This window comes from Xyrauchen texanus, chromosome 11 (assembly GCF_025860055.1).
Source record: "Xyrauchen texanus isolate HMW12.3.18 chromosome 11, RBS_HiC_50CHRs, whole genome shotgun sequence".
In the NCBI taxonomy this organism is placed as follows: Eukaryota; Metazoa; Chordata; class Actinopteri; order Cypriniformes; family Catostomidae; genus Xyrauchen; species Xyrauchen texanus.
This window is the reverse complement of record NC_068286.1, coordinates 4,134,190-4,264,055: the sequence shown is the minus strand read 5'-3', so window position 1 is coordinate 4,264,055 and position 129,866 is coordinate 4,134,190. Positions and strand designations below refer to the sequence as shown.

Sequence of the window (129,866 nt, the reverse complement as noted above, 5' to 3'; positions counted from 1 at the left end):
TAACTGAAAAATTGTGGCTTTAAACAGCTTGGAAAATTCCAGAAAATTATGTCACGCCTTTAGCCAATTAGCTTCTGATAAGAGGTGTACCTGTGGATGTATTTTAAGTCCCACCTTCAAACTCAGTGCCTCTTTGCTTGACATCATGGGAAAATCAAAAGAAATCAGCCAAGACATCCACAAGTCTGGTTCATCCTTGGGTGCAATAAACTCTTGAAAGTACTACATTCATCAGTACAAACAATAGTACAAAATTGAATGCCTCATCATGGCAGCACCATTCAAAATCTGTTCACAATTAAGCATCTTCAATGTCTTGGCATAATGTTGTCTAAATGTGGTGACAGTCCCATGAATCCGCTAGGAGGAATATTTAAAAGTTCAGAGACTGCAAATAAAAAAAAAAGAAAACTAAAATGTCTGACTTCCTGTTGGGGGGAGCTAATTACTACAATTATGAAAGTTTTCCAGCTTGATAACTATATATGTAAAAATTGTGACTATAGGTGAAAATGAAGGTGCTACAGAGGTACGTTTTTCAATTTAAGGCCAATTTAAAGGGGAGAGTGTTTTTTTTCCCCAAAAACCCATGGGGGGGACGAGACGCATCTAGTATGGGAACCGGCCGCGCCAGCCATGGCCTTTTCTCTCCAAGTTTTTCTCTCCACAGAATATTAGATTCAGCTGGGGACTTTAAATCCTCAAAATGTGCTGGGGAAGGCTTTCTTTTCCCTTCCTATTCTTTCAGGAGGAAAATACCTTGTGGAGACCAAACCCTGGAGGGTAAAATTGGTGAATGCGTCATATGGGCCCGAGGCCGCACATGGAAGAGGCACGGTGGTAGGTCCTGCCCTTCGTAGGCTCAATGGAGATTGTTAAATCCTGAAGGTATTGGGTGTTGCCAAGCCCGCTGCTCTACCGATGTCTTCTAGAGAGGTGCCATTGGCCAGTGCCCAAGAGGATGCCACACACTTTGTGGAGTGTGCTCGAACCTGCAAGGGGGCGGGCATGGACTAGGTCTGGTAGGCCAAAGTGATGGCGTCCACGATCCAGTGGGCAAGCCTCTGTTTGGAGACAGCATTCCCTTTCCACTGTAGCAGACAAAGTGCTGCTCAGAGCATCGAAAGCTCTGCATGCAATCCAAGTAACAGCAATGGCAGTTGGGATTGGCCGCAACCCATCGGCCTTCTTGGGAACTATGAAGGACTGTAAAACACTTGCCTCACAAGTGTTTAGATAGACAGGCTCTATCACGCTCTTCTGCAGAAGGACCACGATTTACAGCCGCAGAACAGTGACGCTCTCGTCCTTTACTGACTTGAAGTGAACGGCGCGGAACCAGGCCGGGCGCCTGGCAAATTGACCATGACCACTTTCTCCAGAATGTTGGATGGAAAATGAGCCTGTAGATCCACATTCTGCTTCTGCTTCATCAGTGAAGGAGTTTTTATCACCAGGAATCTGCAAAAAAAAAAATACAACAGACTGTCTGAATTATTTTGTAAGTGCTTATCCTTCTTGTTGACCACATCAATAATTATAGGGACAACTCCTCTGGAATAACCTGGGGTTAAAAAATGGCCAGTGTCCCGTTGCAACAAACTCCCTAATTTATGAAAACAATAAAGTTATGAAAAAAAGTACATCTTACCTTTTATATCTGTAAGAATCTGGAAATGGAATTGCCTCAACAAAACACATTCTCTGAGGAACCCATCCTCAGCAAATAAGGGGCTGACAGAACATACATGTGAAGTATTGTATATTTTTCTATATCATAGTATATTTTTTCATCTCAAAGTACTTATATGGAATGGCTTGGACTTTGTGTGACCCAGGAGAGAGCATATGAGGTTACTAAAAGTATTGATACTGCAAAAACCACCCAATGTACTCAGCTGTAACAGAAATAATGATGCTGGATGATAAAAAATGATATTGATCATGAGAAACATAGCTGAAGATAAAGATTAAAACAATCAGTGGTCAACGTGAATGTATTATGCTCAGACTGTCATGTTTTATTTTCCACTTTAATTAAAGAGACTAAATCTAGGTCTCCACCATTAAAAATAATTCAAAGGTTCTGTGAGGCAAACAGTATCCACTGATTAAAAAAAACAATGAAGGGAGCGTTGACATTAGGTAATGCCAGATAACAAACTGTACAAAAGATGAGGGTTTGAACCAAGGGTGTCAGATCTCAGCTGACATCTCAGGTTTGTTGGTTTGCTCAATAAACTCTAACTTTTGACACCTGGAACTCCTGAAATCGAGAGTTTTCTTACTGAGAAGAAAGAAGGTGAATGTCAATTTGGATATTAATATTTTTCATGAATTTCAAGTACATACAACTACCTTTGAGGTTTTCGAAAGGTTAAGAACTAACAGTGGGTCACATAATGTGAGTAAAGTAAAGGAGAGAATAGCAACAGTCAGAGTCACTCGGTCCACGTGCATTGTGTCCACCTGCTCCTTCCTCTGCCGGTGTTAGTGACTAGAAGATGAGAATCGGTTTGGCTTTTATCATTCACTTGCATCCCTCTTAATTTCAAGATCTTATCATTGCCATAGAACTTATTATTGAGTAACTCAAGAAAGATCAAGCAATAAGAACGGCTGCTGATGTGTGTTAGTGTTGTGCAACAACTGTCAACAGTTTAATGGAAAGTGTTGCTTAAAATTCTCTTTTCTCCACCCAGTTTAATCATACTGTTAAATCCTGTCTAATATGCAAACTAATGGTGAAATGGCAAACCATGATCCACCAATGCAAAACATTGAAACTTGTCAAAATGTTGTTAGAGAGAGCCAGTTAGAGAGAGAGAGAAAAAAAAATGTCCCTTTCAAGGCAAGCAAGTCCACTTGGCAGCTATCTTTTGAATGCCCATGGGCAGCTACTGTAATTTTTATGGATACAAGCAGCATGCAAGTACAGCTCCCATCCATTTGAATCAGGAGAGACTGAAATCTCCAAAATGGCTGGTCAAGATTCTGATCCAAGACCATATTTCAAAACAAGTGAATTGTGCTTCTATAGTTCAGATCACGAAAAAAAAAAAAAGCAGGCTGGTCTAGCTAATGAGCATGCACATTCTCAAGCTGATTTACAGGCAATGTCTGTATCTAAATGGTGATTTGTCCTTTTACTTGTAAGGCAGAACTTCTGTTTCTGCTAGACTTCGACTGATAATGGATTTTCCCAATATCGATAGCTTAGGTGGTGGAAAAGGCTGATAGTTGATTAATCATTCGATAGATTTTTAAAATCCATTTAGAGAATGTAAAAAACAATCGTAGTCTTTCCTTACTAGGGCTGCAACTAACGATTATTTTGATAATCGACTAATCTAACGATTATCAGAACGATTATTCAGCTGACTATTGCGACGATTAATCACTAGCTCTAAACAGACTATTCAGCTTGTGGCTCAACTTAAAAGGTGTTTTAAATGTGCTTTCTAACAATAAAGAGGACAAAATAATCTTTTAATAAATAACTCATTGAATTTAAAGAAAACAAAATCCTTGAATCAAGTTTAATTCATTAACAAATTAATTGCAAAATCATTCACCAATCACAAATTTTTCTTCTGCAGTATAGCTCCTAAAGTAAATATACGTAAGGACATGGGCGTAGAATGCACGGTGGATATGGGGGACATGTTTCCCTCACTTTCAATAAAACCAAAGTTCGTCCCCCACAATTTTTCACAGGGCAAATGTGTTTACGCTGTCTTTCATACAGCAAGTGTCTAAATGTGTACATGCAGAAGTTAAAATTCAATGGTCAATCATGTGATTAATTCAATAAAAAATGTTTTTAATCATTTGAAAGCCTTAAAAATATATCTTTTGAAATGATTGCTACACCCCTGCGTAAGGAGTTTTAGTTCCACTTTTGTCACTCATTTGAAGTTGTGTCAATGTAATGACACTAGAGGTCGCTCGAGAGCCTCAAACACCTCTATTCTTTTGAGAAAAGGCCAATAAGAATTGATGAGTGGATTCTGCATGCCACTCCCCCGGACATACGGGCATAAAAGGAGAAGGAATGCCCAATCTCATTCAGGTGTTGTGCTGAGGAGCCGAGACAAGGTCTACTTACCACTAGACCAGTGTTTCCCAACCTCTGTGTGGAAAGGTGAGGAGTTTGGATCCCTGAAATTCTTTTTTTTTCTTCTTAATGCATTTATTTATTATGAGGAATTTGATAATTTTCCACGGCACACCTGACAACATAGTGTGCTGCGGAAAATGATCAAATTCCTCATAATAAATAAATGCATGAAAAAAAAAAAAGAATTTCAGGGATCCAAACTCCTCACCTTTCAGAGAAATTCACTTGTGTATCGCTTGTGAAGATCAATGATTAATGTGCAAAAGTGAGTGATATTTATACGAGTAAAGGGTCATCACATGATTCGCGTCAGCGCTGCAGAATACATTGAAGTCTGTGAAGTGACTTAACACCAAAGTGTTTTTCACACACGTTGTATTATGCTGATGCATATATGATGACATCATTATGAAGCTGATGCTTACACAAAAGATATTGAAAGAATGCACTGCTTCTCCTGAGATTTCTGGCTACCTGCAACACCTACAGATGGATCCATTTGTGGTCCATTTGTATACGCAATGTGGTTTACACATATTGGCCCAGCACCTTCAAACAAATCCTACAGTAACCCTTCACCTGGATGCAACTGGTAGTGTCATTTCATGCATTCCCAGTCAGCCCAAGATTGTGCTGTATAATGCTCTTGTACTGCCAGCAATGGGAAACAACAAGCCACCACTTCCTGTGAATGAGCGGATCACAAATCGGCTTTCTGTTCCAATACTGACATTTTGACTGATGGAAAGTCTCAGGAAACTTGGACAAATTACATCATGCCAGGTACACCAGGTGGAGACTGTCTACAGCTGGGCACTAATTGGAAGTGTGCTTCTGGCTTTTAACAAAGAGCACATTTCATCATATCTGGAAAGAGCCCACCGCATCATTTCCAACAACACAAAAAATAGTGAGCTTCACAGTGTACATCTGTGCTCTGCTCACAATCTAAATGAAGTTTCCGAGGCATTTGCGAAGAAGACAAACAGCAAGGCTTTAAAACAGGATGCCACTTACTACTCTGCCTTGTTATACAGCACCCATCTCGAAACAGCAACAGATGTGTTTGAAGACATGTCTGTGTTGTTTACATCAGCGGAGGAGACTGATGTGGCGAGTGCTGCCAAAGCATCCCTAGATATGAAAATCATGCAGACAAAAACAACCATCAATGAGGATGAAACATGCCAGAAGAAATTGAAATAACTGAAAGTGGAAGAACAATGTGGCAGATCACCATTCACTTTTTTTAGGGCCATTCCGGATAAAACTGGCAGTCTCTACTCTGAGGGCAAGACAAGATATAAAAACATATTTCTGTCCCCTGCTCATTGATGTCTTCATGGATACATACATGGCCATTTTTCCCCTCTGGAGTGGAGTGCTGCTTGGGGATCGGAGCAGGTGTTCTGAGGACATCACAGCCAATGGCCAAAACCAGGGAAACCAACGGTCATGTTGAACAGTGGTTTTGGATAGTCAAATGGAGCATCCTTCAAAACAAGAAGTTCCTGCATCCTGCTGACTTCATTCACACAATGCATGTTTCTCTTCATGGCAGGTACAAAGAACACCAGATGGCCCATAGTCTTTCAATGGCTCACTATGATCCATGCCCCAAACCAAACATTTTGGACTACAAGAACAAAGGGGCAAAAACAACAAACACAGAGCAAAATATTTTGACCCACCACATCCATTCAGTCCAGAGTGTAAAGACACCCAAATCCTTCCCATTGTCATCCAAAAGGATAACACCAAAGTGACTGTAGAGACACCAGTGGACCTATCAACACAAACAAAAACAGAGGGATAACACTAAGTGCATGGAAATAAAAAAGAGCATCTAATATCTAAATCCTCTCAAGGCACAGCAGATCAGGTATTACTTAAAATCTTATCTTGTAAACTAATTTTCCAAGTATTTTCCATCTTACTAACTATGAAAATATTATTGGCAGGTCCAAAACCTTTGGTCAAAAAAGGCATGTGAAGTGGTAGTTTAAAAGTCCACTTTCACTCTCCATCACTCGGAGTTCAAATCTCTGGAACCACACAAATGGCTCGTGGGAGAGGCAAGAATAATCATGAGTGATTTAAAAGTGTTTCAATTGCCGAATGTGCACGGTCAACATTTTACACATCTGAGAAGCTATCAGTTACTATTCTGTAACCTCTAATATGCATTTTACATGTAATATTTCATATCATTTTGTCTTTTACTCAGACAACTGAATGTTTCTTCCAAATAATCTTACACCAAATGGTACAAAACACCATTTATCTCCAGAATCACTTCTCGACTGGTGTCATCATCAATGGAGACTGAGATGCTGTATGCAGATAGAGCCTACGGAAGGTACAACTTTATTATTATACACTGAAGACCTGAAAGCACACCTTTAACAGACTTTACTGATGTGACACAATCAAACATTTATTTCAGGTGGACTTTGGAAACTATAAGGCCATACGTTTTCTGAATGTCAATAGGAACCACTGGAAGTTTTTGGGAAAAGCTTTCAAAATTACCAATAAGTCTGACCCCTTCATGGATCTGTAGTCAAAACTCAACTTATTTAAATATTTTATTTTTCCAGCAGGACTCTTCCAGTGGTGGATTTGTCATGCAGGTATTTTGTTCTCATATTGCAAGTGTCCATGTAGTGAAGACAAAAATAAATGAAATTCTTTATTGAACAAGAACTATTATTTATTATACAGTGAAGCCTCACACTTCACAATATCAGTCCAACTGAAGAAATTGCGGTAAAGTTAGACTCACAGACATTCGGGTTCATACCCATTAAACTGCAAATTACTTTTTCCTTTGGTAGTGTTGAACCAAATCGAATCTTATTAATCTCTTAAATCCATAGCCAAAACATTTCTCCTTACACAGCACTACCCTTTTGTTAGTAGTATTTTGGTTTGGTTTTGCCAGCAACATGAGTAACAGAGTCACCAGATTCCCTCACTATAGGGGTCGAGCATGTACCATTCTCTTGGTGTATGCCATGCATGCACTCACCCACTTTCAATAATATGGTGACAGATGACTCATCTGGCCATATCCTTGCCCCAACAATGAACCCTGTTGAAAGGGAATAACAATAGATAACAATAACAATAAATAAAAATTCCAGGATATCAGCAGTTCTAGATGGGCTCAAACCAGCCCATCTGGCGCTAACAATCATCCATTTGATTATCTAATCAGCCAATCATGTGGGAGAAGTGCAATGCATAAAATCATGCAGATATGGGTCAGCAGCAGTTAATGTTCACATCAACCATCAGAATGGGGCAAAAGTGATTTCCACTGTGATCATGTGTGTTGGTGTATATTTGCATTTGCATTTATGCATTTGGCAGACGCTTTTATACAAATAAGTGCCCTTATTACAGGAACAACCCACCCAGAGCAACCTGGAGTTAAGTGCCTTGCTCAAGGACACAATGGTGGTGGCTGTGGGGATCTAACCAGCAACCTTCTGATTACCAGATTACCAGTTATGTGCTTTAAACCACTACACAACCACCACCACTCCACTGTTATATGTATATACAGTGAGGGGATCTGGTGTTTCTGTTGTGCTCTGTGAAAATCGCTGAAAAAGCTTCTGATAAAACAAGGGGTGCTCTGTCTAAAGTGGAGACATTCATTATGTTTTAATGAGGTAACGTTAATGCTACCAAAACAATTTAAGATTTAATCCAGAAATTGCATTGCCCTGGTTTACGATATTCTTTTAATTCTTTCATTCATAGCAAGCGATATGGGAATATGTTTTCCACATGTTTTTCATGTTCCACTAACATTTAAGGTTTGGATTGGAAGACCAGATATGTGCTCCAATTAGTCCCAGAGCAGAAATGGGAAAGCAACAGGCCAGGCGATGGATTGAGAGTCATTTCCAATTCACTAGTCACAAGCGGAGCTAACGAAGAATTAAACGCACATGTTGAATTCTGCACTGCAAATTTAGACACAATGAGTTGCAAGATCATGGTAGTTTTTATACATGGATTCTGAATGTATGTTTGCCATGAGTCAAGCAAATCTGCTTTGGCAATATATATAGTAGGCCATTATTAGGGTCACATATATTACATTGAGACTGCCGAAACATTTGTTTGTGGACTTCCGAAGAACCAGGACTTGGAAGGTTAAGCTTGACATGGTTTTCAAAATCCAGCCATTTGGTGGCATTTTCCAGTCAAATGTTCATTACCATATTTTGTACTGAATTTTGGGATCGTTGAGTCGCAGGACAGATTACTGTAGTGGTAACCTGCACTTTTACCATACAGAGCCATTTCCTCTTAAAATAACCTATAACCTAATTCAATTAACCTAATTGAATTAGGTTATGTTAAATAATACTTTTGATTTACATTAAACCTTTTGCCAGCCATTTACCCATTACTCGAGAGACAGTGCAGAGCTGCTGCGGTCGAGTGCTGCCGGATCCCCCCACGCTTGAACCACACTTCGTGAACACTCTCTGACCCTCCCAAAACACCCCAAATCATCATAAGATCTCCACTCATATTAGCTAGTGCCATTGGATAATCCCCCCACCACCATTTTGTCTTGATTGAGACCACCCCATGACAAGTATGGTGCTAATACTTACTTTTCAAATGATTACGTTAAACAATTTTACTGAACACAATGTGAATTGTGATAAATGTCATTAATGATTATTCTTAAGGTTGCAGAGATTTGAACTCAAGAGTAATGGAGGGTGTAATAGACGGAGGTGGTGTTTTTGTCTCTTTGTATGCACAACAGCAACTACCACCTCATAGGCCATTTCGGACCAAAGAACTTCACGGTTCACTCAACTCTCACTGTTAGAGACCAAAAAATATGCTGGAAAAATAGCATAATAGCTGGTACTGTATAACATGTCAATTGTACATTTGTTTTCAGCTATAACTTGATCTGACATGCGTCTTATACTTGTGCTTCTATGTTTTTAAATGTTTTTTTTAGGTATACCAGTGTGTCTGCGATCACTTTGGTGTTATCCTTTTTTTGTCTCACTGTTTTTCCTTCTCCTAGAAGTGTTTTTGGGGCATGAATCACAGAACGAAAGCGACAGACTGCAAGTCATCATGTGTTGTCTTTACCTGACTTGAAGAGAACCATTTATTTAGTGGATTGTAAAATGGCCATGTATGTGTCCACGAGGACATCAATGAGCTTGGGACAGAAAATGTTACATTATCAAGCCTCCCTGATCCAGGAAGGTTAGTGCCCATTGGAACGCACTTCCAGTCAGGTGGGAAATCACATAGGTGATCTTCGAGCGCTCTGTGGGGAAACGCTGGGAATGCATTTCAAAAATCAGCTTGCATTGAAAGATGAAGCCACTACAATCCCCCATTGATCCAGAGTAAGGAGCGGGATCGACCATGGGACTGTCATAAGGAGACGGAGTGGGCTCTGGTGCATCAGGTGTGACTGGTTGTGCAGTTCAGATCATACTGGCTGTAATCCCCACTGGGTTCATTTTCCTTTCGGTCTAGCCTTTCTGTAACAACACCAACTTGGGAGCTGTGATGAACCCAGATGCGGGAGTTTATTTCACAAAACACTGGAGAAACAGTTAAGTAGTCAGAGCAGGGTATTCAGGTACAGTATAAAGTCTTAGAACACATTCATCATTTAAACAGAACAATGGCAGAGGGCACCGATCCATAAATCGTTAATGCCTACTCAGCATTTGCCAAAACAGGAAACTTAAGCTTCAGACAGGCCTTCCATAAACTGAGGAGCAGGTCTGTGTATCAAGACATGAAGTACTACAGTGTTCTCAAAGTCACATTTCCAGCACATACAGAGCGGGTGATGTATAACAGGTAAGATTCACTCAGGTAAGGATATATAGGTGGGTAACTCATGGGTTTCTCATTGATCACTAAACTTGCACATCCAGAGCAGTTCATCAATAAACAGGTGGGGTTAATACAGGTGAGTCGGTATGCCACACACTTAGAATATTCAAAGTCACTTATCATGCAAATACTGAACAGGTCGTTGATAAACATGTTGGTGACGCACCAAGAGAAGCAGTTTGCCACTGTGTCAGAGCGACAGGTGAGTCCAAGGTGCCTACAACAAAGCTAGAATCCCATTGAGGTTTAAGTGTATGTCAATGAGGTGATGATGAGCTGCAGGTGTGCATGATTAAATCTCAGGTGAGTGAGAGCGGGTGACTGACGTGATGAGTCTGGTGGATACGTGACAATAAGGATGACATCATGTAGTCTGGTACTTTTGTTCACTTCATTCGAAATCACGCTCATTATTTATGTACTTGAATGATATTTTAATGACTGAACATGATTTTTACTTTATGCCTGTAAAACCACATTACTGATTAAACATGTTTTATTGCCTTTTAATAACCAGATTATCTTTTAATCATATACATTGTTTGTTCTTATGTCAGTTAAAACATCTCTATTTATGCATGTGCCATATCCTTAAGAACTTTCATTGCATACTTCTGCACTCTTTTAATTACCTCTGTAACTTTTTTATCCCATGTAAGATGATAAAAGATGAATGCCTTTATAATGGAATCCATCCCATCAGCTTCTTTAAAAAGATCTCTATACATCTTGCTATTTGTCTGCATATGTGTATGTCATTAAACTTATGTTGACTGTTCAGCTGGTGCCCGCTTCCACCTTGCCTACCTGAACCCGTTACAGATACACAGCCTCATTATAAGTGTAAATTGTACCTTAAGTGGTGGTGGTGGTAGTAGTAATAATGCACACATTGTGTGTGTGAATTTGTGTGTGTGTGTATACATTGTGATTGTATTCTGGTGGTGCAGGTGGAGTGGTGGTGGTGTAGTGGGCTAAAGCACATAACTGGTAATCAGAAGGTTGCTGGTTTGATCCCCACAGCCTCCACCATTGTGTCCTTGAATAAGGCATTTAACTCCAGGTTGTTCCAGGTGGGTTGTTCCTGTAATAAGGGCACTTATTTGTATAAAAGCGTCTGCCAAATGCATAAATGCAAATGCAAATAAGAAAGGCTCTGTAAGTCACTTTGGATAAATATACTCTGCCAAATACATAAATGTAAATGTATTCCGCTCCATTTTTATATGCTTTAATAAACTATATGTAAATACAGTATAAAAAACGTTTGTATTATTTTGATTAATAATAGCATTTCATCTGCATGGATGACAGTAAAACCAACTGCAAAATGTTCTTGGAAACAGTACGACATCCTTTAGATTGGCTGTGTAAAGCTATTTTATTTTAAATTAATTTGTTAATAGGTCTGTGACCAAAAAAATTAAAAATAAAATAATTCTAGGAACCAGTAACAAGACAGCCTTTGGAGCTGAGATAGAAAACTGTGTTTATTTTAAATTAATTTATTCCCGTTTGAATTTCAAACCCAGTCAAAGCCACTACACCCCGTTCCTGTAGGGGGCAGTAACACTGAACACTATTTCACCAGCATGTCTTCTGCTACAGTTCTGTAACTAAACCCCACATTTACACATTAGTCTTTTAGGGACCTTGAATACTGCATAACCCTTGGTTATTTATATATATAAATATTCAGTTAATTAAAATGCATTACATTATTATATATATACCCACTTTTTTTAAAAAAAATAACTGTATAATTATTTCATTATGTAATGGAAGCCAGCTGGTAGATACTGACTTCAAGAGGTGCACGGGCGATTGGCGCCTTTAGGCTCCTTGTTAGAGCACCCGCCTCCCACACCTGAGAGGTTGGTTCAAGTCCCGTTCGGAGAAGAAGAGGGTCACAATTATATATTGAATTATTGTTATTTAAGGGACTTTCTCAGCAAAAAATTGTATATACGACTAAATGCGATTAATTAATTTGATAAAAAATGTTAATCAATTTACAAATACGATATATATATTGTGTTATTTATATTTGTAATAACATAATAATTACTAGCAATATTTAATATTTGATTGAAACTACATTTACACATTTGTATACAATTAGAATAAACCAATAATTATCTATTGAAGATTTTCGCTGCTGAATATCTGTCAAATACATACCTGTCAACATTTGGGTAACAAATGTTAATCCATTTTAAGTTATCCCCTGGCTTTATTTGGTTTATTATTATTTGTCTCTATCTTTTCTGTTTATACTCTTTGATGCTACTATGATTGTAACAGTAAGTACATTGTGATCTTCTGTATGTATTTTTTGTTGTAAATATTCTATAATAATAATTTTTACATTTATGCATTTGGCAGACGCTTTTATCCAAAGATAACTGCAATTATTACAGGGACAATCCCCCCGGAACAACCTGGAGTTAAGTGCCTTGCTCAAGGACACAATGGTGGTGGCCGTGGGGTTAGAACCAGCGACCTTTTGATTAACAGCCCTGTGCTTTAGCCACTACGCCGCCACCACCACTCCTAATGATAATCAAATCAAATCAGTGCGACACACTTTGCAAAAGGCGTAACCATTGTCAATATTTCTTCAAGATATGAAATTAAATTATTCCGTCCAGTTGTTGTTATATTTACATGTATATTTTGTTTTATTCGTCTTCTCCCTTCTACCAGTGACGCTTGATTCAAGTTCCCGCGTCTACTACCTGCGCAGATATCAACAGCGCAACTGGGTTGCCAGGTTGTGGTCACAAACGGGTTGAAATTTGTATGATGTGTCGATTGTGTGATTAGGACGCGTTTAATACAAGATCTGGCAACTAGACATCCTTTGAATAACATATTCATGTGATTATTCTTATAACGAGGTTTGGGCCATACAAATTACGGGAGTTTCCCCGGAGAAATAACAAACGGGAGACTCCCGGGAAAAACGGGAGTGTTGACAGGTATGGAACTTGAAACGTCAAACCATCTTTATCACTGAAGTCACGGGCATTCCTGAAGTGGTCAATTGGAATTGAGGAGGAGCTCATGGAGTTTGCAGAAGTTAAACAAGGTCAGTTTGCAGATTGGATTAAATGTAAGATAAAACCGTAATTGATTTGCAACAGGAGGAAAAGCTGTGTGAGGAGACAATTGTCAGCCTGGCTTCACTGAAGAGCTGTTTTTACAAGTAAGAGAATAGACAACAATAACGGAGTATATACTAAAATATACTATCTGATTTTATTTGCAATGCAGATACTTTTGCAACATGGAGTATAACTATAGTCTCATAAAATGACTGCGCTTCAGATAGTTATAACTCTGAATCAGGGTTGGGAGGGTTACTTTTGAAATGTATTCCATTAGATTACTCAAGGTCAGTAATGTACTCTAAATACTTTGGATTACTTCTTCAGCACTGGTAGATTTTTTCACTTGTTTTAACTATAAAAACTCATAATAAAAATTACATTCTCTGAAAAACCCAAATAACTTATGCAGTGTTGTGTCTAAAACAAGATGAATCAAACTGATCTAGTTTTAAGGATTTTTAGATATTTTTACAGGAAAACGATACAAAAATTATTATCAAGAATACGATTTTTTGCCCTAATATCAAAGGTCTTATCATAATTTTCGATTATTACCTTTGATATTGTAATCGCAATTTATTAATGTCCATTAAAATATTAAATTACCGTGACGTCACAAAGAAAGCAACCGTGTGGTTTTCTGAGTAGCAGATTTGAATGGTGGATATGAGCTACGCTCCAGTTTCTTTTAATTGTATTTTATATTGTAATAATGTTTGTTAAGGTAAGGCAAATAAAAACATATTTTTAATGGATATCTATGGTATGGAATAAATTTAATTATTGCTAAATTACTGCTTAAATTATTAGTTCATGTACAGTAAATAATATGGCATATTCAATATTCAAACTTATTAACAGCCGAAGTAAATCGACCAAGTTACTCTGTTCAGTAAGAACATTAGTGGAGAGACAGGGGACCATTCATCCCGTTAGATCAAGGGTGTCAAACTCAGTTCCTGGAGAGCCGAATTCATGCAGAGTTTAGTTCCAGCCCCGCTCCAAAATGCCTCCTTGTAATCTTCAAGCACTACTGAAGACCTTGTTTAGCTGCTTCAGGTGTGTTTAATTAGGGTTGGAGCTAAACTCTGCTGGACTGTGGCCCTCCAGGAACCGAGATTGACACCCCTGCGTTGGATCTTAAATTGTACACAGAAATCGAGCAACGCGGCAAACTCTCCCATTACAACGACTGCTGTCACTTACTGCAGGTTTACACTGTTTGAGATCTGCATTTCAACTCGAGCTCGATGTTCTGCACTCTCACGAATGCTCTCATTAAACACAAAGCTGTCTAATCAGCATAATGAATCAATTATTTACATAATTATTAATGCATCAGAATGGGTGCATTCTTCAGTATTACATTTCGTGTGCCAGGCGAACAGAGTTGGAACATCACGCATTAGGATCAGTTGTCATTACAGATAGGACGGAGGACTAATCTAAGCAGCTCTGATTGGCCATTGCTGTTTCATTGCTCAACGGATGTGTTAGTGATTGGTTAGAATCCTCAACTGCTCAAAAACATGTTGTAAATAGAAACCATTAACGCAACATTCCCTCTACGTCCAAAGCGAGGGCTGTGTCCGGGTCCTCGGCACAAAGTCGAGTTCATTCCATGTGGGGGTTGGTCTCCGCCAAGGCTGAGCTTTGTCACCAATCCTGTTTGTGATATTCATGGACAGGATATCGAGGCGTAGTCGGGGTGGGGAAGGTGTGCGGTTCGGTGGGCTGGGGATCTCATCGCTGCTTTTTGCAGATGATGTTGTCTTCATGTCATCATCGGTCCGTGACCTTCAGCTCTCACTGGATCGCTTGGCAGTCGAGTGTGAAGCAGCTGGGATGAGGATTAGCACCTCTAAATCTGAGGCCATGGTTCTCAGCAGGAAACCGATGGAGTGCGTACTCCAGGTAGGGAATGAGGTTTTGCCCCAAGTGAAGGAGTTCAAGTACCTCGGGGTCTTGTTCACGAGTGAGGGGACAATGGAGCGGGAGGTTGGCCGGAGAATCGGGGCAGCAGGGGCGGTATTGCACTCGCTCTATCGCACCGTTGTCACGAAAAGAGAGCTGAGCCGGAAGGCAAAGCTCTCGATCTACCGGTCAATTTTTGTTCCTACCCTCACCTATGGTCATGAAGGTTGGGTCATGACCGAAAGAACTAGGTCACGAGTACAAGCGGCCGAAATGGGCTTCCTCAGAAGGGTGGCGGCTTCTCCCTTAGAGATAGGGTGAGGAGCTCAGTCATCCATGAGGAGCTCGGAGTAGAGCCGCTGCTCCTCTGCGTTGAAAGGTGTCAGTTGAGGTGGTTTGGGCATCTGGTAAGGATGCCCCCTGGCCGCCTCCCTAGGGAGGTGTTTCAGGCACGTCCAGCTGGGAGGAGGCCTCGGGGAAGACCCAGGACTAGGTGGAGAGATTACATCTCCACACTGGCCTGGGAACGCCTCGGGGTCGCCCAGTCAGAGCTGGTTAATGTGGCTTGGGATAGGGAAGTTTGGGGCCCCCTGCTGGAGCAGCTGCCCCCGCGACCCGACTTCGGATAAGCGGTTGAAGATGGATGGATGGATGGATGGATGGATAACGCAACAGGAGCAGACTTAAAATGAACGCTGTAATCGTCAGTTTTCACGATTACATAATCGCGCCAGCTGTAATCGCGGTTAGTTTTTCGATTAATTGTGCAGCCCTAGTCTTACTAGAAAAAAAGAAATTATGATCCAATGTGAATTTTCTTGATAAGTAAATATGATCGTGTCTGGTCACATGTGCATGTAAAATGGCTAGAAATAACATTTTAGCTTAGCGTAAAGCTAACAATTTACACAAGGTTTATTTCTATTTCTTCTGCTCCAAACTTACTTCAAACGTACTTCTCTGTCTGCTCGTATGAATGTAACACATCATCAGAAAGTGTTTCACCGCTGATCAAATGCACTTTGGATAATTTATATGTATAAATGATTTAATCTGAAAGGACTCAATATTTAATGAAACAAACAACAATAAAATGCAAAGTAATCTCTTCAGTAATCAAATTACTTTTTGAATGTAACTGTATTCTAATTACCAATTATTTAAATTGTAACTGTAGTGGAATACAGTTACTTACATTTTGTATTTTAAATACGTAATTCAGTTACATGTATTTCGTTACTCCCCAACCCTGCTCTTAACCTTAATAGAAAAATGTCAATTCTGTCATCATATCCTCAACCTCATGTCCTTCCAAATCCATGTGACTTTCTTTTGTAGAACATAGAAGGTATTTTAAGACTAAAATAACACATTTGTTATTTTACTTGGAATGTAAATGTTCAGGACAAAGGCAAAATGGTTACTGTCTCTTTAAGATGGTTTGATCGCATGACACAACATTGAAGGCACTCTGTGCCATTTGTTTCTTTGAGTTTAATCTTTTGAGAGCTGTTAAGTCCCATTCTGCACTGCTAGGGAAGAGGATTTCAGAGATGATTTGATTGAGATTGTGAGACCGCAGTCACTATTAAACTTTTAATGATTTTGTATCTAAAGCACTTTCATTCATTCAGCTATTAGTAGTTTATCTGTTCACGATGGATCTTCTGTGATCCTTCAAGCTGTCAAGTGAAGCGGAGCAACAGCAGTATCGTCTCACAGGCAACTCTCTCGTGTGTTTGGGTGTGAGATGATGAAATACAGACTGCATCCGCTATAATACTGAACACAATTCTGATCCTTTAAATACCGGATGTTACGGACTGCTGGCAATTGCTATGCTACATATGATGAAAGTTTTTCAATCAACATGCGGATCTAACCGGCCCATTTTTTGACCGGCCCAGCAGGAATTCTCCCGATCGTCCCGATCACCACTCCGGCCCTGCTGGAAATAGCCTCCCGGGAGCATTCCAAAGATGGCCGACAGTGGACTGACGCGCTAGAGACTGATGAAACTGAATTGTAAAACATTCAATTTCCTGTAAAAGCTTTCTACAATTGAATTTAATCAGGGTAATTATTTCGTTTTTTGAGTGCATCCACGTGCATGTCAACCAATTCATATTTAAGTCTTGTGAAGAATAAGGACAGACTTATGTTTGCAAATTTTATTTGACAAATGAATTTGATTATATTTTATGCAGTCAGATTAAACATATTGCATGAAGCTTTAAAACAACTATCTGTAAATGCTCCTAAAGCTTTAAAATTACAAATGCATTAGAATTAAATCAAAGTTGTGACTTTAAGGCAGTTAAGGCCATTAATGATTACTAAATTAATTTCTGCTCTTGAAAATGTTTAGGTGGTGCATCCAAATTGGGTGAGTATTTTGGCGAGAGTGGTAATGCCGATGCACGGATCTCTGTACTGTGCCATCTGGCACTCCTTTTGTGTTGGCCAGTATTCAATCCAGGTGTCCTCACCAAAGTGATACCTCAATCTGAGAACACCACACAGAAAATTGTGAATATTCATCGTTCATAGTGTCCACACAACATAAACGCAGTAACAATTATAAAGCATTTTTCATTGAATACGATACATCTAAATCATATCCAGTTTGTTCATAGAGCTCATACCTTCCTCCAATCCTTGGAAGTGTTGTGGTCTGGCCCATGATCAGGAAGGACTTGCCTTTTTCAAATTTCAGATACCTCCGACAATTAGGATGTGCCAAGAAAGACCTAATGTTACCTTCCACAACTGGATCAGAACCTAGAACACACACACACCTGTGATGACAAAGCCTTTCCAATGGAGCACTTTCAAGTTATGTGTGAATGTAAAAAAAGAAGGGCGTTGAAATTGTGCACACGAAAATGCAAAGTCATACCTTCCTTCAGTACTTGTTCAATCGTCATGTTATAGATGTCTCCGTGTAGTGAAAATTCCATATCCATCACCCTGGCTTTATAAACTATAAAACAAATGTGTTATCTACAAAACAGCTCTGAACATTTACTACAATGACTTATTAACTCGAGGTGCACACTGGATATTGGGTTTTTCATTATCGAGATAAAAGACTTGAGAAGGTTTACCGTATTCCACTTCATGTGCACAGGCCTTCTCATCACGTTTTTTCTCATCAATTTTTCCAGTATTTTGCATACTGCAGCTCTCTGTCAGAAAATATATATATATATATATATATATATATATATATATATATATATATATATATATATATATTTACTACACGTAACAAAAACATGTACAGTATTTTGAAAGAACAAGATGTATGTTCATTTCCAATAGAATAAGTGACAGTACCTTCTGCACACTGGCACAACTCGTCACTGCAGAGTCTATGCAGCGCTCCATCTTTCTTGTCAGGATGGTAGAACTTCATACAACGCTTATCTGTCAAAATATGTGTTAAATAAAGCTTTTTACTTGTTACATAAGTGTGTTTCAATGTTAGTGTGAGCAGATAACAAAAGAAAAAATAGGTCACAATTATATGGATTTATGACCACTTTCTACTGATTTAATGGGAATGTTTGATATTTTATTTGGGTAATTGTTTACTGTGTATTGCAAAAAAATACAAATACAAATTTTAATACGTTCAATACATTTCAGTCATTACATCTCTCTAAAAGGTTCAGTATGTTGATGTGGATATGACATTTTGATAGGATAATGGTCTTGATTAACTAATTTGCTACGCTGCTGCAGAGCACGTACAAAGACTTGCTACTGCTAGAAAATACACAGACATACTAAGCATGTGGACAAGCTGCTGCTGCAAAATTAGACAAAACCCAAGACATGCTGCATCGAGCATGTACTGTATAAACATTCTGCTGCACAAACAGACATTACAAGCAATCCACATGCAGCAGATATAGACAGGTGATGCTGGGGTGGAGGAGGGTTTCAGGAAAAAAAAACTCTTTCAGTGAAACTGGCTGCAAAACAAAATTTATGTGTTAGACAAAGAGAGAGTCGCCATGCAAGCCGATTGGCTTAACATGTCGTGTGAGCGAGACAATTGGTTAAACGGATAGCATTCAGTGAACCTATCAGCTTGTACCACATAGAGTTGCATGGCTGAACCTTTTTTATTTTGCTTTTGTACAAATATTGTATTAAAAATGATTGTAATTCAATTATGCCAGTTTATATTATGTTATTTAGGATCTTTTTGTTTATTTTGAGAGTGCTGTTGCTCAGTTGGTAGAGCGGGTCGGCCACTAATCACAGGGTTGGCGGTTTGATTCCCGGCCCGCACGACTCCACATGCCGAAGTGTCCTTGGGTAAGACACTGAACCCCAAGTTGCTCCCAATGGCAGGCTAGCACCTTGCATGGCAGCTCTGCCGTCATTGGTGTATGAGTCTGTGTGTGTGAATGGGTGAATGAGTCACAGTGTAAAGCGCTTTGAATACCATTAAAGTTAAAAAGACGCTATATAAGAGCAGACCATATACCATTTATTTAAGGCTGCAGGACAACGGCAAGAGCCCACACGATTGAGAAGCAACAGAGGCTGTCGCTTTATTTCTGTATTATTATTTAGATGACTTGGAGATCTCTAGGTGTAGTATAGTGTGTTTTATTGCCAACTCGGACTGTTTTCAGAGAGTTTGCATAAGGGATGGTACTTTTGTGATCTGGAAAGTAATCTTTTGGCGGAGGCTGCTACTTTGTTTTTAAAAAATTATGTTTAACAGGAGAATTCCCGATGAAGACCTACATTACCGATGATCCTGAGGGGAAACGGAGTATTGTACCTTTATCATTTAGTCCAGATTTAAAATAATTTGTGGCTTCAAATCAAAGTTTGTAATGTTGTGATTCCCCTCAGAGCTGCTGGTTAAGTTTATGGCTTTGAACTCTTTCACAATTCATTTTATGAAACCCTTATACGGTGGCTGAAAAAGTGGACAGGCAATGTTTTGTGCTCATTTTTATTTTCGGGGTGGTAGCACTGAACAGATTGCCAGTGTTAAATTGAACGAATCACGTGCAATGACTGATAAGGGAACACCTAAATTTTTAACAATTGTATTGCTAAACTATGTCATTGAATTTGTGTAGTGTAATATTGCTTATTAAATATTTAGGTTTGCAACCACCGATATATTCTTTTCTTTTAAAATCCTCTAGAGAAGACATGTAAAGTCTATTAATGGGTGAGCTTTATGTGTATGACTATCTATAATGTCCATCTTACATAGATATGGACTACTGTGTAATATACCGCTATATATTACTCTCTACCGTGTGTAATATATGCTATAACCTGTAACAGCTGCCTACCTGGAGCGTTGTACTCGTACACAGTGACTGCAGCTGGCTGAAGCATGCCCACATTATTCATCTTATGTATTCTGAAGACAATTCCGTCCTTCTCTGTATGAGACACCTAACGAGAAATGAAACGTCATAACTAATTACCTGATTTTTCCCAACATCGGCACATTCACATTTCACTGGCCAGAAATTAGCTGATAGCCAAGGAGACAAAACTTTTCCAATGCATCTCCACAAAAAGGGAATGTAGAAAGAGAAATAAAATACAAAGTATGTGAATTAATGCAGCAGACCTTATCTACATAAATGATCAGAGATCCTCGTTCTGAAAGCTCCTTGTCCAGCTCAAAGCTCTGAATGTACTTATCTTTTCCAGTAGATAACTGATGGATCAATTAAAGAAAGGAAAGCACAGTTGAAAGATAAAATGTCAATTGCATGAACTGTAAACATATTTATTAAAAACATAACAAATAATATTATAACATAATAAATGATATTATATGTGAATTATAAAATGCTTTTCTAGAAAGTAATATCCTCTCTATATACAAATGCTTTGAGAATGCAATTGAATATACTGACTCCTAAATGATCAGAATACAGTTTTACAAACTTTTTCCCCCTTTACCTTTAAAAGATCTCGTTCGTCCACCTTAAACCCTGTCAGAAGGCCAACATCCAAAATCGACATGGTAGAAGTTCTTGTTGGATTCTTGAAACTGCAAACATGTATTAAAATGAAGTATGATCCAGATTTCAGCAATAATAATCTAACAGATTGATAACACTGAAACTATTCTGAAGCTTGTTGTATACTCACATGTATTCAATGGTGAGCTGGTAAGTTTCAGTGGCTCCATCATAAGAAACTACATATAGATAGCATTAATTCAATCACTTATTTCAAATCAAAGAAATGAATAAGCCATGTGGTAGCTACAGTCGACAACATTAACTGCGTCCAGGGCTGAACTTGTAATCTGGCATACTGGCTATTTTTCCAGTGGGCCGACACACATTGGGGCCGATAAGGGGCGGACTGGCCATCGGGAGAAATTAGCGGGCCAGTGGGTCGGCCACGAAATGTGATGAATGGGCCACGATAAACTAAAATGAGCCACCGCATTATGCAGAGCGGACCTCAAAACGGTACCGCGAGATATGCAGAAAAGGACAGCGCCCCCCGCTTAAAAAGTTTTGGCTACCACCCCAACCCCAGCCCCCACTCAACAAGTTTAGGGCCAGTAGCCATCTAAAATCCCGGGCCGATTTCTCTTCCCAGTCTAGCCCTGACTGTGTCAAGCATTTGCCTGAGTGGAATTGATCAGTTCTATAACAGTTCATGTAGTGCCTGATAAAGGCATCGGCATACTCACAGCGAAGTACTTCATCGTTCTTCACTCAGAGCAAAAAATAAGTTCAGGATCAGTAAAAGAAGCTGTTTTAAGCACTCTATGATGATTTAAAGCAAAATATCTGCAGTAGATAATGTGTAATTTGTCATGTTTACATTCTGCATTGATGGCGCTAATGCGCTAACACGCTATACATGGCCATAATATGCACCGATTAGATTCTGATACAACTGCAAAGATTGGTTTATAAAAGAGTGTTAATGGGTAGAATACAGACAAAAAATATAAAATAAGTGTTTTTTTTTTTTCTCCCCAATTTTGAATGCCCAATTCCCAATGTGCTCTAAGTCCTCGTGGTGACGTAGAACTCTTTACACGTTTGTTATGTCTTACAGCATTTCTAGTTGTGTGTTACTTCGAGACATTTTGCAGGTCGCCCACCAGTGGCAGATAGATGAGCGAAATTGCCCGCCATTGTGCATGAAATACACAACCTGCATTTTGGCGTGTCACGGCTCATAAGTCCTCATTTCAAACCCTGGGCTACTATGTAATATTTTTGGGGAATTCCCAGCTCCATGCTTTTGTCATGTCCTGATATTGTTGAACATCATCTGTGTATGAGCATCGGCATCGGGATGCCTTATCGCCAAGCCCTAGTGTAATTTGCGTGCTAAAGTGGCACAACTGCTTAGTGAATTCAATAATAATACTGGATACAAAATCATGTTTTAAACTTGTTTGAAACTGTCATTATACTTGCTTGACAAAGTTACTGTAGAATACGATTATTCTATAGAAATGGTTTAATGTTTTTCCAAAATCCCTAAACAAAGCCAAAATAAATAAACAACTGTATCTCTTAAGAGTTTCAAACTACTATCCATCCATCCTATATGCAATTTTGTTTTGTGCTGCTAGCTGGGCATAAATTATGTCTTTGATATTAAATAACAAGATTTTTCCCTCTCAATTTTTGAGTGATAATGGACATGCTCATTTGAATCTTACCTGCATGGTGTTTTTCCATCTGCACACTGAGATCAAACATATTACATGCATTGTCTTTCTCATCGGGCAGAGCATAATACAGAGAAAATACCTGTGAGAGGAGAATGACACTGTTGAAACTAACTCTTTAATATGCTGTTGAAGACTTGTGATCATGAAGACTCACTGAGAGAGTGGCCATCCCTGTCCCTTGAGCAGTGATATTGAAGCTCTTAGTTATGTCAAACTGTCCATGTTGACATCAGATGTCCATTTAGATGATGAAGAATGAAAGAAACAGAGAAACACACCTTTAAGTGGATCAAACCTTCAGGAAATGTACTGTTTAAGGCAGAAAACAATAGTTCATTCACTCATATTCCCTCACCTTGTCTGAACGTGAAATATGTCTGATGGAATTTGTGAAGGTCCATTTGGTTTTATCTTTTCTCTCCTGCACCGAGAGATCCAGGTTCAAATTAATGTCTGCGTTCTTTACCAGGATGCGGTATTCAGCCACAGCCTGGAATACCATGATTGTTGCCTAAAACATGATTAGACATGAAAAAAGTTTAAAGTAACAAGTTAAAAGACAAAGGAAATTAAAATAATATATAATATTTTCAGCATTTTTGTTTGTTATGTTCGATTTGTCTTGTTTTCTCTATACCTGTGTGGTACCGTAACCTCCATAGCGAGTTTGTTGTTTTCCCAGCCAGCGCACTGCCAGCCCTGCATTCTCGAAATCCTTTGTCTTCACCAGGGCCAGCAATGCATAGCTTGTGGCCTCAAGAGAGTGGTGGTGCTGTCCAGGAACTTGCCATAACAATCCATCTAAACGTGGGCAATATTAGCTAAATTTCTATATAAAATATATTTATTTTTGGTTGATAACAAATGACAAATTAGAAAGTTTTGGCCATGGGAAGTTATACTATTAAATGGTAAACGCAGTTGCTGTAGTTGTGTGTTGAATTGATTGTAAGGTTACTCACCTTTACTTTGGGTGGAATGACTCATCAAGATGTCTTTATAGAGTTTGCCAGCATTGGCCAAAGCGTAAGATGTCATTGCAACAGCATAAGGATTTTTCAGACTGTGAACTCTGAGCATCAGGTAACTAACAGCTTTGTCTATACTGCTCTGCAAATTCTAATATTGAGAGAAACCGAGAGTGAGAGATGCTCAGGTGCAGTAACGTTTGCAAGTTATTGTAGTGCTGTTTCCAGGGGTCTGACTTACATTGACAGATTGGGCACAAATCATCTTCCCCTCTTGCATGGCAATCAGGATAAATGCAGTCAGAGAGGCATCTGCATCTTTGCCCCGAACATCACCCTTGAATCAACACATACACATAAATAAGATCTACTCAAACTGAAATAATGAAAAGAGTTGAAGAACTTTGTTTTCTCAAAAAAGTATTTAATAACCTTGAAATGTTCATTAGGAATTGTTTAACTTGAACAGCTGGGTTTGTTTCTCTGCCGTTTAAGACCATTGCTCAGGCCCCAGTGTCCTCAGATTTATTTGACTAAGTCATTACTGTCTTACAGAGGAAAAACCTAAACCCAGTTGACTAAAATAAATACATTTACATTTATTCATTTGGCAGACGCTTTTATCCAAAGCGACTTACAAAAGAGGAAAACATAAGCGAATCGTCTTAAGGAGACAGTGGTACGAAAAGTGCCATATTACAAAATACACAAAATACATAAAAAATGTAATAAAAAAAACCCATTGTGAATGCAAATTGGACTGAGACCCATTAACAGGTAAAATTGACCAAAAATAAAAATATATCGATATCAAATAAGAATTTAATACAAAAAATATTTTATTAGATTAAACCTGTGGTAGAATAAATAATAATAATAATTAATATAGCTGCGAGCAGCAACTAACAGGGTTCAAATGGTTTAAGCACAATCGTAAAAAGGTATTGTGTCTTATATAGCAAGCATTTAAACACCTACATTATGGATGTAATAGACAATTTACAGCCAATACAGGCAATTTATTAAGGAAATACATGCTTTTTAAAGATCATAGCGCCACCTATGGTCCGATATCCATAAAGGTATGCTTGTTTAGAATCATATGTTGCTTGTGCTCACCTAACTTTGTGAAGTTCTGAGTTTTTGTTTAGGAATTATGGGCTTATTTGTACACTTGACCATGGACATTTTCTAAATGACACTGTTATTGCTACCCAAATGGTAAATTATTGACCTAAAGAGTCCAGAGAATTGTACTGCATTGGTTTTATTGAGGTTGCGCGAAAAACCTAGGACTAGTTCACAAAATTAGTTTTTTTACATAATCGTGAATATTTAATGAACGATTTGATTGACAGCAGTGGTTCTTGAGGCAAAGTTTTTTAGTATGATGAGCTCTAACAAATTATATGAATTATAGCGCTGTCCCAATTCAGAGGCTGCATCCTTCAAATGTCGCATTCAAAGGTCGATTGTGTCACTGCTGCGGGACAAAGGCTGTCCCAATTTAAAGGCTCCTTCAATTGCGGCCTCCAAATATATCCTTCGTTTCCTGTGAAATGAAGGATACAACAGATGGATAACTCGCGGCCTTGCCTAACCCAGAATTCATTGCGTGCCAGTAACGACAGGATTTTTTTGAGAGAAATTGCCGAATTACACTTTTAAACGTAAGTTACTCAAATATCTAATGATATGATTGTGGAAAAAAAAACTTTAAAGTGGTTAAAATGTTGACTTATATCTTACTATGATGCGAATATATAGTTTATACTCTTTATTATATACAGAAATGGACCATGGTGAAAATATTTTGACTATTTATCTGTTTCATTTTCAGACAGTTTAATATAACGTTCAAGTCCAGTACAAAGGTTAGTCAGTTTCTGGACTTAGTTAGACACCATTTACATAAAATTGGCCACTCCTACTTCCGATGTTTTCGTATACCATATCAAAAGTTTGCATGGAATTTGCATGCTACTCCCCCAGACATATGGGTATAAAAGGAGAAGGAATGCCCACTCTCATTCAGGTTTACAACGTCTCATTACCTCACTCAGGGAATGGTAACCCAGATGTTCCCCTTCTGTCACTCACTCGACATTGTAATAGCAGGTGCATCAGTCTGCATGTAACCACCTCCAACGCCCCAAAAAGATGTCATGTAGTTCCCCACATCCCTCGAACCAAGGAACCAATCATCAATGGGCGAGCGCTCAGGGGAGGGTGGAGGTTTCCAGTTCAACCCTATTCTCGCGTCGGCCTGAGCAAGCATGGCGGTCAGCTCTGTGTCAGTCTCAGACTGGCCGGGCAGACCCGAAGGTGGCAGCCCAGTCGAGTCCTCAGCGTCCGACTTCGCCAGTGCACTCTCCAGTGCAGCGATCGAAGACTCACCCTGCCCGCAGGCCCCGAAAGATATGTCAAGCTGGCCATGAGGCAGGTTAGTCTCATTTCGGAACCGGACGGGAGCAAACGAGTGTTCTGGGGAATTACCTGGTGAGACCGCAAACAATGAACTACCCAAATCGCCTCCATTGTCAGTCAGGCCGGTCTCATACCCATGGGTAGAAGGCGCAGCGCGCGGGTTGGGGGGGGGCGTCTAGAGTGGCTTTACCGCTTAAGAAGATGAAAGGCTGCAACCTCAACGTTGCCATTGGCATATTCTAGCAATGAGAACATGAACCATCCACAAATGCTGCCTCAGTGTAATCTCTGCCCAGACACGTGATGCAGCGCTCATGGCCATCAGAGGTGGAGAGATAAGGAACGCATCAAGGAATCACACAAAGACAGAAAGGCATCTTTATAAAGACGCATCTTTAAAAAGACATTCAACGTCAATGTGTGTGCTCTAATAGAGAAAATATACTCTTTAGCAGGAATATACACTCTTTTAGCACTGTCATAGCACCCGGGGGCGAAATCTGGAGAGAAAGCTGCTGGAAATGTGCTGTATATCCAACAGCATATGCTTTCTTAAGATGTGAATGGAACAGCAGTAGTATTCAGCTCGTTGATAGTACAACCGCTCGGCTCCGAAGAAAAAATCTGAATGAGAGTGGGCATTCCTTCTCCTTTTATACCCGTATGTCTGGGGGAGTGGCATGCAAATTCCACTCACCAATTCTCATTGGCATTTTATCAAAATAATAGAGGTGTTCTGGGCTCTCAAGAGCGACCCCTAGTGTCACTACATCGACACAATGTCGAGTGAGTGACAGAAGGGGAACTTAACAATTACAAAAGTGTTTCAGCGCTAAGCGTCTTTGTGTTAACTGATTTTTCAAAGGGTAACATTTATTTTTTTATTATTATAATTACGAAAGTAAAAAATTTGACATACCACCATCTCGCTGTGATACACAGGGGCATCCTCCTTAAAGCTGCCATCCGCCTGCTGTTTGTTCTTTACTATCCAACCAAGGGCGCTGCAGATCACATTTTCCTCTATGACAATGAGATCTCTGGCCATCGCAAATATTTTAGCCACATACGCAGTGAGCCTTCAAATGTACACAATGGATGAAGACAAAGTAGTATAAGTATATGCCTAATTAAAACAAATTCAAGACAAGAAAAAATTATCTAAATAATTCATAATTCACCATGTGCTGCTGGGTGTGTGCACCCAGGCACCGTAAGACCCATCAGATTTACGGAAGTGCAGCTCCTGCTTATAACCTTTACAGGAATAAAAAACTAAATAAGAAAACTCAAATGCATTGTTGTGCATGAACAATAATTGGCGTTGAATCCAATAAGTCTATTTTTAAGAATCATATATTGGTACAGGGTGACTTGTTCATATTTTTGATAGTGGTGTGCTGACCAGTGTTGATGTGTTTAATGGCTTCATCACGGCGGTTCATGCCAACAGCGTCCCACTGATTGGTGCTGTCCAGGTAATGAGTGGCAATGAGAGGTAGTGTCATATAGATCATAGTCTGCTCTCCACATCCATGAGGCTGGACGATAAGCTCACCCATGAAATCTCCTTTGATGGCCTGCTCAACTGTGCGAGTTATCTCCTCACCTGCAAGCATGGAAGGAGTAATGGTTTAGCAAGTAAGACACTGTGATTGGGTTAAAGTGCATATGATGCACACTCCTTTTAGGAATTTAACTACCATTTTAACTCTATTCTGTCTTAAGATCCATCCAAAGATGGGTTTCCTGAAATTAGAATTGTACCTTACCTCTCACTGAGATGTATGTGGAAGCAGGTGTGTTTGGAACCTTTCGAGCTGGGATGTCACTTCTCATAGACACCCTCTGCAAGCCATCTGTTTGAATAAGAGGGGGCAGTATTTGTAAAATTCAACGGTCATTTGCAATATTCTAATTTTGTATTCAGCATATGTTTCTAAAGATACTGCACCTGGGTGCTCGGAGGGGTTAATCGCCACAATTGCCTGCTCAACTTCAGTAAGCACACCTTCAGGCTGAAAGAGTGTAAGAAGAAAAGAGGCAGATGCATTTTGGTGGAATCAGCAATTCGATGTGATCAACTCAAAATCTTGAAAATAAAACCGTTCAGGATTACTAGTACTAATTGAAAACTCAATGTCAAATTCCCAAATGATCTGGTTTTGCTTTAAGGCCCAAATTTGACAATGGTTATCACATGGCGACCTAGCACAGTACCAAAATTGCGTATTGTGCAAGAAAAAAAAATTAGAAGAATTGATTAATACTATGGTATTACACACACAAACAAACAAACAAAACAAAGATTAGGACTCCCAATATAAACCAAATACAATAGAAAAACAGAGAGAACGCAGGGGCTATATTAACAAAGAACTACTAAACAAACCAGAAACACCTGGAAACATTCAGGAAGGGAGAATGGACTAAGACAAAAACAGAAAAAACTAATTTCATTATAAATGACCCACAAGACTAGTGGCCGCGAGGGGCAAGTCCCATACATAACATTTTCATTTTGCATAGTTTTTACCCTACTGTCCATGACCCATTTATGAGTTGTGATCCACCAGTTAAGAATCACTAATCTAAATGAGTTATATAACTTTTGAAATGGAAGAAAATAAATAAGAGGGAGACTTACCACCACCTTCAGATTCTTTCTTATCGCGTCATTCCGAGTAGAGCTAAGTGCAATAGCTTCAATCCATTGCTCTTTCAGCTCCATGGGTATGATCACAAGTGGGACAGTTGCGGACGACATGGCGCCAACATTAACAGTTTTCTTGTCTTTGTTTCTTTTTGTGGCACTGCTGCAAATACCCTCTGATGTCTTGAATTGTACACGCACCTGGTGGTATCAAATGAAAATGAAGCCATACAGCACCACCACTGTACAGTGTCACTTTATACATATACAATACATATATGTCAGTAGCCTGCAAAGACTGCCCAGTACCTTTTGGTTTTGGTTGCTGTAGTTGTGAAGAATAGCTTTTATTTCCACTTGTTCATTCCTCACAGCTGAATAAGGCATTCTTAGATCAATAAAAAAATCCTTCTTTACTGTGATCTCATAAGGATTTGCCACACATATTCCTACAGAGAAAAGAGAAAATGGCAAAAAGGAAAAATAATGACAAAGATTAACCTAATAATAATGAAAAAGCTGTGGAGTTGGGCTTTTTACCAAGATTCTTAGACAAGCTAATGGCTGTGATCTCCCAGGTGGTGATGGAGTCTTTCAGGTAGAGTCCTTCTCTCAAGATAGAGGTTTCATCACTACGCATAAATGACAAAACTTTGTCAAAGTCCAAACTTTTCAAGGTCTCCACAATTGGAATGAAACCAAATGTGAACAATAAGTTATTATAAGACAAGAGAAAAACAACTGTTGCAAGGTGAGCAATGGGACAGCTCTCTACAAGTAAAACACACCTACTCTTAATCTCTCACTCACCACAGCTTGTTATCAGGACAGGCGGGTAGTTTGATCTCCTCCCAAAGCCAGCTTTCAGGGAACTGTGTACGAACCAAGATATCATCTGATTCATCAAATTCATCTTCCTCACCTGAACAAAAAGTACTTCAAGTTTATTCCACAATAAAGAATTAGATGCAAATTTCCCATAAAAGTAAACTGTACATAGTTACAGCCAGGGTTGGTAGGATTACTTTTGAAATGTATTCCAGTACAGATTACAGAATACATGCTGTAAAATGTAATCTGTAATCTATTTCATTAGATTGCTCAAGGTCACTAACTCCTAAAACCCAAATATCGTATGCAGTGTTGTTTCTAAAACATGATCATTCAAACTGATCTAGTTTTAAGGATTTTTAGATATTTTTACAGGAAAACGATACAAAAATTATTATCAAGAATACGATTTTTGCCCTAATATTAAAGGTCTTAATAGAAAAAAAGAAATTATAATCCAACGTGTATGAAAAATATGATCTTGCCTGATAACATGTTGTAAAGGGATCAATGGAAAGGAGGAGGTGAGAACCGAATTGACAATATAAATTATATTATAATAAGGAACTTAAACAAAAAGACAAACACACAGAGTTGTCAGACAGCTGTCCGTATATCACTCTCTCTGTCCCATAAAGTCAGCCTTTATCCCTCTCTGAGGCTTGATTAGCTTGATTAGGGGCCGGGTGTGTAGCTTCACGACCCGGCCCCACCCTCTGCGCTGTCACATTCCTCCCTCGTTTTCTCAAGCCGGGGACCTCCCGGCATGGCGTACACCCCCCTTTCCCTGGGGGAAAACGCCCCATCTGCCGGCAGATCATCCCCGTCTACCTGGATGAGGGAGGGGACAAGGGGAGAGAAACAAAAAGAAATGTGGCACCTACACGCCACATCGTGCCAAATTAACAAAACAAAAATTTAAAAAGAGGGAAAAGGAACACGGAGCGGAAGTGGGAGAGAGAGAGAGAGAGAGAGAGAGAGAGAGAGAGAGAGAGAGAGAAAAAAAACACTCTCCGAGGCTTGATTAGCCTGATTAGGGACCGGGTATGCAGCATTACGACCCGGCCCCGCCCTCCGCCCTGTCACACATGTGCATGTAAAATGCTAGAAATAGCATTTTAGCTTAACGTAAAGCTAACAATTTACACAAGGTTTATTTCTATTTCTTCTGCTCCAAACGTACTTCAAACTTATTCTCTGTCTGCTCGTATGAATGTAACACATCATCAGAAAGTGTTTCACCGCTGTTCAAATGCACTTTGGATCGCATCATATATATGTATAAATGTTTTCCATCTAAAAGAACTAAATATTAAATGAAACAAATGACAATAAAATGCAAAGTAATCTCTTCAGTAATCAAAATACTTTTTGAATGTAACTATTCTAAATACCTAACTCTAAAATATGATTTTCTTGATAGAAATATTGTCCCAAGACCAACAAGAATGATTATCCAGGAATTATAATACAGCCAATATGCAATGGAGGTGTTATTTTGGAAATCAGCTCTTGTAAACTGAGCTATAAAGATAAGAATTAGACATCTGCAATAAGCATTGAACTTCACAAGCACTGTATTTGAAAATGAGGCTAATGATGTTCTTACTGCGTGCAAGCATGAGTTCTTCCTCTGCCGAGAATTTCCTGTGCTTTGATATCTCCTTGCAGCAGTACAGAAAGGCCTGGACACATTCATCTACATCTAAGACGAATCCGGCTCGTCGTTCACAACTGAAGCCGAATTTATTGTCCTGCATTCCATCCACACAACACATCTTCAGCTCACCAGTATATTTACCAGCTGAGAAGACAATGTTAGTGTAGAAAAATAAGGACAAAAAATTGCAGTAACATTGATAATATGAAAAGTCTAACTTTTTCATATAGCTGTATTTTGCATAAAACTTTCTTAAATAAAGCAGCTTCTTTACCCAGAGTATTAGTGACCTGTAGAAGGCTCACAGCTCTCCGTTTTCTCTTAGATGGTTCAGCGCACTCATGTACTATAAGAACATAAAAAATCAGAGTGGCAAAATTTAGAGTACAAAGTTCCAACACAAAAACTTTGAACTAAATTCCAGTTTATACAACAGGCATCATTAACTTCCTGAAATTCTGTCCTCTTTAAGATTACCTGTAGTCATCAGAGATTTTTTTAAGTCTTTTTTATTTACAGTTACATTTAAATTCAAACTAAAGAAACAATTCAAAAACCTGTTCTGGTGTTGGTGCCTCCTGCACTGTTGGACTCAAACATCAGACCTGCATCATAGAAAACCCCCATACTGTCCTTTCCACTACCTGCTGTACAGCCAGTGTCATGTTTCTCTATGATGTCCCAGATCTAGAAGTGACATCAGACAAAAACAAATCAACAAAGAGACCATTTAGGTATTACTGTATTTTTAATAACCAGTTAAAAAATGAATTACCTTTGTCTGAGTGAGTCTGTTCTTGTCATTAAGGACATACACAGCCTTATCCACAGCCACCAGCCCAACTTTAGCCTCTGGGTCTCCAGTTATTCTCAAGCTGAACTCATCTCCTGGGCCATATTGTGTTGGGTCCTTCACCTCTACTTTGAGCTGGGATTAAAAATGCCAAATAAATACTCAGAAATGTATGCATTTCACATAAATATCACTTAATAATACATAAAACATACATGAATCAAGTTTGTTGTGTTTTCTGATGGTTTACAAACCTTTCCCATGCATGTGTCCTTCACATCAACCCAGACTGAGTCAGACACCACCTCAGAGCCCACATGGTAAAATGCCACAAAACGGAAGGAGGGCACCATGTCTTTGGTTACAGGTAGAGATAGAGTCACTAAAGCCTGTCCTTCCCTTTTAAACCTGCCAGCTTTCACAATCTGCCCTTTACTTAAGATCTTGTGAAACAAAACAAGAGAGGCATGTGAAGTGTTTAAATAAATATGTACATTATGAACAACAATGTATCGTGTAATCCTCACCATGTAGGTGAAATCCTGGTTTTGGACTCCAGGGCTTTTTCCAAGGTTCAGGTTGACTTTGATTTGATCACCAATCTCAAGCTCTGCAGCATCAATGCCAATATGAAGGTAGTTGTTGGAGCCACCTTTGGGCTTGTAGGCTTGAGCTGTCATCTTCTTCACTGCCTGCTGTTCAGCTTTTAATTGAGGATCCTTAGTCTTTACCTGAAAATATGTATATTGGTTCACCAATTCACCCACGAAACTGACTGAGTGTTAGTGAAGTTGAGATGGCAGATCTTACAGTGATCTCCAGTGTAGAAGATCCTCCCTGAGAATTGATGGTAGCCTTTGCAATGCCATTGGCTTTGGTTCGACCGTTGACCCCTCCAGGGTTGACCTCCACTTCCACATTTTTAGCAGGTGTTTGGTCAGGATTTGTCACATAAACCTTTTGATAAGAAAACAATAAGAAAACATAAACAACAGTTTCATGTAACCTGGCTCAGTGGATTCAGTCTATGTTTTATACCGAGACGTCAAAGGACATTCCAGGTTTGAAGTATTGTGGCGTTCTTTTGAAGTGGATGGTGTACGGTGATGTCACAATCTGAATACCTCTCATGTGAGCTTCTACCATTTCACTGCCTGAAAACACACAAACAAACATTTTCTTATTCAAAGCAACTTTTAACAATACGTGGTCACTGGGAATCAAAATGATTACTTTGGAACTGCTTGCACTTTCCTCCAAGTTGAGCTATTGGAACTTGTCTTATTTTAATTTTATATTTAAACAACGTTTACCTCATACTGAATGTAAAACTCACCTTTGCACTGCTAGAACATATCTTTCGAAAAGCTCCCGATAAAAATGCGGTCCCAATTTTGAGAAGAGTAGGAACATTAATATGTTTTTAGTAGCTTTCAAATATTTGCTTTTTGAAAGCTATTGTGCACTATTATCTATTTGGCTCTCACCAGTTTCTGTTAAAACACTGGCTGAAATGTAAATAGATTTCCCGACCAGCTGGTTGATGTCTGGGAAGGTTCCTTTGATCATTTGGCTTGTCAGCTCAGCCTTCCCTTCTCCATTAAATATCTACAGAGAGACAAAAAGCTGCATCAGATCTTACTCCATGCACTTAAAAACCTGGTGCAATTTTTTTGTCAATATATTCTGTACAATATGAGCCCAGTGAGATCTTCCATAAAAACCCTGACATCAATTGTCTTTTATGTCATGTAACCTGTAAGATATGGTTAGGGTTGTTTCTTAGGGTAAGGGTTGGGGTAGGGTTAGGTGGGGTAGGGTAGGGTTAGTTTATGGTGGGATTAGTGCTATGATTACCAATGTAACTACAGAGGTAACTTAATGCACATCCTTTAAATGTAAGTCTGAGTGATGGTCGCGTAGTGGTCTAAAGCACATAACTGTTAATCAGAAGGTTGCTGGTTCGAGCCCCACGGCCACCACCATTGTGTCCTTGAGCAAGGCACTTAACTCCAAGTTGCTCCGGGGGGATTGCCCCTGTAATAACTGCTCTGTGCGTTGCTTTGGATAAAAGCATCTGCCAAATGCATAAATGAAATGGAAATGGTAGAATAAGAATCACCAAAAAAAAAAGAAGAATATTAAACTTAAATTTCAGTCTGACTGAGCAGCGGAGAGAATTTATAATAAAAATGGACTTAAATATTGTAATATTAATATTACTGTTTCTCACCCACACCTATCATATCACTTCTGGAGGAATTTATTTAACCACTGGAGTTTTATGAATGAATTTTATGCTGATTTGACTATGATATTTGGAGCTTCCCCATTCACCCATTCACTTGCACTGTATGGACCAAAAGAGCTGAGACATTCTTCTAAAAATATGTGTTCTGCTGAAGAAAGAAAGTCACACACATCTGGGATGGCATGAGAGGGGTGTAAATGAAGAGAGAATTTAAATTTTTGTGTGAACTATTCCTTTAAGTGTATAGTAGATAAAGACACCTAATATAAAGTGGATACTATTTACTTAAGGTCTCTTCACACACGTCACCAACTGCTGTGCTCCTATAGGTCCTTCATTAGATGGCTGTCGGAGGGGCAGTCACACTGTAGGATCTGACTGATCTCACTGTAATTTTGGCAACAGTAGGTCAAAAGTTCTTCAGATGAAATCGTTCTGAAATTCTAAATCAGTGGCCGAATCTGGAGATGTTGCTGAATGTATGGGCAGGTGTGAGCTCCGGTTTCCAGGTGAAATTGTATGTAGTTAAGTTTCATGATGTAATACAGGATGAATCTTTTATTAAGCATATGCCCTAACCCAAACCCCAACTTTAAACCTAATCGTTAGTAGAATAATGTTGTAATCTTAGACAGAAAATGTAACCTCAGAATGGCACTCATCCATTATGTGAATGCGATTACTTCCTGGTTTCCATAAGACCAGAACCCATGTTTTTGAGGCTGCTTGCACAAGATAAAAACTAGGCAGAATGGGGTTGATGTCAGGGAACTGGAACATTCAATAGTGACATGTCGAGTTCCCATGTAATCATGTTGGCAGGTTAAGGTTAAGATTCATTGCAAAGAAAAATGTGAGCATTACATTTTGCACAAAACTCAAAAACTTTGTCTCAGGTGGCAAAAGCATGGCAGAAGTCCTTCATTTTAGTATTTTCCATGGTAAAATACTGCCAGCATTAGTGCAAATGCTTGCTTGGGTTTGTGCAGTATTATTTCAATGTACACGTACCAATGAGGATGTCAGAACAGAAGCAGACTGGTGATGCATAGGTAACACTTTCAATCATGACCAGAGTCTTGGCCACAATGTACTATTGACATAAACAATAGTTGATTTATCACAGTCTGTCTTTATGCATTATCTCACTGGGCTCATGTCGAAGATTCTAACAAGGACAGGGGAAAAAAACAACTCTTTTTTACTTAATGCTCACCGGAGTCCTTTGCAGAGAGGCAGCAATGCTTGTTTTTCTCTCATTTTCAATCACACCAAACACCACAAACGCAGCTCCTTTCACCTTATTACCAAACAAGTACCTACACAAATATAACTTTTATTTTAGAAGTATGGGGAATAAAGGATAATGTATACAATAAAATGGTAACAAATTCACATCATTCAGTTTGCCGTACTTAGCACTTATTTCAACTTTCAGAGAGTCCTCATTCACATAGAAGAATGGGCGGTTTGGCTTTAATCTCACTTCAAAGCTCGGCAGCACTGCAAAATAAATAAGAGGTTCCTGTTCTTTAATTTCATACAGGGTTAGCATTATAATAATTGTTCTCAAGAGGAGACTTGATCCTTACCATATTCCATGATTTCAAAATCAATAGTGAAGTTCTTCTGCGGGGTGTTTGTGTACATCGCAATCAACTTCCAAACCCCAGAGCTTCAAAAATACCAGCACATTTTAAGCCATATTTAAACCCAAAACCGCATACAGGTAAGCATATTTAGATGCAGTAAACTGAGATTACACGAGTTCCGAATTACCAAAAATACCAGGATTGTGATCATTGATAATTCACATATAAAGCTTTGCTACAGTGCCAAGAGCACTTTGTAATAAAGAACAAACCTGGTAATTTCAGGTATAGCAAATGCTCCAGTCATGATCCCTCCAGTAGGTAAGGATGTATCTCTCTTGAGTGTGATGCCCTGCGGATTCTTTTAAAACAGCAACAAATGCAATTGGAATCTAGTGCTTGTTACTACACAAAAGGGGGTACAATGATTTGAAACGTAATGTTAAAGTTTGTTTTTGAGTACCATAACTTCAACTGAGACAGAACTTCTATCGAGTGGATGTTGATCAGGAGTTAAGGAGAAGATCCTGTAATTAACTGGAAAATAAAGTTTCAGTATGCAGCTTTATTACTTTCAAAACATATGGACAAGTAAATGTATTAAGATAACACAAAAAAGACTACATATGTTATGATAAAATGCATATCTGGGCAGGCTGTTTTTTATACCAGTGTTTCATCCAGTGTTAACATAGAACAAACATTTACAGCCTTTTCCGGGGCCCTGTTCTTCATGCATCACTTTATACGTGCAGCAAATTATTACATATGCCATATATGTTTAGCTAGTCACTCTTTTTTTATGCATTCATGCATTTGAGTAGAATAACTGGACTCTTTTGACTGAGATAATCAACACTGGTAAATGGTCTGCACTTTAGCTTAACCTTAGTGGTATTCAAAGCACTTTACACTGTGACTCATTCACCCATTCACACACCAATGATGGCTACCCTGACATTGGGAGCAACTTGGGGTTTAGTGTCTTGCCCAAGGACACTTCGGCATGTGGAGTCATGTAGGCCAGGAATCGAACCACCAACCCTGCAATTAGCAGCCGACTCGCTCTACCACCTGAGCCACAGCCGCCCCTTAACTAAGGGTCAATTCTACCGGTGATGCAGTTTTACACATTAAGGTCAAAGCAGACATGTGCATTGTTGTTAATGTACTGTTCTCTAAAAGTAATAATTCTCTAAAAGTAATATGTCAGAGTGTGCAAAAAGTTATTGTTGATCTTGCAATGTGTAAATATTCAATTTTTTTCGTTATATATTTTATTTTTCATTTGTATTATTATTATTATAAAAAATTATGATACTCTATGATTTCCCTTGGTTCAATAGGGTGTTCTCATAAGAATATAGCAATGAGAGATGCAGTATCACCTTTGTCTATAAAGCTTTAAGTTTATCTTATTACCTGTGCTAGCAGGTGTGTAGAGGGGCTTGTCTGTTTGTAAGAATATATATCCAGACTGGAAAGAGACCATGACCACTTTCTCCAGAACGTTTTTTGGAAAGTGAGCCTGTAGATACACGTACTGCTTCTCCAGAGGATCATCAGTGAAATAGTTTTTATCACTAGGAATCTGCAGAATAGACAAATGTAACACTGTAATTCCAATAGAACAAATAAAACCCATTTTTTTTATTGCTCATTTAATTATCCATTTATGGGTTTGGGAAGTTATAAAGATCATACACGTACCATATATTTACAGTATGGGTAACCAGTGCATTGGAGTTATGAAGACAAGCACCTCTCACCTTAATATCTGTAAGGATCTGGAAATGTTTTTTATTTTCCAGTATTACAGATTTGGACACTATCTCTATGTTTTTGCGTGGGTGGTCCTTTACTGAGATCCTCACGTTCAGGTCTCCTCCAGAGTAGTCCTGAGCCTCCACAAATACGTTCTCTAGGGAACCCACCCTCATCAAATTAGGGGCTGACAGAATATATCTGAGAAAGGAATTTTAGTCATCTATCTCAAGATAAAGCAGGAGTATTTACATTTACATTCATTTCAGGTACATATGAGAAACTTTTTGAGGTTTTGGAAGTTTAAGTACTTACAGTGGGTCACATAATGTGAGTAAAGGAAAGGAGAGAATAGCAACAGTCAGAGTCACTCGGTCCACGTGCATTGTGTCCACCTGCTCCTTCCTCTGCCGGTGTTAGTGACTAGAAGATGAGAATCGGTTCGGCTTTTATCGCTCATTTGCATCCCTCCTAATTTCAAGATCTTATCATTGTCCTAGAACTTATTATTGAGTAAGTATGATCAAGCAAAAGAGCTGCTCTTAGTGTGTGTTAGTGTTGTGCAACTGCTGTCAACAGTTTAATGGAAACTTACATTTAGTTGCCTAAAATGTTCTTCTGTTCTCCACCCAGTTTCACAACATTGTTCATTTCTGTCTCGTCTGCAAACTAATGGTGATATGGTGAACCACAGTCTAGCAATTTGAGACAAGGGTAATTGTCAAAATGGTCTTCAATGATCTTTTGCTAGTTACAAACCATATGTTGAAAAGACCAGAATGACTTCTCAGGCTGGTTAACGCTAATAAGTGCTGATTTGATGCTGGTCTATTGGTGGAACAGCATAGCCAATCTATTAACCATCAAAGCTAGCTGACAAAGCTAGTCAAACATAAGCATGGTGTAGTAAAGCTAGTTGACGAGGGAGTTTTTGCTGGTTCAGCTATTCAAGAAATCTGGTGACGATACTAGCATCCCGTATCAAAACCCCAATTCCAATTCACTTTTATTTTTCCTACAAAGTGGGGGGGAAATAAAGAAAATGTTTATTAAGTGTTTTTAATTTCAATTCTTTCCATCTTGCAGTAAGTTGTACTTTGTTGTCTTCCTTCTGGTCTGTTCATATGAATGTGCAGATTTGAATTTGCAGACTAATTGCTTTCTCCACCCAAAAGATGTTTCACAAAAATTGGTCAGTTTGCTTTCACATGCAAACTCACTGTAAACCTGAAATCATTGACCGCAATTGCTCAATTGACAAATGGCTAGTTAAACTTTGCTCTGAAATGCAAAGATATAAGTTACAGCACTAAATGTCTTTATGACATACTACAAATGCCATAATAATAATAATTGCTAAATGGAGTGGTCATTTCCAATTAGTCTATTATATTTTGGTCACATTTTTATTGAAGGTCAGGTTTCATGATTAGACTTTTTATGAACTTTCTTTGAGTATCAATGGTGATATTAAAGACTGCCACAGCAGCAAGGAATAAGCAATGTTGTTCTTGAAGTATGTGTCCATTCAAAAGTTTCTGCTGAAGCTGACCTGGCACAATGCACTCTGTGATTTCCACTATCAATAGACACAGTATATAACGGTCCCTCTCTCTTTCCTAATGATTGTCCCGCATAGGTGCAGGGTCCGCTTTGTGATAGTCCACATATATGTAACGGGAGCCAGCTGGTAGATAGCTGTGCAGGGTGTAAACCTCACTCTCCTGACCTCAAGAGGTGCACTAGCGACTGATGCTAGAGGCTGTAGCCTTTAGCCTCCTTGTTAGAGCACCCGCCTCCCACGCTGGAGACCTAGGTTCCAGGCCCGTACGGAGCGGGTAGAACAAGAGGATCACATATATATATTTGATTTGGCACAAGTTTTACACCAGATGCCCTTCCTGACGCAACCCTGACGCAAGGTTGTGATGGATGGGGGACTCTCACTCACTCACACATACGGGGCAATTTAGAGTCTCCAATCAGGGGCGGCCCAAGCCCTTATGGGGCCCTAAGCATAATTTTATTTGGGGGGGGCCCCTCGGTGCTGCCAATACGATTGACTATTGTCAATGCTTGATTATTCGCACACTATAAATCTAACAAACCCATTATCAATTGTATTAGTTGTAGCTGTGTTGCTTACATTATACAAACGTCTGCCTGGCATGTTTTTACCTTTCTACAGTTATTAATTGTAACAGCAGGAAACCCACAAGAGTGGTCAGGTGTTCATTTGCACTTTAATATTCAAAGTCTTACAGGTCAAAGTGGCATACTTAATGTGGTGTACTGAAAATTAGCAAAATAAATCAGCAGACAATGCATTTACTGTAAACAAGTTAACCACTTTAATTGTTTTTGAATCAAACTAAATTAGCAACGTGCAAAAGTGCAGAACGTTCAACTACAAATAAAATAACTTAACATTACATCAGTATTACATTAATAATTATAATTAGAAACATTAATCTCAGGATACTCTACTCTCTGAGGTTAAGACAGACATGGAACAGTAGGATCAGTGGATGCAGGTGCTGGTAAGTGCTCCTTGCCTGCTGAGGATGGACCTGATGAAAAATAATAATAATAATAATAACAGCTAGCCATGTTAGATGTCACATTAGAAGGTAATGCAACTGTCTGTCAAAAACAACAAAATATCTCACATAAGTTATGGTTTATCCATATAAATGTATTGATCTGGGATTGTTGAAAACTCACCTGCTGTATCATCATCAGTTGTAGCAAAATATTTCATCAGTGCTGCTAGGGAAGTTTCATAAGAGTACATAGTTTACGGAACAGAATGTTATTTTATACACAGCGGCAAGCCATCTGTACACCTAAACAACAACTCTTAATCTATAACTAGCTAATTAAGGCATAATAATATTGGAATATAATGGCAAAGACCCCAAAATGGTAGGCTAATGTAAATAATGTTAAGCCGTTATCAGTACCAAGTTTATGGAACAGAAGCTTTTTTTTTATTTTACAAAAATATATACCCAGGAACAAGTTATTTTTACACAGAAGACAAAAACTTTAATCCAAAACTAGCTGAGTAATATGTTGTATTATAACATATTAAGATGTCAAGGCTATTTACGGATGTTTAATCAAATGTGAACATTCCTAAAACAAGAAGATATGCTGCCTAGGCTATGTTAACTAACTAGCCAGCTAACGTTAGCTTGCAACATAGCCTAGTTACTTAACATACCTTTATCTTGTTGTTTTTTCTCTTCCTTGGTTTTCTTATTTTTCCTTATATCTACAACAGAGGGATATGTCCTGCAGCCTGTTAACATAATATTGCGTTTTTGCATAATTTTTACATACACACACACACACACACACATATATATATATAAGATAATAATAATAATATAATAATCAAGCTGTCATTACATGTGCTCTTGGGGGCCCCCTGGTGGCCATGAGGGCCTTAAGCAGATGCTTAGTTCCCTTATGCCTTGGGCAGGCTCTTTCTCCAATTCACTTACTGTAATTTCCGGACTATAAGCCGCAACTTTTTTCCCATGCTTTGAACCTCGCGGCTTATACAATGACGCGGCTAATATATGGATTTTTCCCGGTTTCAAATTTTATAAAAAAAAAAAACATTCTGTGACGTGCTCAGTTTTTTGGCGGCATGAAGCTTTCATTAGACCAATGAAATTGCCGAACGGGTTAAGGTCAAAACAACTTTTTTTGTTTACTGTTTAGATTAAATCGAGCGCGCTCAAACTTCACATCATTCTGATTACGGTAGTAATTTTGTCACCCTCACCATGGCAAAGACATGAAGAAATGCATATGATGCTGCTTTCAAGTTGAAGGCGATTGATCTGGCTGCTGCACGGGAGCTTGGTCTTAATGAGTCGATGATAAGAGGTTGGAAACAGCAGCGTGAGGAATTGACTCAGTGCAAAAAGACAACTAAATCTGAGGCTATTCAACTCCGACACCGAAGGAGATGACTTCAGTGGTTTCAGTGCACAGGACGAGGAAGATAGTGACCGATGACTTTCTTGGTAGGCTACTATTTACTGCAAATGTTTTATTACAAGCCGTGTGTGGCAGCGGGGGCGTGGTCAAGCGCCCGTCCGGGAGAGAAAAGCTGTAAGGGCGCTTACACCTGCGCTAATATGTCTAACACCGGTGTCTAATTTCAAGTGCCCTGCTTCACGTGTCCTTCTTGGGAAAACTGTCACACGGGCACCAGTGTGACAGTTTTCAGCAGGGCACTTGACGTTCCAGGTAAGGCTTTTAATGGCCACAGCAATGTTTACAATCAATTTTATAAAGTTTCTCAATTCTTCTATGTGCCAACACTAGACTGACGTGTGTCACTCTCTCAGCTCTGTGGCTGCTGCCTTTTTATGCTGCTCTCCCCATGCTTACTGAAATTAGACACCGGTGTTAGACATGATTTAGCTCAGGTGTAAGCGCCCTTACCGCTTTTCTCTCCCGGACGGGCGCTTGACCACGCCCCCGCTGCCACACCGTGTTTCGTTAAAGCCTATTTATTTTTGTTACAAGCCGTGTTTCGTTAAAGCATGAGTAAAGTTAATTTGTTTCAATGTTGCGGTAGGCACCTGCGGCTTATAGACAGGTGCGGCTTATTTATGTTCAAAATAATATTTTATTTAAAAATCAGTGGGTGCGGCTTATATTCAGGTGCGCTCAATAGTCCGGAAATTACAGTAACCTGCGTGTTTTTTGGACTTGTTTTTGTAAACCAGGGCACCCAGAGGAAACCCACACAAACACGGGGAGAACATGCAAACTACACAAAAATGGCCCTGGGTGAGCCGGGACTCAAAACCAGACACTCCCCTCTGGAAGATGGTAGTGCTAACCACTGAACCACCAAATCAATAGTTCAAGTATAATAAATTAAGTTTATTGAATTTTGTCAAATTTGTAATATTATTTAGATGCGTAATGAAAATAAAAAAAAGCAAAGCATGTCAAATTCAATAATTAATAATTTGAATTTGTAATTGTTTTTCATAATATGTAAAGTGAGTTATTTTGTTTAGAACTGCAAAAACAGAAGTGTAAGAATGTTTTAGAAGTGCAAAATAACCCTTTTGCCATGACATAAAGCATCTAGTTTAATATTTAATTTATATTTGATCTTATATTATACCACGGGTCTGTTGAATGCTTGATTCTGATTGGTTCGCGGACGTTCTAATCTAAGGTGTGCAATTTATTTCAAGGAAACGCGCGGCTATGAAGTAGATCCAGTTCTTGACCGCATAACGGTTCCATATCATTACGCCAAATTATTTCAGTTATTTCAAAGAGCCCTACAGGCTACCACATCAAAATATCCAATTAACAAAGACTTTGGTTAAAGTAAATTGGTTAAGAACGTCAAAACAATGACTAAAATATCCAACATATATTTCAATTTCGTTTAAAAAAAGCACTCGCGCTCCCTCGTCTTCCTCACACTTACAAACCTGCGCACACCGAGACTCAAGTCGCAACCGAAAAATTGAGCCGCAAACCCGCGACTTGATCAATACAACAATTTCTATTATCCGAAATAACTTTTAATGTGTCAATATATTTTGCCCTAATCAGCTACCCCCTGCCCCCCGTTTCGCACGCGCACACACATTATACGCGTACCGCACACACTTAAGGCTCAAACATACTCGTGAGAGAAAAACAGAGTTGCTATGTCATGTCAGCGCACTCCTGCTTCTCAGTGAGGATGAAAAAAGTTGTTACGGTTTAACGGGAATATGGTGGCAGGCGTCTTGGCAATTTTGAAACTACGTCACTTCTGACCAGAGCTGCAACAACAAAGGTAATCCCAGAAGCGATGAAGGCTCCGACTGTATTAAAGCAAGACGCTGAATATGTGGCGGAAGAAAGTAGTTCCACACACAAGAGTGTTTTAGCGATGAAAATCAGAAAATGTCTTGAGATAAAACACTGAACGATGTCTTAATGTGTGGTAACTGTGGTATAAGCAGAATAATTGACTCCGGCCCGTTGAATTGCAATTCAGTGTGTTGTCGTCAATTATTCCTTACATTATCTTTCATTGTAGCTCTTCAAATTTGGACCTGCCATGTGATTAACAAATACAATCCATGTTCAATGAATATTGATTGTATTTTCGAACCTCTTTGTACTTTTTTAAAAGCATAATTCCAAAGGAAATTACAAAGTGTAAGTGGAAAAATATTGGAAGGCTATAATGTTTGCTTAAATTGATATTGTATGGACCACAAAATGTTCATATTGGTGCATGCCTAATCTTATTTAGTCTACTTCTGTTGACTGTATCTTTATACTGAATGGCAATTATGTCAAATTATTGTAAATGTACATATATATTTATTATAATTATTTATTACATTTATGAACACTTATTTATTTCTCTGAAATTTTCCACAGACCCTCTAGCAGTTGCTCGCGGTCCCCGAACACCAGTTTTAAAACCCCTGGTTGTCATTTAATCTCATGTGAAAGAAGATAAACTATTTTATGGGTCAAGATTTGAAAGTCTTGCTGTTAACATTGAATTATGAATGATGTTTTCCTTTCTTAAAACAAACAAACAAAAAAAAACAATCATCCAACTGCATGATTAAAGTCGTCTTGCAAAGTCTAGGCTTGTATATAGTTAAGCAAACAGAGAGAGTACACATTTAATTAAAGTTCCATTAATATCAGTCAACATTAAAATATACTAAATATTTTTACTACCAAATATAAACAAATATTCATGAGCCAAGCCTGCACTATAGTTACAAAATTGTATTGTCATTAATTTAACATCTAATTGTAATTAGAAATACATTGTGGGGGGTCTGTGTATCTCAGCGAGTATTGACGCGACTATCACACCTGGAGTTGCGAGTTCGAATCCAGTGTGTGCTGAGGGACAAATTAAATGCTGGAAACAAACCAAAAAAGACTTTTATGCATTGTATAATGGGCAAACACTACAGACTCTCACCCTTTTATTCACTTGATTTTGATCCATCTTTAGCTCACAAAAAAACATTCTCTCTTCTTAATAGATCTGCGTATCATAAATATTCTTCACAATAATTTTCACACCGTGACACATATATTATGATTCACTATGTCGCGAGCCATCATGTTATAATCTAGCTAAGGCAAGTGCGTGCGAGTGATGAGCGACTCTGCGCGAGACATTGTATCAGCCAGGAGAAGTTTGAAACACTCTCTTGCTGTTTTTTATTTGGCGTATATAATATAAGCGGCTATGACCTCACAGAGAAATGCCAGTTTCAGAGTTTTTGCTTATTTATACAACCCACTTCCTTATTATTTGAACTTTAATAAAGGATGTGTTAAATACAGTATATAATTATATAGTACAGCCGTGGCCAAAATTATTGGCAGTGACATACATTTTGTGTTTCGCAAAGATTTCTGCTTCAGTTGTTGTGGTGTTGATTCACATTGTTTCTAGATTATTGTGCAGAGTGATCAGATGCATTTTAAATATTTGCAAAAAGCTTCATTGGCCCAAAAAATTAACTTGATCACAAAAACCCACATTTCACAGTTTTTTGACACTGGCACAAAATGACCAGCTAACGTCATTTCACAAATTATATCAGAAGCACCTGGGAAAGTGTGAACGAGTACTAGTCAGGTGAAATCACTCTATCATTCTGATTGGATTATAAGAGCAGACTGATTGCTATAAAAGGAGGGAAGAAGTGCTTCCAATCATTGTGTTATTGTTAGCAATGGTTACCGCTAAAGAAAGACGTGCAGCATCATCGCTTTGCATCAAAATGGCCTCACATGCAAGGAAATTGCTGCAAAAAATATTGCACCTGAAAGAACCATTTACCGGATCATCAAGAACTTCAAGGAGAGAGGTTCAACTGCAGTGAAGAAGTCTTCAGGACGTCCCAGAGTGTCCAGCAAGCACCAGGACCGTCTCCTCCTGAGGAGTCCGCTATGGAATCATGTCACCACCAGTGCAGGGCTCTCTCACAATTCTGCCCAAAAACACTGCCATGAATAAAGAATGGTATCAAAATGTCCTTCAAGAGCAACTTCTCCCAAAGATCCAGGAGTGCATTTTCCAGCATGATGGAGCACCATGTCACAAGGCAAGAGTAAAAATTAAGTGGCTCGGAGATCATTACATTGAACCTGTGGTCAATCCTCAAAAGGAGAGTAGACAAGCAGAAGCCCACAAATTGTGATCAACTCCGAGCACTAATAAGGCAAGAATGGATCTCCATCAGTCAAGATTTGGCCCAGAATGATGCCCAGTTCTGAAGAACAAGGGTCAACCCTGTAAATATATTGAATGTTTTAGCCAACAACTTTAAAACTTATGAAATTCTTATCATTGTTTTCCAGTATACCATAGAAACATGTGAAAAAATAATCTACAAATACTGCAGCAGCACACTTTGCAAAACACAAACTTTATGTCACTGACAATACATTTGGCAGCGGCTGTATCCTTTTTACACTCTCTGAAAGGCAAGTTTTGTTTAAGCGGAATGCCAGGTACGGTTCTGCTTTATTTTTACGTCACAATGGTATTGCTTCTGTTTTTACTTATTTTGGTTTTTGTATTATAATACCCTCATACTTTGTGATCTACATCACCTTAATCTGTTTAGAATGCATCTGGACTGTGAACAGTTCTTTCTTCCAGCACAAGCTCAAGTGCTGCTCTCCCGCATCATTATTAGCATTTCAAATGATCTCATGTTATGTTAAATTAGATCAAACAACTGTTCGACAACGAAAATATTTGTTTACATTTTTTTATGCTCGATTTTGCCGATAATGTCAGGAAACTAATAATTTCAGCCATATTTCTTACTATGACGAGCACAGACCCAAGAGTCCAAAATCAATAAAATCCCAAACACAGTTTAGTGTTCAACCTAAATCCCAAATCACCCACTCTGTGATTGGCTCCAAAATTGAAACATTAAGGGGCCAAGTGACGGTTTTTAGTCGCCAAATCACAGAGTGGGTGAAAAGTGGCGCAGGACACACTGGTGCACACTTATTCAATAACCCCCCTCCCCTCCCCCTTTCCCTGGGGAAGGGCATGCCTTCTGCCCCGTCTGCCGGCAGGTCATCCCCGTCTATCTGGATGAGGGAGGGGACAAGGGGAGGGAAACAAAAAACAGTGTGTCACCTACACGTCATAACGGCGATCGTGCCAAATGAACAAAACATTTAAAAAAAGAGAGGGAAAGGCCAACATGGAGCCACAGTGGGAGAGAGAAGAGAGAGAAAAAAACCCACATACCTGCCGGTTCTCCGATACGTCGTAGCTTGGTCCTCAGCCACTCCTCCACCTCTAATGGATGACAGCCATGCCTCCCTGGGAGGATCGGAGGCAGTCCTCTGGCCACTGGCGGATGGAAGGCCCCGCCGTGTTTTTGATGGATGGTAGGGGTCTCCCCTGCCCCTGGTAGTGATAACCTCTCAAGGCGGTTGGTTGGGAGCACCTCCTCCCCTCGCGGTCTGCGGCCGTTCCTCCGCTTCCAGGCAGCCGGGCTCCCCCATCCTCCGGCATATGGCCACGGCTGCTCCTTTGGGGTGGATGGTAGCACCGAGAACTCCACTACGACACATCCCTCCTCCTTCCCGAGTTTCGGCAGCAGTGTAAAGGGATTAATGGAAAGGAGGAGGCGAGAACCTACTTGAAAATATAAATAATAGTTTAATTTGATACTCAACCAAAAAGACAAACACACACACGTGTTGGATAGCTGTCCGTAAATCTCTCTCTCTCTGTCCCACTGCAGTCTCCAGTCGACCTTTATCCCTCTCTGAGGCATGATTAGCCCGATAAGGGGCCGGGTATGCGTAATCACAACCCGGCTCCACCCTCTGCCTTGCCACACCGTGATAACACCTAAATATAACACCTAAGTTCTTCGCTGTTGAAGATGACGTAACAATACATCCATCGATAGTCAAATTATATTTTAGCATCTTATTTTAGAGGTTTTTGGTCCAATAATTAGTACCACTGTTTTGTCAGAATTGAGTAGAAGAAAATTTCTGGCCATCCGATCTTTTATTTCATTGATCCACACTGTTAATTTGGAGAATTGTGAAATCTCATGAAGTTTTGAAGAAATATAAAGTTGTGTATCGTCAGCATAGCAGTGGAAACTTATTCCACAATTCCTGATAATATCTCCCAGGGGAAGCATGTACAAGGAGAAAAGCAGAGGCCCTAAAACTGATCCCTGTGGCACTCCATACTTTACTTTTGTTTGATTTGACAATTCCTCATTTACATAGACAAAGTGGTAGCGGTCTGCTAAATATGACCTAAACCATGCTAATGCAACTCCACAAATTCCAACATAACTCTCCAGGCTATTCAAGAGAATGTCGTGATCTATCACATCGAAGGCAGCACTAAGATCTAAAAGCACTAGAAGAGAAATGCTGCTGCGATCATATGATGAGAGCAAGTCATTTGTAACTGATAAGTAACTTACATTTTTCATATATACTATTTCTCTATAGAAATGAACATATTTGGGAGGATACTGTCTTTTCTAGTATTTTCGACATAAACGGGAGATTTGAAATCGTCTATAATTAGCCAGTTCTCCAGGATCAAGTTGTGGCTTCTTAATAAGAGGTTTGATAACTGGGCCAGTGACAAATAAGGTTTTCAACTGATAAAAAATTCAAATAGGTTAAAATTGCACATCAAAGTAGTTATTATCTTTATGGGGATGTTTTTTACTTATTACTAAAATCTCAATTTTAAACAATGTATTTTAAGCGGTTTAACTGAGAATCATGTGTCAAACCAGTCCAAAGAACCAGTCAAAATGTCATATGGGATAACGTTAATGCATTTTCTAAATATTATGGCATTAAAACTTTTCAAATCAATAATACTTAATAAATATGTAAAGTGATGCAGTAAACAATATTTAGAGCTCAGAAAACATTTTTTTTTGCACAACTATTGTTTCTCATTATATTGTGATTTCTTTAAACGTGACCCTACTTGTTCAAGTTCTTTACCCACATTTTAAAACTGCAATGTGATTTGCAAATGCAAAATGTCTGAAAATGCTTTACAGAACTTGGTATCATGTTATTATTGTTTCCTCAACTCCATGAAGTGAAATTATGCATTTCAATGGAAAAAAAACAGCCTGACTTAAATTGTTACTCGGTATGACACCATATGAGTTAACACATGAATTGTTAATGTTTATGTTATGCAATGTTTTTCCAGGAAATGAATTAGGCTCCACTGTAAAGAAATACAGATGTGGTTTTCAGTGTGTAAACTGTTACACACAAACTCAGTGTGGTTTCTTCCCAGATTTGGCAAGTATACAAATACATTTAAAACCATTTTTTCATGTTTATGAATATCAAAACAGCACAACTTTTCAACATTATAGGTTTAATTTAGTACTGAAAAGTACCTTGAACCATTTTATTGATGATCATAGTCACTCTACATCAATATTCATAAATAATGTAAAGGGTTAAAGTAGGCAATCTTCACTCATTTCACTGAACATTTATTTGAACAACAAATTTACAAAAGCATGTAATTGAACAACATATTTATAAAGAAAAATCTTATTAATGGGTTGAAGTACCTTGAATCACTAAATTTCATTAAATGAACACTACATTTTTTTATAGACATTGTCGAAAATAACAGAAGCATTTAGAATAAAACGACAACCAATGGCATTTTGCATGCAGTTTCAGGTTATAACCTCATCTCATTAAACCTTCTCCAATGTTGCACAGTTGAGCACTGTGATTAGAGTATGGCTCTGGCTCAGAGATGATTGCATGGATTTCAGACCTGTAGTAATAGATGACATCAGGTGTCTCTGGCCACACAAATGAGTTCTTTCCACCGGTTTGTCACAAGCAGCTCACCTCAGTTTCATCTTCCACCACCTGGAGAACTTGGCCCACAAAGGGTTGGGCATCATATATCACCACAACAAATTTCCCAATCAAATCGAGTGCTTGCTGTTTTGTGGGTATGGCCTCCACAATTGTCTCATTACCTAACTGATTGAAGTTGATTACTATAGGGTCATGGCACTGGCAGATCTGTCCTCGCCTGCAAAAGCAGGACAGCTCTCTGTGGGTGATCTTTCCAGGGGTTTGTGCAGCAACTTGGTGTATCTTCATTGTACCCCTTACAACTGGGAGCTTACTTGGTACAGATTCATCATATCTGGTCACATCCTCCTCTGGAATCCAGAAGTGATCTACTGCTGAGCCGTTCTCCTTGAGAGCCCTGTAAAGTTCCTCTGGGGTCTGTATGTCTCTACCCATATTCACGAAGGCATCAGCAGTATGTTTCATGGCTCCTCCAACTCCATCAGGGGCCCCTTTCCCATGGGATTTTTCAAAGAAATTCCATGTGACTTCATCAAATCCCCAAAGGAAAGGAACTGTGCTCAGAAGATAAAAGTTATTTTTATTTCGGTACTGTGTCACTGGGCCATCACTTAAGAAGTGAACTTTTTTATGGTTGGGTTCTCCTCCTTCACTTTTTTAAAGATTGGTTCAAGGTGTGCCCAGACAGCTCTTTCATCGTGACAGAGGCTGTTTGAGATGGTGGCATACGACTTGCACCCCTGCTTTGTGTATACCACACAGGTATGTATGGTTGCCTGTTTTCGAGTTCCACCAAAATGGAAGGCCTGGATCTCTGTGCTTAGCTTGCATCCATGATTTTCAGAGAAGTCGATATGGACAACTACCTTTGTGTCACTGAGGTTTTCTTTGAGCTTTCTGCATTCTTCCAGCTGATGAAGCCAATTGTAGTGGTGTTTTGCAAGCAAATCTAGTGCTTGATTGAAGGATTTAACAAGCTCTTCCCATGACCCTGTTTCCACCTTCTTAACAAAGTTGGTGTAAACCTTGTCATCTTTGTCTACTTTTTCTCTTCTCCATTGCTGCCATGTAGTTTCCCTTGAGATTTTGTCTTCGGGTAATGTCACCTCTATCTCAGAGTAGCAGCAATGTGGACATATGCGATACATACAATCCTTTTTCTTCTGATCACATGCTATATGTGAGAGAAGTGAAGATGAGCTTGATGTTCCCAGAACTTCACTATGGAACAGCTTTTCTGCAAGCAGCCTAACATTTTCATGATCAAGACAAGCGCAGGTGTTGCGATCTCTTGTTTTTGGCTCTGTCACAAAGAATGGTCGCAGGCGCACAAACTGTCTGTATGACATTTTTAACTCCTTCCCCACCTCTTCATTGTACATACTGTGGAGTTCCTTCAGATTCCTTAAGAGGACTCTGCACTGCTGCTTATTTTTTCCTTTGGTCATGGTGTCTTTCTTTCCAGGGAGAATTTGGCTGTTGTCATCTCTACAAAGAAATTTACTGACTTCTATTTTCTTTGATGCTGCCAGTTTCTTTCCCCCCCCCTTGGCTTGTACCTTTCATTCACAGTCTTCAACTGATACAACCTTTTTTGACTTTTGTGCATTTTTTCACACTTTCTTTTTTGCTGAGCTAATTGCATTTTCATTGTGAGCAATGAACACCTTTTTCTCTCTTTTCAGTTTAGAGATAATATTGCTTCTGTCTTGAGTTGATGATCCTATTGGAGGTGAGTGCTGCTGAGGGTGAGGTGAGGGTTCTTCATTTTGGTAGGCATGAGGGTGAGGTGGAGTTGGCTGTGGATTATGTGGCTGATTTTGATGAAGCTGCTCAGGTTCCGCCACACTGTCATTAATAGAGTCAGGGGTAAAGTTTAGCACTGTATTTAAATGCTTCAATCTTTCCCTATGGTCCCACTGGTTTTGCCTCCACTGTTTCCTCTTTTCTTTTGCAGCAAGCGTATCAAGGCATCTAATTGGCTGCTGAACCATCCCTGCCTTTTTACGTCTGTGGTAGCTAGATGAAAGATAACAAATAAAAAAACATGATATAATTGAGATTAGTGAAAGTGTATTTTGACTTATTTCAGCTTTTCTTTTATTGAACTACATTTGTTACTTCGTTTCTCAATTACAAAGCAATACCTCTCTCTCTTCTTTGCCAAAAACTCCTCCCTAGCCAATGGGTCAGCATTCTTCAGAGCCCTGAACCTTGCTGCTCTCTTTGACAATGGCATCTATAAATCAAAATCTTCTTCATGTTAAAACTGTACATACACACAATAACTGTTAATTATGAATATCTATATAAATATTAAGGCTTGAGGCAAATGAAAAACTAATATTACTTAGTCTGTGTGTGGGAGGAGGGAGAAGGAGGGAGCTTCAGTATACTATTCAGTATATTAGCTTACAACAAACCAGGACTAGCTAACTAGATAGCTGGTTGATAAAGAGATTTTACTATAGTTAAAAACGCATATTACATTTTATTCTAATCACTACTGGCATATTTTATGCCAGAAGGTAATGTTAAGCTTGGGCAGAGCGAGTAAGCAAACCTATAAAAGATTTTACAGTTGGAAATTAAGCTACTCACTCACCTCAGTTGAATTTCCCGCCACTGAAGAGAGAGAAAAAAATGCATGATGATGTCACTAGAGTGGATGGCCTGTTCTTAAAGGGGCGGATTCCCCCATATGACAGGTTGGACAATAATTAAATGTAATTGTGATTTAATATTATTATGAACTATATAATTTGCTAATATTCAACTAAACAATGTTAATGATATGTTAATATCACAATTTGAATGGAAATTATACAAATTAAAGCTGAAAACTGTATAAGAATATATTGGCAAACACATGTTATCCAAGATAACGGATGACATTATGGGCTAACAGAAAATAACTGTTATCCTATATGACAAAATTGTTATGCGGTATGACAAAACTCAGTTTAAATCTTAATAAGGCAGTATTTTTGGCTACCTATAGAAATCTGCAACCTTTACCTTCAACTTCCAAATATGTAAATTCATGCTAAATAAACATATTTACATAAAATCCACGTTATATATGTTATTTTAGCGTTATCCCATATGACACAGGATTTTACTAAATAGTGTGTTAGTGAGGAAAAAGGGTAAGTTAAACACATTTTATGAAAGACATATTTACCTTTCACCATTGTTTGGGGGTCCTTCAGGGTCTTCCTGATTGTGTAGCATGCTGTCTCACATCGTGTCAAAATAAAATTCACAATAAAATTGCTCCAGTTTTCTTGTTATCCCGGATGACATTGGCTGACGGCCAGTTTTGGGACAGAATGCTCCAAAGCATAACAATCAACTGGATGTCATATTCTTTGTAATATTTAAATATATTGTTGTCGAGACTCATACAATAATGCCTGTGGCAGAGATGTTAGGGTTTATTAGATTTTTTACAGTTTGTTTGGCTTTTTTGTATGTCACTCTAAGGTCCAGACAGTTATCCGGTATGACATTATGTGAATATAATGTCTAACAATTCTTACACTTTGTAATACCCTCAATATATGTTCATATCATTTGATAAACAGAGATCAATAGATTCAATAAATGTGCTTTTTATTAAACATTTCTTTATTTTGACATCATAAAGAGGTTTGGACATCAAAATTGCACGTCACGTAATTGGGCCAACTGCCATTTGAGAATTTCTTGGGACATGTCCTAAGGATAGCAAGGAGTTCATAATATAAAGTATAGGTTCTGAAATTACACGAAATACCTCTTTTAAGAGCTTAGTTGTATTGGATCTAACAAACATGTTGTGGCTTTGATGTTTCTATAAGTTTTGTTAGCTCTTCATGACAAATGACAGCGATGCATTGAAGTTGCATGTGAGGAAAATTATGAGACACTGTTTTCTGAGATGCTATGAAAGATGATTGCATAATGCCAATTTTATTTCTGATTATTTAAATTTTATCAGTAAAGAAATTCATGAAGTCATTAATCTTGTGCTGCGACATAATATCTGGTTCTGTTGAGGCTTTATTCCTAACCAATTTAGCCACAGTACTGAATAAACACCTAGGATTGTTGTGGTTATTTTCTATGAGTTTAATAAAATATGCTGACCTGGCAGCTTTTAGTGCCTGTCTGTAGCGACAGACACTATCCTTCCATGCACCGCGAAATACTTATAATTTTGTATTTTTCCACATGCGCTCCATTTTCCGAGCTGCTCTCCTGCTTTCTCGAGCTTGAGTCTGATCATTGTACCATGGTGCAGGGCTTATTTGTTTCATTTTCTTTAATTGAAGGGGGGCGACACTATCAAGAGTGCTAGAGATGACTGTATTTATATTTTTTGTTATTTTATCAAGTTCTTCTGGGCTTCGGGGTTTACTGAATCTATGAGATAGATCTGGAATATTATTAGTGAAGCTATCTTTAGTGGTCAAAAGAATAGTTCAACCTGAATGATAGTGTGGTGTAGATTGAGTAACATTAGCTGATCGCAGCATACAAGAGACGAGGTAATGATCCAAGATGTCATTTCTATGCAGTAGAATTTCTATTTTATCAACATCAACTCCATATGACAGAATTAAATCTTGTGTATGATTATGGTGATGAGTTGGTCCTGTGACATTTTGTCTGACTCCAAGAGAGTTGAGAATATCGATAAATGCTAATCCCAATGTGTCATTATCATTATCTATGTGAATGTTGAAGTCACCAACAATCTATATATTGTAGCAAGGGTAAAAGACGACATAGTTTTTTAAATTTATATCTGAGAGTGTCACATTAAGCATTATTAGTTCAAAAGACTTACATTTATATCATGTCTTCTGAATAACACCAAAAACTTCACTGTAAATTGTAGCAACAACTCCTCATCTACCCTTCAGACGAGGCTCATGTTTATAACAATAACCTGGGGGAGTAGATTAATTTAAATTAAAATATTCATCTGGTTTCAGTCAAACAGAACGCATCCAAACTATGATCTGTAATAATTAAATTTACAATTAGTGCTTTGGTAGAAAGAGATCTAATGTTTAGTAGCCCTATCTTTATGTGATGTTTATCTTTAAATTGTTTGTTTTGTTCAAGTTTGACAATAATCTAAACGATTTAGTGAGGTTTTGTGTTTGGTATTTTAGGGAACAGACACAGTTTCTATGAGATATCTAGGTGATACAGTCTCTATGTGTTGTAGTTTATGTGACCTGTGTAATGTCTCAAGGCAGATTCCACTGCTGATTCTCAGTGGGTGCATCACTGAGTTGGGAGAATTGATTGGAAACTCAGGAACGGTAGAGTGGTGTCACTTTGCTGAGTGTGTATGCCACAGAGACGTCACCCAAACACCCTGCTGCGAGGGCTCTAGAGCTGGAACCAAAGTGTGTGTGTTGCTCTCTGTACTACTCGCATCCGAAACACTATCTCCTGGCTTCTTTTTCTCACTCACTTCCACTAGTGTTTGGATGCATGTCTCCATTAACCTTCTCCGTCAGCCTAACTAATTCCTTACATTTATCACATGTGAATCCCTCACTGCTGATGGAAGAGGCTATTGTAAACATGTGACCTGCAATGCAGGAAGAAATAACATGAGCGGATGCCATGAGCTGTGAGGTTTTGAGATTGATGTGAATCCCTCACGCGATTGTTTGTTGTTGTTGTTGGTTGTTCTTGATAAGCAGTGCTTTGTGATCGATGCAATAATCCATGAAACACAGAGGAGAAAAACGGGTGCATGCTCATACCTGGGTTGCGATCACACGCAGGCAGCATTTTTATGAATGGTCTATGTTTTCAGTACGAGAACATAGCCATGACAGCATTGTGGTAGCGGCTTTCTCTTGTAGTGAGAGAAAGCCACTTTAGCCGCCCCCCGTGCCTCGGGATTCCTACGGGATTGGGACAGGTGCCGCGGGCGGTGAAGACGATCTGGGGATAATGACGGGCTCCGTTTCGCCGGGTAAATTCCCCTCGAAACCCCCTGCCTCCCCGGCACGCTTGCTTGTTTCCGTCCGAGCTCGGGATGGGTTATTCTCTCCAATGGGTTATGTTTTGTGAGAACATAGCCGCGGCAGCGTTGCGATCGGAGAGCATCACAGCAGCGTCTGATGCGGATAACTCGCCTGGGCCGCCACCTTCGGGTCTGCTCGCCCAGTCTGAGCCTGACGCACAGAGGTCCGCTATGCTTCCCCAGGCTTAATTGGTTCCGCAGGCATGTGCGCCGCATGTGCCCCCCCCCCTTCTTCCCGGACATGCATGACGAGCTGAGTAAGCTGAGCTTCCTCCGCTCTCGCTACCCTCGGCGGTAGAGCGGTCCCAGACCGCTCCACCCTGCATGCCATGGCCCCCTCCTGCAAGTCCACCGGGCCAAGGCACTTAAAAATTTGCACTTGGGTAGTCGTGTTCTTGACGTGCCACAGGAACTGCACTCGGACAGGCAATGGCCACCCTCGTGGTCCGGAAACGTAACACATGGACTGGACCTGGTCGCAGTACAGGAGGTAGACAAAGCACGCTTTCTCAAACGCTTCCATCTCCCAGCTCCGTCCATTCGGCGACACCTCTTGACCTATGACTTTTGTTACAGGCTGTATGCAGTATGTGCAAAGCCAAAGCACAATGAAATAAGGCAACTTATGATTTCGGGGGGTTTACATAGGCTATTGTCCGGTTTCATATTTGTCAGTCAACATTATAAAATACATTCAGGGCTACACTCAAAAAATTCAGGGCTGAAGCCCCGGCAAAATTGGCTGACGCCACATCTGTCCACCACCACACCTTCAGTCCCGTCCTGCGCTGGGGTAGGCTCCTTGCCCCCTGCCTCAGAATATGATGGTTCCGAGTACTACATCTTAGGACTGCCAGACTGGGCTTATGCCAAAGAGAGACATTACATGTTTTTTATTTTCATCAAATAAATGTCATCTTAATATTGTACTCAATTCTGCAAGTCTTTCTGATAGAATTATAGTTTGTAGCTCCGCCCAACAGGAAGACGGACATTTTGGATATTTTGATTATTGCAGTCTGTGAATGTCACCACATTTAGACAACATTATGCCAAGACATTGAAGATGCTAAATTGTGAACAGATTTTTGATATGTTGAACAGTGTTGCCATCTCAAGGCATTCAATTAATGGCTAAAATGGGAAAGAAGTGTCTTGTATCTTATATGTGCAATGAGTGATTTAGATCAAAATTAGATGTATGTTTAGACTTGGGGCTAATCACATTGATGTGATTATTTTGGTTCAAGGTCATAGCGCCACCATCTGGCAGCAGGAAGTTTGGCCCATAGACTTTAAAACAGTCCTCTTATATTTACCCAAATTGCTTAGAATAATGTCAAATGCTAAAGGCATGTGTCCACCTTCCATTGTTTTCCGAAAGCCACCGGGTGTTAATGGACCAGTGGTGCTTGTGCCCATCATTGCTGCATGCAGATATATTAAACATTATTTTCACTATTCTTTCTGTTGTTTGTTTTCTGGGCTTACAGATTAATAGATTCCAAACCTGGGGCTCATATTTATTTTATTTATTTTATTTATTTACATTTGAAGGCAGAAGATTACATACACCTTAGCCAAATACATTTAAACTCAATTCATGACATTTAATCATAGAAAACTTTCCCTGTCTTAGGTCAGTTAGGAACACTATTTTATTTCATTTATGTGAATTATCAGAATAACTTATTCCTAACTTAGAATTATTTATTTCAGCTTTTTGCATTCATCACATTCCCAGTGGGTCAGAAGTTTACATACACTTTGTTAGTATTTGGTAGAATTGCCTTTAAATTGTTTAACTTGGGTCAAAGATGTTTGTTGGACTTCCAAAAGCTTCTCACAATAAGTTGCTAAATTTTTGCCCATTCCTCCAGACAGAACTGATGTAACTGAGTCAGGTTTGTAGGCCTCCTTGCTCACATATGGTTTCTCAGTTCTGCCCACAAATTTTCTATTGGATTGAGGTCAGGGCTTTGGTATGGCCAATACAATACCTAGATTTTGTTTTCCTTTTTGTTAACAACATTGGAGGTATGCTTTGGGTCATTGTCCATTTGGAAGACCCATTTGTAACCAAGCTTAAATTTCATGGCTGATGTTTTGAGATGTTGCTTCAATATATCCACATATTTTTTCTTCCTCATGATGTCATCTATTTTTCAAAGTCCTGCAGCAAAGCACCCCACAACATGATGCTGCCACCCCCATGCTTCACAGTTGGGATGGTGTTATTCGGCTTGAAAGCCTCACCCTTTTTCCTTCAAACATAACAATGGTCATTATGGCCATTTAGTTACTTTTCTGTTTCATCAGACCAGAGGACATTTCTCCAAAAAGTAAGATCTTTGTACCCAAACTGTAGTCTGGCTTTTTTATGGTAGTTTGAGCAGTGGCTTCTTCCTTGCTGCACAGATTTTCAGGTTATGTTGATATAGGACTCTTTTGCTGTGGATATAGATTCTCGTCTACCTGTTTTTTCCAGCATCTTCACAAGGTCCTTTGCAGTTGTTCTGGGATTGATTTGCACTTTTCTCACCAGAACTACGTTCTCTAGTAGACAGAATGCATCTCCTTCCTGATCGGTATGATGTCTGCATGGTCCCATGGTGTTTATACTTGCATACTATTGTTTGTACAGATGAACATAGTACCTTCAAGAGTTTATTGCACCCAAGTGTGATTCAGACTTTTTTTTCTGAGGTCTTGGCTGATTTCTTTTGATTTTGAAGGTGTGTTTGAAGGTGGGACCTCCAATTCAGTACACCTCTTATCAGAAGCTAATTGTCTAAATGTTTGACATAATTTTCTGGAATTTTCCAAGCTGCTTAAAGGCACAGTTAACTAGTGTATGCAAACTTCTGACCAACTGGAATTGTCATATAGTCAATTAAAAGTGAAACAATCTGCCTGTAAAAAATTGTTGGAAAAATTACTTGTCATACACAAAGTAGATGTCCTAAATGACTTGCCAAAACTATAGTTTGCTTATATTAAATCTGTGGTGTGGTTAAAATTTTTTTTTAATGACTTCAACCTAAGTGTATGTAAACTTCTGATTTCAACTGTATTTATTTATTAATCTTTATCTTTGACCTCAATGGAAAACTCTTTAGCTTTTATTTACTCAGCTGTCCTTGAGATTAATTAAAGGAACAGTTCACCCAAAAAAGAAAATCCTCTCATCGTTTACTCTTCCTCGTGTCATCCCAGATGTGAATGACTTTTGCATTTTGCATTTTTTAGAATATCTCACCTCTGTTTGTCCTCACAAAGTCAATGGACACCAGAAATTTGAACTTTCAAAGTTCTGACCACACTTTTCTTGCATTGAATGGATGAAAAGAGCAGAGATATTCTTCTAAAAAAATGTATTGTTTTCTGCAGGTTTTAGTGTTAATATATAAAATGGCCAGTATCACACAACGTTTTATCTAGTAAGAGTCAAACACCAACATTTTAAACTTTTGTTCAATTAACTTTTATTATGAAATTATAATAAAGTATTTTGGCCAAAACATTATTATTATTATTATTATGATTATTTAATAATAAAAAAAAAGCTTTATTTAGGGTCAACTGAAGAATAGTATGCAAGAGAGAATATGTTTGATCTTCTGTAATATAATCATTTGTTATATATTTATGTAGAGCATCCTTCTTTTTGTAGCTTATTCTCGAGAGTAGTGATGCCGATGTACGATTTCTTGTACTGTGCAGTTTGACTTTCCTCTCTTGTTGGCCAGTATTCAATCCAGGTCTGCTCACCCAAGATGTACTGTATTCTAAAAACAACAGAAGTAGAACACAAAACTTGACTTAGTTTGCTGGTTACACTTGGGTATAAACAACCATCTAAGCATTTTCAATAAATTAACCATCATTTATAAAACACATAAGAGACACACAGTGGACACCTACCTTCCTCCTAGCTTTGGCAGATCAATGGATTTGCCCATTATGAGGTACGACTTTCCTTCTTGTAAGAACAAAGATTCTCTGCAGTTGGGATGACCCAGAAAGTCTCTTTCCTGTCCTTCCACACCATCTTCAGTGCCTAGAGGACAGTACAGTACTTAAAAAAACAATTCTGTTGTAAAGTAATTTAGCCTCCTAGGCAGAATCCTAGCATCCAGCAATATCACTATTCAACTAAGCAATAAACAGCAAACAATACATTTGTAAATAAAACAATTTTTTTAATAAAAAAAAAAGTCTGTGCTTTGCAGACATGCAGTTCTTTAAACTTAAGAAATATAATGAAACCTATATGAATGCAGAAGGAGATTTCAAGCAGAATGTTTTTTAAGGCAATTACTTAAAAATAATCCACTGCAAATTTACATTTATGCATTTGGCAGACACTTTTATCCAAAGCCTATTACACTTATTACAGGGACAATCCCCACCAGAGCAACCTGGAGTTAAGTGTCTTGCTCAAGGACACAATGGTGGTGGCTGTGGTGATTGAACCAGCGACCTTCTGATTACCAGTTCAGTGCTTTAGCCCACTACTTAGCTTAAAGTTATTTTCTGAAGTTTTTGTTTTTCCGCACAACAAATTCAAAATAAAGGCTATAATTCCTCTACATGCAAATCAAACATATAGTTGTCACAGGTATGCAAACGTACATAGGGAGATAATTCCTTTTTGAATTTTTTTTTTCCTCCCCAATTTGGTATGCCCAATCCTAAGTCCTTGTGGTGGTGTAGTGACTCCTCAAATCGGGTGGCAGAGGACGAATCTCAGTTGCCTCTGCACCTGAGACCGTCAATACGCGAATCTTATCACGTGCTTGTTGAGCGTGTTACTGCAGAGAATAGCGCTTGTGGAGGCTTCATGCTACTCTTGCATCCTTTTGCCGTACAAGGAAAGTGAACAGTTTGATTTTTGTTCCACATAACAATTTTTTTTTTTTTGGGAACAACATGTGGGTGATTAAATGATGACACCATTGGTGAGTGAACTATCTCTTTAAGACTAATAGGACTGAGAAAGACTGACCAGGAGCATCTGCATGTAATTTCTTGCATTTTATGGAATCCGGTGAAGATGCTCAACAAAGAGACATTTCCACATACATTGTAAACACAAGAGAAAAATGAAACTTACCTTCTTTCAGGACTTTCTCCACCTTCATTTTATAGATGTCTGAGTGCTGTGACAGATCCATTTTCAACACTTTGACTTTATAAACTGTAAAACAATAAAATGTGCTATTTCAATATCTACACCAGATCAGTAATGTGGAATGAAAACATTTATTACTTGACGGTCATGAAAAACAGTTTGTATGTAAATTTTTTAATGTGTTTACCATAATCCATGCCAGCTTCACAGGCTTTATCCGAACGCAAATCTTCGTCGACATTGTTTTTTTTCTGGTAACTGCAGTTTTCTATGTTAAGAGATGATGAAACACACTTGCAATAATCACCACCAAAATCAATACCACTTTTTCCATTTAAAGGGGCCATATAACAGACATTATATAACACACACACATATATATATATATATATATATATATATAACAGTCATTATATAACACACACACACACATATATAACAGACATTATATAACACACACACACACACATATATAACAGACATTATATAACACACACACGTATATAAAACATTTCCAACATTTGTCTTCCATGTCTACATTCGCTAGATGGATGTCTTTGACCACTGTGCCATGTTTCGCTGTGTTTTCAGCATCTCTTGTACATGACAGTTGCATTTTTAGACCGTGTGTCAGGTTAAACAGATCTTCAACTGTTAAAACGCATTACGAGACACCTGCGTTCTGCTCTATTCATTGCGTGAATTAGTTGCGAGTTTGCCTTCGCCAATAGTTACATGATTGTTACACATGCTCAAGAAAATTTAAATAAATGCTTCTCTCAAAGTCATCAGACCTAAATACTTTGGCGTTATTTTTTGCAAACAGATTTATCCCAGGATAATATAATATTCTAGATATCCAGAAGGTTGTGCTGTTCTTGGGTGAGGGGTAGCTGCTGCTTTTCTGTCCAAGGTGGGAAACAATTTAAAAAATAATTATGATCATTGAACTCTTAACAGTAGATTACTTTTGGATTTATTTTTTTTCATGAATCTGTCACAATGTAATGCAGCTTTGCAAAGAAGTTAATATTAAATGATGGGATAGTGCAAACTAGAGATCGACAGATGGTGGATTTTGTAGATACTATAAGGTGGTGGAAAAGGCAGACAAAAAATTAATGGGCCCATCGTTTTTAAGTTACTTTACAATGCTAAAAAACTTTGTCTTTTCTTACTTTGACGGCTAAAGACATGGAGGCTACAAGAATAAAATACAAGATTCAGTTTTTTCTACAACAAAACTACAGAAAATTACCATAAGAAAATTGGGATTTGGTGCATAAAGCAAAAACTATAAACAAGCCTGATTTTCACAGAGGACTCTTATTTTAAATTGACGGAGACTTGACTCGGTTACAATGGTCTACATTAAAGTATTTGGCATGCCCAATTCCCAATATTAGTAGGTCCTCGCGGTGGCGTGGTTACTCAATCCGGGTGGCGGAGTTGCCTCCACTTCTGAGACGTCAATCCGCACATCTTATCTCGTGACTCGTTGTGCATGACACCACAGAGACTCACAGCATGTGGAGGCTCATGCTACTCTCCACAATCCACGCATGACTTACAACACGCCCCATTGAGAGCAAGAACCACTAATCGTGACCACAAGGAGGTTACCCCATGTGAACCGATAGGTTTGCTAGCATTTTGGTTATTTAGGAGACCTGGTTTGAGGCACTCAGCACACCCTATATTCGAACTCCAGGGGTGGTAGTCAAATTTACTTGCTGAGCTGCTTTATATATCTTTTATTTTCAACAGGATTTTGTGTATTTTTCCACATTTTTGTTATAGAGGAACACAGCAGAAGAAAGAAAAAACTATCTTCATGGATTTTTTCCGATAACCTATAGTTGCCAAAAAGCAACTATCAGCACAGATTACTCAGTAAAACCGATATATCGGTCTAACTCTAGAGCAAACTATATTAATACCAAATGGAAAATGGTCATTAAACTCTTTTTGCAATGACACTGTCTAAATGCTACAAAGATACATGACCCCTTTAAACTTTTGCACTGAAGTGTCCCTCTAGCACTGTTTCTGGGTGACAATACCTTCTGCACACTGACATATTTCCTTGTTTAAGCACAGTCGGTTTAGAGCGCCATCTTTCTTTTCAGGGTGGTAGAACTTTGTACAGCGTGCATCTAAGAAAACACATGGGTTTCATGAAAGAGAGGTGGGTATAGAATATAGCATTGGATCATCCAAAAACAACAAACTATATAATATAACATAATAAAGTATAATTTATAATGTATGTGCCAGCAGATTACCTGGAGAGTAATATTCATACACAGTCACTGCAGCAGGTTGAAGTAAACCCACATTATTCATCTTGTGTATTTTGAAGGAAATCCTTTCATGCTCTTTATGAGAAACCTAGTAACACCGAAATCAAAGCAAATTTATAACAGCAGAAAATTATTTCCAATACTCCCCGAAATAAAACTTTGTACCATATACAAACCTTTTTATATCTTGTAATCCAAAATAGAAGTTTATCTTACTGCATTTGCTTCTGAAGAAACTCTTTATGCATTAATTATAAATCAATTCAGAAATAATTTCATTATCCAAGTCGTCTTTTATATGAAGCCAAATCCCTGATTAAGCTCATCACTCCCTTTAAAGTCTTTTATTTGCTAGTAAGCAAGGAATCATTGACTATGGATCATTTAATTATTGGGAAAAAAGGTGGAAATGCGGCTGCAGCGCTAAGCAAACTTCTTTTCAATCTTTACTTTTCAGTAATTCAATGGTTCGGAGTTAATTATATGGCTAATAAAATGGGTAACATATGTAGATGTTTCTTGAGACATTTTTTAGGTTTTAGTCCCTAAAACGCCACCAATAAACGATCTTGCTTAGAAACAGCCCAAGCCGCCATTACCGTTGTTGCTATAGTAACCTGTATGTCTCATGGAAATTTCATCCATTTGAAACGTTTAAGACATTCGGAAAGATTGTTTTCATCCTGAAACTACTTCAAAGCCGTGCAGTTATGGAGAATTACTCAACACATCAGAACGTCTGTCAACCAATCAGAATCAAGAATTCAACAATGCTGTGCTATAAACCAAAGTGCATATTTTCTTTTAAATTCTCTTTCAGTGTTGCTTTAGACATCTGACAACACAATCGGCTGAAATACCTTATCTAAGTAGATGATGAGGGATCCTCGCTCCGAGAGCTCTTTGTCCATCTCAAATTTCTGAATAGTACGATCCTTCCCTGTGGCTAACTGAAAGTACAAAAAAAGAAAAGTCAATAAATGATATGATCATTGTTATGATGTTGTTCATTTTGATGTCTTATATTTTGCATTATTCTTCTTGAATATACAGCGAGGTCTGAATTATTAATGCAATTATTTGCTATTTTCTACAGAACTATTACAGTTCTTTCCACTAAATTATCTTATCAGTATAACAATTTGAGTGAAAAGTATAATTGTAAAATTAGCATGGATTTTATCATTTCTTAGTGTTTGGTATGTCCCTCTTTTGCTTTGGAAGGAAAAGGAAATCAGTACGAAAATATGACCTTTTGTACAGATTTAACATGGTCAGTCACAAATTTGCTTGTTTTATTAGAGACCTAAATTTTTCAATATCCTCAAACTTTGCTTATTTCCATGTTTAAGTTGTATCTTCAACACCAGGTGTTCAATGTAGACTTTTGAACCTCATTGTACATACAGTGTAAGCTGTTCCACAAAGGGCAAACTGGAATCTAGAGCAATTGATTCGTTCTATTCAGACTTGAAGCATCATTGCATCAATTTATCATCACAGTACCTCTGCAAGATCTCCTTCATCCACTTTATACCCGGTCAGTAAGCCGATATCCACAATTGTCATGGTGGCATCATTTGTCTGGCTTTTGTAGCTGTAAAGACAAATCAATGGCAAAAGTTCTTTACAGGTTAATAATAGTTTTGCTCCATCCACTCTGGATCCATCCAGTCTGCATTTGTGTGAATGAAGCATGTACTAACATGCAGTGTGCAAACACTTTTCTGGATAGCCCGGAATGATTTGGGGCATTCAAACTTGTCTCCATGTTGTGTGAACAGCGATCATGTCAGGTGTTAAATGCAATGCTAAATTAAATTTTTGGTCAAAATGCCCTTCTTGACCGGTGTTGGATGTGATATTATTACAAAATAATCTGTTTTTTGTAATCTAATTACAAAAAGATGTGTAACACATTACAATTTAAATTCTTGTAATCAGATTAGTTACTGACTTTCAATTAAATTAGGTGCTGTACTTTTCCATAAATTTTTTTGGGTTACACATTTCTAAAATACTTTTTCCTTACACATTTAAAACATGGAATATGTTCTTGTGTACGTCTGTTTGCGTTTGTGATTCTGTGACAGCTAAAAGTGATAGTTTGGCAGGGCGGAGGGCGGGGCCGGGTCGTGATTATACACACCCGGTCCCTTATCAGGCTAATAAAGCCTACGAGAAGGATAAGGGCCGATGGCAGATGCTGGTGCGATGAGAGAGAGATAGATTACGAACATGTACGTCATGTGTGTGTTTGTGTCTTCTGTTTAAAGTTTTATATTAAACTATTATTTATATTGAAAAGCCAGTTCTCGCCTCCTTTCCACTGACTTCTTTACAGATAGTTCACCCAAAAATGTTTATTCTCTTATCTTTTACTTATAAGTACCCACATGCCATCCTAGATGTGTATGAGTTTTTGCTTTTTTCAGCTTTTTTAGAAAAAATATCTCTGCTTAGTAGGTCCTTACAATGCAAGTGAATGAAAATCACATCAAGGAAACATAAAAGTAATCCACAGGACTCCAGTGTTTAAATATCATATCTTCAGATGCAATATAATAAAAATAGGGATTTATAGTAAATAAAAATGACATAAACCTAGTTTATGTTTAATAAACCCAGGGTGTGAGGTGACTTGCGGGTGTGGAGATACTCACAAGCCCCCTGCTGAGAGTCGCTATGTTGGAGTTTACCCCGGTGGATGAGAGGGTCGCCTCCCTACACCTACGGGGTGTGGGGGTGGAACTCTGAATGTTGTCTGTGCATATGCACCGAACAGCAGTTCAGAGTATTTGGCCTTCTTGGAGACCCTGAATTGGGTCCTGAATTGGGCCCCAGTAGGGGACTCCATAGTGATGCTGGGTGACTTCAACGCGCATGTGGGAAATGACAGGGACACCTGGAAAGGCGTGATTGGGAGGAACGGCCTCCCCGATCTGAACTCGAGTGGATGTTTGTTGTTAGACTTCTGTGCTAGTCATGGATTATCTATAATAAACACCATGTTCGAACATAAGGATGCTCATAAGTGTACGTGGTACCAGAGCACCTTAGGCCGAAGGTCAATGATCGATTTTGTAATAGTGTCGTCGGATCTGAGGCCATATGTTTTGGACACTCGGGTGAAGAGAGGGGCAGAGCTGTCATCCGATCACCATCTTGTGGTGAGTTGGGTCAGGGTGTGGGGAAAGACTCTGGACAGACCTGGGAAGCCCAAGCGAGTAGTGTGTGTGAACTGGGAATGTTTGGAGGAGGTCCCGGTCCACGAGATCTTCAACTCACTCCTCCGGCGGAGCTTTTCAGGCATCCCTGCGGAGGTTGGGGACATTGAACCGGAGTGGGCAATGTTCAAAGCTTCCATTGCCGAAGCCACGGTGGAGAGCTGCGGCCTCAAGGTTTTAGGTGCCGCAAGGGGTGGTAAACCTCGAACACCGTGGTGGACACTAGTGGTCAGGGAAGCTGTCCGACTAAAGAAAGAGGCCTTCTGGGATTTGTTGTCCCGGAGGTCTCCGGAGGCAGTTGCAAGTTACCGACAGGCCCAAAGGGCTGCGGCCTCGGCCGTGAGGGAGGCAAAGCAGTGGGAGTGGGAAATGTTCAGAGAAGCCATGGAGAAGGACTTTTGTTCCACACCAAATTGCTTCTGGTAAACCATCTGCCACCTTAGGAGGGGGAAAAGGGGAACCATCCAAGCTGTATACAGTAAAGATGGGATGCTGTTGACCTCAACCGAGGTTGTTATTGGGCGGTGGAAGGAACATTTTGAAGAACTCCTAAATCCCAACACACCCTCTATGCTAGAGGCAGAGCCAGAGGCTGATGGGGGATCAGATTCTATTTCCCTGGAAATGGGTCACTGAGGTAGTCAAACAACTCTGCAGTGGCAAAGCCCAGGGGATTAATGAGATCCGATCAGAAATGCTGAAAGCTTTGGGTGTGGTGGGGGTGTCATGGATGACACGCCTCTTCAACATTGCGTGGAAATCTGGGACAGTGCCTAAGGAGTGGCAGAACGGGGTGGTGGTTCCCCTCTTCAAAAAGGGACTGCAGGGAGGTGCTGCGGGAATACGGGGTGGGGGGGTCCCTTCTTAGGGCGATCCAATCCCTGTACATCCAAAGCGAGAGCTGTGTCCATGTCCTAGGCACGAAGTCGAGTTTGTTCCATGTGGGGGTTGGTCTCTGCCAAGGCTGCGCTTTGTCACCAATCCTGTTTGTGATATTCATGGACAGGATATCGAGGGTGTAGTCGGGGTGGGGAAGGTGTGCTGGGGATCTCATCGCTACTTTTTGCAGATGATGTTGTCTTCATGTCATCATCGGTCCATGACCTTCAGCTCACACTGGATCGCATGGCAGTCGAGTGTGAAGCAGCTGGGATGAGGATAAGCATCTCTGAGGATCTGAGGCCATGGTTCTCAGCAGGAAACTGATGGTGTGTGTACTCCAGGTAGGGAAGGAGGTATTGCCCCAAGTGAAGGAGTTCAAGTACCTCCGGGGTCTTGTTCACGATTGAGGGGACAATGGAGCGGGAGGTTGGCCGGAGAATCGGGGCAGCGGGGGTGGTATTGCACTCGCTCTATCGCACCGTTGTCACGAAAAGAGAGCTGAGCCGGAAGGCAAAGCTCTCGATCTACCGGTCAATTTTTGTTCCTACCCTCACCTATGGTCATGAAGGCTGGGTCATGACCGAAAGAACTAGGTCGTGAGTACAATCGGCCGAAATGGGCTTCCTCAGAAGGGTGGCGGGCTTCTCCCGTAGAGACAGGGTGAGGAGCTCAGTCATCCGTGAGGAGCTCGGAGTAGAGCCTAATGGGGAAGTTTGGGGCCCCCTGCTGGAGCGGCTGCCCCCGCGACCCGCCTTCAGATAAGCAGTTGAAGATGGATGGATGGATGGATAAACATAGTTCTGTTTCTCACCCACATCTATTATATTGCATCTGAAGAAATGGATTTAACCACACAAGATATGGATGTCCGTGGGCCGTTTGTGTTTTTCTAAAAGAACTGAAGTCTGCAATTGCAAGCAAGCCATCTCTAACATGTTCATGTTCAGTTTCATGAACTATAGCTTATTTTTGGAATAAAATGACTAGTCCTTATCCACTTGTGGCTCAGCTTTACTTATTTTAATGCACTGTTGTAACCAATATCACCTGTCCAAGACACAATTATGTGGGTTTTAAAAGTGACAACATGTATGAGTTGCTTACTTGCTTTTTAGATGATGAATAGATTTGTACTTACTTTTACTTAAAGTAGTATTTTTATGAATTACTTTAACTTTTTTCACCATTGGTGATTTCGAGAGGCAACAGCTGAAAACGAAATGGGCCAAGTGTGGCCTGAGAAGCCAAGTTTAAAAAGTTTTTTGTTTGGTGGTTATATTGACATTACAGTTAAATAAACAGCTTACTAGCTTTGTTCATTAATTCAAAGTCCAACTGTCAAAACCTAAATGTAAACAAACCCACAAAAGTCCTTTTATCTTGAACTTTTGTGGGTTTGTTTACATTCAAATTTTTAACAGTTGGAGTTTGAATTAAGGAGCATTCCATTGGCTCATTTGAACATTCCATCAATGTATCTGTAAGTCTATGGGACATTTCAAATATTTGGTTATCTGTTGCATGAACACCGACAGTTTGACCAGCTAGAAAAGATTTGCCGCACAATTCCAGACCAATCTTGAAAGCTGTACGGGAGTTGTTTTTACAAATTTTTGTCTTGGTTTAGACATTTCAAAACAAGCACTAAACAAGCATTTTAGAATAACAATATGTTGGCTTTGTCAAGCCAGCATAATAAAATGGTTTGTTTACTAATATATATATATATATATAACTTTATATTTATTTTTTACTTACAAGAAATCAACAACAAGTTTGTAACTTTCAATGGCTCCTTGGTATTTTGCTGAAGAGAAAAAACACATTAGAAAAGAGAATAAGCAATGAATAAAGAGGTACACTGGGGGTTTTGGTTTAGGACTAAAATTATGGAAAGATTTTCAGAAAGCACAACAATTCTCTGTCAGTCCTACCATTGCGTTCTGGATTCATTGCAACACTTAGATCGAAATGTTTACAGTCAGCCTCCTTCACAACAGGCTTGGCGTAGTACAGGGTAAACACCTGAAATAAACAAAATACACTTGGGTTAGATGTTTCAACATTTTTTAAAAGAATCTTGCTCTTGACTACTGTGTAAATGAACACTCACGGATAGAGTGGCTGTTCCAGTTCCTTTAGCAGTTACATTGAAGTTATTTTTCATCTGGACCTGTTGAGTGAACACAGACAGATATCAGCATGATGCATGCAGGATACAGCATGAACATTATTCATTTCCTTTATCTGTCTCCTCACCTTGTCTGATCTTGTGACATGCATAGTATCCTTTCTGAAACTCCATTTGACTGGTTTGCTTCTTCCTGCAACAGACAGCTCAACGTCCAGATCAAAATTCTGTTGGTTCTTCACCTGTGTGCGGTATTCAGCCACTGCCTGGAACACCATGATGGTTGCCTAGAAGAGAAGGGTGCGTAAAATGTTGGCTTATTAATTCAACTGATTATGCTTTTTATTTTGTAACATTTTAAGGGATAGTTCACACTCAAATGAAAATGATGTCATTTACTCACCCTCATGTCATTCCAAACACGTCATTCTTTCTAAGGTAGAATAAAAGTACCCCTACATTATATCCTCACCATATAGTGAAAGTGAACGGGGATGGTCAAGATAAAAGTACAGCCAAAATAAAAAGCAGCATAAAAGTATTACAAAAGTGGTCCATCTGTCTTCACAAGTTATATACTAACTTTTTTCTGTGAGGAACAGACCAAAATTTCAGTCATTATTATGTTGGCTTTTTGAAGCCAACATACAGTTATTTGACAAACATGTAGCTTTCAAGCTACATCCACCAAATTTGGCACAGACCTTCAGAATGTTCTGGAATAGCTGGCCCTGTGTTTTCAAACTGATCACACTTGCGGTTTTTGCAAAAGGTAAAATTACATAAACTTACATTGACAGAATGTTTAAACGGGACAACGGAATGCTCGTTATTTCAAACTCCATCTATCAGTCTGTCCGTCCACTAAAGTAAGTCAGTTCAACTCTAAAAACTTAAGATGACTTTACTCAATAGATTGTTTAAACTTGTTCCCATAATTGAATTTGAGTAGCGGCATCTCCAAAACTTGAGTCATTATGTTCACTTTACTTTGTGTTCATGTAGAATTATCTAAACTGCTTAAATTAATGTAACTAGATGCAACTAGACTGAACTCAGATTTAAATATTGCTGTTTCTAATTGATAATTTTGGTAACACAAAATAAGTTTCCATTCGTTAACATTAGTTCATGCATTCGGTATCATGATCTAACAATGATCAATATAGTATTATTACAGAATTTATAAATCTTTGTTCATTTTAGTTAAAAAAAATACAATTGTTCATTGTTAATTAATATTAGTTCATAGTACATTAACTTATGTTAATTCATGCAACATTTGATTTTAAAAATGCTGTAAAATTATTGTTCATTTTTAGGTAATGTTGAGTAATGTAGTTAACTAATGTTAACGAATAGAACCTCATTGTAAAGTATTACTTACATTTACATCATACAATAACAGCTTAAAAAAGAAGATGATAACTGATTTAATCAATCATTAAATAATCTTAATTCCCCACTGATATACATGTACTTCAGGTGCTCATGCACAAGGTAAGGTGAAATAGAGCTAACAGGGTCCAACTTGACCAAAGAGGGCACAAATCACCCTTAAGGTGACGTCACAAGAAACATCTATTTGCAACAAAACAACATAAATTATGCTATAAAAGAGCTAAAAAAGTAAATGCCCCCATAAATTCCCTTTGACCAAAGAAACAATTCAATAATTCAAGTGGAAGGGATTATGGGGATTCCAAATTATGCTAAAAATGTAAATGCCCCCATAAATTCCCTTTGCAAGGGATTATGGGTATTCCACATAGCTTTAATGACAATATTAGGGTTTACAGTGTAGAAATGGATCAGTCCAATTAATGAACAAATCATTTAGTTTTCTGATCATACTGATTATTTGACTCAAAAGAATGAATCATTCACAAATCGGACCTCGTTGCTACTTGCATGAGCTCTCATGGTGGATTTCAAGATTTTCAGTAAAAAACTACTTCAATTTTGCTCTGTTTTTCACACAAAGCTCACAGTCTTATGGCTTCAGAAGACTTGCACAAGTTGTTGGAACACTTTATGATACTTGAATGGTGCTTTTTTTTCATTTTGAATCTTGAGGGTCAGTCCTCATTCAGTTTCATTATATAGAAAAGAGCAGACAGTATATTCTTCAAAATTTTACAGAATTGTAACTTTTGGCTAAACTATTCCTTTAAATATAAATGTGTTTGCCTATTTATGTTGGCTTGACAAAGCCATGGTTTAGAGTAGGAGCTGATCCATATCTATCAAACTCAAATGACAATTTGTTACTGTACCTGTGTGGTTCCACTTGCACCATACTGAGCCTGTTGTCTGGCCAGCCAGTGCACGGCCTCTCCAGCTTTGTCATAATCTTTTGCCCTTACGAGTGCGAGCACTGCATAGGCTGTAGCTTCTAGAGAGTGATGTTTTTGATTGGTGTTCCAAGCAGTTCCTTCTGTTTAAGAGACACAATAACAATACATACAAGATGGTGTCGCTTTTTCATCCTCTATTCATACCATTACTGTGAAGATTACTAATGATTTCTGAGCACAAAACGGCTTTCAGGCTAGAACTAGGAAAGCCTTCTCTTCCATAATGATCACTTATTGCCAAACTCATTGAATTGCTTCATGATATATAAAACACTCTGTCTTTTTGGATCTGGTTGTGATGCTACTGACCTTTCATTTTGGTGGAATGCTTCATCAGCAGGTCTTTATTGAGTTTGTCCGCATTGGCCATGGCGTAGGACGTCATCGCAACAGCATAAGGATTGGTCATTTTTGGAAGTCTGGCTTCCAAATAGTCGACTGCCTTCCTCATACTGTCATGAAGACTCTATAAAGTGTGCGTAAGTGAGGTTAAAACCAAGAGTGAGAGATCAGTGCAAACAGTAGCAGGACAACATGCTAACTCCTGTTACTTACACCAACTGATTGGGCACAAATCTCGACGCCCTCTTGCATGGCAATCAGGACAAATGCAGTGAGAGATGCATCAGCATCATTACCCCGTACATCACCCTAAAAGCACAAATCAACACACTGTCACAAAAGACCACCAGACAGTGTTGTTTATTTTACTTGTTTTGTGTGTTAAAGTGGCTAATCACAGCAAAATTCAACTTACGACCATCTCTGCATGAACTACAGCTGATTCTTCTTTAAAGGAGCCATCTGGCAGTTGTTTATTGAGAACCAGCCACTTGAGAGCGCTGCAGATCACATTCTCCTCTATTGCAATGAGGTTATTAGCCATAGCAAACACTTTCGCCACATAAGCTGTTAGCCTTTAACAGACACACAAAACAGAAACAAAAGCCTGTTAATGTTACATATGGATAATGGGAGAAAATGGTCATAAACAGCAGAAGGCTTATTTCTCAAAAGCATTTATTGAAATGAAAAACATTTTACCACGTGCTGCTTGGTCGGTGTATCCAGGCAGCGTATGAGCCATCTGGTTTACGGAAGGCCAGCTCCCCTTGATAACCTAAACCAAAAAATAATAACCCCATAAAAGTTTAGGCCCATTCTGTTTCGTTGAAAATGCTTTTGATTTTATTTGAATCCCACTTCTGATTCTTTATCTTACAGGAATAGTTCACTGACGTTGTTCCAAACCCAAATTAATTTTTTCTGTGGAATACAAAAGGAAATTTTAGGCAGAATGACAGTATCTGTCACCATTCATTGTCGTTGTAGAGGAAAAGATGCAATGAAAGTGAATGGTGACTCACATCCTGCACAACATCTACTTTTGTGTTCCACAGAAGCCATCTGGGGTTGGAACAACATCCAGTAATGGTGAGTAAATAATGACTGAATTTTCATTTTTGGCTGAACTATCTTTTTAATTTGTTGTATTCTGCTGACCTGTGTTGATGTGTTTAATGGCTTCATCACGGCGGTGCATGCCAACAGCCTCCCACTGATTGGTGCTGTCCAGGTAATGAGTGGCAATGAGAGGTAGTGTCATAAAGATCATGGTCTGCTCTCCACATCCATGAGGCTGGACGATAAGCCGACCCATGAAATCTCCACTGATGGCCTGCTCAACTGTCTGAGTAATTTCTTCACCTGGAGGCATTAAAGAGTGATGCAAAGATTTCAGTTCAGTTCCTTTATTATCACTGAACAAATATTACAACATTTTTCATTGAGGCAGTGTACATGTAAATGGATGTATAGAATTCACCTCTCCTTAAAACAAAACAAGCAAACATTTCTGAACACAAACGCAAAACCGTACGTCTTACTCATGAACTACACATTCAGTTTAATACTGTAGATGCAATATACGCTAAACAAGTGTCACACCGTGCGCTAGTCACTGTCATTCTTTTCAGTGCTAACACAGAGGGCCGAGCATGGATGCAGATTTCCCCATTCAGATCTGATCCACAAGCTCACAATTTGATTTCAATTCCATTTAATTCCAATTATTTTGGGTACATTTCCATTTTAATGTCCATTTTGATTACACATGAACGAACTTATCTCTCAGCTAATGCTGTAAATTATACAGGGGACCTTCTAAGTTGGTACATTGCAAAATTATTAATTATATTTTTGTTATTTTGGTCACATTTTGTGTACAAATTCCATGTCATCCATCATAACTATGATATCTTAAATTTGCATGTATTGTATAGCATATTACATGTTTATTGTTAACACACATTATTTGTACTATTTAAACGCATTTATATTGACATGTAGAACAAGTACTAAAATGGTGCTGTCTCTTTAAGACTAGTGGCAACTTAGCAAGCATTTATTGTTGAGTGCTTATTAACGCATCCGTGCATTAGAATAGATTAGAATAAAATGTTGTTTTTTTTAATCAACAACTGATTGTTAAGAACAGAATGGCTATTAAAAGAAACATTATTAGACACGATTTAGATGGTGTCACTGGTGAGTGAAATCTGGACATTTACCAACAAGTGGCAAATCACCAACATATTTACAGGCATAGCCCAAAATTCGTTGCATATCCAACTGATTTACTCCCAGATTACGGTTGATCTGTAAATGTTAAAGCATTTCTTAGTCTTTCCTTACTGTGAAAATGTTTTAAATCCCAGTTTATAATGCAACCAAAATCCTGAACATAACCAGATTTGAACAGCTGGATGTTTTTTGGACCCCCCCCCCAATCCCAAGAAAATATAAGCACATCAGATGCACAAACAGTAAGTGTATTTTTCATTCAAAGTAGCAAATGAGGACAAAAGGTGAGCAGTTTCCAGTCTTACCATTCGTACAGCTAACGTTAGCTTCCTTTCCACCTTGTTGGCAAACATGGAGTTTTCACATTCAACCATTAGTTTTAAAAAAATTAATTATGTAACCACCTAATTGGAGACTCTAAAATTATCCTATAGGTGTGAGCCATGAGTGGTGGTGGTGTAGTGGTCTAAGCACATAACTGGTAATCTAGTAATCAGAAGGACACTGGTTCAAACCCCACAGCCACCACCATTGTGTCCTTGAGCAAGGCACTTAACTCCAGGTTGCTCCAGGGGGATTGTCCCTGTAATAAGGGCTCTGTAAGTCACTTTGGATAAAAGCATCTGTCAAATGCATAAATGTAAATGTAAGTCAAATATGTGGATCATGGATGGTCCGCTGTGGTGACGGGAGCAGCCGAAAGAATAAGAATTGTCTCTAATATCTCTAATTGTAATTACTTTTTGATTAACTGTGCAAATAAATAAATACATACATTTAAACAATTATAAATAATTTTTAGTAGGCAAAATTCTTTTTTTTTGCGAATTTCCTCCTGAATGTTCATGGAAACACAACATATTACTTTGCCTTTTCCCTTACCAGTCACTGTGATGTGCGTGCTAGCAGGCGTATCTGGGACCCAATCCTCTGGTATGTCTGTTCTTACAGATATATGTTGCTCTCCACCTTTTCCTTATGGGATGAAAAAAGAGAGGAACATGATGATGCAGAAAATGTAATGAGGCATAATAGGAATTACAATGTGTGATGTCAAGAAATGGTCAAACATCTTTTGGCTACGCTAATTCGCTGTTCAGAGTTCACCAAACATAACATTTTGTGTGTAGTGAAAGATAAAACCTATTTGCATTGGTGTATGAGTGTGAATGTGAATGTGTTTGTGAATGGGTGAATGGGACAGTGTAAAGTGCTTTGGTAACCTCTATGGTTACAAAAGGCGCTATATTAATGCAGACCTGCTTTCCTGCTTTTGCATGCGTATGAATGGAGAGCCAAGGCAAGTGTGACCTTTATTGATTGGAAGTATAATCTTTTAAAAAGTTTTGCAGCAGAAATGTGGATTTTGACTTCACTGGACTTCCTCTTCCTGTTGCTGACGGCACGTTGCATGAGTGTTTGTAGCCTGCTTAGCATTGCTTATTCTTATTCTCATACATTCGTCTTTTTATCTTTTTTCATTTTACAGAATGTTTCGGGTTTTTCCGTCTTTTCTACTGTTTCACCTGTGTGTCTTTTAACTCTTGCCTAGCTCGAGTCTGTGTTTGTAGCCTGCTAGCTTTTTTAGCATTGCTTATATATCTGTTTTCAGCCTTTAATCCTTATTTATTTATTTATTTATTTATTTATTTATTTATTTTCAAGCAAAAATAGTGTGACAACAGAAAAGATACACAATAATAATAATAACTTATACACTTATGCTTGAAAATGGAGTGGGAAGAAGTAAAACTTAAAGCCTTAATCCTTAATCCTTGAAGCCATTCTACAGTGCACATCGGGTTTTCGCCCACAATATTCTCCTGTTGCGAGTGAACTGCGTGCATTTTCCACATACATCCACTTTCTATTTTTTTGGTGATTCTATTGTAAGGAACATGGAAATAGAGACTCCAGCATTTTGGGTGGCAGAGTGTCTGACATCAAATAAAATTTAGAAGTGCTGGCTAATGCTAAACGTAGTTTTTCTAAAATTGTAATTCATGTCAAGACTAACGATGTCTGGCTTCGCCAGTAGCAGATCACTAAAGATAATGTTAAAGTGGTGTGTGAACATGCAAAAACTATATCAGACACTGTAATATGCACTGGCCTCCTCCCTGCTCATCGTGGTGATGAGGTTTATAGTGTCACCGAATGGCTGGATGTCTGAATAATAGAATAGGATTTACAGACAATTGGAAGAGTTTTTGGGGTAGACCTGACCTGCTAAAGAGAGACAGACTCCATCCCTCCAGGGAAAGTGCCGCTCTCCTCTAATAATTTGGCACATGGTCTTAATTATGATAGTATTTGACTAACTGATGCCCAGGTCAGTAAGTAGACAAACTGGTTAATCCGAACATCTGCTAGCTGCCTTGAGACATTACACAGGTCACATAAACGACAACACATAGAGACTGTATCACCTAGATATCTCATTGAGACTGTGTCTGTTCCCTGAAATACCAAACATTTAGATTACGGTCAAACTTGAACAAAACAAACAAATTAAAGATAAACATCATATAAAAATAGGGCTACTAAACATTAGATCTCTTTCTACCAAAGCACAAATTGTTAATGAAATGATTACAGATAATAGATTGGATGTGAACTGTTTGACTGAAACCTGGCTCGGGTCGAGGAGGAGGTGTTGCTACAATTTACATTGAAGGTTTTGGTGTTACTCAGAGGACAGGATATAAATGTAAGTCTTTTGAACTAATAATGCTGAATGGGGAACTCTCGGATATAAATAAAAAACTCTGTCATTTTTTTACCCTTGCTACGGTATATAGATCACATGGGGCATATCCTGATTTCCTTGGTGAATTTGCTATTTTTTTTATCAGATCTTGTAATTACTGTAGATAGAGCTTTAATTGTTGGTGACTTCAAAATTCACATAGATAATGAAAATGACACATTGGGATTAGCATTTATCGATATTCTCAACTCTCTTGGAGTCAGACAAAATGTAACAGGACCAACTCATCACCATAATCATACGCTAGATTTAATTCTGTCATATGTATTTGATGTTTTATTTGTATTTGATAGTAATTACGCAGCAGAGCGATGACATTCAATCTTTCTTTGTCATAGGTCATGAAGAGCTAACAAAACGTTTAGAAACATCAAAAGCCACAACATGTTTGTTAGATCCAGTACCAACTAAGCTTTTAAAAGAGGCATCTCCTGTAATTTCAGAACCTCTACTTAATATTATTAACTCCTCACTATCCTTAGGACATGTCCCAAGAAACTTTAAAATGGCAGTTATCAAACCACTTATTAAGAAGCCACAACTTGATCCTGGATAATTTGCAATATATAGACCGTTTTCAAATCTACCATTTATGTCAAAAATACGAGTAAAGGTAGTATCCTCCCAAATATGTTCATTTCTACAGATAAATATTATATATGAACAATTTCAGTCAGAATGTAGGCCTCATCACAGTACAGAGACTGAATTTATAACTTGAGTTACAAATGACTTATTCTTATCATCTGATCGCGGCTGCATTTCTCTTCTAGTGCTTTTAGATCTTAGTGCTGCATTCGACATGATAGATCACGACATTCTCTTGAATAGGCTGGCGAATTATTTTGGCAATTGGGGAGTTGCATTAGCATGGTTTAGGTCCTATTTAGCAGACCGCTACCACTTTGTCTATGTAAATGAGGAATTGTGAAACCAAACAAAAGTATGGAGTTCCAAAAGGATCAGTTTTAGGGCCTCTGCTTTTCTCCTTATACATGCTTCCCCTGGGAGGTATTATCAGGATTTGTGTAATTAGTTTCCACTGTTATGATGACGATACCCAAATTTATATTTCTTCAGAACCTGATGATATTTCACAATTCTCCAAATTAGCAGTGTGTATCAATGAAATAATTGATTGGTTGGCCAGAAATGTCCTTCTACTCAATTCCAACAAAACAGAGGTACTAATTATTGGACCAAAAATCTCTAAAAATAATCTGCTAAAATATAATTTGACTCTCGATGGATGTACTGTTACATCATCTTCAACAGTGAAGAACTTAGGTATTATATTTAATACCAATCTGTCCTTTTAAAATCAAATTACCAATGTTTGTAGAACAGCATTCTTCCACCTAAGAAATATTGCTAAATTAAGGCGCTCTGTTGCTGATGCCGAAAAACGAATTAATGCGTTCATGGCCTCAAGACTAGATTATTGTAATGCATTACTGGGAGGATGTCCAGCAAGATCAATAAATAAACTTCAATTGGTTCAAAATGCAGCAGCCAGAGTGTCAACAAGAACCAAGAAATATGATCATATTAGCACCATTTTATCATCATTACATTGGCTACCTGTTAAATTTCATATGAATTTTTCAATTCTGTTAACTACATACAAAGCTTTGAATGGTCTAGCTCTGCAGTACTTAAGTGACCTTCTACAACACTATATTCCATCACGTTCATTACGATTGTAACATTCTGGCCTGTTAATAGTTCCTAGAATATCAAAATCCACAAAAGGAGGCAGATCCTTTTCATATTTGGCTCCTAAACTATGGAATAGTCTCCCTAAGTTCGAGATGCAGACACACTCACTCAGTTTAAGTATAGACTAAAGACTCATCTATTTAGCCAGGCATACACCTAATTTATCCTTGAACACACAATTAGGCTGCTTTAGTTAGGTCTGCTGGTTCCAGAAACATTGATCATGATCTATAATTAGCATCAATGCTAATATTATTTTATTTGTTGCCCTGTCTCAACCTCGGGCCATTGTCTGAACCTTGGATTTAGGATAGACCTCACCGAAATTACCGGCCAGGTTGAACTGCGATGCACCTCACTGATCTCTGCCTGCATCACCTTGGTCTAATGATGGACTACACTCTTGAAATGGAAAACATCGACTATCAATTAATTGCCAACAAAAGCCTTCGTCAGCCAATTATATCAATGTGACCTTCTGCCGTTAATCCAGGATGAACTTCAAAGTCATTGGTCATTAATCTTACAGTTCAAACTAAATCTTTGTTTAAACACTGACCCTTAACACTTACTTAGTTTAATCATTTTAAACCATGACTTGCACTATACATAATTAATATTGTCGTTATATTCATGATGATAGTCAGAGTTTCACTGGCCCCCACAGTGAGTCTGGTTTAGGCTTAGGGTGGGGTTAGTCAGAGGGGAACTGGCCCCCACAGAGAGTCTGGTTTAGGCTTAGGGTGGGGTTAGTCAGAGGGGAACTGGCCCCCACAGTGAGTCTGGTTTAGGGTTAGGGTGGGGTTAGTCAGAGGGGAACTGGCCCCCACAGTGAGTCTGGTTTAGGCTTAGGGTGGGGTTAGTCAGAGGGGAACTGGCCCCCACAGAGAGTCTGGTTTAGGCTTAGGGTGGGGTTAGTCAGAGGGGAACTGGCCCCCACAGAGAGTCTGGTTTAGGGTTAGGGTGGGGTTAGTCAGAGGGGAACTGGCCCCCACAGAGAGTCTGGTTTAGGGTTAGGGTGGGGTTAGTCAGAGGGGAACTGGCCCACACAGTGAGTCTGGTTTAGGGTTAGGGTGGGGTTAGTCAGAGGGGAACTGGCCCACACAGTGAGTCTGGTTTAGGGATAGGATGGGGTTTGTCAGAGGGGAACTGGCTCCCACAGTGAGTCTGGTTTAGGGTTAGGGTGGGGTTAGTCAGAGGGGGAACTGGCCCACACAGTGAGTCTGGTTTTGGGTTAGGGTTGGGTTAGTCAGAGGGGAACTGGCCCACACAGTGAGTCTGGTTTAGGGTGGGGTTAGTCAGAGGGGAACTGGCCCACACAGTGAGTCTGGTTTAGGGTTAGGGTGGGGTTAGTCAGAGGGAAACTGGCCCCCGCAGTGATTCTGGTTTCTCCCAAGTTTATATTTCTCCATTAATCAACATCTTATGGAGTTTTGTGTTCCTTACCACAGTCGCCTTCAGCTGCTCACTGGGGTTATTAATACAATTATTATTTAATTACTTATTTTTAAACACAATGATGACTCTTAGACATTATAGATATTACAGATTTATCTTCTGTAAAGCTGCTTTGAAATGAAGTGTGTTGTGAAAGGCGCTATACAAACAAAAATGACTTGACTTAATCTAAGAAGTGAAATCTCACCGTTCTTAGCAGGATTGAGCTCCACATTTTTGATCTGTAATGGAACTAGCACACCCTCCGACTGAAAGAGAAAGAGAGAGAGAGAGAGAGTTTTTCAGCATCCTAATCAAAATGACAATTAGTCTTGTTAAAGCATATGTATTTATTCTTATGTTACAATCAAAACAACTGTAATAGGAGTGACAGATTTCACATCAGACTTACCACCACCTTCAGGGTCTTCTTCACTCCATCAGTGCTGACAGAGTCATACGCTGCAGCTTTCACTTCAATCACATGATTGCCCACCGTCATGGGAATAATCACAAATGAAACCGCTCTGGTGGATTGGCCCTGGACTTCTACCACTGTTCTGTATTTCTTCTTCTTACTGGCAGCGCTGCAAACATTTTCTGTCTCCATAAACTCCACACGCACCTGGTGAAAATCAGACAGTGGGGAGGATCTTGTCAAAATTTTGGAGGAGTGAGGAGTCTTGTAGAGGAACTTTTCTAGCCTGCACAAAGCCCAGAAGACTCTGATTTGAGTTTGACCTCGTTCGTGTCCCATTGCCAAAAAATAAATAAGTGTTGCCCAAAATCAAAACAAAAAAACAATATCCAAAAATATGCTTTAGTTTGAGTCATGACCAGCTCAAAAACATATATTACTCTGTGATATGAGTCACGGAATTCATTTATCCTGATTTTTGGAAAATGATTTCACTAAAGCACAAATGATTATAAATGATTAACATTTGTACACCTCATCTGATATTATACAGACAGACTGACCTTCGTCTTCCCTTTGTTGTAGTTGTGAATAATGGCTCTGATTTCTACTTGTTCGTTGCGCACAGCTGAATAAGGCATCTTCAGATCAATGAAAAAGTTCTTGTAAGTGATCATCTCCTCAGGTTCTGCCACACAGATACCTTTGGAGAAGAAGACGTTTACAGAGAATGTTTTAAACTGGCAGAATTATTTCTGTTTCTGAATCATCATGAATGTCAAAAAGTTCTGCATGTTTGTAGCTTCACTCTTACTGTTTGTTTGTGACAGGCTGATGGCTAAGATTTGCCAGGTAGTGATCGATTCTTTAAGGTAGATTCTGTTTCTTGTAAATGATGTTGTTTGACTGGAATATGAGGAAAGGACAAGTAAAGATCAGAGCAAACAGCATCCCCAGCACTCATATTGGAGGTGCCCATTTCTAATAACTCACTTTTACATAAAAAATAGCTCATTGAAATAAATTCACAAAACCGGCGAAGCCTCAGCTTTTATGTTCAAAATATTTAGATGCAGTTACAGAATGTAACTTTATGGAAGAGTATGGAAGTATATTAATAACAAATGTCTTTAAAATAAAAAAGCACACTGAATTGCTCTAATTGAAAAATAAACGCATCCTTTTTTGGGGATGCAATTTGGTTGAATATTTCAACAGAAAACATTTAGCTAAAAAAATTCCATCATAAAAAATAAATATTAATTTTCCAAAATTCAATTCCAAAAAATTCAGTTATTTAAGAGATCATCTAAATTATTCAACTGGTAATATTCTGTCCAGTATATTTTGCTTTGCAAATTCACCTCTAAAATGTTATTGGTTAAATGTTGGTTGGAAATTCAACCTTGTACCTCCAGAGATTGCAGGAAAAGAAGTAAATCTTCATATGCTGCTACTATGTTTTATCACTAGATGGTGCATTTGGGTTCATTTTTGTAACTGAATTTTGGAAGGTGAATATTTATTATTGAATTTTTAATTGTGAAATTTTGTGTGAATCCATGTCTTTAGAAGTGATAAGTGTGGTTGAGAAACAGATCAATATTTACATCCATTTTTGCTAGAAATACTTCTCCCTGCCTAGTAGGGGGCGATATGCATGAAGAATGTGAATCACCAAAAACACAAGCAGAAGTTTGTGAAAGTGAAATTTTTTACATGTCTTGTATGGACCACAAGGGCTGAGAAATTATTCTAAAAACTTAATTTTGTTCTGGTGAAGAAAGAAAGTCACACACATCTGGGATGGCATGAGGGCGAGGAAATTATGAGAGAATGTTTATTTTTGGGTGAACTATTCCTTTAAATATATAACCCTATGAAATTGCATCCCAAAACAACTCAAGTGCCGTTAATGCACTTGAGTTGTTTATTTATTAATTTGTGCAATTTAGTGTGCTATTTTTCCCCAAGACATTTGTCATTAAAATACTTCCATAAAGGGTTTTCAAGAAGCGCTTTTCAAACATGATGAGTCATCTAAAAAAATGCGCTGTTCAATAGCATCCATTTGCCAAAACAAGATGTGTAAAACAGCCAATCTTGACACATTGACCAAAGATATTGATATCTCAGTTGCCAAATGAATTCTGTGTACTAGGCCAGTGATAGGCTTATGTTCAATGACTTCTAAAGCTAATGTTTTGTAAATCACAGACAGCAGTTAGGTATTTCTACATTTAATTCAGATTTCAAATGAAGTTTGTACGTGTGGCAGGGCGGAGGGCGGGGCCTGGTCGTGATCCTACACACCTAGTCCCGTATTAGGCTAATTATAACTCTGTAAACAATCTCTCTCTCCCGCACGATCCCCTGCAGTCGACCTTTATCCCTCACAAAGGCATAATTATCCTAATACGGGACCGGGTGTGTAGGATCACGACCCGGCCCCGCCCTCCGCCCTGCCACAGTACACTTTCGTTGTGGCTGCGTTGAAATGTATATTAAAATTACACCGTGCTTTGCACATTCAGATTTAAAGTTCACAACATGTAAATGTTACAAAAGTTATTCATAATGTGCAGTGCTGTACTCCCTAGGACTAAAAGTGTGAATCACGGATGTAGATGAAGTCACAGCTTTTGTCTAACAGATGATGTTCACTCACCAGTTCTTATCTTTGCAAGCGGGTAGATCTATCTCCTCCCAAAGCCAAGTCTCAGGGAACTGTGTGCGTGATACGATCTCATCAGACTGTATATAGTAGTCATCATCATCTTCACCTGTAACAGATTACAAAATACAATTCAGAGAAAATCAGATCATATACAGTATATTTGTGAGATTATATATTTAAGAGATTTGATAAAGATTTAATGTCAACTAGAACAGAAAATTATGTTTTTGTTAATGAAAATGAGACTTGGATATGTCCAGACAACCGACTGTACATGTTACGAATGGAGACAGTGAAGGCAGACGAGGAGAGTGGATCTAAGTGCAGCTGACTTTACTTAAACAAACGAATAAACACAAAAGAAACAACCACAATGGGAAAACAGGAAACTAAACACAATGAAATAAAACTGAGAACTCGGACAGGGAACACATACCAGGCATGACAACATTCAACAAACGACAAGGTAATGGAGGAACGGGCAGGGTTATATACACACAAGGCAGGATGATACAAACAAGACACAGGTGAGAACAATGACAGTGAACACGAACGCTAACAAGGAGACTATGGAGTTAAATAAAGGACAAAAGTGAAAACTAAGGAGCAAGGTGAAACACGACAGGGTAATACATGACATAGCCCCCCCTCAAAGGATCGGATCCCAGACGATCCTAAAAACAAACATACAACAAAAAAAAAACGAATCGTCCAAGGAATGAGGGGGGGACTGGCAGACCACGGAGAGCACAAGGGGACACCAGACAACCCAGGGGGGACAAGGGGCAGACAGGCAGTCCAAGGGGGCACAAGGGGCAGACAGACAGTCCAAGGGGGCACAGAGGGCAGGCGAGCAGTCCACGGGGGCACAAAGGGCAGACAGACAGTCCAAGGGGGCACAGAGGACAGGCGAGCAGTCCACGGGGGCACAAGGGGCAGACAGATAGTCCAAGGGGAGCACAAGACAGGGACTGGGTCAGTTGGCCTGGGAGCTGGCCACAGGACAGGGACAGGTTCAGGGGGTCTGGGAGGCGGCCAAAGGACAGGGACAGGTTCAGGAGGCTCTGGAGGCGGAGACCTGGAAGGCTCGGGAGGCGGAGCCGATGGAGGTGGAGCCATAGGAGGCTCTAGAGGCGGAGACCTGGAAGGCTCTGGAGGCAGAGCCGTTGGAGGTGGCACCGTAGGAGGCTCCAGAGGCGGAGCCGATGGAAGTGGCGCCGTAGGAGGCTCTAGAGGCGGAGCCGATGGAGGTGGCGCCGTAGGAGGCTCTTGAGGTGGAGCCGATGGAGGTGGCGCCGTAGGAGGCTCTAGAGGCAGAGGTCTGGAAGGTTCTGGAGGTGGGGCCAAGGGAGGTGGCGCCGTAGGATGCTCCAGAAGCGAAGCCCTGGAAGGCTCGAGAGGCTTGAGAGGCGGAGCCCTGGGAGGCTCGAGAGGCTTGAGAGGCGGAGCCCTGGGAGGCTCGAGAGGCGGAGCCAAGGGAGGCTCAGGAGACGGAGCCGTAGGAGGCTCAGGGGGCGTGGCCGCAGGAGGCTCAGGGGGCGGAGCCGCAGGAGGCTCTGGGGGCAGAGCCGCAGGAGGCTCTGGGGGCGGAGCCGTGGAAGGCTCAGGAGGCGGAGCCGAGGAAGGTGGCGCCATTGACGCTTTAGAGTCTCTGGGAGCAGAGCTGTAAGAGGTTCAGGGAGAAGAGCCGTAGGAGGCTCGGGAGGCGGAGCCCAGGAAGGCTCGAGAGACTTGAGGGGCGGAGCCCTGGGAGGCTCGAGAGACTTGAGGAGCGGAGCCCTAGAAGGCTCGAGAGGCTTGAGGGGCAGAGTCCTGGAAGGCTCGAGAGGCTTGAGAGGCGGAGCCCTGGAAGGCTCAAGAGGCGGAGCCCCGGAATGCTCGAGAGGCGGAGTCCTGGAAGGCTCGAGAGGCGGAGCCCTGGAAGGCTCGAGAGGCTCGAGAGGCGGAGTCCTGGAAGGCTGGAGAGGCGGAGTCCTGGAAGGCTCGAGAGGCGGAGCCCGGGAAGCCTCGAGAGGCTTGAGAGGCAGAGCCCCTGAAGGCTCGAGAGGCTTGAGAGGCGGAGCCCTGGGAGGCTCGAGAGGCTGTAGGGGCGGAGCCCTGGAAGGCTCGGGAGGAGGAGCCTTGGAAGACTCGAGGGATTTGAGAGGCAGAGCCCTGGGAGGCTCTGGAGGAGGAGCTCTGGAAAGCTCGGAAGGCGGAGCTCTGGAAAGCTCGGAAGGCGGAGCTCTGGAAAGCTCAGAAGGTGGAGTTCTGGAAAGCTCGGGAAGCTCGGAAGGCAGAGTTCTAGGAAGCTCGGAAGGCGGAGCTCTGGAAAGCTCGGAAGGCGGAGCACTGGAAAGCTCGGAAGGTGGAGCACTGGAAAGCTCAAGAGGTGGAGCTCTGGAAAGCTCGGAAGGCGGAGCTCTGGAGAGCTTGGAAGGCGGAGCTCTAGAAGGCTTGGGGGCCTCGAGAGGCTGACGCCATAGGAGGCGTAGCTGCGGAAGGTGGGGCCGAGGCGGAGCCCAAGAAGGCTCTGGAGTCTCTGGGGACAGAGCCGTAGGAGGCTCGGGAGGCGGAGCACTGGGAAGCTCGAGAGGCGGAGCTCTGGGAAGCTCGGGAGGAGGAGCCCTAGAAGGCTCGAGAGACTTGAGAGAGTTGAGAGGCGGAGCCCTGGTAGGCTCGGGAGGCTCAAGAGGAGAAGCCCTGGGAAACTCTGGAAGAAGAGCCCTAGAAGGCTCGAGAGGCTCGAGAGGCGGAGTCCTGGAAGGCTCGAGAGGCTGGAGAGGCGGAGTCCTGGAAGGCACGAGAGGCAGAGCCCGGGAAGGCTTGAGAGGCGGAGCCCCTGAAGGCTCGAGAGGCTTGAGGCGGAGCCCTGGGAGGCTCGAGAGGCTGGAGGGGCGGAGCCCTGGAAGGCTCGGGAGGAGGAGCCCTGGAAGACTTGAGGGATTTGAGAGGCGGAGCCCTGGGAGGCTCTGGAGGAGGAGCTCTGGAAAGCTCGGAAGGCGGAGCTCTGGAAAGCTCGGAAGGCGGAGTTCTGGAAAGCTCGGGAAGCTCGGAAGGCAGAGTTCTAGGAAGCTCGGAAGGCGGAGCTCTGGAAAGCTCGGGAAGCTCGGAAGGCAGAGTTCTAGGAAGCTCGGAAGGCGGAGCTCTGGAAAGCTCGGAAGGCGGAGCACTGGAAAGCTCGGAAGGTGGAGCACTGGAAAGCTCGAGAGGTGGAGCTCTGGAAAGCTCGGAAGGCGGAGCTCTGGAGAGCTCGGAAGGCGGAGCTCTAGAAGGCTTGGGGGCCTCGAGTGGGGCCGAGGCGGAGCCCAAGAAGGCTCTGGAGTCTCTGGGGACAGAGCCGTAGGAGGCTCAGGAGGCGGAGCACTGGGAAGCTCGAGAGGCGGAGCCCTGGGAGGCTCTGGAGGAGGAGCTCTGGAAAGCTCGGAAGGCGGAGCTCTGGAAAGCTCGGAAGGCGGAGTTCTGGAAAGCTCGGGAAGCTCGGAAGGCAGAGTTCTAGGAAGCTCGGAAGGCGGAGCTCTGGAAAGCTCGGGAAGCTCGGAAGGCAGAGTTCTAGGAAGCTCGGAAGGCGGAGCTCTGGAAAGCTCGGAAGGCGGAGCACTGGAAAGCTCGGAAGGTGGAGCACTGGAAAGCTCGAGAGGTGGAGCTCTGGAAAGCTCGGAAGGCGGAGCTCTGGAGAGCTCAGAAGGCGGAGCTCTAGAAGGCTTGGGGGCCTCGAGAGGCTGACGCCGTAGGAGGCGGAGCTGCGGACGGTGGGGCCGAGGCGGAGCCCAAGAAGGCTCTGGAGTCTCTGGGGACAGAGCCGTAGGAGGCTCGGGAGGCGGAGCACTGGGAAGCTCGAGAGGCGGAGCTCTGGGAAGCTCGGGAGGAGGAGCCCTAGAAGGCTCGAGAGACTTGAGAGAGTTGAGAGGCGGAGCCCTGGTAGGCTCGGGAGGCTCAAGAGGAGAAGCCCTGGGAAACTCTGGAAGAAGAGCCCTAGAAGGCTCGGGGGCCTCGAGAGCAAGAAGGCAGTCCCAAAAGTGAAAACTAAGGAGCAAGGTGAAACACGACAGGGTAATACATGACAGTACAGTTTTGTGGTAAGAAATTAATCTATTGTAATATTAGTTTTTCGATTTTAAATGTTTGTCAATACTTTTCTGATTTCAAGAACCCTACATCGTGTTGAAGGCATTGGTTATTTGGCATAATCTTTTTCAAAATCTGTGTGATATACTGTAGTCTAAGTGGGGCAGTGTGATTCATACAGTGAATATTAGTTAAGAAACTCACTGCGAGCCAGAAGCAGCTCCTCATCTCCGGCTGTAGCTGTACGTTTTTTCATCTCATTGCAGCAGTGCAGGAAGGCTTTGGCACATTCTTGTCCATCTACAATGTATGTGGCTCGTCTTTCACAGGTGTAGTCAAGTTTATTCTCCTTCATTCCATCAAAACAGCACACCTTCAAATCACCCGTGTATTTACCAGCTGAGAACACAACATTATGGTAAAAAAATCCTGAAGAGTTAGGGAGTAACCAACTAAAAATAGTGACTTGCATTTTTTAGTAGCATCACAGTGGTAACTTCTACTCTGCATCTTGAGATGCTATACCACACAATTTGATTGGCTAGTAAAGCTTGGCGCTCCTATGTTGACGTCAAGAGTTAATTGAAAACAACTAAAAGAGTCACTTGCTGAAAAGTACATCTTTTTAATGACGGAATGTTCCAAAGTGTTTTCCAATTGTGAGCGATACAGTCCTCTGGCCTCTAGAGCAGGGGCGATGCTAGAGGGGGGCATGGGGTGGCTGCATACCCCCCCCCAGACAGAAGCCTTTCCCCTTGTTGCCCCCCAGATGACAGCCACACTCGTACCCCCCACAAACTCTCACTGGTTTACTGTTCTCTAACAGTGCTCATTGATAATTATTGTGCATATGAAACTCATGATGCTTAGCTCTAGCAGCTCCGAAGCCACCCACACTCTTCCTGATTGCTCCTCTGTGGCTTCCAAGGGGCTGTGTGAGTAAGACGAGAGGAGGATATAGAGAGCGAAGACATTTTAGAAGCGTTTCTCGTAGGCTGAGGAAGAAGTTTGTAGAATTACATTTTGATGCCGGTTTTACTGTGTTGATGCCATGCCAGAGAACACTCACACAACAAATGTTATTCCTCAATGCAAGGCATGTATACTACTAAAAATATATTGTGAAGTGGTTTCTCCTGTATTCCCAGGACAACGCTCTTGCTTTCTCCATCCAGTATGACTGGCTTGAGTACACTATTTTCAGTCTTTTCTGTTCAGAATACCAGAACTCTGCCATGCCCCAGCACAACTGACAAACATCATAGCGGCTGCAAAATGCAAAAGCATGTTCACAAAAGTGAGCAAAAATCCAACTTGGTTGCACTGAGCGACCATGGCCCAATGGTTGATTGATTGAATTTATCTGATTTAACTTTACAAGTTTTTAAATAATGTAGAAGTCTGATATATATAAAACACAATCCCACACAATTTTTAAAAACTGTCAGGAATAAAACACAATATACAATGAATACACAATAAAGCCAATAAATAAACAAGAAAGCCAAAGGCTGGGTGGCGTTCAGCCACTGACGGCCACACACTGAGCACGGCTATGTGCTTCAGTTCATAAGGAAACTGCCTCACTCAACAGTGCGAGACTCTTTTACATTTACGTTCAGAGAGACAATACCTTCTTGCCAAATATGTGATGATAACGGGTGTGAGGCACATAATGGCTTCTTCAATAGTACATTTTCTGGTCACCAAGTATGATGGTGGGGTGTGATGCATTAAAATTGAGTACGGTCACATTCATTGTTGAACCTGGTGAGTCAAATTCTCCTCTGAATCGAGTCTTGTCTTCTACATGTGATGCACAATCAGTTTAGAGGAATTGAGATGTATTCAGAAAGCCAAGATTAACCTGTTTGCCATCCCAGAGACCATGCATCATTGCCTTTGGTACACCATGACTGCAAGCTAACACCAAGCTTTGGCACCTTAGCACACAGATGGCCAGCGAAACGTGAATATGGACTTCCCCCTTCAGCTGGCTGCATCAAGTATTGTATAAGATAAGTGAAAACAAGTAAACAATGATAATATGTGCCAAATGGCCCTACAGCCACTGTTACCATATGTGGTAGAACTGTGGATGCTCCCCAATGGGAAATTCCTTTGAGGTCTGATCTGCACTCAGAAGCTTGTGGTACGATTTCGCATCCCTGACCAAAGCTATGGAGACTGCATGTCTGGCACCTAAACAGGGCTCATCTGACACAACTAGGTTGTTGCAACTGGTGTAAAACGCCATACTACTGGTCTAGGCCCCATCAACAAGGCGGCTGTATGCCTTAAAGTGGTGACCTTTGCAGACTGGTGCTGCTCCCAGGGCAAGGACCCAAAGCATTGCCTTGTACAGACTCACTCCATCCACACTCAAGGTTTATGTCAATACCAAAGCAACCACTTATGACCTTTTAGGGCTTGTCTATCAACAAACACCCTCTGGTCAGCAGATTTATGCATTGTGCCTGGACCCCTATTTTGCCCTGCTGCCATCCAGTTCGGGACTTGATGCTGATTTTAAATAAGCTTACTGGTTCCCTCTTTGGGCCACTAGATGTGGTAAGCATTTGCATACTCTCTTTGGAGACTGTGCTGCTAATAATTTTGGCATCAGTCAAACGTGTAGGAGACCTTCAGGCCCTTTTGATCAGCAACTATTGTTACAGTTTGGAAAGAGCCTGTTAAATGTAATTCTCAAGCCCAGTGTACCAAATGTGCTGTCAACCCCTTTAGGGCTCAAGTTGTTACCCTGTAGGTGTTCTCTAAGAACCTCCTCCCTTGGAGTTGAATGAAGCTAAGGGACTGCACATGCTCTGCCCTTAAAGGGCATTGCGCATGTGCACAGACCAAACAGATCAATTCAGGGTTTTGGAACAATTATTTGTTTCTTCACTGCTCAAAGGTCTAAGAGATGCACTCTCTTTCCTTCAACTGGCTAATTGTTTAATGTCATCTTAATTTACATCATTGTTTTTGTGCCAACTTTTCTGATATTAGAATTAAATACAATTTGATAGTCTTTTTAGTGCTTCAGTGCTTTTAGCTACTTTTTGTTTAAGCTTGCAGTGAAGCTCTCTACTTTTTAAAAGTGTTAAAGAGCTTAGGAAGCTACAGTTTCAAAGTAGCTTCACCAAAAATGGAGGGGAGTAGTGGTATATTAGAAACTACTTTGGAAATGTAAGTGTAAGCTTTCTAGCAGGAAGAATTTGGGATTAATTCAACAGGCATTACATCCCATCACAATACAGCCTCCGGTTTATAAGGCTACTAGCTGCCTCTCATTGGTCATATACTTCCATGTTTTCACCCCATCCCACCCCATCTCCACCAGTTTATGTCCCATACTGGGTGGAGGTAAGCTCTGCTCCCCTGCCGTCATCGACTCCAGCAGGATCTGTAGGATGGGGCTTGCGCCAAATGATATAAGTATATTTTTGTTCACATTATTAAAATAATCTTGAGTTTTTCTGATTGAACCAGAGTTCTCTAAAGTTGGGAAACATGAATTTTTGTGTTTGAGGACTAAATAGTGCCTTAAAAAGTTAAACATGAGAATGGTTCAAGATCTTTAACACAGTGAAAAAAACATGATCAAAGAATCTTGTCTGAATTGAATGGTTTGTTTTTAATCAGAATAAATCAAGTTTCTCACCCAGTGTAGAGGTGACCTGCCAAAGACTCTCAGCTCTCCGTCTTCTCTTTGGAGGGGTGGGACAGCCATGTTCTAGAGGACGTTTAATCAGAATGAATTAGCATATTGTACTAAAACTCAGATCACTACAATGCAGATGTAAAAGATTCCAAGCGGAGAAGACTTATTTAGTAAACTTATTAGTCTTTCAAATTCTATCATCAGTGACACTAATGGCACTTTTCCACTGCATTTTACGGTTTGACTCTACTCGCTTTACTTTTCTGAGCTTGCTTTTCCACTGCTTTTTAGTGCCACCTCAACGTTGGTGGGATTATAGGCTGATCGTCATAGTTGCACCGTCTCTACTACTGTGTCATCATCTTAAACGCGACACAAAATAACAATAACTGTTAGCTACTAGCTCATAGTGGTGAATGAAGCAGTTGTTGCATGGTGATTTTACACAAGTGTAACAGTTAAATTGGCCTGGTTGTTTTAGAAGCAAGTTTTCCAGTTGCTGGCCAACTAAATAAAGTGACGCTTTCAAGCAGAGTATAGAGTTAACATAACAAAACATACCATCCTCCATCATGGATCAATTTGATTGATGATCAGTCCAGGGCACTCTCCCTCCCATTGATCACCAATCTAGATAGTGTCCATTTGTTCGTACCACTTCCAATTTTCCTTGATGGTACTGTAGTCATTTTTAAGTGTTTTTTATTTTTTTTTTCTACACTGTTGGTAGGTCCAGTGGTAGCCATGTCCCAGCTCTGCGGCCAACAGCTGAGACACTTCCTAAAATAATTTTGTATTTCTTCCGTTGCTAACGAGAGGAACGTCTGCACCTCGTTTATTGACCACGCCGTGGTTTTACGCACAGCCATTTCTTTTTACAATTCGAAAGTCGTGTGAACAAATGATACTGCTATCGCTGTAGACAACTCAAAACTAGTGGGTTGATGCCTGTGTCGAAAATCCAGTTATGCTGGTTGTGATGATTATCTTTGACCAATCAGTGATCTGCAGGGTTTTGACATCACATTTATTATCGGCTCGGCTCGTTTGGAACCTCGACCGAGGTGGGACTAAAAAAAGTACCAGGTACCAGTTACTATCCACAGTGAAAAACACCCAAAAAGCAAGTAGACTCGAGTTGAGTTGAGTTTTACCGTTTAGTGGAAAAGCCCCATAACATCACTTTCCTTAGTGAAGAAAGAATAAAATATTTACCTGTTCTGGTGTTGGTGCCTCCTGCACTGTTGGACTCAAACATCAGACCTGCATCATAAAAAACCCCCATACTGTCCTTTCCACTACCTGCTGTACAGCCAGTGTCATGTTTCTCTATGATGTCCCAGATCTACAAGAGACATCAAGAAATAAACATTGAGACCAGTGAAGTACATTTTATACAAGTAAGAGTCATGAGCTGTTTGTACCACTGTATGTAGTCTGATGAAGTGTCATCACCTTAGTCTGAGTGAGTCTGTTCTTGTTAAGGACTTGCACAGCCTTGTCAACCACCACCAGTCCAACTTTAGCTCCAGGATCTCCAGTTATTTGCAAGCTGAACTCATCTCCTGGGCTATAAGACTTTGCCTTGTCCTTCACCTCAACTTTGAGCTATGTTTAAAATGAGTGTTAGGCTGGTTTAAGACATTAGTTATTATAATTAGTTTTTTACAGCAGGGCACTGCTAGCTTGTTCAAGTTAACGCTTTTCCTTTAAAATGAGCTGAATCAGTTAATGTGTTGTTACATGCTTAGATCATGTTGACCATTTCTTCTGATTGTTTACCCACCGTTCCCATGCACGTGTCCTTCACATCAACCCAGACTGAGTCAGACACCACCTCAGAGCCCACATGGTAATAAGCCACAAAGCGGAAGGAAGGCAGCATGTTTTTGGTCACAGGTAGAGACAAAGTCACTAGAGCTTGTTCTTTCCTCTTAAACCTGTTGGCTTGTACAATCTGCCCTTTACTTAAGATCTGAAAATATACCAGAAACAAAGGTGAGTAAAAAGACAGTAAAGCATTCAGAACATTCATGCAATCTCTAATAAAAGCTGTATGAATAATTTTCTTGTATTAAATTGATATTTAAACAATAAATGATGGAGACCATGTGTTTTAGTCTGCATGAAATAACTCCCTCACCATATACGTAGGTGAAACACTGACATATTAATGGTACATCTAAACTACAAAAACATCTCTCACCATGTATGTATAATCTTGATTTTTGGCTCCTGGACTGTTTCCTGTGTTCAGGTTGACTTTCATTTGACCACCAATCTCAAGCTCTGCAGCATCAATGCCAATGTGCAGGTAGTTTTTGGAGTCACCTTTGGGTATGTAGGCTTGAGCTGTCATCTTATTCACCGCCTGCTGTTCTTCACTTAACATTGGATCTTTGGTCTTCACCTAAAAATATATATTGATTTGAACCAACACAACCAACAAAGAGCTATTTCAACAACACTTATCTGATTGTTGACTAAAGCTCAGATCTGATTTGAATCATCTTTCACTAGTTCACCAGTAAAACTGACTGAGCGTCAGTGCAGTTGAGATGGCAGATCTTACAGTGATCTCCAGTGTAGAAGATCCTCCCTGAGAATTGATGGTAACCTTCGCAATGCCATTGGCTTTGGTTCGACCGTTGACCCCTCCAGGGTTGACCTCCACTTCCACATTTTTAGCAGGTGTCTGGTCGGGATTTGTCACATAAACCTTTTTGGAAAAAAATGAATAATAATAAATAATTGTGGTTTATTGAGCAAATTTATAATATAACCCATTTCATTGGGTAGCATTCAAAATTGTTGCTATCTTCTCAAAGTTTTCTACCGAGATATCAAAGGGCATTCCAGGTTTAAAGTATTGTGGTGTTCTTTTGAAGTGGATGGTGTACGGTGATGTCACAATCTGAATACCTCTCCTGTGAGCTTCTACCATTTCACTGCCTGAAACAAACACACACAAAATTACTCACCCTTATCAACAGTTTACACTCACACACATACTGTACAGTGAATCAGCATAGATTAACAGTACCAGTATACGGTTTCAATCTTACCACTTTCTGTTAAAACACTGACTGAAACATAGATTGAGTGTCCAACCAGCTGTTCAATGTTTGGAAAGGTCTTAAGTATCATATCGCTGGTCAGCTCTGCAGAGCTCTTTCCTTTATTGATCTATTTAGAAATAAAACAGAGAACGGCCTCAGTATACCAGAAGTGTATGATTGTGTTATTGTGGCATTGTGCATAACTGTGAAAGTGATCCCAAGTTTAATATTTCAGCTCAGGTCTGTAGAGCTCACCCGAACCCTTTGCAGAGAGGCAGCAATACTTGTTTTACTGTCATCTTTCATCACGCCAAACACCACAAATCCATATCCTTCTACCTTCTGTCCAAACAGGTAACTAAAAAAACAAATACAATTTATAAATGACTTGATTAGCCAAAATTGAAAATGCAAGATGACAATAGATACTAACTAAGGCTGTTGATTTAGGGTGGTAATTAGTTATATAAAACACACACACAAAATGCAAATAATGATGCCACCACAATGGAATTTTCCAACCAACAGAGCATTTTAAAGTTGAAGTGTGTAACTTCTGCGCCACTAGCACCATCGAACTTAATGTGGAAGAGCATTTTAAGCAGAGCATTTTAGTCATGTTCAGGTGTCTGGATCACAGTAGTGCAGTGATGCTGTACAGTCCTGGTAGAGTGTGTCATAACTTTACAGCGCTCAGAAACAGCCTGCAAAATTGGAATTGAGCATGCAAATTGCGTTCCGCACACATTTTGAAGGCGCGTTTGCGCTTTTGGCTGATTTGAATAATTTCTTTAGTCAGTCGGGTGGTAAACAGCGCAGACAGCATGTGCAACTAACTAGCAATTTTACGGGCCGCAATTAATCTTAGTGAATTCCCCCCATAGTGTTTATGAGATAGTGATGCAGCCACAGTGAGATGCACCAGAAGCGTTCGTCGGACACATGGTGAGACGGAACGCAATAACGCGCGGACAGATTTATGAACAAGGAGTGGATTGTAGGCGGGTGATATTCTTATGTTCAATGATATGGAAATAAACCAAACAATATATTGACTTCTACAATTTTAGTATCGTCCATTCAACACATTAGTGTATTATTATATTTATAATATATTTAGAATTTGGCATATTTATATTATTATATATTGACCTTTTTCATCAAATATTGATATATGTGATTAATTGTCATTAATTCAAATAATTAATTGGCATTTCTTGTAATTGATTAATCAAACATTTTACAGCCCTAATTAACAGCTCTAATAATAACCAACACTCAGATTATAAAATGCGTCTTCTGAGGCTAAGATAAATGTTTTTCTATCATTGTTACTTCAGGGGGTCCTTATGCCATCTCAAATAAACAGGAAAGACGAGTTGAAAGAGTTGTTGCTCAATACGGTTGTAGAAGAGGAGAACATTCTGAAAATTGTGCTGTCACTCCTGTTTAACTCTAGTGTACTGTAGGTGAGATGGCAGGTTTCACAGTGATCCCCAGGGTAAAAGTTTCTGGCTGAGAGTTGATGTTTGTCTTTGCAATACTATTTGCTTTGTTTTAACTTTTTGACCCCAACCTTAATAAGCCCTGTCCCTCCAGACTGGAAAATGAAACGGATAAGAATATATCTTACTCAGCAGTAATGTCGACTGTCAGACTCTCAGCACGCACATAGAAGAATGACTCACTGGGTGTTAATGTGACTTCAAATGTTGGTAGCACTAGAGACCAAACATAAGACACACATAGATAGATAAATACATAAATTCTTTTAAGTTGTGATCTCATTCTTCTACAACATACTGGTTTGTCGATGAACATCTTACCATATTCTTTGACCTCAAATTCGGCAGTAAACTTCTTCTGTGGAGTGTTTGCGTACCGTGTGATCACCTTCCAGATCCCAGGGCTTAAAACATAAACATGTCAGAATTCATAGCAATAAAATAGATGATAATAGACCACGAATAGAGATGAATCTGACAACAAATAGAGATCCTACCTACAGCTATTGTCAAGACTTTTTTATTAAATAACTTAAATGTCTTGAAGCAGACGGCAAAATTAAAAATTAATTTTAGTCGGTTCATTTGAGTACACTAAATTCAGTCTTGATTGCACTTCACACATGTACTTAACACACCTGGCAACCTCAGGTATGGTGTATTGTCCAGACTTCATCCCATTAGCTGGAAATATCTTCTCTGGTGCAAGGGTGATGTTTTGTGGAGTCTTAGTAGACATTGAAATCATACAAGATTATTAAACAGTGCCTGATAAAGATGGTCATTATAGCTGTGTTGACAAATATGTACCATGATTTCCACGGAGATTCCAGACTGACTGAGAGGTGTCAGATTGGGAGTCAGAGAGAAAATCCTGTATTGAACTACAGAAAAAGAAATATGATTTTGAATGGTTGGTTTTCTCTATTTATCTATTTGACAAACAGTGGAAACGTGAAATCATCCAGAATGACAAGAACTATTGCTAATTTTATTAGGACCATGAATAGAACAGGGCTGCATTTCCCAAAAGCAGTGTAAGCCTAAGTAGATTATAGAAACCATTGGTGCCAATAGTCTCTACGATCAACTTAAGCTTACAATGCTTTTGGGAAATGCAGCCCTGTATTATTTGTACTTATTCTCTTTAACACTATCTTACCTGTGCTAGCAGGTGTGTAGATGGGCTTGTCAGTTTGTACAAATATAAATCCAGACTGGAATGAGACCATGACCACTTTCTCTAGAAGGTTGCCTGGAAATTCAGCTTGTAGATACACGTACTGCTTCTCCAGAGGATCATCAGTGAAATAGTTTTTATCATCAGGAATCTGAACAACAGAAAATTAAGTCATATACATCAAATAATTTACAGCACAAAGTTTCAGAGACTTAAATGCACTTTTGCTTTGCATTAAAATTCATCATAGCATAAATACAAGATACGCTTAGGACATAAGAATGGTGGTGTCACCTTTATATCTGTAAGGATCTGGTAATTGTTTTCTGCAGTCAGGGTCACTTGTTTTGACATCATCTCTATGTTTTTGCGTGGGTGGTTCTTCACTGTGATCTTCACATTCAGGGGTCCTGCTGTGTAGTCCTGAGCCTCCACAAACACATTCTCCGAGGAACCCACCCTCAGCAAATTAGGAGCTGAGAGAGCATATCTGAGAAAACAACAATCAAGTAGTTTGAATGCTTAAAGTCAGACATACGGGAGACCAGAGTACGCAGTGACAGTATACTGTAGCCTGGACTCCCCTATACATAAATATATCGATACACAGTTTTAAATACTCACAGTGGGTCACACAGTGTCAGCAGGGGTGAAGAGAGAAGAACTACAGTGAGCCACAGCAGCTTCACTTCCATCCTGTCCGTCTGTGTGTGTCTTGCTGTGAGTGTCTGTTGACATGCAGCACCTCAGATTTATACTCCCCTTCAGTATCAATCAGATTTCATCTCCCTCTGACACCCCTCGTCCTATCATTGAGATTACATAAGACACTGGGAAAGAGGAGGATCTTGGATTTTCTGCAATATATCCAAAATTGGGTAATAAGCCCCATTAGTGTGCTTAAAGGAAACATTCTGTCATCATTTATGCACTGTTGATCCAAATTATGTTCTTTCCTCCATGAAATACAAAATACAATTTTAAGCAGTTTTAGTAAAACATTTGACTTCTATTCCAAGTCTTAAAGCCATACAAATCTTTATGTGAGTAACAAATTATTTCAGAAATCAATTATTGAAATCATCATTCACAGTTTATTACTTCTATTGTAATCTGTTATTATCAAATCTTATTCATCCTTGTGTTTAATTGAAAAGTGGCCAATTTAGATGCGTTGTACACCAATGCAACATTATATTATTATTACTATTATCAATTAAAAGATGTCAACTTTAAGTAATATTGCGTTTATAAGTCTTTAGATTTGGCATTCAGCAGAACTTATAAACTGTACAGCACTTTTTCAAGAGCACATGAGAATGTGAAGAGTTAACTGCAGTCAAATACAGATTTCCCGTAAATGACCTGCACAAATCTCTTGTGTACATTCAACCTTTGGTAAATTGGGAGCTGCTCTGTTGATTTTTTTAGGTTCAGAGAATATTGATCGGTACATTTCCATGATGATGTGTATGTAAACTGCAGCTCTTCAGTGAGGTGTGTTGACAGACCTGATTAGTTTACATTGCTCAACATTTGAATGTTTTTGTGCAATGGAGTATTTGAAGTTCCAAAATTTGTGGGGATGGGGGGCGGGGGTTATTAAATGTGTGATTTCAATCATTTAATAGGCCTTAATTTCCCACTAAATAATTCATAATATCGCTAGTTTAAAAACACTTTGCATCAATATTTTAATGTGAGGATCGATCCTCTCGATGCACAACATAAATAGAGTCAATACTACAAGATCGATCCGCTAATCCTATATCACATAGAGAGCTTATTTCTCAGGACATCTATTTCAGTGATTTCAGAGATATTTCAGAGCATAGCGCTTCAGTCCAACGTCTCCATTGTTCACCAGCATCTTGAATTGTCATCATGTTTTGCCACTGCCTTCAGCTTCTTTTGCTACCTTACCATGTGTTATTTGACTGTCCGAGTCTACGACTGCCTTGGGGGATCCAATCAAGTGCAGTTCTACTGATGTCTTGTAGAGGCCGATGGAGGGCATGACCAATCCATCACCACCTACGTTTCTTGATTTCACTGGCCATTGCATTTCTACCTGTGAGCTCAAGCAAATGTTGGTTGGAGATACAGTTGGATCAAAAGATATGTAAGAATACGATGAAGGCATTTAATGGCAAACACTTGCAAACGTTTGATGTTCTGATGTGTGATACCCCAAGTTTCACAGCCACACAGGAGCACACGCTCTACATAAGCACCAGAGATAAGAAGCTTCACGTAGATTACTTCCACACCTTGCTCAACGCAAAATAGGCTTGGACGAGCTCTAGTTGATGTGATTGAATCAACATCAGTTCCACGTCTTTTGATAACTTTGCAGCCGAGAAAACAGAATTCCTCAACATCTTTGACTGACCCCCTTATCTATACGCGCTTGCTCATTTACTAACCTGTGTTATGTGTGTCTATGTGTGTTAGTTTAGTTTTATGTTGTACTTGTAGATCGAACAAAATCTCATTGGTATTTAAGGAGAAGTTGACTGTGGTGTATGATTGTACTTATTGGTCACTTAAAATCTGTTTAATCCTTACCTACATGCTTATAAACTGTGATTTCACTATATTTGTGATTTTGTCAGAGGCCACGACTAGAATCTCTAGAATTATGTGCACTTCAACTTATCACTGGCCAAATAGGTTGAGCTGATTTAAACATTAATTATTTCAATATTCCCTAAATTAATTATTAATTATCTTATTGAGCAAAATTCCATACTCTGAACTGCTATAAAAGTAAGATCACACTCGCAATAATGCTGAATATTCATCTATAGTGGCATCATGCCTATGGTCGAATAACAGCCATGCTGATCGATGCACACACAGCATTCTTGCTCGTGTGATATTGCTTTATTCAATTTCCCAACCTTCAGATGTGTAATCGGTTAACCACAAGTTAGAAATCCCAAATTGCCTGCTTATGTGGGTAGGGCCACTGATATTAAAGCATTATCGCACAAGCAAGAGTGTTGCATAGCCTTATATGTACAGTGTGCATGAGGCCACAGGCTGAGTGCTGCAAGTAATCACAGCTGTGCTGATTTAAGGCCATACAGCACGATTGTGAGTGTGATATTGCTTTTATACGAAGGTTCAATGAACAAATATATGAGAAAAATCTAAATACTCTCACAAAATAACTCACTTGTGCATGGAACTACTTTCTTAAACCATGAATTGGGATCTGCCATTTCTAGTTCAAAAGATCCAAACCTTCGTTACTAATTCAAAAACATCACTTTAGAACTAGTAATGATGACTTGGGCTGTTCCTAACATGCTATTGGAGAAACAAAAATGTGTGTGTGTGTGTGTGTGTTTGAGAGAGAGAGCGATTGAATATGCGTGATTACCTGTGTTTGTCACAACTCGCAAGCAGAGATGAGCATTACATTTATAGCTGTTTAACTCTATTCCTCAGCTGTAGTGTAATGAAGACAATGACATTTTGGTCAAATACATCCTATTTTCTCTGTGTAAAAATAGCTATCCCCTTGAGTATTTTGCGGTAGCCAGCGCACAAGGGTCATTCACTATAGAAGCCGTTCTCTCCTCCGCCATGTTGAATGTTTGCATCTCCTCCCAATGCTGAAACTCCAGATTCATTTTATATTTATTTTGATTGGTTGATTTTTTTTTTACTGCAATATTGAACAAGGTAGATTTGAGAAGATAAAACTTGCAAACATTTTCTGGCCAAATCATAACTCCTTCATCACTATAAATCTTGAAAGTATTCTCCTTAATGATTATGATAAACAACCTAAAATTCCACAAGTATGGCCCACATCTTGTTGCTATCTGGTTACAGAGCAGGATCAATTGTTTAGTGTAACAGATAGCATTAGTTAAAGGAATATTCCGGGTTCAATACAAGTTAAGCTAACAGCAACTGTGGCATAATGTTGATTACTACAAAATTAGATTTTGACTCGTCCCTCCTATTATTTAAAAAAAGCTGAAATAGCAGTTACAGTAAGGGACATACAATGGAAGTGAATGGGGCCATTAAAATACACACTTTTATAAAGTACAGCCACAATGATACATGTTAACATGATTGTAGTGTGATAAAATAACTTACTAGCCTTTTCTGTGTGAAGTTAATAAAGTTCAATATTACAACTTTTTTGTAATGGATATAACTAATAATTGTGTTTTGTGGTGATCAATAAAAAATGTGTGTATGTGTGTGTGTATATATACATTTTATAATATTGGTTTAATGTTTATTTATTAAATTGTCATTTTGTATTCTTTAGTGTTTGCGCTGTTTTTCAATTGTTGTTCTATGTAGACATGCAATAGACTAGTTTTGTTCTTCTCCTTTCTTTTTTAGCGCAAGAACACTTTCGATGTGAACTGCCCCCAACTTCGGACGCGACGCAACAGCCGAAGATGTCCGCTTGACGCATGTGAACATTTACAAACAACGGCCATTCCGTGAACGCAAACTTTAAATTAATGGGGCGTTGAGATCTCGCGCGTGTCTCACGTGGTTTTTTTCTAATCTCGCGTGCCAGTGGAACAGGTATGCTACTGGGAGTTCACGCGCTTCCGGACGCAGGTGAGAGTCGCTTTCATGAACGCGCGGGTTGAACGAGGCTGAGTCGCGCATTCGCTTGACGCTGAGGTCGCGATCTTTTGGGAATAATTATACTAAATAACAACAATCAGATATTGGAGCAGCTTCTCAGGTGAGTTGACGCTGGTGTGGTGTTTCATTCTCTTTGTACAGGATGGGTTTTTATTTGCGAGGTGCTTTGAGTGAACAACTCACCAAACCGGCTGCGCGACACCTGCATTCCACAACTCACCGACTCTCATCATAGACGGAACGCCTGTGATAACAATGCGTCACACTAATAATTATCTGTTCTATACAAGTCTCTAAAAATGATAAACAAAAATCAGATTTTTATCAGATTGATTATAGGGCCCCTTGCATTGAACCGAATGAATGTGTTTCCCTTCTTTTTTTCTAGCCATATTCATTCTTTCATTATAATCAAAGGTTTGGACACACTTGACTGAATTTATCTTTCTCATGATCCTTGTGTGACCTTCGGGACATTTATTTATTTTTTTTTTCATTTGTTTATTTTTTCCAATAATTTTGTCTTTGTTAATGCCAACAGCATAAATATTTGGTGTGTGTATTTTGGGGGGAATTTTAATATTTCAACCTCAGTTCCTAAAATACATCTATAATACACAAAACAGTTTCACTCAGGACCTTCAGGACAAAAATGTCCCCATTGAAACCCACTAAAACCATATTTGCCATATTTGAACCCAGTACTATTAAAGCATAAAATCATTAATTCTATGATATTAGGCTTTCATTCTGGAGTCCTGGCTTCAAATTTTTATTTTTAATATTTTACACCAGATGGCGCCATTTTACTCCTGTTTAGTCTATGGAGCAAATACATGCTTTTTCCCTATTTTCTGTTCGCTAGTGTTTCAGGTCATCTATGAGTCATTTAGCACCATTTTCTCCACAGACGTGCGGTGCGTGATGGGAGAAAGGCCGGCACTCAACCGGCCGTGCCCCGGCCCCGTCTCAAACGGCTCTCCTCGCTGGGCCCATGCGGACTGTCTGTCTGGGGCCAAACGGAGTCCGGCGGCGCTGCGGTATCATTACGTTTAGGGAGGGATTCTGACTGAGTTATAATCCCACAGATGGTAGCTTCGCACCAGTGTCTCCTCAGCCAAGCACACGCTCTAAATGTCTGAACCTGCGGTTCCTCTCGTATTGAGCAGGATTACTATTGCAACAACACATCATCAGTAGGGTAAAACTAACCTGTCTCATGAGGGTCTAGAGCACCACAGGCCAGTTGAATAAAAGATGCAGCTAAAATTGTGTGGGTGTGTTGATATGGATGTCAGAGTGTGTTTTGTATGTGTAAAACAACATGGCATTTTATAAACAAACTGGCATTTAATGGGTTAAAATCCTGAAAATGAATGAATATTTAGTAGTTATGATCAGGACTGATGTTGGTTAAAAAAATAACTAATTTAAAGTGGAAAATTATGTTAATATATAATATTATTATGGCAATTTTTCGACGTAGACATTTTTGTCTTCAAAGGACCTCTGAGGTCTTTTATTGATACACAAGGGTTACATTTTTTCCCTAAAAGCTGATGCTTAATTGTCTCGCATTAGTTTGGTAGTTCAATATAAATTGTGCCTGCACATGCATTTCATTACAAACTACTGTCGATTTTTACCAGGATGCTCCACATGAAGTAAGTTGAGAGGAAGAACGGAGTACACAGGGCTGAGATATAGACGAAGGGTGGAGACTTTAAAGAAGATCAAATAGAAGAGAGTTTTTGTGGCCCATGCATAATCCCCATACATCTGTTTGTGTGTTTTCATAGTGGGAAACTGAGTGGTGTGGCCAGATGTTTGACTGTTGCACTTAAACAATATTATGATACTTCCATCTTTTTCTACCATTCTCTTTTACATGGTGCTATTTATAAGAGGAGACCAAAGTATTTAGTGTGTTTGTGCTTTGGTGCATTTTTGTGGATGTCCTTGTAGTTCTGGCTCAGTGGTGTTTTCCCAAACTAATCATTAACCCTCTGAGTCCACAGCCGAAACAGAAGACCCATTTAGTTTGTCTTCTCATTTGTGAACGCGTGTGTGATTGTGTTAACACTTAGCTATAGTCTGGGGACAAAGGTCCAAATCTGACAAAACCTCCCTTTGGGGACATTTGATGACGCACAGATTTAAAATGTTTTTGGTTTTATTTATTTATTTTACTTTTGATAATGCTAGAAGTTTCACTGATAGCACACGTGCTTCACCCAGATGTCTGTTGTATGTGTCATCAGATTTACAAACACTTCAAATGTCTCAAAGACATCAAATTGAACTGAGCAATCTATAACAAAATAAAGTTAATCAAATATTAATTTATCTCCCTTACGACACTATATTTTACCCTACTGTAGTTCACTTCTGCATTCCAAAAAGTCTATGTTATGTCTTAATATAGATGTAAACGTGTGTGTTTAGGAAATGCAGATCTCACTTCTCTCACTTCTTTCCACTATAGGTTAAAGTCTTCTTCTGAAATGTAAAAGAATGACCATGCAAAAACAGTGACTAGTGTATGCACTAATAATCAGGTACACACACACACACATGCATCATGGATGCACATCTTCTGTCCTCATTTACAAACACACCCTTAAGCAACACATTGTCTCAGCCTATGTTTGTTTGTTTGTGTGTGTGTGTGTGTGTTAGGGGTGTGTATGGACGAAGCACGATGACTTCGGTGAGTGTTTCGGGCCCGTCCCTGGCAGTCTCTGTTCTTTTTGTTCTGGTCGTGGTCCTGTTGTCTTGTGTGTTCCGTAAGAAGAGGAAGATGGAGGGGAGTTACCAGCCCAGCGCAGAGGAGCAGAAGCAAGCCAAGAGCCACGGTCCTGAGAAACCCACACTCGCTCTGCCACTACCCAAAGAGGAAAGACTGATCTGAATGCAGCTCTATGACAAACGATGCTGACGCTAAACCATGCCACTAAGACGAGAGTCTGGGCTGAGACCGGTTTAGAAATGTTCAACTGTACCTAAACTCAATGTTTTGAACGAGTGCACCGGTTCAGCACCTCGATTTGAAACATGATCTCTCTTGCAGGTCTTGGTCATACCTGGGCTAGATGCCCCACGATGATACGATCGCAGATCAGGGCTGAATATCTTATATAGAGAACACTTAAAATGGTGGTGGGTATTTATTTGGCATTTTTGACTGAGATTACTTTCATATTTTCAGTTACAATTGATCATTTCAAGTGTGACTTTAAAGAGATTTTCTTACACACTGGAGATACCTGAAGCCATTGGGAAATACATTTATAGAAATACAGAAGCCAAACGATGAAATGCAAAAGAAGAACCAGTTCAACCATTTTCTGTTGACTTTATCTGTACGTATACTTAAAAGTTTACTCAGCTGAGAGGCATTTCGAAGGAGTCTGCAGTCTGCACTTCACTATAACACATGATCTACAGAGTTTACCCGTATCTTACTGAATGCTTCAGATATCCAAACTGAAGAATTGTTTTTCAGGTTTTCAAGTTTCTCACAGACATAAAAATGTTCACAAAGAAAATGATGTACATTGCACTTTGCCAAATATTGTTTACTCTTTTTTATTTTTATCATGACATTCATCACATTGTCATGATGTTGATCATAACAATGTGATGAAATGGATGTGTAATTATTAAAATGCATCGTTGAGTCCGTGACCTTGTCCTCAACTTGGAGCTTTTAACGAATGATTATGCAGTGTCAATGTTTGCTTCATGTCTTCAGACTTTCATCAGCCCACGCTTTGCCCGCTATGATGAACCTTCTATAACTGATTAATGATATTTGGTCTCATGGGGTTGAACACATTTTATATATGTCAAAATTGGTCCATTTATCAGTTTATTTAAATGATGTGTATGTTACTTGGCAGGTAAAGTCAATATGACACTGAAATTCAGTTTAATTTCCTCATACCTGTTGCTGTGTAGCAAAATATAAAAACTTGCTATACCTGTAAAATGACTTTCCTTTACTGCTGACATCACAAAAAACACTTGAGTTTCAACCAGTGGCTGGTGGCAGTGTTTCAGTTACTTTGTAGTCATTCCCAACTTACGCCCATTTTTCAAAATCCAATCAGATCTTGAAGGATAAATTACATTTACCTCTCAATACTTCCTGTTTACGGAAGTAAAAATATGTTGCGATTATCGTTTCATGTTGACTTCAAATGCAGAAAATAATTTGAAAAATAAAACAACCTGGTTTCATGCAATCACGTTACTATACTTAATGATTAGCCAAATTATTTTTCGTGGATTGTTATGTATGTATCATGACAATTTCTTGGTGAAAGGAACACTAGAGGCATTACAACAATGTTAAAGGTACAGTTTACCCAAAACAAATGAAAATTCTCATGTTTTACTCACCTTCCTGGCATCCCATCTGTGCATGAATTTCTTCAGCAGAACACAAATGAAGATTTTTAGAAGAATATTTCAGCTCTGTAGATCCATACAATAAACGTAAACAATATGATCCAAAACGTTTAATCCATAACTTTGGATTAGCAATTTGATGGGAGAGAAACAGATCAATAATTAAGTCATTTTATATCATAAATTCAACTCCCTGTCCAGTAGAGGGCGATATGCATGAAGAATGTGAACCACCAAAAAGGAGAAAGTGAAAGTGAAGGATTAAGGACTTAAATATTGATTTAAGTCCTTAATCTCCCACACCTGTCATATCACTTCTGAAGACATGGATTTAACCACTAGAGTCGTCTGGATTACATCTCAGTTTTTCTTATGTGGATTTTGGAGCTTAAAAAATTTGGCACCCATTCACTTGCATTGTATGGACCTACAGAGCTGAAATTCTCTTCTAAAAATCTTCATTTGTGTTCTGCAAGTGAAAGAAAGTCACACACATCTGGGATGGCATGAAAGAATTTTCATTTTTGGGTGAATTGACACTTTAAGGCCCGTTCACATCAAGAATGAAAACCTAATGATAACTATAACCATAAAGTTTTAAATATCGCTCTAACCAAAAAAAAAAAACAGCGGACACCGCAGTTATAACAACACAGAGGAATGATATCGTCACTTTCAGAGCATTTTTTTCCCAACTGATGAACGATAAAAACATTGACAGCCAATCAAAATCCATCTAACTTTAAAGGGCGCAAGTCATAACATGCATTCCTCTTCAAAATAACACATTCCAGCACCGGGTTGCCACTTTACTACAAAATGGAAACTCCAGCTCAAGAACTGGCAATGTTTCTGCATTCTTCTTCAGTATTAGTTGAGATGAGATAAAGAAAAGCTAACGCAAGCTGGCGGCATAAAATTACCTCAAGTGTCCAGCGCTATTATAGACAAAATTGTCTTGTTTCCTTTGAAGTTGTATATGTCTGATTTCTTTTGGTTTCTTTGCGATCTTCAATGCTATCTTATGACATCTAAACATTTAATGCATGACATGTAAGGTGTTTGTAATACATAAAGTTAATTCATGAGTTTGTTTGAGTGCGTTCAAACGGCTTGATTGCTAGAATATTGCACTAGCGATGTAAAGGGCCAGAGTCCTAAAGAGCACGCGAGCCAAAAGTTTCGTGGTTACGTCAACAATCGTGTTTTTCATCTCACATTTGCTATGATAACACGATCGGTTAGGTTTAAGGTTTTGTATAGGGAGGTCAGTTTTGTTGATTTAAAGATTAATAAAACATAAACCTTAAACTCGCTTTTAGTTCCATACAGTGGACATTTCACCTCAGAACTGCCACGCACCACAGAATGTTGTCACAGACATGTCATTTCAATGAGATCAGGCTGGAAAAAAAGTAATTATTAGTTCTTTATAACAGATAATTTGAAATAGGTAGATTCCAGTACACTATTCATGACCAGTTAATGTTCAAATCTCTTCTTCAGCTCAGAGACCTTAATGGGAACCTGTTCTTGCTCTTCAGACTCTTTTGGAGTTGATGTAATGGGTGATGTTGTACTCTGTTCATCTGTCTGTGTCCCAATGACTGGCCTGCTGGAAGCTGTGTAGATATTGTAGGTCCTGAGGGGAGTTCTCAGAAAGGTATCCTGCCCTCTTGGACTAGTATTGGACACAGCAGAGTCCACCAATGACCTGGTCTGTGAGACTACGGTAGGAGATACTGCCTGTGATGGGGACTCCACATTCACATCTTCTGCCTCCTCTCCTTTGTCCATCTTGTCTTCTACATTGACAGAGATAGGGGAGACGACTCCCCCATATGTAGGTCCAGATCTGAACAAGGGTCTCTCCCTCTGATCTGGAGATCCCAAGTCACTTGACATCTTATCTTCTGTCTGATTTTGTTCTACAGCCTCAATTATTGGTTGTTCTTCACTGCCATGTTCTGTCTTTTCAACCACTGTCTCAAGATCCAAATGTTCCTCTAGCTCATCCATTGTTCCGTTGACTTGTCCATCTTGAGTCAACCAGTGATCCTCTTTTTCCTCTTTAGAACCCACTTCCAAGTCCAGAGAAGTGTCTCCTAAACTGTGTACTTCTAAACACAGACTTTCCCCTAACTTCTCAAAGCCTTTCTCTAATTCATTAAGCTCCTTTTCAGGTCTGTCAATCAGGAAAACAGACTCCTCCTTCTCTCCAGATGGTCCCGCCTCTAGCCCCTCCTCCCAGCTCATGAGACTTCCGCTGTTTCCAACAGAGGGACTTAGACTCTCCTGACTGGGTGTGGTTAAACTCCTCTGAAAATGAAATAAAATGGTGTAACAATATACATTTTTCAAAACATCATCACTAACTTAGTCTGGCTAGACTGATGCAAAACAAATTAGATCACCGTCTTTTTAACTAAATAAAGCAGTGTACATTCAATTAATAGGATGTTAATTTTGTTGTGCTGGAGGACCTGTCTGCACCAAAATCTACTTGTATCAGCAAAAGAAAAATTGCTAGATTACACAAAAGTTTCAAAATATATTTACTAGTGTGTATTTAAGATACAAAAAATTTTAGCAATGAAACTAGCCTTTTCAAGACAAAGGAGCCTGATATTTGTATTAAATACATTAATAATTATGTTGTTATAACAAAAACTGCCCACAAACAGACACTGACTGCAATACAGTCAGTGTTTATAGGTATCAGGGTCCTGTCACTCGGTTTGTGTGTGACGGGACAATGGCATCTTTATCCCATGTCTGTCTTGTGTTTCGTGTTCTGTCTTTGTGTGAGCGCAAGGGTCCTGTTGTGATTTCCCAACGTGCGCTCTTCGGTCTGTCTTGTTTCATGTCCGGAGCATGGTGTCTGTATCCTGACCCTTCTGTCTGGTTCGGTTTTGGTGTCGGGATCTGGACACTCATGTTCCATGTCTTGTCTTGTATTGCGCTTGTGTCCTTGGAGGGATGCACTCGTCTAAATTATCTGTACCATCCCTCGTGACCATGGATGCGCGTCGCGCCCGCTTTTTACTGCACTCCTGGGTCGTGAGCTGTCTTCACATTGTGCTGAGGTTCGGTCCCTTCAGTCCGAGTTTTCGGGTTTGTGAGTGGCCGAACTCTTGCACAGGTGTCCTGTCTTGTTTGTATCACCTGTTGCATGCATCGCATGGCGTTGCTACATATTCTCTCCTCTTGTCTGTTGGTTGGCATGAGCGTATATTGCCTTATTGTCTTGGCAATGTGCGCTCATGCCATTTGGGTGTTATGTTGTCTTGTGAGAGCACGTGGTTTGTTTTGTTTCTGCTTTGCTTCATGTCTCTGTCTTGCGTCATACCCCACCTCCTTGTTTGATTATTCATTAATTTGCCTCACCTGTCCCCTATTAACCCGTTTGATATCTTTCCCTATTTTAGTCTCCTCTTGTGTGCGGTCCAATGCCAGTTTGTCTTGTGTGATCCAGTTGGTCTTGTTTGTTTCCAGTCGGTCTTGTAGGCTGTTGTTTTTCTACTCTGCACTTGTGTCCTGGGCCTCATCATTCTCTCCACTGTGACAATAGTATTATATTACTGAATTCTATTAAACACAATACAGGATTAAAATGGTGGAAAAGTAAATGCATGTGTGTGTGTGTATCCAGCACTGTGTATATACTGTATATACACTGATCAGCCACTACATTAAAACCACCTGCCTAATATTGTGTAGGTCCCCCTTGTGCCGCCAAAACAGCTCTGACCCATCTTCAGCCTCTGAAGGTGCCCTGTGGTATCTGGCACCAAGACATTACTAGCAGATCCTTTAAGTCTTGTAAGTTGTGAGGTGAGGCATCCATGGATCCGACTTGTTGGTCCAGCACATCCCACAGATGCTCAATCGGATTAGGATCTGGGGAATTTGGAGGCCAGGGCAATAACTTCAACTCTTTGTCATGTTCCTCAAACCATTTCTGAAGTTTTTGCAATGTGGCACGGTGCAGGATCCTGCTGAAAGAGGCCACTGCCATTAGGGAAGATTGCCATGAAGAGGTGTACGTGGTATGCAACAATCATTAGGTAGGTGGTACATGTCAAAGTAACATCTACATGAATGCCAGGACCCAAGGTTTCCCAGCAGAACATTGCCCAGAGCATCAAACTGCCTCCACCAGCCTGCCTTCTTCCCATAAAGCATCCTGGTGCCATCTCTTCCCCAGGTAAATGATGCACACACACCTGGCCGTCCATGATCTTAAAGAAAACGTGATTCCTCAGACCAGGCCTCCATGGCCCAGTTCTGAAGCTCACGTGCCCAGTGTAGGTGCTCGAAATCCACAGGGCTGAAAGTGCTGGAAGTTTAAGAACAATGTATTGAATGCTATTCTGATCGTTCATACTAGATCCAGCTTTTGAGGGGACAAAGATGTTGAATTTAATTCTCTGAAAGTTAAAATATGTTATCAAGGCTAGGAGTGTGACTCATAAAGAATGCAGCATGTTTGTTTGTGGGCAGTTTTCGTAGTAACATAAGTCAGCTACGTATTTTTTCGACCTTTAAATCAGCGGAAACGCAGGTCGGTTCTGACTGCTACGCAGATCCCCGGCTGAGTGTATGTGATGCATAATTAAAGGCCCCAGATCTTACATGCGAGATGAATTCACTGCTGTCGGAGCTGAAGAGGTCGAGACTTCGTGTGCCGTACAGTAAGCCCGGCTCTCTGGAGCTCTGAGCACTCAACGTGTCAAAGATCTCCCCCAGAAGGTCCATCTCCTCTGGGTCAGCCAAGAGAGAAAGCTCATCATCATCCTGCAGCTCACTGGAGCCAGAAAACTGCTCAAGACCCTCCGTTAACTCACTAGTTAACCCATTACAAACACACACATAATAACAAATGAGGGAATCATGCAGAAATAGTTTTTTTACAAATGGCACCAGTTGCACTCCTGCCACATTTATTTCTCTAGATAAGATAATACATGACTGAACCCCCCAAAAAACAACAACATCACTTTAACGACTTTCCATGTATGTGCATTTAATTTTGGTAGTTGCACTGAAGCTCCTCTTGGCTCTAACATCTGAGGGAGAAAGATGATTCTGAGAACCTCATCTATTTCTGTTTCTTCTCACCTGTCCTCGCAGGTGTTGTTGTCGTCCTGTGTCTCATTCTGTCGTTCATACCCCTGGTTAATAGGATGCTTGTGTGTTGGCCGACGTGGTCGAGACTGAAAACAGCAGCACAGAGTGCAGGAAAAATATCCATAAAGTGAAGTCAAAATCAATGTGCAGTACTGTGATTAAACACAAGGTCGAGCCAAACTCATTCAAACTCAATTGCCTCATTCAAACCTATTAGCAGTTTTACAGTAGAAATATCAAGCATGGATAATGTACAGTTGCTCAACTGCACATCTCACTTATTAAACAGCTGCTTACATAGATTTATGTTGAAATAAGGCCTAGTTCATTGTTGAGTAAGAAAGAGACGGGAAATTAGCCTAGCAATGTCAGATATAGCTTGCTTGTTACAACAATCAATTATAGAGTTTAAGCGCTCATTTTAGAAAAATATTTCAACACAGAATGTCACAATTGACCAAAATACAATCAAGTATTCCAGAGAGCCTGCGTGTAAAGGCTTGGGTATACCAGAGATTATTTAGCAGATATGGGTCACTTTTATTAAAATGAATGGGAGAAATTAGACATTTCAACCAAGGAGCTCTGAGCGCCCAACAGTCAACGGATGTAGAAAGGAAGTCCCGCCTTACAGGTCAAAGAGCCAATCTCCTTTTAGATACCGACATCACTTGTCAATCAACTCTAGAACGCGCATGCGCATTAGCTATACAAGCTGGGAAAATTGCATGTTTTAGCTTAATATGAGGTAAAGAATCACAATGGAGCATTGTATTGTATACACATACTGTATTAGCAGAACATTTTCAAATGTTTTAATAATCTGCTTTATGACATAATTTTGGACAGTTCTGCCCTTCACGTGTCACTCACCCTCCCAAAGTGCTGTGTGATTGGTATACGGTTCTGAAGGCAATCTGATTGGATGAGTCGATACGTGTTTGTATCACAGACAGACCCGCCCCTCTGCAGCATGTGAGAGTCAGATTGATCCTGAAACAAATCCAGATAAGTGATATAAACATGCACAAATTCATATCAACTCACTTATATTGCATACAGACGTGTCTGAATAGACAATATAAAATGATGAACTCACCTTTGATGACAGGAGGTTTTTCAATCTGTGATATTTGGTCTTAATGAGATATTAAGAGATTGATATAATTTAAGAACAATCAAAACCTTTCAGAATGGAAAACATGTTTGTATTGAAAATGTAATGTTTAATAATAATAATGCATTATTAATGAATTGATGAATATATAAATACTCACAGCTTTATTGGCTGTAGACTTCCATGTCACAGTCAGAGCCCCACCCCCTTTCTGTGAATTAAGAAAGATGGTATATTAGGAAAGGAATACTAGAATACTGTTTGTTTGTTTGTTTGATTGATTCAACTTGCCTTCAAATTCCCCACCCACTGCCGACACATTTTAGAACCTGAGAGATGAAAAGCAGAAGGGATGTTCAAAAGAGCAAAATTAATTTGATACATTTATTAAATTAATTCATCTCTGTTCTCACATATATGGCCGTTTCTTCAACTTTGGCCACTTTTCGCTATGTGGGTTTCTAGATGTTGGATTAAAACTTTTTCACATATATACTGTATATATATATATATATACACACACACCGATCAGCCACAGCATTAAAACCACCTGCCTAATATTGTGTAGGTCCCCCTCGTGCCACCAAAACAGTGCCAACCCGCATCTCAGAACAGCATTCAGAGATTATATTATTCTCAGCACAATTGTACAGAGGGGTTATCTGAGTTACTGTAGACTTTATCAGTTCAAACCAGTCTGGACATTTTCTGTTGACCTCTCTCTCATCAACAAGGCATTTCCATCCACAGAGAATGGCCAGACTGGTTTGAACTGACAGAAAGGCTACTGTAACTCAGATAACCACTCTGTACAATTATAGTGAGCAGCATCTCAGGATGCATTGAACAATGTGGCAGATGTGCTACAACAGCAGAAGACCACGTCATGTTCCACTTTGCCAAGAACAGAAACTGAGCTGCAGTGGACCAACCACCTGCATGTCGCAGCAGAAATCGAGATTCATCAGACCAGGCAATGTTTTTCCAATCGCCTACCGTCCAACTTTGGTGAGCCTGTGCCCAGTGCAGCCTCTGTTTCCTGTTCTTATCTCCAGTAATTGTACCTGGAGGGGTCTTACGCAGCTGTAGCTCATCTGCCTCAATGTTCGACGCGTTGTATGTTCAGAAAATTATTTTCTGCATTGAACTGTTGTAACGCGTGTTTATTTGGGTTACTGTCACCTTCCTGTCAGCTTGCACCAATCTGATGTATCAGATACATCTTAAAGATACATGTATTTTTAAAGTTCTCACAGTACAAGACAAACACAGGTCCAAAGAGAGAAAAAAATCATGATAAAAATATCATAAAAGTAGTCAAAGTAATAAAAACAAGTTGAAGAAACAACCATCTCCTGTATAGCCTAAATGTCAGCACACACCTGCTGAAGCTCCACACTTTAGCAGCTCTTCCTCAAACACATCATCGGGCTCTTTGCCCTGGTTCAGCATTTCCAGACGCCCGTCAATAAACTGAGAACAAATACAATGTTATAGTGGCAAGTTCCTGCCTATTTAAATTGCTTCTATAAAAAATAGTTCATCCAAAAATGAAGATTGCTTTTTGACTTTCGTTCTGCCGTGAAACACTAAAGGAGTTTGGGAAGTCTTTCAGAACTTTCAGTGACAACAAAAAAGTATGTCTTCAAAAGAATATAGCGCTAGAGCCATATGGACTTCTTTAATGGTGCTGTACTGCTCACTTTTGGAATTTGACAATGTCCATCCCCATTTAATTCCATCGTAGGGGGAAAACAATCAGCAGGAACTTTCTGCTAAACATCTCATTTTATGTTCCATGGGAGAAGAAAGTCATATGGATTTAAAAACTAACTCAAGGTGAAAGATGTTAAATGTGTGTGTCTGTGTTTGCACTGACCTCTTTGAAACACTGCAAGTGAACCGCACTCTCCAAAAATGTCTTCATACTTTGAGACTTGTGACTGAGAAATAACTCCTTACAGAACACAACCGGCCCCTCCTTCAAAGTGAGAGAGAGAGATCGGAGTGAGCATAAATAATATTAGACTTGATGTAATGTTTTTTCCGTAAATGTGTCACTCACAGCAGGAGACTGTAAGGCATCTCTGTAGCCTCCAAACAGGAGAGCCTGAGCTCTTAGGAAAGCATGAGTGACCCCTGACCCAGCCAAAGCGGCCTGTCTCTTCAACCTGACCTTAAGACCCGCCACCTTAATACATGTACAGGAAAAACAGACTTCAGTGTCCATTATAATGCAGAGAGACTCTGGATCGAGTCAGAGATATAAGAGTAAATCTGTCACCACGTCAGTAGGGATCTTTTTCAGGTCGTCGTGTGGTGACTCTAAGGTGTTCGTGTCCACGTTTAGAATGACCACATCCTCTAGAGCTCGACTTCTCACTCTCTACAACACCAAAAAGAAACATGTTACAAAAAAGTATAAGTGTGTTTGTGTGGCAAAGTGTGTATTGGAGAGAGAGAGACGTGTACCTCTGCTAGGCTTGAGTGAACTCCAATGAGGTATGGCATCGGTGCACTATGGAAATTAAACAAGACTTCAGTTCGCTTAAGATCAATTTGATCAATTATGTTCTCTCTGTGCTATTTTTTAATCCTTGTTTAATGTGCACATGTGCATTGCAAATGCCCCAAATGTGTTGCATTTTAGACAGACATCTGTCTGCTACAATATCAGAGTAGCTATATTACAGCATCAATGCCAAGTTGAAATCTGTTAGTTTGAATTAAAAAAGTAGACCATGAGACAAAACGCCTGTTGTTGAAGAAACGCCCAAATACAGTCTAGACCTAACCCTAAATTTGGGCCCTTAATTGGCCGCCGATTCCATCTTTGCAGCTATTTGATTGAAACAACCATAAAAAGACCTAGAAATATCTCTTTGACTGAAAATCTATGGTGACTCATGATGTAGGTGTAAATAAAACACCTCGAGCGACACCTACAATAGGTTCCATTCTGTAGCATTTGTTCTGGCTAGTTTTAAAGTTCAACCTGTATGAACGCCCCCTCACGCTCAGGGTGGACAGTGTGTAAGTATGTACTACACAGTATGTTGTGTTTGAGTTCTCACCAGCAGTAGTCGAGCAGGTGTGGTGGCAGCACAGGAATGAAGATATGTTGCCAATACATGGGGAAGAGCATTCCGCTACATGCGTGTATGCAGGCCGTGAGCTGAACACACAAACACAACACTGATCATTTTGTAACTGAACATGGCGCTAGCAACACCGAGGTCATGGGTTCTGGATCACCACTTTGTACCACTTCTCATTTGAGCAAACTTAAACTCTCCGCTCATTTTTCACATTGTATGGTATCCATTTTAAGACATACTCCTACTGTCAGGTGTGTTAGTAGAGAGGTGAGGACTCAAGCGCAGAGTAGAAGTGAATGGGCTTTAGTAATAGAAAACATTCACAAAAATACAGTCTTAGGGCAGGGAGTCGATAAGACTGGCTGGGCTGGAGAGAGGAAGCTCCAAAGCTCGTGCGTTCCAGAGCCAAATGGGCAAGGACCAGCAGGGGAACAGGAATGAGGCTTCCGGAGCAGGAGAAAACAGACACAACACCTAAACAGGAAAACATCAAACTTTCCACAGGACTTTTCACAATGCACTGGCACAGGACAGAGAACAAGAGGTTAAATGGGGAAGAAAATGAGAAGGATAACGAGGGAAGGCAGGTGAGGCAAATTAACTAATAACAAGGTAACAAGGGGCATGTCCTAGATATGAGAATGACAGAAGAGCACATGTCAATTGAACACCATCATATGCTCAAAAAAAAGAGACAGAGAGCACATGGCCAGGAATGAAACACCAAGCCTTGTGCTCAAACACATACATAAAACATGGGTTTCAGGATCCTGTCACCACACAATAAACATGACAAAGTGACAGGATCCTGACACATACATCAGCATCAGTTCTCATCCATCAGACATACAGTATTAGATCAAACAGCTTCAGACCAAAAGGCATTGGATGAAACAACCTCAGACAAAAATGCTTCCTACTAAACAGCCTCAGACTACACAGCAACAGATGAAAATGCCTCAGACTAAACAGCATCAGACTAAACATCATAAGACCAAACATAATCAGACTAAAGGCTTTGGATGAAACAGCATCAGACCAAAAGGTATCAGATGAAACAGTCACAGGCACCATGGTCTCAGATTTAACAGCATGAGACAAAACAGCCTAAGAAGAAAAAGCTTAAGACTAAACAGCATCAGAAGATAAGTAATCAGACTCAAAAGGATCAGACCAAAAGGGATTAGACTAAACAGCATCAGACTAAAAGGCATCAGATGAAACAGTCTCAGACTAAACAGCAGCAGATGCAAAAACCTCAGACTAAACAGCAGCAGATGAAACAGCTTTAGACTAAACATCATAAGACCAAGCAGAATCAGACTAAAATACACTGGATGAAACAGTCTCAGACTAAACAGCATCAGACTAAACAGCAGCAGAAGATAAGTAATCAGACTCAAAAGGATCAGACCAAAAGGGATTAGACTAAACAGCATCAGACTAAAAGGCATCAGATGAAAAATCCTCAGACTAAACAGCAGCAGACAGAACAGCCTTAGACTAAACAGCATCAGACTAAACAGCCTTAGACTAAACAGCAGCAGACAGAACAGCCTTAGACTAAACAGCATCAGACTAAACAGCCTTAGACTAAACAGCATCAGACCAAAAGGCATTAGATGAAACAGCCTCATACTATACGGCCTCAGAATTAACAACTGTTTAGTCTGAGACTATTTCATCTGATGCCTTTTAGTCTGATTATGTTTGGTCTTATGATGTTTAGTCTGAGACTGTGTAGTCTGAGGCTTTTTCATCTGATGCCTTTTGGTCTGATGGTGTTTAGTCTGATGCTGATTCATCCAATGCATTTTAGTCTGATTCTGTTTGGTCTTATGATGTTTCGTCTCAGTCTTAACATCATAAGACCAAACAGAATCAGACCAAAAGGCATTGGGTGAAACAGCCTCAGACTATACGGCCTCAGAATAAACCGCATCAGACAATAAAGGCATCAGACCAAAAGGGATGAAATGGGCTCTGATTAACAGCCCCAGATGGAACGGTATATGGTCCAATTGCCTCTGTTACTCAGGTGACCTTAAATCGCAAACTCAAATAAAACCAGAGAGATATAGTTTTGTTTGTCACCATATTGTATCTCATTGTATCTTATCATGAATAGTTGAAAACCTGATATTAAACTCACTGTGCTTAGTTTGCTGCAGTAGATGAGGATGCGTCTTTCAAACAGCATGCTGGCATACAGCTGCAGTAGGTTACCCACATCCACAGCCACCACCAGCTCTGTCAGGTTCCTCTGATACAACCACACACATTCAAATGACACAGTAAATATACTGGCAAAAAACGACACAAAAAATTTAATAATAGAGTGAAAACAAGTGAACAAATGGCAAGCCGTGACAAACAAATAAAGGGATGGATGGATGGATGATGGATGGACTTACACTCTCTGGAATGGAAGGCAAGATTTTGGGATCTGGAGCAATAAAGTATGGGATCTAATAGTGAGAAACAATATTCCAAAATTACTATCAAAATAGTCCAAATGCCAAATAAGACAGCATTTTTGGACTAGTGGCTTTGATACATAAGAAACCATATAAAAAAATGCCATTGTGTTAGTCTAATTATTTTCAAAGTTAACAAGATCTCAGACAGATGTTTTAGTTAGTGTTTTCGTTTCACTTTTGTTTGTAGTCCATTCTCATGCGGCTTAGTTTCAAGCAGAAGGTTGCTCCACAACCATGATTAGTTGAATCAATAGTTTTGGGTTTCAGGTTTAGTCTTGATCAGGGGTTCACCCCCTCTGACTCCTCCCCTTTAGCAGGCATCACACTTCTTATTTGAAGTTCCCTCCCTCAGTGAAGAACACATGAACCTGATTGTGATGTCACATGTGATGTCATATATGATGTCATATATGTTACTTCCGCTAGCCAATGAGCACTTACCATCTGCAGAGTAATCGAGCCATTAGCAGGTGTTACAGGGTGCTTGTAGAGTACTGTAAGCAGTTCTTTCATCTCATTGGTCTGTCAGGGTATTAAACGGACAGTGTGTAAATGGCTTTTGTAATCTAGAGATCAGTGACAGTATTTATCAGAGTTAAAACCTTACCTGCCCTTTAGTCAAGTAGTCCGCTAAATTATTCAGAAGCTTGTAAAAGACCTCAAACCATGGCAAATAACTGTGGTGGACACATTTGGCACGTTATTAAGGTCAAATCATGTTTTTAGAGCAGCTACAAAGTCAATTCTTAGTTTTTATGTGTACTTATTGTGAGTTAAAATGACACCTGAGTATACACATGCATGTCTGAGAGCTGGACGTGAGTCTGCAGAAACCAAAGCGCTGACATCCCTCCAGATCCGTCAACACGAATGTGAAGTGCTGCACAGCCGATGTGTCCTTTGCCCTGTCAATCAATTAATCATAAAAGTTCAAAATACTGGAGTTTTCTCGACCATATTTAATAAATGAAAGAAAGAATGAATCACCTCTCTATGTCGTAAGGAAAACAGAAGTGAGGCAGGGACTGCTGGGACTCCTGCATAAGAACATTCAAATTTTCATTTTATATTCTACAAAATAATTCATACAAAAAAAGACAACAATACTAGCCTAAAAATAATTATGAGTTTCAATAACATCCGGATGTCTTTGTAATGCATGGTCATCACTAATTTTATTCATATTCATCCGGCCACTTTTCTTGTTGAACGAGATCGATGAACTGAACGAAAGACATGCCTCCTCTCAATCAACCAGTCAGCAGATCCTCGACTTCCATGAACGAGATGACTGATTCACCATTGATTTCGTTCATATCAGTATATTCAGTTCATTCATGAATGAAATGGCAAATGGTTCAGTGAAGGGTGTATTCGTTCAGTGGGTCAAACCAATGATATGGTCGTTCACAGCTCGCTATCGCATCCTATTTGCTCACGCTTTAGTCAGTCTTTAAAAGTAGCACAAAGCGACACCAATGGAATTTGATTGTCTACAAATGGCAGGTCTTATTTTTCCTATATTTTGTCAAATGCTGGGCTTAACTTTGATCAAGGCATAGTAAAAGTTCAAGAAAAGCCTAATAATATCTTGCACTGTGCACCAAAACACAACATTTCCATTCGTAATTCATGTAATTTTAACTTTACATCTTCAGTCATTAACTTCTTTTGTGAACAAGTGTACCAGTACATTCAGTTTGTTCATGAACAAGACATCTCATCTCCTTCAGACTCATACGACCGACTCGAGTGGTCCAGTAAAGGGCGTATTTGTTCAGCAGGTCAAACCAATGATATGCCCCTTCATAGCCCGCACTCAAATGCCATTGGCTCATGCCGCAATCAGTCGTTACAGGCACATAAAGCCAACAAAGCAGTCGCATGCTTCAAAATAGAGCGCATTGGCTTAGAAAGGAAGAGATGTCAGTGAACGAGACATATGAGACAGACTATACAGTCTCAGACTAATTAGCCATATTAGCATATTAGATATGGAGGTGATAAAGAATGATTCATTAAAAGATACATTCAAAAAGACTAATTAGTTCAAGAACAAAACATCACTAATGTTAAAAATATATTAGCGTTAAGTGCCGCTTTGACCTCCACACGAGAAGTGTTGCAGATAGCATAACGGAAGTGCAATTTTACGAGTTCGCTCGGCAAGAGAGCGGGAAGTATGCACAGTAAACATTGAAAACATGTATTTGGACTTAGAAGAGAAATCAATCGCAGAGATTGCTTTGATACATTCAATGCACAGTAATAAGAGGATTCCACCCATCCATCCATACATCTTCAACCGCTTATCCGAAGTCGGGTCGCGGGGGCAGCAGCTCCAGCAGGGGGCCCCAAACTTCCCCATCCCGAGCCACATTAACCAGCTCTGACTGGGGGACCCCGAGGCGTTCCCAGGCCAGTGTGGAGATGTAATCTCTCCACCTAATCCTGGGTCTTCCCCGAGGCCTCCTCCCAGCAAGACGTGCCTGAAACACCTCCCTAGGGAGGCGGCCAGGGGGCATCCTTACAAGATGCACAAACCACCTCAACTGACTCCTGTCGATGCAAAGGAGCAGCGGCTCTACTCCGAGCTCCTCACGGATGACTGAGCTCCTCACCCTATCTCTAAGGGAGATGCCCACCACCCTTCTGAGGAAGCCCATTTCGGCCGCTTGTACTCACGACCTAGTTCTTTCGGTCATGACATAAGAGGATTAATTTACGCAAATATCTTGAAGGTTTACGTTAATGCTCCATCAGCAGTTAAAGCAGCCATCGGTTGCGATTATTCGGCTAAACAATTAGCCGGTCAACCTCTAATGTAAATGCCTTAGATGGTTTTCCTTAATTGGGGTAAACACCTTTCAGGCGTTTGGATCAGCTTTTCCAACGTGTGCAAGTGTTGGGTGCATACCTGCTTATGTTTATGTTGTGCCATCAGATGCAGAGAATAAGCTGATGGTTTTAAATGTCAGGTAATCAATAAGTGTGTATGATCTATGATCTTAGTTCATAGTTCAGTTCAGTTCATTGATTTTATTATCCTCAATGTGGAAATTTGTCTTCGTCTTCTCCATACACAATAAACTCATTACTCCATGTGTGATAGTCAACGTCTTTATTTGCTGAGCTACCCAGACCCCCCCAAGAAAATGTATTTACACAGAAGGAAAGAACCCAGACCACACTGAGCCTTGAGTACTGACCTGATCACTGAAGTCTTCAGGGAACTGAAACAGCACTCCAGGATCTACTCAAATACAGAGAACAAACACATCATTCACATTCTCATCAGTTCATTTGTTTTACTCTGTAGAGGATGTGGTTAAAGGGAGGTCAAAGTTGCCCAAATATAGGGTAACCAGGGTTACCAGTCTAGTTCAGCCTGTTTCCTGCATATGGATATAATCTAGACCAACTTCATCCTTGAGACCTGGCTTAAACACATATTTCTCTCTCTCTAGCCTGTAAGTATTTCCTCTCTCCACCATGTGAGCAGATCACTGTAACTAGTTCCCCTGCTATTGTTCTATTTGATGAGCGTGTATCAGTCCTGGCGTGTGGTTTTTCTGGTTCAGTCACATGACAGGAAAAGCCATTCTCAGAAGAGACTGCTGTGTGCATGTACCCACCTTTATCTCTGGCAATTGGACATGAAGCTTGAAAGAACCAGTAGAAGGTTTTGTCAGGGTTTTCTCTGAGAATGACAAAATCATGAGCAAAATAGTTAACATTAAAATCACACTAAATACACACAGAATATGTATTATATTGTATTATATTATATTATATTACATGCATATTAATGTAATAACATAATATTCTGAGCTTTTTTTTCATATAACTAATCAAGCTAAATAATGCATTAAATCAACAGCCATATATGTATATATATATATATATATATATATGAACAACTAATCATGTATGCCAGTGGAAACTTATTTAATGATATGGCAAAAACAATAATAATAATAATATAAAATGTACTTCTTAAGCCACTTTTTTGAATTGTATGAACAATGTTGTACTCGTTTGCTAATGCTCTACATTTTCTAGCCTGAATATATATATATATATAGTATATACACTCACAGACCACTTTATTAGGTACACCTGTACATCTACTTATTCATGCGATTATCTAATCAGCCAATCATGTGACATCAGTGTAATATTCAAAATCATGCAGATATGGGTCAGGAGTTGTAGTTAATATTCACATCATGTGATCTCAGTGATTTAGTCTGTGGCATGAATGTTGGTGCCGGATGGGCTGGTTTGAGTATTTCTGTAACTGCTGATCTCCTGGGATTTTCATGCACAACAAAATCAATTGTAAAGTGAATGGTGCGATAAACAAAAAACATCCAGCGATTGGCAGTTCTGTGGGCTAAAACGGCTTGAAAATGACAGAAATCAGAGGAGAATGGCTAGATTGGTCCTAGTTGACAGGAAGGTGACAGTAACCCAAATAAACACGCGTTACAACAGTTCAATGCAGAAGAATTTTCTGAACATACAACACGTTGAACATTGAGGCAGATGAGCTACAGCTGCATAAGACCCCTCCAGGTACAATTACTGGAGATAAGAACAGGAAACAGAGGCTGCACTGGGCACAGGCTCACCAAAGTTGGACGGTAGGCGATTGGAAAAACATTGCCTGGTCTGATGAATCTCGATTTCTGCTGCGACATGCAGGTGGTTGGTCCACTGCAGCTCAGTTTCTGTTCTTGGCAAAGTGGAACATGACGTGGTCTTCTGCTGTTGTAGCACATCTGCCACATTGTTCGATATGTTGAGCATTCTGAGATGCTGCTCGCTACAATTGTACAGAGGGGATATCTGAGATACCGTAGCCTTTCTGTCAGTTCAAACCAGTCTGGCCATTCTCTGTTGACATCTCTCATCAACAAGGCGTTTCCGTCCGCAGAACTGCCGCTGCCTGGATGTTTTTTGTTTTGGCACCATTCTGAGTGAATTCTAGATACTGTTGTGTGTGAAAATCCCAGGAGATCAGCAGTTAGAGAAATGCTCAAACCAGCCCGTCTGGTACCAACAATGTGCTGAACTCCACTTGTGGTTACTCCGCAAGGACACCTGTTTGAACTTGAGGGGAACTGACTTCATACATCCACCAAATACAAAAACTTGATCAAATACAGTGAACTCAGACATTGTTAATTGTGGCTTTATGTGTCCAAGTAATACTTTTGGAGCCACTGTACTTTTGTACAGACCATCCAAGTGACAAAAGATCAAGATGTGATGATGCTACTGAATGGAAATCTCCCCTCTGAAGAATGGAGGAATTTGACTGAGAGTCAACTGTGTAAATTGTCTTGCAGATATACTGTCTATCACTTATATCAGTACTTTCCAAATGTTGGGTGTTTGTTTTATTGCATTTGTAAAAATGTGACACGATAGAGAGTTCTCACATCCAAGAACGACAGAGTGAGGAAGAGGAAGTGCGCATGATGCCACAATATGAACAAACAGAAAAACAGAGACAGAAAGAGACACTAAGGGACAGAGTCTTACTTGATCCTGGAGCCCATGTTGCACTTGTATACTGGGGTCCATTCGTGTTCAGGGCCTCAGCTAGTCAGAGTCAATACATCCCTTAATAACACACATCAACACACACACATCCTCACATCAAACAGTCAGTTCCGGAGACAAGCACACGGCTTAAGACAGCACTTCCTGATTTGAGTGTTTGTGTGCATGTGTGTGTGTGGCCTACATGAAGATTGCCGGTATGTTTCTTCTTGACATGATTTGTTTTTTCACAATTTAATGATTGCAAATTAATCATAAAAAAAATCCATATGCAACAATCACATGCAAATAAGCAATGAATGCCAACAAACCCGCAAGAGGAAATACAGAAATGGACTTCCTCTGTTGCATGACTGCTTTCACTGTTTTATTCTTTCATTATTCCCAATTCTGTCTGTTTGAGTCTCGCATTAAAGTGCAGTCATCATGGATGAGCCCGTACAGGTTGAACCATTGGCTACTTAATGAGCTATTTTCTAAGACACACTTTCTTATACGTGCACCATTCCCGCAGCTCTATTTGACTACTTTTGTGATTGGAGTGAAAGGACATCAAAATTGTTCTTGGTACCAATTATGCTTCACAAAATAGTGCCTTTGAGTGTTCAGTGGAGAAACATCATGTTGGCATTAGCTAGCCTCGATAACATTTTGATGCTTGTAAAGAATAGAAATAAAAAATGATGTTGTGGGAAACAATGACAATGTCCATTAGAACATTAGCATAACATCCCTGAGCTTAATTTTGCTATCAGCTTCATTATCAACAGCGGTAGTGTAGCGGTTAGTGTGCTGTGCTATGAACCTGGTGACCCGAGTTTGATTCCTGCTCATGGCCAACACCAGTGATGATTATCTGAACCGGTCCCGGGCCTCCCCTAGGTCCACTCAGCCTAAAATGAGTACCTGGTGCGGTGTGTAAAACGTCGCCACTGGGGAGACAAAGGTGGTTGGGTGTGGTGCTGGCCATCCTTCATAGGTGCTTGCTAACAGCACTTGCTCCTACAGTCTGTTAAGGCTAAATGGGGTGTGTGTGTGTGTGTGTGCATAGGCCTGTGAAAACGAGGCCCCTCAAAATGCAATGTGTGATCACATATGTTACTCATATATGATAAACTTGAGTCTTGTGTTTTGACACTAGATCAAATTTAGGATAAGGCCCCTAAAAGAGGTTCAAGATGTTCCCATCTTAAAAATAACAGACTGAAGACACAGAACAAAATGTATGGGGTGCACTAACCACACCTTGGTAGATGATATGCATTTAAGTGAGTACACACTCAGATTCGGCAGTTGTATCTGCAGGACAACTCGGCTTGTTATTTCTGATAATAAAGTCTATCTTCTGGCATCAAAACTCCAAGTCTGGAGAGTGATTTTTTTCACAGAGATGGTGAAGCCACAACACTATCAGCTTAAAATGTAAAGAACATCTAAAGATGTACTGTATGTTCAAACAATGTTGAACCAAGAATACTTTTTCTTAACATTGTGCACACTTTTTTGAATACTAATATCACACTAACTAGTGTTAATTTTGTTAACGAAAACTATGACGAAAAATGTTCGTCAACAACCTTTTTTCCATGACTAAGACGAGACGATAACGAGACAGCACCAACGTCATTAAACACTAACTGTGACTATATCAACATGCAATACTACTGACGAAAAAAGACGAGACTAAAATGTAGTTTAAAAAAAAAAAATATCTTTATTTCTGTCGGGGGGAAAAAAGTGGACACAAAATATTGTAGTCTGTTTTTTTTTCTGAATTACAATCCAAATATCCAGTTCATTGGATGGCATGAGCAGCCGTTTCCTGTGCTGTGCGCGGCATATCAGGATTAAGCAAGCACAGTAAAGAATAACTTTCAAGCAGGGCTGGACTGGTAATCTGGCATACAGGGCATTTTCCCGGTAGCCGACGAACTTTGGGGCCTATCAGGGGGGAATGGCCATCGCGAGAAACCGAGCGGGCTGGTGTGTTGGCCGTGAAACCTGCCGAATGGGCCGTAATAAGCAGAACGGACCACAAAACGGCGATTCGATAAAATAATGACAGCAACAGTTGAACTTGGGAGAAAGAGACGGTGATATGAAGGCTAACCACAAAGAAATTGAGGTCGGTTAACGTCTTGGTGGTAATGTTAGTTTTTTTTTTGTTTTGGTTATATTAAGACAACTAGTGACAACTATATTAGACAACTTAATACGCTATATTAAGACAAAGCGGTGGCGTTACATTATGTAGGCTGTGTTTTATAGCTAAACTGAACTCATTAAGCTAATAAGCTAGCAAATTGTTGTGAAATAGCTGGAAATGAGCGGCAAACGTGAAGTAAGTTTAAGTATAGACCAATTATTAATGTATTTGGCATGGTGACAATGCCGTGTTTAATGCTGCTAATGTCATTTTAAGAATGTTTGTTCCTAACAGTTACACAGACTTTACATAATGTTAGCCAAAGTTATTGTAACATTCTCTTGTTCTTGGGTTCAAATTACAAGAAATTAAATACTCTAAAAGCCACAACAACTCTTGAGGGTAAGTATTCTCATGTCTTTATTTGATAAATCCAAGGTCATTTTAAGAGAGGATTATGAATGAGCTAATATGTTGGCGATGGGAGAATGTGGAAATGCTACTGTTGAAAATGTAAAAATCACACAAGAATTGATGAACTCTCTGTTTAACACAAGTGAAGAAAGGGAGGTAAGAAGGTGTACACAGAAATAACATGGCATGATCTGAATCAGTTAATGGTCAAATAGAAGAAAATGAGGTGACAGGTGGAGATCAGGCGACCTCCTCTTCGCCTTCCTCCTCGAACTCTCCTTCCTCAGCGGTGGCGTCCTGGTACTGCTGGTACTCAGAAACCAGGTCATTCATGTTGCTCTCTGCCTCTGTGAACTCCATCTCATCCATGCCTTCGCCAGTGTACCAGTGCAGGAAAGCCTTGCGACGGAACATGGCGGTGAACTGCTCTGAAATTCGCTTGAACAGCTCCTGGATGGCCGTGCTGTTGCCGATGAAGGTGGCGGACATTTTGAGCCCACGTGGTGGGATGTCGCAAACGGCGGTCTTCACGTTGTTGGGGATCCACTCCACGAAGTAGCTGCTGTTCTTGTTCTGAACGTTGAGCATCTGCTCGTCCACCTCCTTCATGGACATGCGTCCGCGGAACACAGCGGCCACGGTCAGGTAGCGGCCGTGACGCGGGTCGCAGGCGGCCATCATGTTTTTAGCGTCGAACATCTGTTGGGTAAGCTCGGGGACGGAGAGGGCACGATACTGCTGGCTCCCCCTGCTGGTCAGAGGAGCAAACCCGGGCATGAAGAAGTGCAGACGCGGGAAGGGTACCATGTTGACTGCCAGTTTGCGAAGATCTGCGTTCAACTGGCCGGGGAACCTCAGGCAGGTCGTGACTCCACTCATGGTGGCGGAGACGAGGTGGTTAAGATCGCCATAAGTGGGTGTTGTGAGTTTGAGAGTACGGAAGCAGATGTCGTACAGCGCTTCGTTGTCGATGCAGTATGTCTCATCCGTGTTCTCCACCAGCTGATGGACGGACAGTGTGGCGTTGTAGGGCTCCACAACAGTGTCGGACACTTTGGGAGAGGGCACCACACTGAAGGTGTTCATGATACGGTCTGGATACTCCTCGCGGATCTTGCTGATGAGGAGGGTGCCCATACCAGACCCTGTTCCTCCACCCAGAGAGTGGGTGAGCTGGAAGCCCTGCAGGCAGTCGCAGCTCTCCGCTTCCTTACGGACCACATCCAACACCGAGTCCACCAGTTCTGCTCCTTCCGTGTAATGACCTTTAGCCCAGTTATTACCAGCTCCGCTCTGACCTATATGACACAAAATCTAAATATTACGCTTCTGAAAGTGTATAGTGCTAGAAATACTGCATGTTTTAAAAAATACATTTTTTAAGTTTTTTACATCAGATGTACCTTTTTTGTAGAACTGTTCTAGCTGTATGACTTAATGATACACACTCATCAAACAGAGATATCTGCATGCAATGTGAAATGAGTGGAGGGTTTTCATTTACCAAAAACAAAGTTGTCAGGTCTGAATATCTGTCCAAAAGGACCAGAGCGGACAGAGTCCATGGTTCCGGGTTCTAGATCCACAAGGATGGCACGAGGGACATACTTTCCCCCTGAGAAAACAGAATCGTAGAACACATATAAAACATGACTTTAGCTATTTCAGTGATGTGTGGAGATGTTTGTACGTATATTTGAGAGGCTGGACTTTTGTCCCTTAACTACCAGTAGTATAACTGTGATTTTACTACAAATACCATGGTTAAACTATGGTTATTGTGGTAAAGCATGGTTAATGTTCATGAGGGTTACACATACTGCTGGTTTCTCATGTTAGCGAAAGCCTAAATCAGTGGTTCTTGAACCGGGGGCCAGGGCCCACCATAACTTCCTTGAGATGGGAGGGTACATGTGTGTGATATATAACGATCCCTAAATTCACACATTTGACTGTCCCTGGATGATACAATTGTGATATGCCTACCACTGGCCTCATTGTAGTAAACACTGATGCGATCCAGCTGCAGGTCACTGTCCCCATGGTAGGTGCCGGTGGGGTCGATACCGTGTTCATCACTGATCACCTCCCAGAACTGAAGTAAAGAGCAAAATGAGAATGAGAAATACACTGGATTTATCTTTATTAGGCCTACTTGTATAATGCATCTGTAATATTCCAGCTAAACGTCTAAAAAAAGGCAACGCAGAAATGTAATATTGCATTTACAAGGAATTAGTTGCTTATTGTAATATTAGAGGAAAGGAGGAAACTTATGAGCCTAAATAAGTGTGGATAACAGTAATATAGAGCCCCCTTCACGAACAATAGCAATTGTCTGAGGGCGTCGCTATGCCATAGGAATACATAGACACAATGAGATAATGACATTGTCTTTTACACGTGTAATTTTAAAACATTATTATCCGAATATTTCTTTAATTGATCGTTCATAATAATCTTGCTATTTTTGGACGACAAATCACGCTTGATAACCGATTTACAGCGCAAGCCGGCCGGCCACACCCCTCTCTGACAGACGGTGCGAGACAATTATGACGACATAATAATGCAATCAAAATAACATATTTTTTATTTAATTTTTTAGATAGAACGCCGTCATTCATAGATTGTTAAAAAGCGTTTATTTCTGTACTATTAAAGCTATTCCAAAAATAGACACAATATCCCCATGGGCCTATATAGCTTTTATTTTTATTTTTATTTTATTTTTGCCATAGAGAAACGTGCAAATAAAAGCGGAGAATGTATTGTTATGATTTAATGTATGTTATATATTTATTATAAACATCGCAGATAATCGAGGTTTGTTTCATTATGTAATATTTGAATTCATCACCTACCTTTGCTCCGATCTGATTCCCGCACTGTCCCGCTTGCAGGTGCACTATCTCACGCATGATGACTTCGGATGTCGAGGGACTTCAAGACGGCGAAAACACGGTGATTTAACGGTAAGGTTTCGGTCGTCTCGGTTGTCCGTTCTCACACCCTCTCTGGTCGACTGTCTCGCCAAGACTGGCGCGCGCTCCCGACAGCTCCGCCTGCCTCCGACTGTGCTGCAGAATGACGTCATCTCCATGGAAACGGAGCGGATGAGACGGTCCAGATTTCCCACATCTTTCTCATTAGAGACGCAGGTCGGGCCGTGTTACTTAAAACCCCCTAAGAGAGAGGAATAGCAACAAATTGCCCAACTGTGCATGCCATTGATACGTTTGTCATTCAACCTAGTGAACTATAGCCTATAGGTTTAATGCATGCTTGTTTGTGTGTCACATGTGTTGTGTTGTGTTGGTATCTACACAGTATAGGCCTACATATATATATATATATATATATATATATATATATATATATATATATATATATATATATATATTATTATTTTTTTTTTTTTTAAATGACAAAATAAGCAAAAGTCTTACATCAGGGCAGTTTCTGGCTATATGTGGGTCGTAAGCGAAATACTACTTGGAGGCCCTTCGGATCCCACCCAAGAATGACACCACAGTGCACTCTTCAACAACTTCTAATAGCCTTTATTAATATTGGCTATTAAATTGATAAAATTGAAATATATGAACTACACTAAAAGCAATAATAATACATAAAAAATGAATAAAAAAAAATTATAAATTATAAAAAAAATATATAACTATACACATTTTCCATAAATGACCACAAATAACAATAAAACACATTATACCACTGAAATAACACCTTCAACATCCAACCAATAAAACACCTTTTGTGTGTTATTGCTCAACAGAATTTGTCCCTTCCCCCTCCAGCCACAAGGGGGGGCTCCTATAACTGTCTAACTGAGCGATGGCAGCTGCATGAGTCTCCAGTCACTAATTTATTTTTATTTTTTTTATCTCAGATTAAATATATATATATATATAATAAAATAAACAAGCAAACAAGAGATTTACCCCCTCTCTCCTCCTTTACTGGTTGAATTGTGTGAAATGAAGCAATGAAACTTGAGAGATATCACTTTTATTAAAAGAAAAAAAAGCATTTCTGGTTGTGTAAGCGAACATCCATTTAACTTTATCAAGTTGTAAAAACAGAAACAGTTTAGCAACGTTTTTTCG

The 129,866-nt window shown here is 39.9% G+C and overlaps 4 protein-coding genes across 4 annotated transcripts; all 4 read right to left on the bottom strand.

Moving 5' to 3' along the window:
* Window positions 1-17,216: 17,216 nt before the first annotated feature.
* LOC127651145 (complement C3-like) lies at window positions 17,217-38,175 on the bottom strand. The gene is made up of 41 exons (XM_052136845.1): window positions 38,017-38,175; window positions 37,707-37,902; window positions 37,360-37,528; window positions 36,401-36,474; window positions 36,210-36,298; window positions 35,938-36,020; window positions 35,761-35,848; window positions 35,562-35,664; window positions 33,582-33,702; window positions 33,133-33,248; window positions 32,905-33,051; window positions 32,622-32,825; window positions 32,349-32,537; window positions 32,077-32,229; window positions 31,859-31,988; window positions 31,576-31,647; window positions 31,251-31,445; window positions 29,621-29,732; window positions 29,351-29,442; window positions 29,120-29,259; window positions 28,805-29,011; window positions 28,112-28,175; window positions 27,930-28,016; window positions 27,563-27,766; window positions 27,339-27,414; window positions 27,077-27,236; window positions 23,972-24,067; window positions 23,725-23,881; window positions 23,400-23,563; window positions 23,118-23,273; window positions 22,917-22,976; window positions 22,751-22,841; window positions 21,205-21,253; window positions 21,013-21,103; window positions 20,675-20,764; window positions 20,388-20,493; window positions 18,394-18,483; window positions 18,162-18,242; window positions 17,954-18,037; window positions 17,700-17,835; window positions 17,217-17,560 (listed from the first exon to the last, which is right to left on the bottom strand). Exons 1-41 carry the CDS (start codon window positions 38,085-38,087, stop codon window positions 17,419-17,421), a joined length of 4,935 nt encoding a protein of 1,644 aa, XP_051992805.1. The 5' UTR covers window positions 38,088-38,175; the 3' UTR covers window positions 17,217-17,418.
* Window positions 38,176-59,101: 20,926 nt separating this feature from the next.
* On the bottom strand, window positions 59,102-97,451 carry LOC127651147 (complement C3-like). Its single transcript, XM_052136848.1, has 41 exons — window positions 97,366-97,451; window positions 97,036-97,231; window positions 96,724-96,892; window positions 96,372-96,445; window positions 96,200-96,288; window positions 95,883-95,965; window positions 95,690-95,777; window positions 94,312-94,414; window positions 94,063-94,183; window positions 93,834-93,949; window positions 93,570-93,716; window positions 93,204-93,407; window positions 92,784-92,972; window positions 92,453-92,605; window positions 92,213-92,342; window positions 90,998-91,069; window positions 87,538-87,732; window positions 83,278-83,392; window positions 81,424-81,515; window positions 81,173-81,312; window positions 80,604-80,816; window positions 80,400-80,460; window positions 75,148-75,240; window positions 73,186-73,389; window positions 72,727-72,802; window positions 72,440-72,599; window positions 72,238-72,333; window positions 71,992-72,148; window positions 71,602-71,762; window positions 69,454-69,612; window positions 69,308-69,367; window positions 69,129-69,219; window positions 68,953-69,001; window positions 64,592-64,682; window positions 63,946-64,035; window positions 63,068-63,173; window positions 62,846-62,938; window positions 60,970-61,050; window positions 60,765-60,848; window positions 59,573-59,708; window positions 59,102-59,436 (listed from the first exon to the last, which is right to left on the bottom strand). Exons 1-41 carry the CDS (start codon window positions 97,434-97,436, stop codon window positions 59,295-59,297), a joined length of 4,950 nt encoding a protein of 1,649 aa, XP_051992808.1. The 5' UTR covers window positions 97,437-97,451; the 3' UTR covers window positions 59,102-59,294.
* A 6,842-nt stretch (window positions 97,452-104,293) lies between these two features.
* LOC127651168 (DENN domain-containing protein 1B-like) lies at window positions 104,294-123,296 on the bottom strand. The gene is made up of 23 exons (XM_052136876.1): window positions 123,162-123,296; window positions 121,247-121,311; window positions 120,821-120,864; window positions 118,599-118,648; window positions 118,397-118,516; window positions 118,219-118,288; window positions 118,053-118,133; window positions 117,546-117,599; window positions 117,284-117,394; window positions 115,108-115,208; window positions 114,506-114,551; window positions 114,318-114,419; window positions 114,099-114,224; window positions 113,913-114,014; window positions 113,416-113,506; window positions 112,966-112,968; window positions 112,325-112,362; window positions 112,194-112,244; window positions 112,016-112,054; window positions 111,790-111,909; window positions 110,908-111,002; window positions 110,422-110,632; window positions 104,294-108,105 (listed from the first exon to the last, which is right to left on the bottom strand). Exons 1-23 carry the CDS (start codon window positions 123,176-123,178, stop codon window positions 107,269-107,271), a joined length of 2,574 nt encoding a protein of 857 aa, XP_051992836.1. The 5' UTR covers window positions 123,179-123,296; the 3' UTR covers window positions 104,294-107,268.
* A 2,428-nt stretch (window positions 123,297-125,724) lies between these two features.
* On the bottom strand, window positions 125,725-128,793 carry LOC127651159 (tubulin beta-4B chain-like). Its single transcript, XM_052136866.1, has 4 exons — window positions 128,607-128,793; window positions 127,729-127,837; window positions 127,247-127,357; window positions 125,725-127,040 (listed from the first exon to the last, which is right to left on the bottom strand). Exons 1-4 carry the CDS (start codon window positions 128,661-128,663, stop codon window positions 125,983-125,985), a joined length of 1,335 nt encoding a protein of 444 aa, XP_051992826.1. The 5' UTR covers window positions 128,664-128,793; the 3' UTR covers window positions 125,725-125,982.
* Between the last annotated feature and the right edge of the window lie 1,073 nt (window positions 128,794-129,866).

What these genes read in the sequence shown, in the direction of transcription:
- LOC127651145 (XM_052136845.1), bottom strand. Translation starts at nt 38,087, where the DNA reads ATGCACGTGGACCGAGTGACTCTGACTGTTGCTATTCTCTCCTTTCCT. An exon ending in CACACACCCAGCAGCACATG is followed by an intron (nt 27,237 to 27,338) that starts GTGAATTATGAA and finishes GTACATTTGAAG; the next exon opens with GCTCACTGCGTATGTGGCTA. An exon ending in CTTCCAAGGATTGGAGGAAG is followed by an intron (nt 17,561 to 17,699) that starts GTATGAGCTCTA and finishes TGGTGTTCTCAG; the next exon opens with ATTGAGGTATCACTTTGGTG.
- LOC127651147 (XM_052136848.1), bottom strand. Translation starts at nt 97,436, where the DNA reads ATGGAAGTGAAGCTGCTGTGGCTCACTGTAGTTCTTCTCTCTTCACCC. An exon ending in GCAGGTCACCTCTACACTGG is followed by an intron (nt 87,733 to 90,997) that starts GTGAGAAACTTG and finishes TTGTGTTCTCAG; the next exon opens with CTGGTAAATACACGGGTGAT. An exon ending in TCATCATCTACTTAGATAAG is followed by an intron (nt 63,174 to 63,945) that starts GTATTTCAGCCG and finishes CGGTGTTACTAG; the next exon opens with GTTTCTCATAAAGAGCATGA.
- LOC127651168 (XM_052136876.1), bottom strand. An exon ending in ACTACTTGACTAAAGGGCAG is followed by an intron (nt 118,134 to 118,218) that starts GTAAGGTTTTAA and finishes ATACCCTGACAG; the next exon opens with ACCAATGAGATGAAAGAACT. An exon ending in TGCCTTCCATTCCAGAGAGT is followed by an intron (nt 117,395 to 117,545) that starts GTAAGTCCATCC and finishes TGGTTGTATCAG; the next exon opens with AGGAACCTGACAGAGCTGGT.
- LOC127651159 (XM_052136866.1), bottom strand. Translation starts at nt 128,663, where the DNA reads ATGCGTGAGATAGTGCACCTGCAAGCGGGACAGTGCGGGAATCAGATC. An exon ending in TTACTACAATGAGGCCAGTG is followed by an intron (nt 127,358 to 127,728) that starts GTAGGCATATCA and finishes CTGTTTTCTCAG; the next exon opens with GGGGAAAGTATGTCCCTCGT. An exon ending in ACCTGACAACTTTGTTTTTG is followed by an intron (nt 127,041 to 127,246) that starts GTAAATGAAAAC and finishes TGTGTCATATAG; the next exon opens with GTCAGAGCGGAGCTGGTAAT.